This window comes from Excalfactoria chinensis, chromosome 3 (genome assembly GCF_039878825.1).
Source record: "Excalfactoria chinensis isolate bCotChi1 chromosome 3, bCotChi1.hap2, whole genome shotgun sequence".
Taxonomy (NCBI): domain Eukaryota; kingdom Metazoa; phylum Chordata; class Aves; order Galliformes; family Phasianidae; genus Excalfactoria; species Excalfactoria chinensis.
The window spans coordinates 89,187,750-89,292,641 of record NC_092827.1 but is presented as its reverse complement, the minus strand read 5'-3'; the positions used below and the strand labels follow the sequence as shown (position 1 = coordinate 89,292,641).

General features: G+C 44.2%; 5 protein-coding genes and 1 long non-coding RNA gene across 7 annotated transcripts in view; 4 read left to right on the top strand and 2 right to left on the bottom strand.

The window, feature by feature from the left end:
- The first annotated feature begins 2,291 nt into the window (after positions 1 to 2,291).
- On the top strand, positions 2,292 to 39,143 carry LIN9 (lin-9 DREAM MuvB core complex component). The gene is made up of 15 exons (XM_072332379.1): positions 2,292 to 2,370; positions 12,576 to 12,608; positions 13,600 to 13,694; positions 16,362 to 16,466; positions 18,400 to 18,533; positions 21,203 to 21,328; positions 25,661 to 25,818; positions 27,017 to 27,150; positions 28,103 to 28,222; positions 28,398 to 28,499; positions 33,065 to 33,145; positions 35,710 to 35,835; positions 36,190 to 36,372; positions 36,482 to 36,579; positions 37,759 to 39,143. Exons 1-15 carry the CDS (start codon positions 2,292 to 2,294, stop codon positions 37,862 to 37,864), a joined length of 1,680 nt encoding a protein of 559 aa, XP_072188480.1. The 3' UTR covers positions 37,865 to 39,143.
- Positions 39,144 to 40,971: 1,828 nt separating this feature from the next.
- On the bottom strand, positions 40,972 to 41,832 carry MIXL1 (Mix paired-like homeobox). The gene is made up of 2 exons (XM_072333148.1): positions 41,524 to 41,832; positions 40,972 to 41,449 (listed from the first exon to the last, which is right to left on the bottom strand). The coding sequence occupies exons 1-2, from the start codon at positions 41,830 to 41,832 to the stop codon at positions 41,132 to 41,134; spliced, it is 627 nt and encodes a 208-aa protein (XP_072189249.1). The 3' UTR covers positions 40,972 to 41,131.
- Positions 41,833 to 60,177: 18,345 nt separating this feature from the next.
- On the top strand, positions 60,178 to 76,662 carry ACBD3 (acyl-CoA binding domain containing 3). 2 transcript variants are annotated; one of them, XM_072333327.1, is made up of 8 exons: positions 60,178 to 60,523; positions 66,288 to 66,429; positions 67,411 to 67,551; positions 68,271 to 68,426; positions 69,764 to 69,938; positions 72,382 to 72,574; positions 73,309 to 73,593; positions 74,600 to 76,662. In XM_072333327.1, exons 1-8 carry the CDS (start codon positions 60,268 to 60,270, stop codon positions 74,809 to 74,811), a joined length of 1,560 nt encoding a protein of 519 aa, XP_072189428.1. In that variant the 5' UTR covers positions 60,178 to 60,267; the 3' UTR covers positions 74,812 to 76,662. The 2 variants fall into 2 exon arrangements, with proteins under 2 accessions (XP_072189428.1, XP_072189427.1); XM_072333326.1 differs by having other exon boundaries at positions 60,184 to 60,523; positions 68,268 to 68,426.
- A 9,370-nt stretch (positions 76,663 to 86,032) lies between these two features.
- Positions 86,033 to 92,096, bottom strand: H3-3A (H3.3 histone A). Its single transcript, XM_072333250.1, has 4 exons — positions 91,962 to 92,096; positions 90,610 to 90,764; positions 89,676 to 89,829; positions 86,033 to 86,695 (listed from the first exon to the last, which is right to left on the bottom strand). The coding sequence occupies exons 2-4, from the start codon at positions 90,735 to 90,737 to the stop codon at positions 86,567 to 86,569; spliced, it is 411 nt and encodes a 136-aa protein (XP_072189351.1). The 5' UTR covers positions 90,738 to 90,764; positions 91,962 to 92,096; the 3' UTR covers positions 86,033 to 86,566.
- Positions 86,738 to 90,554, top strand: LOC140250506 (uncharacterized). Its single transcript, XR_011903188.1, has 3 exons — positions 86,738 to 87,571; positions 89,052 to 89,120; positions 89,902 to 90,554. It is a non-coding gene; the product is annotated as an uncharacterized lncRNA (long non-coding RNA).
- Positions 92,097 to 102,715: 10,619 nt separating the features above from the next.
- The window catches only part of SDE2 (SDE2 telomere maintenance homolog), an 8,193-nt gene continuing 6,016 nt past the window's right edge, over positions 102,716 to 104,892 (top strand). The window contains exons 1-4 of the mRNA XM_072333252.1: positions 102,716 to 102,961; positions 103,117 to 103,234; positions 104,149 to 104,260; positions 104,865 to 104,892. The exon at positions 104,865 to 104,892 is cut by the window's right edge and continues 142 nt beyond it. Of these exons, the coding sequence (XP_072189353.1) occupies positions 102,767 to 102,961; positions 103,117 to 103,234; positions 104,149 to 104,260; positions 104,865 to 104,892 (453 nt within the window). The 5' untranslated portion in view covers positions 102,716 to 102,766. The remainder of the gene's footprint in view (positions 102,962 to 103,116; positions 103,235 to 104,148; positions 104,261 to 104,864) is intronic.

Below are 104,892 nucleotides of genomic sequence, written 5' to 3'. Positions count from 1 at the left end.
CTTCTGACAGCTGCTTGACAGCAGTGAGCTGTTGAGATGTTGGGTCCTGCAACTTTCTCTGCTTTTCTAGAGACAGATTGAGGAATGACTTCTGATCTAAATGTTCAATTATAAGCAGCTATGTATAAATGTTTAATCATTTATCTTTATTTAGCATGTCTGAAAACACTGTTGTCCAATGGCTTGCAGAGGTTTAAGGTAGTCTGTATCAATATGTCACATCAATGAACTGAAGGAACCCAGCTTAGGTTTGCAAGCTGCTAACTTGTAAATAGTGATTTGTCCATTTTCATGAAGAAGTGGCTAAGAAATACTGCACAGATTGTCCAGCTTTGTATTATTTTTCATTTGTTCCAGTGTGGAGGTAGCACGCAAAGCCAATGGGCGATTGTAGGCTGCTTTCACAGAAAGTGAGATGCAAGTACAGCCTGAAGGCAAGTGGAAGATACAGCTTTGCAGCTACTGAGAGGATAAACCATTGCTTGCCCATTCATTACAAATTCTCATTGCATAAGGTGGGACTGCCTTCACAAGAACGTCCTTCAGTGACTGAGGAGTGTGCTTGTGGCTTCTGCCAGTTATCTCAGCTTTTCTTCCTACTACCAGGGCCTGCCTAGAGTCTGTGCTACACTGGCACCCTGCTGCTTCCTGTCCCTGAGATGTAGTGCTACCTGCACTGTGATAACAAGGCTGTGGACTCACTGATTAGGTGGTGGTGTAACCTGCGTTTTAATGTCATCTCCAGTAATTGAGGAAAAATGGAAGTGGTTTTTGCAGCATTTCAGCATGCACCATTAAGGGTAGTTGCTTAACATGACCCTCTGGGAAAGTTAATGGCATGAGTGAAGCCAATTTAAGGATCTTCCTCCACCCGTGCAAGGCAAGTGAGTCAGCAATACCTAATTACAGGTTGTTAGCAGTATGCACAGATGTTCTTGGTCACGGTGTGTGTCTATCAGTGTAATTGTGTCATTTCCTCATTGCCCAAGCATGGACTGCAAATTTGCCCATGTGATGTGAAGATGCACTGGAACTGTTGGATATTTGTCTACAGACTGTTAGAAGGCACTTGGTGCAGCTTTATCAGAGTCATGTTGACATGGCTTGGAAACAGCATGCACAGTAGATGTGAAAAAGCCAGAATACAGACATAGTGCAGACCAAAATAGTTTGTAACAGGAATCCTTACTGCACAGAATGTTATCTTTTCAACACAGTGAATGGGAATAGCTCTGGCTAAATATTTTCCAAATGCAGAAATATCTGGTGTAATGCTGTTTGGAGTTGAGTTTTCCTTTCTGAACTGGTAATTTATAAGATGACCAGTAGATGTCTGGGAGATTGAAGTCTCTTGGAATTTTCATGTTTTCTAGCTTTATCACAAGGTAAAAAAGAATCTGTTAAAGCTGTTAGCTTTAATGACTGTGCTGTAGAAAGGTTTTATTCCTTCACCCTCCCCTGAAATTACCTTGCCTTGGTGAGTAGTGTAGCACTGAGGAGGTGCTGGCTAACTGCTGCTTTCAGCACAGCCCAGTGACAAGGTTTATAAGTAGAGCAGTAGAAATCTCGCAGTGATCAGTGGCTTTGTCAGCTGTGGAAGTCTCTCTTGCTCTTAGCTGAGCATCAGCATGAAGCTCCTAGAGCACAAAAGGCTCTCCTTGTACAGATCACATCGATCAGTCTTGACGGCATTAAGCATGGTCACATCTACCCTGCTCTTCTCAACCTGCTGGAGTACCTAGTTTCTGAGATGCAACACTCACTTTAAGCTTCACTAAGATGATGATATTGTCAATTGAACTTAAATTTGCCCTTTTTTCCCCCCCCTCTTTTTAGTAAAACAAAAAACAGTCGTGGTTCTGATGAGCTATTATGGGTGTATTTACGGAAAACAACAACAGTTTACTGTACGTGCACCATCGGACCAATGTCTTCCCGGGGAGGGCCGGGGGCTGTGGAAAGGCTGCGCCCGGACGGCGGTGGGCGCGGATCAGGCTGCCCAGGGCAGTGGGTGCCGGAGCTCAGGGAGCCCTGGGACACCGCTCTCAAACATATGGTCTGACTTCTCGGGCGGCGCTGCGCGGAGCCAGAAATCGGACTCGGTCATCTTTACGGGTCCCTTCTAACTCGGCTATTCAGTGGTTCTACGCCGCTCCTCGGGCTACGGAGGGAGCGCTGAGGCGGCTCAGCCCGCGCTGAGGTGAGACGCCGTTACCGCCCCGCGCACGCGCCCCGCCGCGCGCCTCGCCCGCCAGCGCCGCCTCGCGCAAGGCCCCGTCTCCTCCCCCACAATGCACCGCGCCAGGCAGCCTTTGAAAAAGCGGCGCGGCTCGTTCAAGATGGCGGAGCTCGATCAGCTGCCTGACGAGAGTGAGTAGCGACCCGTGCCGCCGCCACCCCTTCGCCCCTCCGCCGGGACACCCGCCCCGCGCCCCGCCGTCGGCCCGTCTCAGTCTCGCCGCGAAGCGGCGGCCCGAGCCTCCTCCCTGACGACCGGGCCGCCCCCCCCCCACACCGCCGCCGTCACCCGTCCCCGGCGAGGCCCCGGCCCGGGCGGCGGCGCGAGGAGGGCGGGGGGCTCCCGACCGGGTGCGCGACCCCGCTGCCCTCGGAGGTGCGCGCTGTGGGTCGCCGACCTGTCCGGGTGCGGCAGCCGAACGTCACCGGGCGGGGTGCGCGCTGCGGGGTGTGGGGGCGCGGAGTGCGGGCGGGGCGGACGCCGCCGGGGGCTGCGGGCACCGCGGGGGTCTGACGGAGGCCTCCGGGACCCCGCGACGTGTGCGAGAGGGGAAGGCTGGTCGTGTGGGAAAGAAGCATGGGTGGACAGGTGTGCCCACGTCCAGACCTGTGTGACGGTGTAGGGTTTGTGTCAGGGTGGCGTTCAGAGAGCACAAGGACCAGCTGGAGCACGGATGAGAAAGACGCACCTTTCTTTGTGTGTGGATTGAAGCACCGTGTGCTTGAGTGACATGAGAGAGGGTTTTCTCAGTGTAAAATGTTCCTGCTGACATGTTGTCCTCCTAAATTATGTGGCAGTCTTCCTAAGATGACGTTTTGTAAGCGAGTAACTGAAGCTGCTAGTATGCCAGAATAAGAAAACACGAAGGGAAGAGGGGGTGAATAAAGGAAGAAAGATCATTACTTACTTGGATTTTGTTTTATTTTTCTCTTTGCTCTTCAGTGACATTAGAAGTAGTCAGTGGGACAGCGTATGCGTGTTATGTTAGTATATGCCATAAGACCCCTAAGCTGCCTGCTGGAAAAAATAACCCAAGAGTTCCTTGATGCGCAGTAGGGGCTGAACAGGGCTCTCAGCCTACAAGGACAGGCTGAGAGAGATGGAGCTGTTCAGCCTGGAGAAGAGAAGGCTCTGGGGAGACCTGAGAGCGGCATTTCAGTATCTAAAGGGGACGCTATATAAAGGAAGGGGTTAGATTCTCTGACAGGGTCTGTGTGACAGGACGGGGGAAATGGTTCCAAATTAAATAATAGGAGATTTAGATTGGATATAAGGAAGAAGTTGTTTACAATCTGGGTGGTGAGGCAGTGACACAGGTTGCCCAGAGAGGTGGTGGATACCTCGTCCATGGTGACATTCAGGGTCAGGCTAGAGGGGCTTCAGACACCTGATTGAGCTATGAATGTCCCTGTTCATTGCAGGATAATTGAACCAGATGACTTTTAGGGGTCCCTTCCAACTCAAATGGTTTTATGATTCTATGAATTGAAGCTTGTTAAATATTTATATATATAATGGTTTTAGCACTCTTTGTATTGCAATCTTCCCCTTACCCTATTATAGGTATTTTGGAACCCTTTTGTTTATAGTGATATGATAAGCAGGAGTCATAGTCATAGAGTCATAGAAAATCCTGTGTTGTAAGGGACAGGGATGACTGAACCCATGCCTCCACACAGCACCACCCAAAATCCAAACCCTTTGAGAGCATTTTCCAAACACTCCTTGAACTCTGGCACTGAGGCCATGCCCACCACCCTCTGGTGATGAACCTTTTCCTAACCCCCGCCTGATCCTCCCCTGATGCAGCTCCATGCTGTTCCCTTAGGTTCCGTTGTTGGTCACTACTGTGCCTGCCCCTCTGCTCTGGCACGCTCCTCACTCTGAAACCACATGACAAGGAATGGTGTGAGATCAATCACTGTGTTTTATCAAGTGCTTTTGTAATCTGTAATTCTGTACTTTAAGTCCTTAAAGCTGAAGATGGCATCTGAGCAAAGAAGGTTCAGAGACTGACAGAGGAAGCAGTAGTGAGCAGTAGTTTGGAAGGCCAAGCCCACATTTCTTACAGGGGTGGTGCACAAGATGGTACTCATAGGTGAGGTAGAAAGGACTGAGCGTGAATTCATTGCTTGCAAAGGGTAGATGCATGCCTGTAGGTGGGCATAAATCATAGTTACCGAAACGTGTGGATGTTACTTTTGTGTAACAGTTTACATAGAAGTACTGGTCTGAAGTGTATATTTGTATTTTTACAAGACCAGTGGTGTTGCTGTTACAGGTTTTTGTGCAGTGCCTTACTTAGCTCCGGAATACATGCATCTTACAGTACTGACTTTCAGGCTTACTCATGAGATATTAGTGTTGTAGGCTTATGCAGTTGTTTATATAGGAGGATTCATATGCTAATTAGTCACTGTGTGGTAGAGCATATTCTACAGTATGCTGTATTTTTGCTATTATGTGTTTAACGACCTTTGTTCTAAGGGGAAAAACAATTTGATTGTTAATGCATGAAGACATTTTTTGCAATGATCTGTGCGTGGAACCCATTGTTCTTTGAGTTATAAAGCAAAAAGGAGTTTACAGGTAAAAGGGGGCCTCTCCTCAATGGCTTGTCCCATAGTCTTGTAGATCACGTCTTGACTATTGTCATTGCATAGTCATGACAACAGATGTTTTGATAATGGATCTCAGTTTAATAGTTTTAGGTCTTTGTAGAAAGTGACTCTGATTATTCGCTAAATAATTCATCAATTTAGGAAGGTATGCAGACTAACAACCATTTTGAAGTTATTCTGACTGTTGCTTTTCCAAAAAGAAGAAATAAAAATCACTTTTGGGATACCCAAGAGGTTTAAAATCTCTTTCAGATCTCACTTAGTGTCTATTGTTGTTCTGAACATCAGCTCTAGCAGAACCACATTTACATAAAGCATTGCAGAACTGCAGATACATGCCAGGCTAAAACTAGGGCAGCGGGTAATTTTGGTGAACGTGTGTACAACAGTGTAGTTCTGTGTTTTTAGTGATGCTGTTTTGTGCATCACCGTGGTTTGTGAACATGCCAACTACTTCTATAGCAGGAGGTGGCTTGGGGTTGAGATCCTGCTTCTGACTGCCTGGCCATGGACCTTACAGCTCTGACAACTGCAGGGAGAAAACAGTTAATAGCTTGATGGTTTTCAATGATCCTTCATATGTCATTGTTTTAACCAAGGAGACTTAGGAAGGATCACTGAAAATTAAAGACAGAGGTGATACTCTTGGTACTGCTCAGTCGTTGATACTGTACCATGTTAGAATATGATAAATGCCAGTCACGGATCAACTAAGAGAGCCATAACTAATAGATAGCAGCATTTCATTGCTTATTAGATCTATTTTACATTCTCACTGGGGCAGTACTTGGTTACTGTGCCTACTTTGATCATACCCACTCTCCAGAGGAAGCACTGTGCATTTCAAGAGGTTAACTCAATATAGTTTTCCCTTTAGCACCTTTATGTTGCCTACAGGGGCACCAGAGGGGTTTGTTAAGTGTGCTGTTTCACCTGGAACAGGTACCCCAATGCACCGTGTTTGTGTCATGCAGGGTTGTGCTGTAGTGCAAGCCCTTGCCCTTAGTGTGGCTGTCACTGTGTCTGCCTGGCACATGGAGCAGACACATGGTATCTGTGTTTGTGAAGGTTGGAGGAAATACAGACCTTAGGAGCAAGGTCAGCACAGCAGAAGCCTCCATTTGGTGCAAGCGGGGGATGTTTAGTTGTTTCATTGGATGGAGAGGGACCTTCATGTTTTATGGAGTACTGGTGAACTGGGTATTTTCCAGTTACACTGTAACTATTGCTATATCTGGTTCTTTTGTTTCCTATTCTATTCTTAGACTAAGCTTGGATCTTCATTCCAGGTTGATTTCACACCATCTTCATGTGGCTTTCTGTACACAACTTAGTTTGTAAGGGATAATAACAATGAACATCACATTTGTTTGGAATCTTCCGTAGTGGTATAAACATAAGTCTCTAAAATGTTAGAATAGCTCATGACTAGCTTATGTGTGATCCTTGTTGCTTTTCTCCAGCATAGATTGTAGTCAATAGTGGACTGTAACTGGGCGTTCACATATAATTCTAATTAAACACAGTGAGAAGATAAGTGAAATTTTGTAACATGGTACATCTATGCAACTTCACTTTCAAATTGGAAATCTGATTCAGTGGAGCTTGTGCCAGTGTTCTGGTAGAGCACCTGCTGCCCTCTGGAAAGCTGTGTAACACAACTGGGCAGTGGGTACACCTTAACCCAGGAGGGAGTTAACACCAACAACCTCAACAACCAGACAAGGTGGCAGTGTATAAATTAACATGCATTTGATGGAGTTGAAGCCTTTTCTCACTAGTGTTGCAAGGAGGAGAGGGATACAGTAACACTGTGTGCAGAAAGTCCTGTGAAGAAAGAGCAATTCCATAGCAAATCCTGTCACTGAAAAATTCCAGAATATTAAAATATGCAAAATTACTTAAATACAAATCATTAGATTTATATTTTGAAGCCAGAATTGTTTCTTCAGATGGTTGGGTTGATGCCCAATGAGTGACTAATTTTAGTCAGTTCCTTTTTCCTCCCTTTGTCTCCTGGTGATTCTGCAGTGGAGGTAAGCAGTGGGCAGTTGTACTGTGCAAGCCAGATGGCGGTTTCTCTTGCTCTCAAAAGGGAAAAGCAGTTGATTGTATTGAAGTGTAAATAATGTTGCCTTGTCTCTTGCTTCTAGTAATACAACCTTATTTGTGAATTGCTCAGTTTTAAAGTACATGTAGTAAAGCTGAGGTGAGCCATTGATCCAGCATGTGATGTGCAGCCGTGATTAGCAGACAGGGTTAGTCCTGGCACACAGCTGTGTATTTGTGCATTCCTGTACACTAGTAAGCCTACCGAATGGGTTCCATGGAAGTGAGATGCCATCTCTGAAGAAGTACAGGCATGCCAAGCTTGTGTGGGGTCATCAGCATGGGGCCACCAGAACTGAGCCACTGAGCTGCTTCTGAGTGCTGTGTTTGTGGTGTATGTAGACAAATACTACCAAGCTGCAGGCCAATCAGAGCCAGAATGCGGTAGCAGTGGATAGCATGGTGTTAACCTTGTGCAATGCAAGTACTGACAGTGGTAGTGTGTTGCCAGATCCGTATTGGTGAATGGTACTAATACAGTTTGTAGAGGCTTGTGTTTTAGGATAGACAGAAGGGAAGGGAACGAGCATCTTTTATCCCACAGATGGAAGCTTCAGCAGAGTAGTATTTAAGGCAGAAATCATCTTTGCTCTCAGCACATTTTCCAGCCATGGTTCCAAGCACTCTTCCCTGCATAGCCAGTTGTTCTGCTCTGACACTTCCCTCAGCAGCTGGAGGAGGGACAGGGCATTCCTCTTACCACTTTGGTTTTCCATCCTCAGGGCAAAGCAGCCTGGCTCCACTCTGGGCTTTTGAGGCAATAAGTCAGCAGAGCCTTGAGATTACAGCACTTGGGAGAGGGCACAAGACATGTTTTGTGGCTGCTAAACAGTACCCACAGCAATCATTTAGCTATTATTTGAACAGCTTGCCTTCGGAACTGTCTATTACCATGGTATCAATGTGTTGCCCAATATGAGTATGCAGTGTTTTTAAAACAAGTGCCTTGGCGTTGCAGTTATTCTCTGTACAAGTCCTGGAAAAGGACTCGCAGGGCTGAGAAAATTGCCTTCCACCTGGAGTTAAACTAGGATTTGGAAATATGTAAATGTCAGTTTTATTAGTGGGCTGATAACATGAGGAGAATGCTGCTTCATCCATCCTAGAAGCTAAAAGTTAGTGATCTGATGTTACCTGAGGTTTTGGGGAGTTTTTAAGCTTTGAAACTCAGGTTTTTGTATGGTCTGTGCTTTTAACTTTCTAAGCTTTCCTAGATGAGCTGCCGTTTTAGTGGTCAATCATTTGAGATATTTCCTTTGATAAAACAAGTTACACCAAGCTTGTGTAGGTGAATGATGTCTAGGAAGGTTACTGACTCAACGTGTCATAGAGGCTTTTGTTTTTCCCTTCTCCACAAGTTTCCTTAGCCACACCATTATTAGAGCCAGCAGTGTAGCTTGGTGATGCAGGTTTTAGAGATTATCCTGCAACTAGCAATAAAATAAATGCTCATCTGCACCAAATGTAGAAAATGTTTTAACAATCTGATGAGGAAAGCTTTCTTATTATATCATCACTTATCTAAACGATATAATTGCCTATATTGGTTTAGATATGCTCTTGGAAGAGCTCTTTGTGCTCATGTACTAGTAATATCAGTAGCTGTGGAACATCACTTTGGTTATTTGTAACTTTTGTTTTCAAAAATATAATCAGCTGTTGCAAATTCATTATTTGAAAGAGTGACTGAAGGATCTTTCACAAATTTAATTCTTTTGTCCATGTTCCTGTTTAAATGGAAAGGATAATTGTTGAGAAGCCATGTTTGAACTGCTTTGCCTTAGTGTTAGTATTGAAAGTCTACAGCAGGGCATTCACAGCTGCCCATACTGAATCACAGTGGTATTCCTAGAATCATGGAATGGTTTGAGTTGGAAAAGACCTTAACGATCATAGAATCATTAAAGTTGGAAAAGAGCTCTGAGATCATCTAGTCCAACTGCCCACCTACCACCAATGTTGCCCACTAAGTAATGTTCCTTAGTACCATATTTACACATTTCTTGAAGCCCTCCAGGGACAGTGACTCCACCACCTCCCTGGCAGTCGTTGTGAATTTTACCATGCCTCATCCCAAGGTTGTCTTAATTCCAGTATTAGTCACCTCCTTGATGCAGTGAACCTGGAGGACCTGGAAATAGATTTTGGTTGCAACATCCTCTGTGATGCGTAAGCCTTCTTTCTTTGCTTCCACCCATTTCTTGTGAAGTGCTTAATGTTCGCACAAATGAAATCTGCCTGATTGTCATAATAGGTATTTACATTCAAGCGTATGTGTGCATTCTGCTTTTATCTCTGTCTGTGTAATTAAAATGCTGGTTAAAAAGACTGCCAATGATTGTGTATTTGTATTTGGAACAGTAGTAGTGTATAAAATTAGCCCCATTTAATGTGAGGCTGCGATAGTATGAATCCAGTAATTATTGCAACTGGAAATTAGAATTGTTTCCAATAACTTAATCTACTCTGGACAATAGTAATCTTTATAGTTTCTGAAATGTTTTTATCTGTATTAAGTGTTGGGTGTGTTTTGTTGAAACCTGTTACTACTCAGAAGGTCATCCTAGTTTCAGTTTTTGTGTCCCTGGTTGTACATGAAATACTGCCAAACTAAATGGAAAATAGAGGGGATTAGACTGTTTTCCTTGAAGTTTGAAAAGATAAGAAAACTTGACAAGAAAATCCATGCATCAGGTAATTGTCTACAAGGTAAAATTAAGCTTAGTTACATGTCTCTGTTGCCATTTTGATGTTCTATGTTTGTTGTAGTGCTTTAAACTAGAGATTTTCTGCAATTTGTTACATTAAAATTTTTGTTTTACTTCAAACTCATCTAGATCAGAAAATATACAATGGCTTTAATTTACCCTGTAATATCTTTGTGATATGAAGCTACTCCTCAGTTACAAGAGGTGAATTTACTTGGAACCAGGTCAGCATAGTAGCAAGTTCCTGTTCCAGCCACTTTTAGGTCTCCAAGGCAGGTTCTGCCTGACCAACCTGATCCTTCTATGATTGAGTGACCTGCTTGGTAGATGAGAGAAAAGCTGTTGATGTACTCTACCTATACTTCAGCAAAGTTTTTGACACTGTCTTCCACAGTATTGTCATTTAGAAGTTGGTAGCCTGTGGCATGGACAGGTACAATCAGCTGGGTAAGGAACTTGCTGGAGGGCTGGGCCCAGAGAGTGGTGGTGAATGGGGTTACATCCAGCTGACTGTCAGTCACAAGTGGTGTTCCGCTGGGGTCAGTACTGAGGCCTGTCCTGTTTAATAGCTTTACTGATGATCTGCACAAGAGCATTGAGTGCACCCTCAGTAATTCTGCAGATTGACACCAAGTTGGGAGGAAGTGTTTGTCTGCCTGGGAGTAGGAAGGCCCTTTGGAGGCAGCTGGACAGGCTGGCTGGATGGGCTGAAGCCAATGGGATGAAGTTCAATACAACCAAGTGCTGGGTCCTGCACTTTGATCATAACAACCTCAGGCAATGCTACAGGCTTAGAGGAGAGTAACTGAAAGACCCATGTGGAAGAATGGATGTGAGGGTGTTGGCTGATGCTTGGCTGAACATGAGCCAGCAGTGTGTCCAACTGACCAAGAAGGTCAATGGAGTCCTGGCTTGTGTCATCAATAGTGCAGCCAGCAGGAGTGGGGAGGTCATTATCCCCCCCTGGTGAGGCTGTGCCTCAACTGCTGTGTTCAGTACTGGGCTCCTCACTACAAGAATGTCACTGAGGCCTTGGAGCGTGTCCAGAAAAGAGCTGTGAAGGATCTGGAGCACAAATCTTATGAGGAACAGCTTGGGGAACTGAGATTGTTTGGTCTAGAGAACAGGAGGATCGGGGTGACCTTTTCGCTCTCTACAACTGCCTGAAAGGAGGTTGTGATGAGGTGGGGTTCGGCTTCTTCTCCTGGGTAGCCAATGATAGGATAAGAGGGAATGGCCTCAAGTCGTGCCATAGGAGGTTCAGGTTGGAGTATTAGGAAAAATTTCTTCCCCGAATGAATGGTCCGGTGCTGGAATGGGCTGCCCAGGAAGGTGGTAGTCACTGTCCCTTGAGGTGTTCAAGAAATGTTCAGATGTCGCCCTAAGGGACTTGGTTTTGTGGGGAAATATTGGTGGTGGGTGGATGGTTGGACTATATGATCTTGAAGATCACCAGCCTTGGTGATTCTATCATTCTGTAATTCAAGCTGTCAGAGTTTATTTCACCTTTGAAAGAAATGTGCAGGAAGGTTAACGGCGTAGCCCAAGTCTGTTGTTACCTTGCAGTCAAACAGCTTGGTAGAAACTGGGAGAGGAGCCTTCTAAACTGCCAATGAGTGGAAACGAGTTCTGTTTCATTGCTCAAACTCAAACAGATTTTTAATAAATATATACTTTTTTAATAGAAAATTTCATTCCTTTTTCTTTCTTTTTATTGAACATTCATATATATATTTAAACAGCATAATAAGTTGTCAGCAAACAAAATATGTTGAAAGAATAAGGAATGCAGGTAGTTGGGTTTTTTTTCCTGTCTTTGCTTCTCCTGTGTTCGCTTCAACCTACCCCAAGCCAAAATATTCTGTTCTCTTGGAAAGGGGCAATATTTAATTTTTGGCTCCATGGTGTTCCCTGTAATGTGTCCCCTTGAAGCAAGGATTTCTGGCATTATGAAGTTAGTGGGTTTAGGGCACCAATACAGAAGAGTCACAAGCAAAGGGATTTCCAGACCTTTGCAGTAAAAAAATCTCTCTGGAACTGCAGTTTGGGAGAAGCTGAAGGAAGGACATGGGGAAAGTGAGGGTGCGGAAGAGGAAGAAGTGCTAGAAGGAAAGATTGCAACAGTGGGACATAAGTGGGAAGGTAAGGTCTATTTGAGAGGAAGCCATGAAGCTCTGGTGGAAACACTTTCAAGCAGAAAAATCTTTCCCCTTGACTTCTCTTAATGTAAGTGCTTCCAACATTTTATTCTTAGAGAGCCATTTGCTGACTGCAGAGCATGAGGTCAGTGGTGAGGCCTACTTTTCTCAACCAGAACCATTGCAGAGGTCTTACAGATGCCATTCAAGGGGAGCAGTGAAGTTATGAAGGATTCACTACACAGATTGAAAACTGAAAACAAGGCAAGGATTGTGTCTACATTTCTAATACATGAAGCTGCAGCAAGGAGGTACTACTGGGGGCAACTGGCTATCTGACTCCCTGCTTTTGTTCCAAGCTTAGCACATGCCAACTACTTCTGTGGACACTTCTGGCATAGAACTTTTAATTAGTTGGATGAATAAAATAAATTTACTTATTGTATCCTAGTAAATCATGCAGTGTAGTTGCACCTTTGTGTTATTTTGACGTTAAGCTTGTTGAGAAGCTGCTATGATGAATGAAAGCGCTCAGCATCTGGAACAGGTTCTGTAAGAGTGAAGCTAGCGGAAGAACAAAAAGAGTTTTATTGGGTTGTAATCATCTAATGCAGTGCAATGGGAGTCAGTGCAATGGGAGGTGTCTTGAGTTCACTCATTCAACTGTGAAAGTTTTAATGTTCTCATTTCTTCCTAAGAATTAAGAATGAATAAGTTGCATACTTCCAAACTGTTTATGTGGATTTTCAATATATTTCAGGTTCTTCAGCAAAAGCACTCGTGAGCTTGAAAGGTAAGAAGATAATGTGTTATTTACATGGACAAATGGGACACCCAGTCTGACTTCCATGTGTGCTTAGTTTCTGTCTCTAGAACATGAAGCATATAACACTGAAAAGTATTTGGTTTAGATGTTTTATTGTATTTTCTTAAAATATCATTAGTTTTGTTGTGCTTATTAGTTATCTCTCTAAGACTGATAATTCTTGGTGGTTGGAACTGCATATGTTGTGGTGTGTTTAGACGCTGTTCTTCTAAATGGCATTCCTGAAAAGTGTTTCTTCTTAAGTATTGCTTAGGAATCAGGTTTGATGAGAAAACTGAGGTAATTTTTCCTTTTTGGGAGTGAAATAGGAGAATGATTCTTAGTGAGATCTATACATGTGACAAATGTTACACTAGGAAGGAAATTCATAATCTCTTAGTGTTTTCTGTCAGTTAGCTGTAGGCTGACTCAAAAATCTATTTCTTTTCTTTGAAATTGTCTGCATGAGTGTTATGTACAACTTTTGACTACTTAAAATCTGCCTAACAATAGAAGTTACATTACATATTACAAGGCTTGTATTACATGAGGAAGATGACATGGTTTGCTGAGTCACTTTTAATTAACGTAGCTTGTTTCAGTTGAATTTGTTTTACTTGTTGGTTTGCACCTGCTTGATCACTTTATTTTCCCCAAGATTCAGTTTCAGCCTGTGTCACCCTGACAGGGGAAGTAATGGAAGTAACTGATTCCACCAAAGGAGGTTTTATGAAATCTAAGCTTTGTTTCAAATATAATAAAGCTTCTCCTTTTAAAATTGATTTAATAAAGACTACTGAAATCTAAAATCCACTTATAGTTGAATCTAAAGATGACATTGCAAGTAAAATAAATATATAGTAGTTGATAGTTGATGATGTTATGCTAGGTTTCGGATGGTAGCTCGTATTGTAAGTATATATACATGTGTACATTTTTATACTGTGTGTGTATTAATGACATGAATTCCTCACAACAGAGGGAAGTTTGTCCAATACATGGAATGAAAAATATAATTCACTGCAGAAAACTCCTACTTGGAAAAGCAAGAATGCTGGCTCTACTGTGGAAATGGTAAGAAGCAATAAGAAGACAATTTTGGGATTGCTAAAATACCACAAAGTTGATCAATTGCAACAATCAACAAAAGTTGGCTGAGAATTCATAGTTTTGTAATCTCAGAATGTTTAACTGTCTGCTTCACAAGCAGTCTATGGGATTCCAATATGAATTGAATTATACTTCCCTGATTTTTGGTTTGGTTTTGCCACCAGCCCCAATACCTAGTTTGTCTACGTGTGTATTAGTGTGCTCTTCTTACTACAGACTGAAGAGTATGTGAAATGCTCACTCAATTGCTATGCAGATCTTTCTCTTGCACTTTTGTGATGCCACCTTCTTCCACAGTAATTGTAGCTAACTTTCCAGCTCTTACCATTTTTATTTATTTATTTATTTTAAATTCAAACCATAATTAATTTATTGTGAAGCGCTTGTTTATTTGAAGTGAAGAATTATGTCTGGAAACTATTACATTTGCCAGCTCTGCATGCAACCAAAGTACCTGAGCAGTATCTAGTAGTGCACTAAAGCAGTGTGACTAACATCTGTCATCTAGTTTCTTTTCTCCCTGTAGAGGGAATCTTCCCCAAAGTATTTGTTTTGGGAGGATTCATGGAGATGTATAAACAACTGTTGATATGTGCTTATGCTAGGGAACTACAAAAGTCTACAAAATGCAGCTTCAGGCAGTGACTGGAACTTTGTGATGGCCCTGACTTCCTGACAGAGTTCATGACAGTTTCCAGCTGTGTCCCAGGAAAGGTTATTTTCTCATGGAAATGAGCTTTACTGGTAATTTAGAAGATGGTATGTTCTGAAGAACAGAAGTCACTAGCCATAACATTAGCATCAAAAAACTATAATGTCAAAACTTTGTCCATCTCTAGGTACTCTAGCTATCAAAAATAAGGAGTCAAACTTTGAATTTAACTCAGTATTTTATATAAAGCTGGGACGTGGGCCAGAGGATAGATTAGTATGTTAGCAATGGTCCATGCTGCATAGATGTTATGTAGTCTTCTACACTACTTTGAGTTCCATGAGCACTAGAATCTTAAGGTTGCGCTGTTGATTGAAAAGTCTTTCCCCAAATGCCTGACCTATTTAGCTAAGGTGGATGTTATTTCTTTTTTGACGGATGTTATTTCATTCTGCTGTTTGACGTCAATAATCCAAACTATGAAACTTTGATGTTTTGGGTGGTTCCTTGGAATAGAATTTGGTAGCTTTTATTGAGAATTGGAAAGCAGTTCTATTGCAGTAATGTTGCCTTAGCAGAAAGTTGAAGGACCTTTTAAGTTTTTTCTAGGTGGAGTATTTTTGTTCCTATTTTGGCACATTATTTTATTCTGGTATAGCATCATCAATATATACAGCACTATTATGCAACTGCATGGGTGGAAACACTTCCGTGGGAAAGCATCAGCTGCCCTCATGGCATGGGACAAGCCAATTTTTTGCTACTAATTGATTCAATTAGGAATGTGTCTTTTCAGGCAGACTTTTTAATCAGTTACAAGCTTATTAAATAAATTTCTCTTATATGAATGCTTATTAGTGAAGTTTTGTTTCTCTTTCTTATTTTAAGATTGGGGACTTACTTATTTTTTGCTGTTAGTATTCTTCACATTGTGGGAGCTATGGATTTCATACCAATACCAATTTGCAGCACTTCCAACACTTCTACTGACAGAAATGATATCAGCATTTGTTTGACCTTTACTCATCTTCTTTGTTAATAATTTCAGTTACAAGGAATGCTACATGATGCAGCCCTGGAATTCTGCAAAGGAGAGACACTTCAATTAAGAGTGGCTCCTGCTGCAGTTTTCATGGAAGGGAAAGCTTCTTGCTTTCAGTACTGGCAGCCAGTCAGAGGTTACTATTTTGTCCTCATTGAAATCTCAACATTTTTGTTATAGAGTAAAATGTTGAGGAATAACTAAACGGAAGTGTTAGAAGGGACAAGCTTCATAACACACATTTACAATATAATTTCTCATTTTTTAGTCAGCCTTCTCATTCTTTTTGGGTTATAACCTCTTAGCACAAGTAAATTTTTGTGAGCATAAATCCTAATTTCTTTTCTTATCTGATAGTATAATAACATATACAACAAGCTTTACGTTCTTCAGATGTGAAGTTCATAGCATTCTGCAGTGTAGCTGCTTCCAGTAAATTAGAAATAACTATAGTAAAGTAATAACAATAATAATGGTAAAATATTAGACTCATATGATCCTTGCAAAAAAAAAAATAAAATATATATATATATATAAATACATATATATATACACATGCACAGCTAATATTTTTGATGAGCATACTGAAACACAGTTTAGAAAATTTGTTTTACCAAACTGTTTAAGAGAGGTGTTTATAACCATCAAAAGAAATGTATTAAGCTTAGATATACAAGTGTTCAGACACCTAACTCATTTGGAAACAAGCAGGAGTTAGGTTCTGAATTCTTGTGTGGGACTGGGCCAGCGGTGTGATAATAGGTTATATTATAGTTAGCACTGGAAAGCCTTGAACCTTAAATCCTTTGTGCCTTAAAACTAGTAGGTGGCGAGAGAAAAGGCATTCCGTGTCTCTCATTGTGAATACTGTGCATGAACAGAGAAATATGTTTGTTTTCTTTTTCTTGTAATTCATTTCCAATTTTGATATGTGCAGCCCTTCAGAAATTCAAAACGGAGTCGACTCTTCTGCGAAGAAGATGACAGACAAATAAACACAAGGTCACCCAAAAGAAATCAGAAGGTTGTGATGGTTCCACAGGTACCTACATGTATGCAGATATTTTTACCAAAAATGGGAATGAGCCCATCTGTTTTAGTTGAAGAATAGAATATATTTGCTTTTCAAGTTGCACTATCTGTTTATGAATATGCCTGTGAGGAAAGATGTTGCTAGAAGTAAGCCTCAATTCAAAACAGATTTGTATTTTCTTCATCACAACTGGTTATAATGATATTTTCTTCATCCTAACTTCATCATAACAATTGTTTATGAGAGTGCTTGTTCTTTTTGATGTTCTTTTTGATTAGAATACAGAGCTAGAAAGCAGTCCAGAGTTACTGCTTATCTTGCTCTTGCACAAGTTTATTCCACTTCAGTTAAAACCAGCTAGGGTTCTTCCCCAGTCTATATCATTTAGAAGACTTCTATATAAAATAATAGATTTCAGTAGTTACGACCTTGCTCTAGGGTTATAGCCTTCTATATATTCATGGCCTTCTCTACCTTGGTCCTGAAATGATGCCATCCTCCTGTTCAGATAGCTTATTTATCTGCTCCACTGCTTGACTGCCTACTTCCTGGTATAGCACAAAAGAGTAGCCATTCTATTTCTTGCCTTTTATTTGTTGTGTTAAACTGGGCAACATCTCTTAGTTTCAGAGAACTGGCTCTGATATTTCTGTCATCTAAATCACTTCTCTGTGTACCATCACCTTGTGAGCCTGGATTTGCCACACTGAACAAGTAGTACTTGAATATGCACCTTGCACACTTACTGAACTGTACTGTGCAGTGTAGAATGGGGAAGACTTAGCAATTGCTGTTTTGCTGGACTCATTTTGTCAAAAACATTTCTCTCTTTTGTTACTATGATTTCTTAACAGTCGAAAGGCCTGGATAATGTCCTGTGCCTAATTCATTTGTACTTAAATGTTGGTTTAGGAGGTCCCACAATAGCTAGAAAAACCTTTATGAGAGCCTACAGCTGCATTAACTCATGAATCTTGACATTGTGCTAGCCCTTGTTTCCTGGAGTTCCAGTGGAAGAAAGAGGGTTGTGTATACAAGGTAGTGGTTAAGCACAACAGGTAGTTTCCTCCCAGTTTTTTTCCTGCAATATGCCTTCTTTGTGCATTATTCTGATATTGCTGCTACTGAAGGTCATTTATGAGCATTTGGAAAAGGATAACAACTAATGATGGCGTAGGGACCCAGTTAAACTAATGTTCTTGAAAAGCTGTTAAGTTTTCAGTAAGCTTTTTATTCTGTTAGTCAGGATAGCCATCCCTGTGAGGAAATTACAGAACCATTTTTCTAGTCTTGTTTAAACAGTTCTTAGATTATGCATGTGATCTAAGACAGCGTCTTTCTGCAATTTATAAAATAGCTGTCAAACTTAGTTTAAACTTGCTTGCTTATGTCCATGCTAGGTACTATTCCAGTTTTTTAAAAAGTAGATGCTCTGCTCAGGGCTTTGACTATGTTACATTATTGTGCTAGCTTCATCTGAAGTTTAAGAATTATCAAGGTGAGAAGCAATAGGGCAGATGAGGTAACTGGTGTTGCTGGCATTTGAGCTGCCACATCACATATGCCAACTTGAGACAATATTCTGTAGTGCCTCAAACATTTAAGGCCTGTGTGTACTTCAGTACCAATAGTGTTAATTAACAATGTAGCTTCAGTGCTGGAAAAAGCTTTCCTTAGAAGAGCTTTGTGCAAAAATAATTTGCTGTACTCATTCTCCTAAAGTTTGCCATCTGTTTTGTTTGATTGTGTTGATGATAAAGTGCAGTAAGGTTTATTACAGATTGGCAGCAGCAACAAAAGATTTTAATGTAACAATATATGGAATTAAAATGTAGCAATCATTAATGAACGTATGAACTTGTATCGAGAAGATCTAGTTTAATCATTATAGTATTGAAGAATAGTAGACTATGTTTAACTGTTTCCTTTATTTTTCTTATAGAAGTTTAATACAACAATGTCAACACCCGACAAGAAAGCTTCGCAGAAGATTGGTTTACGGCTTCGTAATCTACTCAAACTTCCCAAAGCTCACAAGTGGTGCATATATGAATGGTTCTATTCTAATATAGATAAGTACGTGTCCTTTGTATAAGCATATAAATATTTTATTAGTATAGAAACAAGTTATTTTCTGAAATTGAACTGTAAATTTCCATATACTGATTAGACACTCCAAAATTTATTCTTGAAAGTGATTTTCTTTTTTATTATGGGCAATCTTAGCTTTTTAGCTCTTGGAGTGTCTCCTTCATGGAAATAATTTACTTTTTATGGCCTCTGCCTCTAACAGTTGAAAGATTTTATTCATTTGTTTTTAGCTTCTTAAGCATGTAGTTAGCGGAACACTTATGCTTTTTGAACCTTTGGGTCAGTGGGGTACAATGAAGATGGAAACGAGACTGCCTCTTCAAAGATACCCATTCCCTACAAGTTGTAAACCTTTATTACATATATTTCTTCTCTATTGTCCCTGTTATTTTGATTGCGATTGCAAAGAGACTACTGGGTTATGACCGTTCAGCTCTTCCCTAGATGTCAGCATCTTCTTAGATCTCCTAATCTACCTCCCAGGTTGTTTCCAAAGTCTGTTGCTTCAGCCTTTGGTACTTTATTGCTTAACACCACCTAGAAAGGTGGTATAAATTGTTTAAAAGAACCATTTTAACCTAGTCCCTAATCAAGGAATAATATGCAGAACTTGTTACGGATTAACTACTATGTGAAACACTAATGTTTAATAAATTAAAGGATGGCTTCAGAGTTAACAAGCATTCTTTTCCAGAATTTATTCATAATTACTGCTTTTGTTTCCAAATTTAATAAGAATCGCTGCAGCTCTTTTTGTTAACTTTAGCAGGCAATCATAGCATCAGAAAAACATTTTCAAATCTGTTCACCACAACCAGAAAAATTACATGTTCATTTCAGTTTGTTCTAAATTCATCTTTTGTGGGAGATGGTCCTTTTTTTTTTCCCCAGGAGGGAAGGGAGTAGAAGCCCTGCTTATTCTTAGTCGTCATTTTAGTATATGGCATTTACAATTTTTTCTTTTTATTTTTTTATTATACAACAGTTCAAGAACTTTTTATTCCTAAATGTCTATGGAGCTTTAGGTCTATCAGTAAACAAGAATTTGTTTTAGCAGATAAATCCAAAAACCTCCTTCGTAATTATCAGTGTATGCTTGTAATGCTACTAAGTTACAATCCTGTGAAGATATTATCATAGTTTAATTTATTAAGAAACTCCATTTCTATGGAAAAAAACTTTGTTGTTGTGAGTGATAAGATCTAGACAAGGTAAACCATAGAAAAGTTTAAAGCTTTTCTGATGAAATATGATTTCAACTGATGAAATATGGCACTCTCTACACATCTTAAAATATTTTATCCAAATTTTATCCTAAATTGACATCATCAATTTAAATGCCATTTACTTGCTAAAAGTTTGTAAAATACTTTAATCTCGGCAAATATAATCTGTGGGATTATTAGGTTATTTAAACCGTTTCAGTTGGATTCTATCTACAGTGCTGTATGTAGGACCATTTTTCTGTAAAATTCCATTCACTTTGTTGTACTTGGAAACTTACTACTGCAAGGATCAGAGAGCCCCAGATTGCTTACACCATTTCCCAGGGCTTACAGACTTATAAATGCTGTGGGTTTACAGTTTGCCTTCTTAGGATTAAGTGATAGTAAAAATCAAATACAGATTCTTTCTCTTTTCTTTCTCTTTCTTTCAAAAATCTTTCCTTTACATGGATCTTATGTTACTGAAATTAAATATGAATAAAATAGAACTTCTTCTGCACTCCCTGATCTGTTTTTCTGAGCATGATTGATTATCCTTAGCAGTTTTTCTTTCCCCTCTTAAATCCCAATGCCCTGCAGAGAATGGAGGAAAGTGGCTTTATCTAGGATGCAGTTCTTTTCTTCTCACCAGATGAGATCTATTCCAGTTGCACATGATCTTTAATGATTAACCTGCTATTAATTAGACATACCCATTGCAGCTCCCTTGTTTCCTCAGCCCAAGAGGAATGTAATACTAAAAATAAAACGCAGTCATAAAACATAAGGTGTATATTTGTGCTATAACAGATAACAACATCCAAGAGAAGTTCTTAAGTTGGTAGGTTCTCTGAACCTTCACTTCTGTTATAGAGATCCTCTGCTTTATCATGGAGTCATGGTATGATGTATATCTCTCCTGCAGAACTACAGTGACAAGTTGGCTCAATTTCTTGTATTTTGGGAAACTTCTGAGAATCTGGTTTATTATTGAATGAACTTAGGAATAGAAAAATAGTTTCTTTTTCATCAGTGTCACCTTGCACATGACTATTGTCCCTTCCTTTATTCTTAGTATCTTGCTATATCTTAATAGTTTCCTTCAGAGGGTTGCAGTATCTCCATGACACCTTGTTGACTTTGTTGAAGTTTCTTTTGATGCCCTTATACATGTTACAAAGCAGAATGACTGTCAATGTTTCCCCATGGTAACAAGACGGATGAACGTTTTTAAACATAGTTGATAGTAAGGCTCAGGCAAAATGATAGTCCTAGAAACTTCCTGTCTTTTGTTTTCAACTGGCTTGATTTCAGATTAAATTCATCCTTTAAATAGACTTAGGGTTTTTTATTTTTTCAATATGTTTCTTGTGATGAATGCTTTTTTAAGAATCTTCTGACAAAAGTTTACTAAGTGTAGTTAAAAGAGAGCCAATTATGTTTTAACAGGCCACTCTTTGAAGGAGATAATGATTTCTGTGTATGCCTGAAGGAATCTTTTCCAAACTTAAAAACCAGAAAACTGACAAGAGTTGAATGGGGAAAAATCAGACGATTAATGGGAAAACCACGGAGGTAATTTATTTTTTTCCTTTCCTTTAATAACTGCATGTACTTTTCATGTTACTTGAATTGTTTTGTTGTTTTTTTTTTTTTTCCTGGGATCACTTTGCATGTGGATTGTAAATAACAAGCACATGTAGAACAACTGTTTTTTAAGTAGTGTTCTCCGAACATATCACTCCTCACCCCACTGCTCTCATAAGCTTGTACTTGAAATGTTCTCTATCCACTCTAGATATGTGATAAGCTAGGATATGTTGAAATTATTACTGTATTTTCCATGTTGCAGTACGTTTTGGCATAGAAAACAGGACGGTTTTCCACTATGTATTTTCTAGAAATAAGTAGCTCTTTGTAGAGAAAACAAGGGCACATTTTCATCTCATTTATTATATTATTCCTTTAAACATTTTTCTAGATTTTCAACTTCTCCTGGCTGGGCTGCCAAAACAAAGTGGGGAAAACTCAGTCATACAATATCAGACATTGCAGACAAGAATGCAGTATTGAATGAAGAGCATAGTTTTTTTCTATTTAAGTTTCTTAACTTTTAAACCCACTAACAGAACCATTACAGCTTGGACAAGAAAAGGCTCAGGGTGATCTCATCTATGTGTACAAATAAGTGAAGGGAGGATATAAAAAAGACAGAGACAGGCTTTTTTCAGTGGTGTCTAGAGAAAAGGGTAAAATGCAGTGGGCACAAACTCAAACACAGGAGGGTGCCTTCTGAACATAAGGAATTGTTTTATTTTTTTTCCACTGTGAGAGCAACTGAGCAATGGAACAGGTTACCGGGAGAAGTTCCTGCCTTGGAGATGCTCAGAGGCCATCTGGACATGGTCATGGGCAACCTGCTTTCAGTGTCCCTGCTTGAGTGGGGCAGTTGGACCAAATGTCTTCAGAGGTCCCTTCCAACCTCAACCATTTTGTGATTCTGTAAATTCTGTGAGATCAGGAGAAAAGTGTGTAAATGATGTTGAGGTAAGAAAAGACCAGTTTATTAATGGAGAATTACAGAATATAAAAATTAATGATATAAATAAGTGGTCTAGTTTAAGCTTAACTGTGAGATAGCTTTTAGTTCCTCTGTTATGTTTCTTGTGAAAAGGGAATTAGTGTAGTTGAAGGTTGCCATCTTTCATTCATTTGACTTTTGCCAAAGGTATGTATCACTATATAAGATCAACTTACTTCATTCTGCGATGTGTTGGGCCATTTAATTGTTGTATCTTTTTTAAGCTGTCACATAGAGAGGCTTGTTTTGGAGAGAAAGAGGACCCACGGTTCTAAGTGGGACAGAAGTTCTTAAACATAAATTCTGAAGTTACAACCATGAGACTGGATATAAAGTCTGGTTTTGTTTGTTAACCAGAAGATTATGTGATACTACTTTTTGTCAACCTAAAATAGGCATTTCTATTTGTTTGTTATTGTTTTTTTAATACTCTTAAACAAGAAAATATTGTCAACATTTTTCAAGATCTTAACAGAAATCTTTTGTCTCAGTTTTAAAAGATTTTGAATGATTCTAAATCATTCGAGTGCTTTATCAAATAATTTTAATCTACTTCTGGAGTATAGGTTGTTGGTTGTTTTTAGCATCACGTGTCTGTTAGAAATTTCTTATATCTATCCTCAGTCATGCGCAAGTAAGATAAATACCGTAGCAATACCAATATTTGCCCAGGAGGGAGGAGAAAGCATGACATTTCATATTTGTAGTGTTGATAGCAGAAAATAATAGTGTCTCCATGTGATAGCTGTGCACAAGGTTATTGTCTTTTTTATTTCTTCCATTTTGTGTTAAATATATTGTAATATTTTCTTATATCTGCTGCTGTGTTAAAAGTCCCGTCACACAAGCAACACAACAGTAGAACAACAGTAGAACAACAGTATTCTTCCTGGGAACCCACAAAGCTTGTAAGATTCTAGAATACTGTGGAAAAGTATGTGCTCCAAGAAAAGGAAGAGGAAATTGTTCATCTTGTATACTCTATATAAATTTCACCAAGGTTGTGAAATAGGAATGAATGTAAATTAAGTGAAAATAGGCTTGTCCTGACATTACATGGTGGTGATTATCCCTCTATGTTAATTCAAATGTTGGTGTCCAAGGTAGAAACTGAGAGGCTTTTTAAGAGGTTGAACACTTAGATAGAAAAATAAGGAGGTTGCAGTGTGGTCTCTACCATAGTTTTTGCCTTAACATTTCTTCATAGTAATTGTACAAAAATGAAAGAACATTTTGGGGAGAAGGTATTGGAGATTTCCTATAACAGAAGGTAGAAATACATTATAAATACTTTCCCTCTTCATGACCCACAGTATCTGGGACAGTCTTCTGAAGGCATCTGAGCCTTTAGGAGTGAAAAATTCCTAATGATTTTGTTGTAGGGCCTTCAGGATTGGTGGTTAGTATTTTAGGCTTTGAATTTGTATTTCTAAGGGCATGAGTCAAAGAACATCAGACAGTATCTGCTGTTCCTGAAGTAAGGTCTTGTGCATAATTACAAGGACTAATACTAAATTCTATCCGTGCCTTTTTTTTTCCCCTCTCCTTTTTTGTCTTGCTGTGATTAGTTATTTTGTTCTCCTCAATGGAGTTTAAGACCCTGACCTATATTTTGCTAGCTCATATTCATAGCCTATGGCAAGGATTATTTCACACTCTTTCCTCTCCAGAAATAAATATGAAGAAAATAATATCTTTAAGAATATCTAAATAAGCTTTGTATAAATCCTTGCAACCACCATCTATATTTACCATATACCTTTTCAGATATTTTGAATTTCTGAAATACAAAGGCAATACACAACTCCAGGTAAATATATTTTGCTCTTCAGTAGTAAACTGGCGAGTGGACACATGCCCACCATTGCTCAATCTACATATAATACAGTTTCTAGACTACACAAAGAATAAAAACATAGAATTATTAAGGTAGGAAAAGACTTTAGAAACATCTAGTCTAGCTGTCCACTTACCACTTGCCTACTAAGCCATGTCCCTAAGTCTGCCTTTTCCTTAAACCCATCCGGGCACAGTGAGAAAACTTAAGAATGTTTATTCCTGCATATAATAAGAATATTAAGCAGACTTGGAAATAGAGGAGCTGACTGCTCAATACTTTGTGAGATATGAATAACTAAGCTAGATCTTTGACTTTTTTTCCTCTGGAAAATAGTTGGTGGTATAGAATGGGGAGCCAGTAAAGAAGTTATCAGTGTTGTCTCAGCCTTGTAAAATGGCACTTTTTATTGATCGCTGATCAATACTTAGCTAATAAGTTATACAGAGAATGATTAAATTGCATTTGACTACAGTAAAGCAATTAATAAAGTTGTAGTAAATTATATCATAAATAACTGCTTCTGCAATTAGTCAGACCTAATTGCAGAAGACCTAAAGGAGTACAGATCTGTATCCTTTTAAAGGGTTTCTGTTGTCAACACAGGAATGATTCCTTTATTTAATAAAGAATAGAGATAGGAGCAGTATCTATGCCTACAGTATTATTCTCATGTATCGTGCCTGTTCAGGAGATTAAAAGTGAAAATGAATAAAACCAAGTAAGGACCTTGTGAGTAAGTCTGCAATCTCTTAGATTACATTCTAAGACCAAAGCAAAGGGACAGATGAATTTTTGAGATGATCTGATTTTACACAAGAACCCTCATCCAAACAAGTTTATAGTGGTACTGTGATCAGTGTCAGAACAATTAATCTACATAATAGAGATTTGTGTCTAAGAGGTACTCAGCATGAATGCAAGTAGAAGAGACAGGGAAATGCTCTTTTATATTGAGTCTGCTGCCCTTTCATACTAAGTTTAACCTTCAAACAGTTATACTGTGTATAGTAGATGATGGCAGATAGGCACCTCTCAGTAAGTCCTAAGTACAGGTGTGGACATGGTGTTCAGGATAGGCTGAATGTGAGGCTTTCTTCAGCTTTGTTGTGAAACCAGATGGACCACAGAAGGAGAACAAGTCCCAAAATTAGTACTCTTTTGAAATATTAATGCAAACAGCAAGTTTGCATTAAACTCAAGTCTTTCTGGTTGTTATTTGGATGCTTCAATGTTTGCTTAGGTTTGTTTGTTGTTTTCTTTGTTTTAATTTTGTTTTAAGTGAACTGTTACTCTAGGAGCAATAATTCCAGAGACTCAGAGCATCTAAATCTGTTTGTCAAAATCTTTCTCTCTTGTGCACTTCACTTCAAGCTTTTTCATTTACTCTCACTGAGTTGTAAATTGTGCTCATTTGTTTATTATGTCTTTTGTATATGTATGTCTTCAGTGTCAAATTTAAGTATAGTTTTACCTCATTGTATTGTAGGTGCTCCTCTGCATTCTTTGAGGAAGAAAGATCAGCATTAAAACAGAAGCGGCAGAAAATAAGACTTTTGCAGCAACGTAAAGTTGCAGATATTTCACAGTTCAAAGATCTTCCAGATGAAATTCCATTACCCCTTGTAATAGGAACAAAGGTTACAGGTAATTTCTTAAAAACTAATAAATACCCAAGATATTTGCAAATATTTTGGTAAACTGCAGTGTTACTTAGTGTGCATAGGTGACATAAATTTAAAACATTAAAAATTCATTGCTTTTGTTGTTAGCTCATCGAGAAAGCGCTTATCATGATTATCTAGTATTTGTAAAACAGTAACGTGGTTTTGAGATAAGATCTTGAGGTTTATTATTTCTGGTGTTGAAACTGTAGTTGTTTATTTTTATTGTTGTTGTTTGGGTTTGTTTTGTTTGAAGCAAAGTACGTCCCAACAAATCCTAGAGAGGCTTCAAAGCCAAGAGCTTAGTGCTGCCTGGAAGCTTAAAATATGAGCTAAAATAAATCTTAAGCTTTATTTTCCATAAATATAAAAATACCTATCTGAAAACAAATATACAATTGATACTGCAGTGTAGTTGAATAGGACATTGTCTTATAGAAAAAAGTACTAATAACTGAGGAAAGGGTCTTGTTAAAAATGTTCCTTTTTAAAGGGAATGCGTTCAGCTTTGCTTAATTTTGTAAAAAAAAAAATCTTGAATTTCTTCTTCCTCTCTGTGAAGGAGGATGCTTTTCACTTGAGCACACTATCTCCCACTCCAGCCTCTTCTATTCATTGCTTTCTGAGTTCTTCAGCATCCCTGTCTTTAATTCTTGCTGAAAAGCAGGCATACGAAGCACCCTGTATCTTCTCACTCTCCTGGAGCTATATCCTTCTATATCTTCTTTTTCTCAGTATACAGTCATAAACGCAAGTGGTCGTAGAGAAATGGTGTGCAAAATTATTCCAAAATTGATTTTTGCCTGCAAAATCTAATTGGCAGAAGGTATTGGGTGTTAGATGGTATTTTGTCTAGACATAAATATAGTGCTGAAGATTAGATGTGGGATATATTTGACTTGCAAAGATAAATTTGACAAAAAAAAAATTGGGTGGTGTTTACAGTGGATACATTTTTTTTCCTGGGCTTACAAGTTTTGCTTGTTTGTTTTTTTTTATATATATATATGCATTGGAATGCATATATAAAAAAAGATTACATATTTATGCCAAGGTTACATGCGTAATATTTAAGTCTGTTCTTCTCAGTGACATCAGAGCATTATAATATTTGAGTTTTTGTGGAGGTTTTTGTTCTTAATATGTTTTTTCTTTCATTTGTTTGGGTTGTTTCTTTTTAGCACGATTGCGAGGTGTCCATGATGGGCTGTTCACAGGACAGATAGAAGCTGTAGACACTCTTAACGCTACATACAGAGTCACTTTTGACAGGGCAGGTCTTGGGACACAAACAATCCCAGATTATGAAGTTCTTGTAAGTATTAATGGTACATTCTCAAAATAGCTGTAATGCAAATTCTTTTTTTTTTTTTTTTTTTTTAATCTACAGTTTTATCCTTTAATCAAGAAGAATGTATTAATTACATCCAGTTAGTGTTGTCATAAACCAGAAACGAGCATAACACATGCATGGGAATTTCCAGGAGTATGAGTTTCTGCTGCTGCTTGTTGTAAAGAATAAGATCACCTTCTGTAATACAAATTGTAGTAACTTAGGCTGGAATAGCAGGATAGAGTTATGTTTATAGGCTGAGTATGAAAAAGTGTAATGAGTAACGTAAGATTTCACAGAAAGTTCTGCTATGGGATCTAGGCAGGATTTCTAGAATTGTTCGAGGAAACCTGACTCATTGTAATTTGCCAAAGTCAGGAAAGGCTTGAGGTAGTTGGAAGCAAGTAGTAAATTGATTGTGTAATTCTGAAATATTTCTGGTAATGAAACTAATTGTGAGAATGTTGCTTTGGCAAAAGAAAAGAAAAAGAAAACAAATTGAGTTATTTCCTAGCTCTCATGCTTTTGTACTGATTTATGAACTCCAGGGAATGGTTTCTGTTAAATAGTCTGACCTAGACTGCAAGATTCTTACAGGACAGCATCTTCTTTAGTATCTTGTGTATCATTCAGTCTGCTAAAGAAGTTGTCTGAGGTTTATTCTCTCTTGTGGGATTTGGGTTGGTGGGTTTTTTTTGTTTGTTTGTTTTAGTGCAATGCCGTAACACTTTTGCAACTCCAATGGTGGAAGATAGTTTTGAAGCTGCCACTAGTCCAAAAGCAAAATGCTACTCCTTATTGTTGCTTGGGCTTGGGGTGTGGTTGGGCATGGCTAGTCCAGATTCCAGAAATAAAATATGCATTTGTGAAGGTATGTTAGGCTTTTTAATTAGCCTGGCACCTGAAGAATGTCCTTATTTTTCTCATCTTGCAGAGTAACGAACCTCATGAAACCATGCCAATTGCTGCCTTCGGGCAGAAACAACGGCCTTCTAGGTTCTTTATGACCCCTCCCCGGCTGCATTATACGCCTTCACTCCAGTCTCCAATTACAGTAAGTTGCTTACTTCTTATTTTGAATGTTATTCAGTGAAATATTTTCTGATAAATCTTGAAGCTGTTACCTTTATACAGTCTTTGAGATAAGTTTTCTCAGGTTCCTCAATAAGGTAATTGTAGCAAATGCCTCTAAAAATAAGCTAATAAATAAAATGTTCTTTCTTGTATAGGACAGTGATCCTTTATTAGGACAGTCGTCATGGAAAAACAAAATTTCAGGCACAGACAGTGAAACGCTAGGTGGCTTTCCAGTAGAGTTCCTCATTCAAGTGGTAAGTGTTAACTGCAGCTCTTCATTTTGTTGTGTGTTGTCTTTTCTGTGTTTATTTTTTTTTTGCAGTTCAATGAAATTCTGTTGATACATGAAAGACAGTATTATCAAAATGATGAAATTTTCAGAAGTAATTAGTAGTACATTTTGAGGTTGGTTTTTTTTCCTCACCGATTAAGAAGCTTTGAAATATGTTACTCTTTTCTCAGACCTCAGAAAGGCTTTATGCCTCCAGAAGTCTCTTTTATCTCTCCTAGTTCTTGTAGTTGGTTTAAAAAGATATAATATTAATCCCAAAATCCAAATTGTTTTATGATTCCTCATCTTGAAATAATTCTTCAGGGATTTTTGTACAACAGTTCAGAAAATTATAGGCAAGTTATGTTAAGAAGTTGAGATTTCTTGAATAAATCTAATCTAGGCAATTTTCAGGATGATGGAATGATATAACTGCACATGTGAGCTTGGTTTATAATCTGTGGTTGAATTATTTAATGAGAAGAAGTTAGAAATGCACTAAAAGAAATTGGAATATTCAGTATTAAAATTATTTAGAATTGAGATGTGTTCTTGCTAAACTTATATCAGATTTTCAGATGTATATAATTGGCTCAAAGAATCAAGTTATAATTCCAGTGCGATACACCGACATATTGACCTTTCAGCATAATTAATTTTACTTAACAAATTCAGTTTTTTGGAGTAACACAGTGTGAAGCCAATTACGAAAAAGTGATCTGGCTTAGCCAAGAAGACTTGAATTAGATGTGATCATCCTAACATTGGTTATGTTAAGAAATGAAATAAACAAAAGATACAGTCTTTGCTTATGCTACTGTCATCTGCAGCTATCATCCTCCTTGAGTCACTGAGTATGATCAGTGAAGCTTTATGACTTTTGTACAAAACGGATCCATTTCTGGAAGTGTTTCTGTATTTCACATCTGAAAGCTGTTTAATTTCTGTCATGTTAAGCGGTAAACCATTACTCATTCTAAGGAAACCTGAAATTTTGAATCTGAGATTTTAAAGTGTGGGCACTCAAGAGTTACTGTATTAATACATTTTTTTGCTTGGAGATTATCAGGTATTTGAAAATAGTGAAGCTGTAGACTTTTGGCATTGGTTTGTGATCATCTTAATACTTGTTTGAGGTTTCTCATACAGGTGTCAAGAGGCTTAAAACAACTTTTGTTGTGGTAGTTTACATTATTTTTAAGCCTGGAGCATTGGCATTCTTGTTAGAAGTAAAGAACGATTCTGAAACCTGGTGTTGCAAAATACACAGCAATCAATGAATATTGATCACACTACATTCGCTAATCCAGAAGTAGTTTTATGTTAAAGACCGCTGTGAAACATGTTCTGTCCTTTTTTTGTATTCTGCTGCAGTAAAAATGTCAAAGCCCTCATTTTGATTTAATGACGATTCAGCAGTTAAGTGGTCAGAAAAACTTTCTCTGAAGGAAAGCATCAGGACAATTATTATTAGGAAACAGCTTATGATACAATGAAATAAACAATTTCATGGAAAAGCTCTATTTGGGACAAGGGATTTAAAGAAAAAAATAATAAGTGCATATCTTTAAAATGGTTTCAGCCAAGCCTTTTAGTTCTCTTTTATGGGTCCCAAAACTAATTAACAACAAAAGGAAAGGTGGACAGAAACATATGCAGACAGTGATTGAGTGATGAGGACATTCTCCTTAGGAACAACTTGAAGTTGTGTGCAGACACTGGGACTTGTAGCAACCACTTTTGATCAACACTGTTGATTTATTATTATTATTTTAATTTCTGCATATTTATATTTTGGCATCAGTCTTCTTTCTGATCTTTACTGTGGACAAAGATATGCTTCTCTCTTTGTTTCTTTTGCTTTTGGTTTGGGAAAAGATTAAATTTAGATTGGAAGGGAAGCAATCCAAGGCTAAAACAATGTTTGCAGTGTAACTGTATGTCCAGTAGAGGGAGAATGTTAATGCAGTACAGAGAGGTGTATCAGTCCGATGACTGTGGAAGTAGCATCTTCTCATCTTAAAGACAGGAAAAAAGAGCCATGAATACTAGATTTTTTTGTCTGGTTTTGTATGTGTGTGAGTTTTTGAAATATATTCCCCATCGAGTTATTGCATACATTGAAATGCTTGTATTCTTGTTTATTTTTTACTCAAAAAAACCCAAAATCAAATACCCAAGTACTAAGCATGCTATGAGGATTGTGCCTTCATGTCTTTTAATTTTCACATCTGGAGAAGTATTCTACTAAAACATCTTTTCCAGTTTACTGAGAACTATGTAACAATAAGCAGGGTGAGTTATGCTGAAAATGAAGCTGCTAGGCTGGAGTTCAAGGAGATGAAGACTGGCCTGAGCTAAAGCATTCACCACTGATACTGGCAAATGAAAATGGAGTTCTGTTTAATAAAATGTAGCACTGGGAGAAAGTTGGTAAACATCTCTATACAGAGGAAGATCAGAGTTTCTTGTAGGAAGAATTAAATTACCTTGACCACTGGAGTACTTCTGGAAGTACAATGAGTATAATATAACAACAAAGGACATGGACTTGATCACATCCTTGAATGTATATGAACATCCTCATAGAAGCTTATCACCAAATAACTGTTCCAAAAACTTGCAAGATAAAATAGCCTGCACTAAGCTGGGAACACCAGCTTCATCAGAGGGGCTTAAATATGTTAGTTGCTGGGTGATGATGACAGCATAGCTTGGCAAAGAACTTTTTGGCAGCACTGTCAGAGTCTATTCAGTACTTTCCCTCCTCCCAGATGCTGTTTGCCAAAACCTCTGGGTTTAAGTATAGGTGTTTGCGTTGGTTTAATTATATCTATTTACTTCATGTGGGCACCATGAAGCTTAATTAAATGATTATGTATAGGCTTTGAGAGACTTGCTTGGAAAGCAGTGCAGAAAAACTGAATGTTAATCTTCCTGTTGACTCACAGTATCGTGCCCCTGGTATGATAAGATTAATTTTGAGAACTCAAAGCCAGTTCGATTTGATTTAAAGATAATGCTGATGTTTGTTAGATACCTGATCAGCACAAAACTTGGATGTCCAGCTGTATTAGTCTCTGTGGGCTGTAAAATAGTGTCATAGTTTCCCAGTGCTTTCCTTACCTTTTCTGCAGTAGTTCATAAAGAGAATATTTACCAGATATTCATAGAACTGCTTGAATGTAACTACTTTCTCTCTGTTTTGAATAGAAGGCCTATAAAGTGTGCTTCCATGGAAGCCTTACACTGAAAGAATCCTTTTTCCTTATTTACACAGGATTTTGAGGATGGACTTTGCTGTACATATGTCAATAACCATAAAATTACCATTATCCAGGCAATGCCTCCTATCCAGGTAGAGAGGTACATCTGGATCAGCTGTACTACTGCTGGGATGCCTTTAGGGTTTAATTCTGTACCTTTCATTTCCTTGCTCTACACTCAGGTGCTATTAATTTAAAAAACTGCTTTTTTCCTCCCCCCCCCATGAGAAAGTGTTATACCAACATGTGCATTTGCGTGGCAGTGAATTAGATCAGGGAAATGATCCATCTTAAAAGTAACAATTTAAAAAACTTTTTTTTCCTGCCTTTCCTGAATGTATTGTTTATCATTTTCATTTTCCTTATGTGGTTTTCCATGTAGCTGCAAAACTGTATGTGCTGGCTCACCATGAGCATTGGGGGATAGTACGAGGCTAGAAGCAAGCAAAAGGAATTGGAAAAATACCTATGCAGTATTGCATCTTGTGGTATATGTTGAACTAGGAGTTCCTATCTCTCCCAGTCTTATGTTCCCCTTCTAGGATGCAGTTAAACCCTTTGAAATTTTTAAAACCTGACATCTTGGCTCTGTTTATATCAATAACAAAACTGTTGTTTGATTGAAGTGAAGCTAAAATTTCTCTCTGTGGGCTTGAGAGAGTGTGAACAGTTTTAGAAGTGATGTATGCGCTGAGAGCAGTCCCAGTGACTTCCTCTTCAATCTGTTAGGTCCCAAGGGCAGAAGAACAGGATATACCCATCCTGAAAGAAATAGGAAAAATGGAATGCCCAGAGCAGGACTGTAGGAAATAGATCCAATCTGTATACCAGGCTTTATTACAAGGATGTACACAGAGAGCTAGTGATCAGTCCAGGGCACAGCTGAGAGCAGACTAGAATTCTGAGCAAAAGCTATGGAAGGACAAGTGCTGTTAATGTTAGTACATGTTATCACCATGATGATACAGCTTTCCTTTGGGCAAGAAGAAAAATAAGGTTCTTGATTCCCCAGCCTCTAACAATTATGTTAGTCTTCCTAGAGGGAATTCCAGCTGATGGGTTTCAGCTTTCTTCAATCTAAGGTACTTGAAAATGCTTTTAAGAGCCTCTGAAATATCTATCGTTTAGTTTCAATTAATTTTTATTTCTACATTTTGATGTTATAAACTACTGAGAAATGTATTTTAAAATGATAAAAAATATACCCACTTCATGATCTGGAATTTGCATGCAATTTCAGAACTACATAAGGACTCTTCTAAAAATAGCTCCTTTGTTTTAGACCAGGTTATCGAAAATCCTTATGATCAAGAAGGAACACATCAAACAGTTAAGAGAGATGAATACAGATGCAGAAAAGCTGGTAAGATTGTTCTCAGATCTTAAGGATATACTTTAACAGCTAGTACAAATGGATGCAATTAAAACAAAGTCTAGATGAAAAGCTATTTCTTTATTGCTGTCTATAATGTTTGAGTTTTTAATTTAATTTTATTTTTTTTGTTGAGGTAAGTCAGAGAGGTCAGTTGCTTTAAAAGCATTATGCTTTGGGAACAGGTTAATGTTAACATTGGTATAGTATTTCCTTGTTTCATGTGTCAATTGATGATGGTATCTCCTTGTTTTATTTCTCAGTTGATATATGCTACGTACTTTAAGGATTTGGGCAATCAGTAAAGCATTTATCTTATTTTGTAGATGGTAGGTGTGCATTTAGGTTTTGGGATGAAGTGATAACTCAGTTCGGAGTTTTTGTACATAAATCTCTGAGTACCCTGGACCTGCATTTAAAATTACAATACTTGACCAGCTACAGCATAATTATCAGGAGCAGAGCTGTTTTTTTTGCTAGGCTTTCACCACCCATGGCCATCAATCAGTTTGAAAGTGGAAAAGCTATCAATCTCAACCTTCTGCTAGTGGCCATTCAAACAGTTGTCTCTGTAGTGTACAGGCAGAATGTTTAAGTCTGTGGAGAGGAAAAAAAATCCCTATTATTTTTACCAAAAATGCTGTATTTTTAATGTAAAATATTTGAATGTTGAAGAATGGTGTGGTTTTCTTCTTTATCCCTTCAGTGGCCGTGTGCAAGTTGTTATCCTGCTGCCTATTGTCCCAAGGCTGCTCTTCAAAACCTTGTTACCAGTTCAGTAGTTATATTATTTCTCCTGTACATCAAATGCTTTGTCTTTTAATTGTGCTTAATAAAACTAGTAATTAAAGTAGATGCAAAAAGAGGCAAGATTAAGACATGCAATTGCAGACGGTAATTCTGGTAGATGCAAAAAGAGGCAAGATTAAGACATGCTATTGCAAACGGTAATTCTGATGCAGAAAAATTACCAGCTCTCCTTAATATAAACAGTAAAACTATCTGTTCCAACTGAGTTGTCTTTACCTTCATAGGGGTAAAGGGCTGAGTTTTCACTAGCTTTCCTCTTCACAAAAATCCAGATATTAGCACGTCAGTTGTCTGCTGCATCATAAATTTAACTTTGTTGTAGAATAAGAATACCAAGGAAAATAACAACACTGAGAGGGCAAAGAAATGATAGAGAAGATGATGGTCCAGGAATAAATAAATCTTAACTCAGTTGTAGCCTAGATAAGGACTTGGAGATAGCTGTTAAACATTTCTTCTGCTATTTGCTTTTTCAGTCAGCAGTTGTAAAGCAACTCTTGTCACTATTTATGTCCTGATAAAAATAGAAGACATATATTGGGTCATGTTCTTAGCCTGTCTGTAATGCTCTTTTGTCCTCTTGTTAATCCCATCTACATTTGTGCCATTTAGTATGTGTTGCTTCTCCTTTAGATCTTTGAACATGACTCTTCAACATTAGGCCACTTAAATACCAGTATCAAACTTAATCATGAGTAAAATAGAATCCTTTGACTTCATTCATGCAAGTAGAGTTTGTCAGACTTTAATAATCATTGATAAAATTGTTCAAGTAAAGTTACTTGCTTTTTTTTTTTTTTTCCTTCTATTTTTTTAATGATCCGGCATTGATGTAAATGGAACTGACCAAAATCAGAAGTGATATTGAGTGTAGTCCATTTTTATCTGGCAACATTAATAAATTCAAACATACATGAAGCAGGGAAAGGACTGCTTACTAACAATGAAGCGTCTTGCCATGTACACAGAAGAGTATCCACTTTTCTGATGACTAAACATTGTTGCATAGACAAATGCAAATGAGGATAGCTGGCTCTTGTTGTTTGTTTGTTTTTTCTCTTGACCTGCAACAAAGATGAGGTAAAGGTGATGCTGGTTATTCAAGAGGAGAATAGATGCCCTGTGACAGAGGTGTTTTCTGTTTCCATCTACTAAAAGCCAACCAACTTTTGTCTGCAAGCTGAACTGTTTGTCAGTGCCTGGATTGCTACTGGATCATAAATAGTGATGGTGCTGTTGGAATACATCTTTAATATTCACCAATATAGAATGCCATCATCCATGTCTCTCTGATACAGAATTCACGATTCCCTGTGGCTTCCATGGCTAGCCAATATTAGGCCAGCATGCTCTAGAGGGTCAAGGAAGAAGGTCTTATGTTCTTGAGCTGCTGGATATGTTGTCCTGTACTGTTCTGCTGACAGAAGAATCTTCTGTCCATACTGTTGAAAGAAGTCATTCCCCACCATGGCTGAAATAAGCATGTCAGGCTGTAGTTGCTATCTGTATTGTTTAGTGCCACAGATTATCATGGCGCTTTCTGAAGAGAATGAAAGCATAGTAGTTACTGCACCGATTGTCAGCTGGAGTTATAAGCAGTGATACTAGGATTTAAGTTTTTTTCATGTTAACGTCTCTATTAGGCACTGGGATTTCAAATACCCCAGTATTGTTTTAAAGTAAAAATTCCTTTTAATGAGTTCCGCTTGTACCTCATTAACTTCAACATGCTTTCTTTTCCACAGAAATCCTATTCTATGCCAATAAGCATTGAGTTTCAGAGGAGATATGCAACTATTGTTCTAGATCTAGAACAACTAAACAAAGACTTAAATAAAGTTTTGCACAAAGTTCAGCAGTATTGTTATGAGGTAAGATTTCGCTGGAATTTGTATTTGTTTCTGCTTAACCTGAGTTAAAAAAAATAAAAATAAATCAGAATTTTCTGGGAATAGTGTGTAAGCAGCGATCATGTGGAACTGAAATTGGTGGCAGCTGTGTCTGTTTTGTTATCTCTATTTCCTTCTGTTTCTCTTACCTGAATGCAGGCACTTCTGATGATACCAGTGGCCAATTTTGGATTGGGCATGCATGTAAATAAATGAAGAAAAAATAAAGCAGCCTATTTATCTGTGGACTATTTTGCAATCATTTGTCACTTCATATGTGCACTAAATGCAAAGGAATTATTTTATCTTCATTTATCTTTGTTTCTATCTGTGCAGCTTGCTCCAGACCAAGGCCTCCAGCCCGCAGACCAGCCAACAGATCTGAGGCGGAGGTGCGAAGAGGAGGCTCAGGAAATTGTTAGGCAAGCAAATTCCTCCACAACAGGACAGCTTTGTGTTGAAAGTGAAAATTTAACTGACCTTATCTCTAGACTTACAGCAATATTACTGCAGATTAAGGTAAAATAATCGCAAAAAATAGTGTCTCCCAATTAAGTCCATAATATTAAACCTCTGTCAGGTTCTTTGTGCTCAACTGTTAGAACATTTTTGTTTTCTTCTCCTGCAGTGTCTAGCAGAAGGAGGTGACCTGAATTCCTTTGAATTTAAATCACTAACAGATTCATTAAATGACATTAAGAATTCAATAGATTCCTCAAATATCAGGTACTACTACTTTGAATATTTAATTCCTAATTACACGTTTTGTGTCAGCAAGCAATTGTTCTTGTCTTTTAGAGGTGAATGTGAGTATAAGTACAGGTTTTAATCTGGTAACTACTTGCTTATGGATGTGGTCCTATTTAAAGGGATCTTCTTAAAGAGAGTACAAGATTAGCAGTTTTCTGTTCGAACATATCAGTGAAGTAACCTGATTTAAAAAGAAAAAAAGTGATAAATTGATACAGCAACAACTAAAATGGCTGAGGAGCAGGAAATTTGACAGCTGTTATTTTAGAATATTTTCTGAACAATTTCCATATTCTTCTTTTTTAATGTTACTCAGTCTCTTATCTGTGAATATCAGACACTGGAATATGAGACAATTAGAGTTTCTGGCTGGCTTCTATTAACAATATTTTAACTGGAAACAAACAAACAAAGCACAAAAGAACAGCCATATTGTGTCAGATCAAAGGCTCCTCTAGTCCACTGTCCATTTTTCAACAGTTGTCACAAGCAGGTGCCTGAGGAGGCATTATAAAAATAGCAAGAACATGGTGATACGCTTCCTGAGTGTACTGCAACTCCAACCATTTGTGATCATCATTTTTTAAACGTAATTGCATAGTCACTAAATTACATAATTAAACAAACAAAACAACAAAAAAAAACCTGAAATGCTAAGCATTTCCTTATGCCCTCCACACTGGTATTGCTACACGATTGACTGATTTTTGCAAAGATAGTAGAGCAGCTTTTTGATTCTAAAGGAGGATTTTATAGCACTTTTCCATTTTGATTTAAATAAAAAAAAGAAAGAAACTTCCTGTCATCAACACTGCAAGTAAATGTCAGAATGGGTTCAACTAAGGGCTGAGAAACACTGCTAAGAAGGTGACGATCTTTCCATTTCACTGTACTTATTCTGGGTACTTTACCATCTCTTCGCAATGTTTTCCTTTCATTAGCTCCAACCACTTTACAGTCATCTTTAAAGAACCCAAATCAGTAACTTTGATTTCATGCAACTGTTTTTGTAAATGCTATTTACTAATGCAAGCTGATATCTGATAGGAATGCACTACTGATTTATTTGACTGCTTGTACCTCATAAAAGTATTCATATGCAACCTTTACATAAGATGTTTAATCCTCTTCTTTTTTTTCCTCTCTCCATTGTAGTTGTTTTCAGAATAACGTTGAGATCCATGTTGCACATATTCAAAGTGGTCTGAGCCAGATGGGAAATTTACATGCCTTTGCAGCTAATAACACCAACAGAGACTGAAAGCTTTCTTTCAAGTGTATAGCGAGTAGTTCTGGAAAATCCTCTTCATTTATATATGCTTCAACAAATTCCCTAACTGCCAGAAGATAAGGGAAAAGAAGACCTCTCAGACCCTTTTAAATATATTATATTTGCTTCTTAAGAAAACCAGCATTACTGGCAAGCGTTACATTAAATTTCTCCATTTGTTATTCACATACAGTAGTTTTGCTAACTGGTAATCTCTTAGTAATTGCATTTATTATAATAAACCTAAAAACGTACTTTCATATAATTTGAACTTAGTTTTTAAAAGTTCAGATTAATTCTGCCCACCTCTTGTTGTTGGCTCTCCTGGTACGTTAGATGAAGTGATGAAGAGGATATGGCTCACATCAGTAGCCATGTGGCAATCTTTGTTCCTTAGAGCTGCACTTCTCTAGGTACCTGAGATGCCACCAGCTGGCATGGTGATGGCATGGGCTGAGTGCTCCAGGTCTAAAGAAGCAACAGTGGGCTGTGGACAGAGAACTAAAGTTGCAGAAGATGTTGGGCAGGTCTACAGATCAGTCAGTGTCTTGTTGGAACATTTAATTTATCATAACTTATATAAGAAGTCTAATGAAGGAATATAAAGATGGAACTGATACCTTTCCTGAAACAGAGTCGTTGCGGCTTTTTCCCTTTTCGTGGGGCAAAAAGAAGTGTTTTAGTTGGTATTTTATAGAAATGAACGATAAAACGTACTGTTTTTCCAACTTTGGGTTTGTTTTGCACAACTTTTAAATTAGATTCCTGGTTATCTGACATACACAACATATATAAATATGAAGATTTTTATAATAAGATATAACCGGTGAGGTAAACTGCAAAGATTAAAAGTGACAACCTGCCTACGAGTACATTTTTGGAATGTTAATCTTGTAAAAAGTGTGTATTTGGTTTGTTTAAATAGTCTTGTAAAGCTTCTGTGTAATGAATCGTTTCCAGATATGGATTTTCAGAGATAGCCGTAGAGTTGTTTTGGATTCCTTTAGATGCCTCATTAAATGAGGTCTTTTATATGTTAATGTATAAAGAATATGTAAACAGGATTATTTTCAATTTTAAAATTTTGTATAGTTTAAAGATGCTTCCGTATTCTGTGTTGGTATTGTGCCACTGCAAAACTTTAGTGCAGAGTTTCTATTTAGCTAAACTTGTTCTGTTAATTAAGAGAAATGCATAAATCTTTTATTCTCGGTGAAATTTGTAACTGAATAAATTGAACTATAAGAGTTGATATATTTCACAAAAATGCAAACTTCTGGCACGTGGTTTCAGGTCATTTTTTAAGAGGAGTTAATTGCTGAAAGCGAAACACGATGGCCTGGGTGACAAGGTGAGTGGCTGTTCTAAAGTACCTAGAAAATATACAAGGGGTGTTACAGAACACCAGGCACTGCTTCTGCCGGAGTTAGCTGCAGAGCTGTCCCTCTCATCATGTAACAGAACATGGTTGTGGCCCTTCCAGTGCTTTCGTTTTGTGGTGTTTGGTAAAGTAGTTAGGAAGGTTCCCCACACTGGCTGTTTTCATTTAAATAGAGAGAAATGCCAGGGCCTAACTTAATAAGGTACAAAGGTTCAGTCTGATGTGATCTACTGCTGACATGGAGGGGGAAAAAATCCTCTTGCAGTTTACTTCCACCTCTCCCCTCATTCCTGGGTGCTCACTGAACCCCTGGTGCACGGTGCAGAGAACTGCGCTGATGAGAAGCAGCTCTCCTTTGTCTCCTTGTTTGCTGCCCACTTAGCTCAGTGAATTCAGTCCCTGCAGAGTGCAATGGAAAATGAGCAGCAGGGGCTGCTGTCCCCAGCAGCAGCTTGCAGGCTCAGTGTGCAAACCATTGTTGCACACTTGGAAGCTGAGCATGTATGTGAGTGCTATGAGTGCTCCATCCCTGACAGCTCCTTGGGCACCCAAGTCCACTTGGGATGAATGGTGTCAGATTTTCATTTTTATTTTTTTCTCTGCAGTTTGCCCAAGGACAGCTCTGTTGTTTTGTTTGTGGAGAGAGTTCCTCAGTCAGTGTTCCTGCTCCACCATTCAGCCTCACAAGCTTGCAGCTCCATAGGAATCTGGCTGTCTCAGATCTGGCAAGCACAGGTATGTGATGGGTTACACCGAAAGATTTTGGGGTATTGGTTACTTTGTCCTATGCGACGTGATTCCTGACACAGGTTATTTTCCTCAGTTGTACACACACCCCTCGCTTCTATTTTTGTCTCCAGAAGAGCCTTGTGATGTTCAGGTGTTGTCTCCTGACTGGTGTTCCTCAGGTCAGTACTGGGGCCAGCCCTACTTAATCTCTTTACTGATCTGGATTGAGTGCACCCTTGATAAGTTTGCAGATGACATCAAATTGTGAGGAAGTGCCAACCTGAGGGCAGGAAGGCCTTGCAAGGGGATCTGGACAGGTTGGACCAATGAGCTAAGAGTAATCGTATGAGCTGGTAAAAGTGATAGGACAAGAGGTCACAGCCTTAAGTTGCACATGAGTAGGTTCAGGTTGGATATTAGGAAATATTTCTTCTCAGAAAGAGTGGTGATGCATTGGCACAGGCTGTCCAGGTGGAGTCACCATCCCTGGAGGTGTTGAAGAGTTGTGCTGATGTGGTACTAAGGAACATGGTTTAGCAGGCACGGTGAGGATAGGCTGACAGTTGGACTGGATGATTACTAGTCTTCTGATTCTGTTAGCTGGAGTCTGACAGCTTGCTCTACTTCTAGGCAGAAAGAGCTACCTCAAGATACACATACACTAATATAATCATTAATAAATGCCCCCCCCCCAGGAGGGGCTTTCATTTATTTTTCCTTTCTAATGTCCTAAGTTCACATTGTCCCATTTGGGAAAAGGGTGCTGGTTTAGTGCTCTCTTGTTCCCCCTGCACCCGCGGCTCTCAGGGCCCAGAACGACCCCTGCTGCGAGGGCTGTGGCCCCTTCGAGGTCAGCAGCCTATCCCTGTCCGCACCACGAACACAACTCCCGACTCAGAGCAGCGCAGAGCAGAAAAGGGAACTTTTATTTATTTTTCTCTCAAAATTAACAACATCCCTCTCCCCACCCCCATCCTCCCTAGAACAGTGCAGTCGGTCGGCTTGGTGGCTTGAAAAGGTCAAATAGAAGCTGTAAACAATGTAACACGGTGCCGGCAACCGGCGCAGCCGCCCCCATCTCCCGTCCATAAATAGGCGCAGTCCCTCCGGGATAAAGTGCAAGAGGCGCGGGCAGGGCCGGGCGGCCGTCAGAGGGCTCGGAAGGCGCCGAGCGCGTTCTCCTCCCACTCCAGTCCCGGCTCCGAGAAGCCGCCGCCGGCCGGGAGGGGGAAGGCGGGGCGCGGCGGGTAGGGCCCGGCCGAGGCGCCTCCGCTCCCCCCATGCGGGCGCAGCCCGGGGCCGGGCGGGCCGGCGACGCGGGGCGGCCACTCGCAGCGCTCCTCCCGGGCGCGGAGCAGCGGGGCCACGCCGCACGGCGGGCGCTGGGGCGGCGGCGGGGCGGGGGGACCCGGCCGGGGCGGCCCCCGCTGCCGGCGAGACTTGGCGCGGCGGTTCTGGAACCAGACCTGGGGAGAGAGGGGGGTCGTGAGGGCGCGGTGAGGGCGGACGGTGAGGAGGGCGGGCAGCCCCTGCCCCTCACCTGGATGCGGGACTCGGGAATCTGCGTGGCGTCGGCCAGCCGCTCCCGCAGGTAGATGTCGGGGTACATGGTGTCCTGGAACACCAGCTCCAGCGTCTCCAGCTGCGCCGCCGTGAAGCTCGTCCGTTTCCGACGTTGCGCCGACGGAGTCCCCTCCGCCGCCGGGGGCAGCGCCGCGAGGGGCGCCGGGGTCGCGCCGGGCCCTCCTCCGCCGCCCCCGGCCGTCCCGCACAGCCACCGGCCCGGCGGGCAGGAGGGCGGCACCGCGGGCAGCTCCGCCGGGGGCGGCCCGAAGCGCAGCGCCGCCATGGCGGAGGGCCGAGAGGGGTCCGGCCGTCCGCGGGGCTTTATAGCCGGGAGGGGACCGGCGGGGGCGGAGGTGCCGAAGGGAGGCGGCCCCGGCCCGGGGGGTCCGGCGTGGAGAGGGGGCAGCAGCTCTCTCGGTGCCACGGGGTTGGGTGCCTAGGGCAGGACCTGGGCACACCGCTGGGTCGTGTGTGGTACTGCGTCCGGGCTGTACTGTTGGGTTTGCGACCTCCAAGTGAGGTGCGTGCTGTCATCTGCGTGAGCTGCAGGTGAGACGTACCTGGGGAGCTCCAGAGCTGAGGTTGCAGCGGGCAGAGCCAGGCGATGCCACCACCTTTCCCACCCGTGTGCCTGTGAGGAGCCATTCCCAGCTGCAGCACAGCCACCATCCCAGCGTGAGATGTACAAGCTGCCCTTAGTGAACTGTGTGAGATGCTGCTCCCTCTGGAGGGACGGCATTCTGAGCATCAGCTCTGAAAGAGCTTTTATTCATGAGGTGTTTGTACCTTAGTGCTTTTGCACACACACATGTGATGATCAGGTGCTCTCAGTAACGTAGGCTTTTTTCTGCCATCTCTCCTCATAATGTCAGCAACCTCCCACTGGCTCCCACAGAGCTTCACCCCAGCACGGGTGAGCATCACCAGGTCCCTGCATCTGCCCCGAGCTGTGCTGGCTAGGAGTTCAGAGACCTGAGGAAGATATTGAGACTCTTCCCACCCCTCTAGTTCTACACCCTGTTGTTACTCTGTCCTGGCTGTGCACAAAGGAGTATCCTACCTATTGCCTTGAAATGCAGCCTCTGTACTGTCAGTCTAGAAGTGAATCACTGTTCTGAATTAATACATCTAAAATTGAGATAGCTATTTCTAAATATGGAATGCAGCAACAAAAGCAGGTGAAGAGCATGCTGCCATGTTGTTGCTGCCATCAGTAGGCACCTAATGCAATAAGGAAGGCACTGCAGCTTTGAAGAGGCTGGAAGAGGTGGCCCTGTGCTAGCTGGCCTACTCCATTTCCAGGCTGCTCCAAGTCTCTGCAATTGGTGTGGGTCACAGAGTCACCTTTTAACCATGTGCACTGAGATCCTTCCTTACTGACTGTGTGATATGAGGTTTGGGTAGAGCCCTGGAATGCCTGCAGGTGTAAGCAGCAGCATGGCATTTGGTCTTATCTTAAATGGTCTCCTTGGGATACCAAGCACTTGTAGCAATGTTGCTGCTCTGCCTGGAGCAGTTTTTGCCAAGCTGTGGTTTGTCAGTCACTAGGGTACGTGTCCTGTGTGTGAACCCCTCTTGCATTTTACTCCTTCATTTGGTTTGTGCTGGGGTTCTGTAGGCAGGGCACTCCAGTATGGTAGTTTTTTGTTCTACCAAGTGTATGATATGGGTGGGGGATGTCCTTAATGTGAATTTTCTCATTTCTAAAAACGGTGTTGAACCTTTTAATAGCACAAATTTAGGTCTCTCTCATCTACTTGAGTGTTTTCACAAATCTCAATGTCTTGGAGATCCCAATATACATGTCATCTTTAATGGAAGGTGGCCAGCAGCTTCAGAAGATGAGGACAGAAGCCTGATATAAGAAGTAGCGGTGGTCGTACACCCAGTTTCATCTCCTTAGAGAAATGTTAAGAAAAAACAAAACCATATTTTGACCGTAAAAGCTAAAATTTAAGCTATACTGAAGAAGCAGTGCCTGTAGAACTGATATTGGTTCCCCCCCCCCCGCGCCCAAATAAATACATGGAAATTAGCTGTAGACTAGAGACATTTTTATGGGTGTGTGTGTTTGCTCCACTTTCTTCTGGCATGACAGTGCCACATAGTTCCTAGCTTCCCTATCAGGCCCATTAATGCACACCAGGTTCACGTTTTGAGGGTTTTTTCTTTCTGCCTAAGAGGAAATCTTTAGAATGAATGCTCAATTTCTCTCTAATTGCTCCTAGTTACTGTGTAACTCCTCTGACAAAGCTCTTTACAACCTCCAAAAGCTTTTAGAGGTTTTTCAGGTTTTCCCAGTGCACACACACCAATATCTACGTGTTTTTAGATACATCTGTGCCTATAAGTTGATCTCACCATGATTTCACGTTGATCGTTTACAGCTGTCCTTTAGCAGCGTTGGTGTTTCCAGCTCTCAGGCTGCAAAGAGGAAGAGCTCAAGGGAGACTCCTCGTCCTCACTCTGAAACTGTTTGCAGATGTATGTAACTGTATTACTGAGACCTCTGAGCTGTCAGTCATGGCTCTCCAGCTGTGCTCCTGAGCGCTGAGGTCTTCTGGTCACTGTGGGACTCCACACATCATCCTCACACATCATCCTCTGCTCCAAGGGTGTCCTGGAGCAGTCAGACCCTGCTGACACCAGACCTGTGTAGGATTTGTTCATACAGCTGTGCAGTGCCATAAGGATTCCAGTCACCAGGTAAAGGTTCAGTCCTGCCCAATGACTGCATACCGAATTTTTCCATGGGGTTAAAGTAAATAGGATCTGACAAGCTTTCTGTCCTTTCTGAAGGATGACTCTATCATGCTTGGCTATTATTGATCACATCTATATAGACATGTGTTTTTCTTTAAGAATTGAAACACTATCTTTCTGCTATCAACAGCCAGGCACTGGTAGCACCCTGTGACTCACTCCCTGTGTTTGGGAGGGAGGTGTGACCTGGTGGGGTGAACCATTTCCTTTGAGGTGTGAGACGTGGCTTCAGGACCTCATGGTGTGTTCGTGTATTCCAGCCCGGGGAGTCGATAAGAGCTGCAGACATACAGCAGGCCTGGAAGAAAGCAGTGGGAAAGGCACAAAGACCTCACAAATACATATGAAAGGATCAAGGGTCTGCATGTGCTAAATCCCAACAGGAACAGATTTGGGGTGAGATGCCCAAAGTTCAGAGGGAACTCATGCACAGCAAAGGGGCAAATGCAGAGTATGTCTGACTGCTGGCAGCTGGCTCCCTACCTTACAAGTGAGGAAGGTCGAGGATTTGGGAGAGGGAAGGAGATAAAAGAAAACGGCAGAGACGGTGTCAGGAATGGGAAAAGGAGAAGGCAGAAGGGAGCATGTCACCTGGAGGCAGGCAGCCTGGTTGGAAGACATCTGGGTATTTAGGGGTGAATTAAGGCACTGTGAAACCTGAGCCTGTCTTTGAGTTTGGAGATATCCTGAGAACAGCCAGATGCACACACCTGGCAGTCACGGGGCTTCAGAAGTGAGAGGGCAGCCTCAAAGATTCTTTTGGCAGCAAGCCTTAGGCTGAAGCAAGTCCTGCTGATGCTTGTTTTCTCTGTGCCCTCTCTAGTTTTGTAGTGTGATGCTGTGAAAGAACTTGAAGCTTGTATTTAACTGACTTCTTCCTGTTGCCTGCTCATTCACGTGCTCTGAAGGTAGAACAGTCATGCTCTGTTCTTACAGATATTTTCCTTTAAAGAAGGATTTCTTAACATTTGTTGATAGATGTATTTGTACATGTAAAATTATTGGGTTACCTGAACTTCCAGTGATGTTTTGTTAATTCACAGCACAAACAAAAGAGAATCTCTGTCTCGGCAGATAAATAACAAGAGGAAAGGAAGATGAGAAAGGGAGCGTTAAGTTAAAAACAGAGCCCTGTTTTGCTCCTTCTTAGGCTGCAACTCAACTCTTTACCTGGAGCCACTCTGCAGGGTGCAGTCAGAATGTGCAAACCAAGCAAGGCTGGCAGGAAACGGCAGGGTGATATGTAGCACAGGGGCTACATCTTCTTTGACTGCACTGAGTAATTAACAGGCTCTGAAGAGTCCACTATCTACTGTTTTAAGACTTCCTCGTCTTAGCAAGCAGTGTTAAGGCATTGTTTTCTAACACTGTTTGGCAGGCTCCTAAGCCCTCCTCATTCCACACATGATGAAGTCTTTCTTCTATCTATCCCAGCTTAACAAATGGCAATCACAAGATTTTCTGATTTTGCCTTGCAGTGTTTGTTATCTGTCTTAGTGCCTTCAGCTTCCGAAATGAATAGATTGTATAAGAATCTCAATTTTATCTTATTTTTGTTCTTATTGTTTTAAAGCTAATGTCTCGTGGTTATGAAAAGAAGAACCCAAATATGAAGCAAGCTGTCTTCTGATTGTTCACAACCAGAGAGCAATGGGAATCACCAGCGTTCTCCTGGTAAGGTTGGATGCCCATTACAGTGTTATTGCAGGGCCACTATCATTCCCCTGTCTGCTCTGTTTGGTTACACTACACAAGTCTTTCCTCCTGAGTGGTACTGACTGTGAATTTCTTCAGTCCTGTTCTTCCCTTCTGCTACTGAATCGTGTGTACATGTTGCATGCCAAGGCTGATGCTCAGACTTTGTTTTCTTATCAATCAGTCTACATGTTTCCTATCTTCTTTTCTGGTTGGTTTTAGAGACAAGGGACTGTTGGTCTTTTTTCCTTGGCACTTGCAAAAAAGTCATTTTGACATTTTTTTTCTGAGGTGTTTTATTTCAGGCCCCTGTACAGTTGGGAAGATTTGCAGCTTTAAGATGTAGGTGGTATGAAGGAAGTTCCACCTGAGCTGAGGATTTGTGGCTGATGATTAATTAAACCAGCAGTTTCTGTTGATCAGAACTGGGGTGTGCAGCAGTTACTATGCCATTTGATGAAGTGATTCTCTTCCATGCATTAATTGACTCATAGTACTTTGCTATTTAAAACTGCATTGAAGAAAAGCAAAAGAAATGTAATTCTATGTAACAAACCCAGTAGGCATTATTTCTGTGGCTTATCCTGATTTTTATTAGCATGATTATAGGCATGATTTTCTGGTGTCTGACTCACGTTGAAGCTCCATGTGCTTGCATTGGAAAGTATCTCTTTTCTCCAGCTGTTCTCCTGCCCCATGTCAGCAGCCCAGTACCACCTCAAGGGCTGCCTTGCTTCTCACTGCACATGTTGCCTCCTCCTAGGCACTGTTCCTGCCCTCATCCTGCCCAGTGCCCCTGGTTTCCCAAATCTGCACAAGGCCTCATATTCTTTCTCCTGTACTTCACACAACAGCTGTTATTCCCCGTTACTCAAGCTGAGCTCCTGTGTCTTATTTTCTGGTGGCTATATTATTCTATTTGACTTTAGCCCCATTTGTCAAGGGCGCACCGCTGTCACTTCTTTAGTCTGACCCTCTCCTTTGTTGTCAGGAGGTCTTCTTCTTTTCATTGGTAGTTTTATCTCTTTCTCAGTTATCTTCTAGTCCTGTAGACTCTTTCCCCACTCGTTTAACCAAGCTTGTCTTATCAGTACTGGGGGATTTAAGACTTTTCTTCTTGACAGCTTTTCTTCCCCACTCCCTGGAAGTTTCTCCATGCCACTGGGTGCAGGCCAAAGAGCAAATGCATTTGTTATTCAGAATGAGATAAGTGCAGCCATGCCCCGTATCCTTAGAAGACAGCATTTGTCCTCTTCTGCAATTGTATTTTTCACATCTGGAAGGTTGTCCTTAGATCTTTGAGGTAATAGAAGGCATAAGGGAGTAACAAGAACTTGCTGCAAAGCTGACTGATCAACAAGGGTGCAACAGCAGCAGCATAGTCTGTGTTTCATTTTGCAGTTCCTATGACTATCACCAGCCTTTGGTCTGGCCATTCATGCCTGAAGTGTGAACACCAAGTCCATATGACAGTGACCGGAAACTGCAAAACTGGACACACTGTCACATCAGTCACGGCATCACCTGCATGTCTGCATGGAGCAGGCTTCTGCTTGATAGTTGAAGATAAATTCTTGCTTGTGCTCCTGTTGCTGAAGGAAATGTATGTTTTGTGCCAGCAGGAGCGTGAAGGATTGTTCCCAGGAGATCCTTGTTCCAGAACAGGACTGGTGCCTGCTTCCTGCTGCCCAGACCTCCTCCCTCTAGTCCTGTTTGTAAGGTGTGCAGCAGTGCAACTTCATCAGATTCCTCTGATTAATCAAAATGGAAAAGCTGGTTTCAGATTAGAATTTTATTTAGGACCATGTAAATGGCTTACAGAAAGAGCTGCAGAAGATGAGCACGCTGCAGGTCTGTCTGACCCCCTTTCTTAGATGGTGTTTCTGAGGATCAGCTCTCAACTCTTTCCAGCATCTTCAGCAGATACAAAACCATGGACCATATCACACACAGTAGGAAGGATTGAGTTTTCTTCCCAAGAAAAGAACGCCTCCTGTGATGCATGGTGAATGCATGCCTGGAGGGCAGCACTGCTGGCATCCTGGGGTCACTGTAGGGCAGCACTCTCAGCTGCCCTGCACAACATACAGCCAGGCCAGGAGAGCAAGCAGTCCATGCCTTGGCAAGGAGGTGGTGTGACACACTGGGCCAGGTCTCCTGTAGCGCTAGGTGGGAGCACAGCATAAGCAGGGCAGTAAGGACGTTGGTGTGAGGCTGGAGTAAGCTTTTGTGTTGCATGGTGTCGTATGCTTAGGCAGAAATTCATCTGACCTTTTTTGGAAAGAGGAAGGCAGTGCTGATCATTCTTGGCCACTGTGTTGAATACGTGGTAGTTCATTTGGTGATGGTGATTATCCTCCCAGCACAGAGGAGGCTTGTGTGCATGCAGCTTTCTCTTAAGGTCAGATTGTGCCGTAACACCCCTGAGACAGTAAACAGTGACAGACTGTGAAAGATGCTGTACTCATAACTTACCCAGGAGGTTTTTGCATGCCTTATTACTGGTGCCAAGGAAAGGTTTTCAGACTGTGGTGATGCACTGTCTCCTCATATTTTGCAGCCTTTCCTGGTGAAGGTAACTTCTTGTTGTGAAGGCAAATCCCTACAAGATGAAACAGGGCAGTTCAGGGGAAAAGTGAGATGCTGACATGTTCCCATGAGGGAAATCTCAGAAGAAAACAGATGAAAACCAAACATTCTTTGGTCACAGAACCCAAGGAGAGGTGCAGTGTATGTCAAACAATGAAAGCTACTTTAGAAAACCCAAGCCATTCATATGGAGTATGTACAATCAGATAGAAATCTTTTCCAACCTTAATGATTATAAAATCATCAAGTCCGACTGTCAAGGCATCACCACAGCTGTATATTAATCTTTCATACATGCATGTATGAAGTGGATTTAGGAATTCTGGTAGCCAAACCTCATACAATGAGCACTGGTGAATGTGCTGTACTAAAGCTATTTATTTAGCTGAATTTCAGCCACCACTGTGACATTATTCCCATTGCCCTTGAGTTCTGTCTGAGCCTAAACCCAGCTTCATTATTTTCTTACTAGTGAGTGGCCTGCTGGTTGTAAACACTCTCCTGAAAGCTCTGAAAGGTCATGCACTCAGGCTCATAAGGGAGGTCTGATGTGGGATACTCCTCACCAATGAATTGTATTGCACAGTTGCTTTTACCCACTGCCAGCAGCATCACAGTGACAGCGGTGTAAAAGCAGCAACTGTGATTTTAGAGAATGCAGTCTCTTGCTTTTCTCCAGAGATGGTTGGCTTTCCCGGGGAAGCCTTTCATGATGGGTGCAGGGAAAAGGAGCAGCCATATCCCCATACTTTTACTGCCTTTCTGGCATTGTGCCGCTTCCTGTGACCCTCTCTCCTCCCAGCAATGCGTGGCTTTAAGGCTGCATATGCTGGGTGAATTATATTTTAGAGTGAGACTCTATTTAGCTGTGATGTCAACTGCAGCCAACTATAAAAAGATCAGTAATGCTCTTTGAAAGTGTAACAGCTGCTGCTCTACACCCTCTCTGCTGTGTTATCAGTCTGCCCTATTTCATGTGCGCACAACCAAACTAAAATATTGTGGCAATCATCTCATTATATAGCTCAAGGAATGTGGGATGTGAACTCCCTAGAAGCTAGGAGGAACTCGAGGTGAGCCAAACTGGGCAATTTTACACAGTTTATTAACAAAAAGGTAATTTGGTCTGGGTTTGCAATGTGGCCTGCCTTTTCCTTAGCACCTGACTGCATGCCATTAGCAATTCCAACACGGTAACAGCAGACCTGCAAAGCTTTGCTTTGGGCAGCTTTGCTGGATGTTACTCACATACAGTTATAAACTGAGCTCGTCTGGACTGCATGGAGCGAGTCCAGCAGTATGCTACCTGGCATATGAAGCACATCTTTGTCCTTAGCTGGGTGTGACCACGTGTTCAAAACCACATTCAGGGTTTCCCTAGAATCAGAATCGGAAAATAAGTTCTGTTTATCCAGAGCGAGCAGACAGCAAGTAATGAATGTGGAATTGTGTTAGCAAAATACATGCAGCAGTACTGGAAATGGCGTCTTGGCTGGGCCTCTCAATAAGGACACTACCGTGATATATTTTCCTACTCATTTTTCTGCAAGCTTCACTCCCAGAAACAAACAGTTTCTTGTAAATGATGTTCAAGAAGTATGCTATAGGCAATATAGCATATTGCTATAGGTAATGATCGGTCAGCCGTGGCACGCGTGTGCATTAGCACAGACAGCAAAGTGCCGCCTTCAGACCGATGGAAAGCTCCAAGCATCCTCAGCTCCAGGTTCCTTCCTTGGTGGGACAAACCAATGCAAAAAGGCTGCTCTGTTGTATCTGGGTCGGTTGTGTTTGTTTTGTAGTGCAGATAGGGCCTTTGTAGTGGGGATGGAGAATGGCCTGTTTGTAAGTGACACGCAAAGTCCTTTGACACAGGTCTGAAGTGGCAGTGAGCTCACTTGTCTGAGAGGAAATGGTCGGCTTCCAACACGGCTGTTACCAAAGGTGACAGGACAGTTAGGCAATGTGAGGAGTGATTTTGCATCAGACAAAGCCTCTGGGCTGGAATCAAACACACCGTGGCACAGGCTCGCCTGTGTCTGAGCTCTGCCTGAGCTCACTGAGCTTTGGCACCCAGCTCCCACGCAGGGACATTGCAGAGGCACACAGAAATTAAAGCAAATGACCTGAAGACACACAGAAAGCTTGTGAGCAAGCCAAGCAGCAGCCTCAATGCCAGCTTCCTGGCTCTGCTGAAAATCCTTGGGAAGGCTCCCCCGCTTTCACTCACTCCCCACTGTTTGCAGGTGTGAGCAGTGTCTGGCAGCTCCAGTCTCACGTGCAGGCTGGAGAAAAAACAGACTCACCCAAGCTGTTTTCCGGCAGCAGTGCCACATAACGACCCCATGGATTAATGAGCCCAGCAGAGGCTGCTGGGAGCAGGGTCCTGTCATCTGGGCTTTGCTTCTGCTTCATGATCCCAGAGGCACAAGCAGCAGGCAGCAGCGAGGCACTGCCATCACTTGATTGCTTTGCTCTGGAAACTGCTCAACCAAAACGATCCCCGTGGATCTCTGGTTCTTTCTCAGCTCACTGAAACCAGATGTACTTCTCATACAAGTACAGAGATGGTAAAAGATTGTATATTTTTAATCAGCTGTTCATGTTGCAAGCTCATTCAAGAATCAGAACTGAGATAAGGCTCTAAAGACCACTAGGTCCAAACTGAAGGCACAAAGCACAGCAGTGAGCCCAGTGGGGCTCAGCACCCAACCTCACAGTCCAGGAGATGAATTCCCTCAAGGAACAGCTGTGAGTGCAAAATTAGCGGAATAAGGAGCAGAGAGAACTTGTTGCTTGTATGTGAAAATGCCCATGCAAACACACACTGCACGGTTGCTTGAGTAAACTTACACTGAAGAAGGCTGACGTGTCAGCAGAGCTAATTAACATGCTACAGCGTGTAGCAATATGCTGTCAGGTTAAGAAGTGGCACATCCTTGTGTCCAGTCATGGATACATAATGGTTTCACGGGGAGAGCTGAGTTGCTGTGGAATTTGAGGCTGTGGGTTTTTAATGGCATCTAGAAATGAGGATACTGGAAATCCTCAAGCATTCAGTAACTCTCCAACCAGAGCCTTCATTTATCCCGTACCACTCCGCAGATTAGGACTTTTCTCTATCCATTGATAACTGAGAATTAGTTTTGTTAGATAACGAGCAGTCTCCAATCTAAATAGGGATGCCTGAGACTTTCTGTAAAGCTCTCTCTACCTTTTTCTGGGGCTTTGCAGCAGGTAAGTGGCTTCTGCATCTCCAGAGTTGAAACCAGTAAGTCGCTGACAGTGAGCTCATCTGCTCAAAGAGAAAATGGTGTGCAGTCTTACACTGGTGGCAGGATGAAGCTGTCTATCTCATGCAGTAGCCACAGAAACCTTAGTGTCCTGCTATCTAGATACTATGGCTATGGTTTTCCACAGTGACTGGTTTATGTAATCCTTTCACTGCTTCTTTGCAGAGACTTGGAGCTTCACAGTGTCAAAGGGAATTGCTGAACTAACTCCTGCCAATGCGTTAGAAGGTAAGAGCTTGCAGTGGGCCACTGGGAAAAGTAAGTTTTCTCTGAAAGCAGATGTTCTCCTAATAATGCATTTTACAAGTTTCAGTGAAAAGAAAGCACCTTCAATAATAATAATAACTATGATAATAATAGAAAACTTGGATCATTTTGCAATCAGTGCGTTGCTAAAACTGTTTTCTTGTGGCTAGAGAGATTTTCCTTTTGGACCTTTAGGACCTTCCAGTCACCCTGATGAATGTTTTTCTCCTATTTATGACTGTTGAGGAGGTTAAAATGACTGGGTTTTTTGTAGTGCATTAAGTTACTTGCCTTCACATATACAGTATTATTTCAGTTAAACCGGTCATGTTCAACACTTATTTAATTTAGAACTTGGGAGTCCTAATCAGGACCAACATCTCACTTTCATGATCAGAACAGTCTGGGGACTGGGGCTGGACTTGATGGTCCTCGTGGTTCCCTTCCAACTTGGGATATTCTGTGACTCTGTGATCATTCTGTTTAGGTGATCAACAGAGAGATAACTACATTTCACACACAAAATGACATGAGGGGTCATAATGAATTCCCAGTGACCTGAATGGGACATTTCACACCACAGGTTCAGCCAGCAAAGATTGCTACTGCCCTCTTTTTGAATAGAGAAGCTTAGCAAGAACTGGCTGTGTGTCCTTGCTAGCAGGGTGCTGGGAGGTGCTGGACATACAGCTGCTAATGCTTGGCAATCCATCTGGCAAAGGATTTCCTCATCCAGCTTTGATCTGGAAGGACATTTCAGTGTCTAATGCAAATTTCAGAGCCTGTCCTTTAACTGGAGTATGTAACAGTATTTCATTATACATCTTGTATGTATGTGAGTATGTTTTGTTCTCTGTGTTTTGCTGCTATAAAAAGGCTACTCAATGATTGCAATGATAAGCGCTCTATGGAGGCCTGTAACAAAAGCAACACACAGGAGATTCACATTCACATCCTTTCGAGCCTAAGGGCTTGTCTCTACTAGAAAGATTTTGTTGCTGTGGGTGTCTCAGTGAGGTTGAAGATGTGGTCTTCCTGCCTATGTTTGTAGAGCTGCATCTAAATGAGGGCTTTTATCAGTGTGACTGTGCCAGCAAAGGATGCAGCTCTTAACTCACATACTCTCACTAGTAAGGCTCTTTGAGTGTCAGGCAGTTTATGAAGACAGAAGAAAGTAAGGGAATTGCTCCTTTCATTATGATAGCAATAATATCTTGGGGGCCTAGTGCTGGCATTTTGAGCATTAACCTCTGCTATTTTAGGATTGGTGTGCGGGAGAACGTTACCACTGAATGAAGCATTCAGGCTCTTTTCTCCTGGGAAAACTGTTGAGAAACACAGCCAGTGAGATGTAATCAACTTGGTTCAGATTTTCCTTTATAAACTTCTTTTCTACAACTTGCTTTGTTTTTCTCTCCCAAAACTGCCTTTAATGCCAGCCACACCAGACCCTGTTTCATATGAGATACATGAGGTCCCCAGCTGATGACTCTGTGACTACATCCAATTATTTGTTATTATGTCTTTCCCTTCCATACCCAAAGATTTCATTATCTTGCAGAAAAGCATGCAAAAGGAAGGGGATTCATAACTCTGTATTCAAGAGGAGAAACATATGACCTGTTCAGCAGCAATTCCTCTCAAGTATCGGCAGCGTAAGGGTGATAAGGCATGTAAATAAACTTCATGCACTTTAAGCCAAAGGTGCTAGCTCAGGTGACAGATCTGCTAGATGTGCCAGTCCTGAACCCAAGACTTGATGAAAAATGAGGATTTGGCAGGTTAAGGAAATCCTGTCTACCATTTCTCTCGTTCACGCTCATCTCTTTGCAGCCCTTTGCCCTGACAGTTGTACTGATTCAGTTTCATATTTGACTGGACTGTGTGCCAGATCTGGGAATAAAGCCACTGAAAAACAACAACAGCACAGGAGGGTGGGGACAGAAAAATAGGAGTGAGAGAAGCTGTATTTCACTGAGATCCATTACTACCATTATAACCCCGCTGCACCAAAGCAGCCTGCTGCAGTGATGGGGAGAGGAGCTACAGGCTCTCAAAGAGGGACTTCTGCAGGCCAAGAAAAGGCACAGTTACAAGTGCAGCCTGGAAACAAACTTAGGCTTGTTATACTGCTTTGTAACAAATGCTCTTATGTTACTCTTATAAGAAATTATATAACATAAGAAATTATGTTATTGCTTATCTCCTTTGAGAGTATCCTACTCACACAATTGAGAGAAAATAGAAGCCCTGTCTCAGTAATTTGGCAATTGGTGTCCAATAAGAAACAGGAGCGAGCAGGTTGTAGCTCAATGTTTCCATCTCTGTTTAGTTGCTTTGCTCCCCATAATCTCTGATTTATTATTCTGGATGAGAAACAAACAAACAAACAAAAATTAAATAAGAGAAGAAAATGATGCCAATAACTGTCACCATTTTGATGGTGATTCTCGGTGGTTCTGCTGTGCATTAGACTTCAATCTCCATTGCCAGTGTGAACACAAAAACAATAAGGGAGTGGAAGAGAATAGATTCAGGATCTGCCTGTCTACTAGCAGTCCACATATCAGAAGGAATTGAAATTGCCTGCTCTAATGCAATTCTACGAGCACAGATTAAGGGAGATAAAAATACTCTTTCTGCACTGAGAATATGTTTGTTAGAGCAGAAGAACACAGGAAAACAAGCTGCCTAGTGATCTGGTTATTTCACCGACAGCAGGGGAGCTGGATTGGTCTAGCTGCTTGTTAGGTGCAGTCTGGTATTACAGCTGAGTTTGCCTACAAGCTAGTTGCTGTCCTTGTTTCCCATTTACATTGCTTTCCTTAAATTGCTCTAGTGGCTGCATGGCCATAGGGCAAAATCTGCTCATCACAGCAGCAGAAAACTGACCATGCCATAAAAATGAATAGTTTTCAGCCAGATCAGCCAGCTGAATCAACTCACCCAGAAGACACTCAATCACTGAATTCAGCACAAGGGAGAAGGATGGAGAACACAGCTGGAAGCGGTTTTGGAGTGAGATCACCGCTATTTGGCATTAGCTTGCAGCTCTAACTGCAAGGATGACCTGCTTCTATCCTCCCTTCCCTGCTCCCAGCAGCATGTTCCTGCCACTTCCAGTGCCTGCTTGACCTCAGGGAACTAGGCCTGCTCTCTAAGTAGCAGCAAACTGACCCAGCACCTGAGAAACAGACTGTATTCTGCCTGCTTAGTTAGTTGAAGGAGGTAGGTGGGATGAGTGTAAGTCCTGGCACGAGGATGCTGATGAGCTTATGTGGTGCCTGTGACTGGGAGAAGGCCAGGGTGGCTCTGTCTGCCAGCAGCCATTTCACAACAGCTCATTCTCAGTTCAACCCAAAGAAGGAAAATAGGCAGCATTAAAAAAAAAAAGAGAGCCACAGGTGAGTAAATGGGAACCAGCTGTATGCTCTCCATTGAAAAGTGCTCACCTCATCATTTGGTGAAGAAGGACAGGCTTAATGCACACTTTTCAAAGGTATGGTACCTGTCTGGTTGCTGGATGGGAGGAAGTAATGTGAATAGCACCACTTAGTGCATGCATATCTTCCCAAGATACAGCCAGGAGGCTCAGCAAAGAGTTTTGGAAAGAAATCACCTTTCTGCATATTACTCCATGCTATTGGGTGCCTGGAAGGCCCAAAGGCAGATATAGCTCATTTCAAAATCAAGCCAAAAGGAGAGAATATGGGAGGGAAGAAACTGTATAGCAGCAAAGCATGGGGGAGGGGGATGGCTCTGGAACATCAGCAGAACTCAGGGCAGGGTCATGCTGGCCCTGCAGGGCCCCTTGGGAATACATGCTAATGGGGTTTAGACCCCCAACCAGAGTGCAGTGCCCTTCTGGGGGTGTTTCAAAGAGCACTAAAAGGTGCTCTGGCCTTATGTGAATGTAAGTTGTTGTCCTGGTTGTTGATTCTGTTTTTCTCTGGGCAGATAGCCAACAACGCAATCGCTAATTGCACTGATTTCCACATCTTCTCTTCTGTAAAATCAGCTCATTAGAGGAGTTGGTTAAATTCAGGAAGTGTTTAAATTCCCAACCATATCTTGCTTAGCAAGAACTTCTTGATAACAGCGCTATGCTGCTCTCAGCTCATGTGCCTGTAAAGAGCATGATTGGTTACAGAGCTGTACCTTTGCAGATGCAATTGCATCAGTATAAGATATATTAAACTAGTATAATTATTTTATTAGACTGGATTGCTCTTTTATGATCACCTGTATCTGTTATAACTGCATCCATCCAAAGGAACATTTGCTCTCTGTCAAAATGAGATTATAATGGGAAGATAGCCTTTCACATGTGTATTTTCCCTTATGAGTCTCTCTAGCACTCTGTCAATAAAGCTGTTTTTCAGCAGTGTTTGCTGACACTGTGAGAAAGGTATTGCCAGACTCTACATCTGATTAACTGTTATCCTGCAGCTCGTGTCATAATTTAAAGAAGTCAGTGTGAATGTCACCATAAATTACTATATAAATACAAGGCAGCGAGCAGCACAGTGAACTGTGTTACCTTTGAAGTAAAGACAGGTATTGTGCACCCTGCCGTGCAGAGGTCCCAGAAGGGATCCAACGTGTTTTAAAGGCTGCAGCTGTACTGCAGTCATTCAGTTGTCCAACAGGATGTGAAACACACAGCAGTGTTTGTTCTTGCGCGCAAGGCAAGATTACACTGTGCTTTAGAGGAGACCTCTGGGAGGAAAAATAGAACAGTACTGTGGTTATTTTAGGGCATCAACAAAAACGATTCACTGGTTTCTAGTAAAAGAAACTTCTATTTTTTTTCTTTCTCTGAGTTCCTGGTGATTTCATTATTTCTTAGAAAAACTGAGACTGAAATCTGGAGTTGATTGTAGTGGAGGTCTTGGAGAAGCAGATTGAAAGCGCTCTCTCACTTAACTGAAAAGTAGAAGCATAAAATCTTGAGTGGGCTTATTTTTCTCTGCAGACTTTATTCAACGTTTGAATAAACAAGTAATGAGAAAGGTCAGATTGAAGTGACTCACTAGGATTTTCACTCAATTAGTCCCGTGGTGCAATTACACGTTACTGTGCCAGCCCTGCTGATCGCAGTAAGTCCAAAACCAATTTACTGCTCATGCACGAGTGCCTGAAGTGTAATCTTGGAGTTAAATGTGCTCAGAACATCTGAAGAGTTCCTGAGAAGATCCAATGGTTTGTGCACTTGCAGTAGGGCCACACTGGGCTCCTCATCTCCAGGAAAAGCTAGAAGCCCCTCTGGAAAGCAGCTTTGGTGATGGGAGAGGTCGAGTGATCACTGAAGTGTGCAATACTGGCAGATGCACTGTAGCTCCTTGCATTAATCTGAGCACCTTCCCAAAGGCGCACGCAGCTCTCCCTACCAACCAGGCAGTCCACTTTCCTCTTTGCCAGGGAAAAGCCAAAAGGTGCTGTCCTGAGCTACAGGAGCTCTGGGCCAGTATGACAACAGTAGGCCTAGCAACAGTGTTCAGACCTGTTTTATTCAATGTAGCCATTCCTGCAAAGCTGCTAAGAGTATTTTCACAGCAGGTGAGCACGTGGCAGACGTTGCTGCTCAGAGATGCTCATTTGAGACAATCAAATATTTAGCAGCCCTTGCTTTAGCAAACAGCACATGCTTGCTGCCCTACACCAGGGGGAACCTGAAGGCACAGCCCTGGCGGCTGGGAGCACACATTTCACCTACTGTGGGAGGAAGGATACCAGGAAGAGCAGAATGGTTTGTTTAAGTCATTCTGGTGCTCCATAACTTTTTAATGGCTCACTTTGTGCACTTGCAGATGGCTGGTATTTTTCACTGTGAAGCATTCACCAGCTTGAATTAAATAATTGATTTCTTCTACATAAAGTTTCTACGACTGTCTTTCCTAGTGGAGGCCACTGTTGCTGGACTAAACTGCCTCTCTGGAGCTTGAATGTGGTCTCTCTTTGCCGTATGTAACCAGCTGTTACAAGAAATAAGTAACCCAGTGACTCAACTGAGCATCTTCCTCTTGTCCATGGTTTTCTCAAGGATATAAGCTATTGGGAACTCTTTATCACGCTCATTCAGTAAAATTTCCCTTCCTCATTCACAGGACTCACGAGCAATTTGTTGAAGGTGTTATGAGTCTGAGGTGGCAGTCACACCAGCTGCGTGCCAAGGAACAGCCAGACCTGTGGGAGCAGGGAGGGGGTGTTCCATGCCCTGGAGATGCCTGGACAACATGCAGCTCCAGGTAGATTTGCTTTGTTTTGTTTTGAGCCAGATAAGCACGTCTTGTATTCTACTCTGTCTCAAACAGCCATCACTGCAAATTCAAAATTTACTCCTGGAAAAATACTTTTTCATTTTTTATTACATTATTCCAGACACAAATTTCCAGACTCAAAATCCAAACCTGCAATGTTTTTTTCTGGCATTTTGTACTGACACTGTATCTGTCTTTATAAACAGGCCCCCAAAGCAGCACGGAGCAGAGGAGAGTAGATGTAGTGGGTCCATTCCACGCTCACCAGACAGCTGTGCAGAGAGCCGCTGAGGGTAACTCTGTGCTGCCTGGTGGCTCTGAACAGCCGCACACTGGGCTGCAGAGCTGCAGCAGAGGATGCTGGCCATAGCCATGCCTCAGTTGGATGCTACGCTGACAGATGTCTTGCTCTCCAGGTGGGACCTCTCCAGCAGACTACACTGCATGTTGTGGAGAAATCCGCTCTGCTGGCATGTCTGTTGTAGGACATAACAGGGTTGGCACAAGAAGAGATGAATAGTCACACATTTACTAGAAGCATCAAACATTTGCTACAGGAGAAACCCTGTTCTGAGATAAATCAGTTTTCTGCCGTCATTCTCCGAATCAGCTTGTCAAACAGGATGCTCACGGAGCAGCATGGATTTAGCTTGGCCTCCAGACATGCAGGGAAACTAAGGGCTGTTTGACTGCAGGCAGCTTCTGCCATGAAGCAGAAACTCCTCTGGGTTTGCTGGTATATAACATGGAACTATTTCCTTCCATTTGACAGAAACACAGCAAACCCCATAGGGATCAGTAAGAATGTCAGTTTAAGGATGTATTTTAGGGTAAAGAACTCAACATTTCTTGAAGTGGAAAGTGTAACGTTAAGCTTACTATATGTTAAGCCACAGAATTAATACAAATATATATGTATGTATGTATGTATGTACGTATGAAGGATGGCCTCTGCAAACCAAGCATGAAACATGCCAGATGAAAACTTTGAAAGCAGACTGAAAGTCATCTTGCAGATGAACTAACAGGTCTTGTTGCAAAGCCAGATCTGATGCTGAAATGCTGCTTGCAAAGCAGGGTGCAGGCATGCATGCACGAGGAGATAGCATTATCTGTGCTGCTTTAGCTCGGTGCATGAGATGGTGCCGGCCAGCCAGAGCTGCGTGCCCTGGGTAGCAACACTCTCTGAGGGAGATGATGCGCCCTTGTTCTGTAGTCTTGGGAAAAAGAATAGCGTTATGTTTGTGATCCTCAGCCAAAACCAGAACAAACAGAAGCGAGTGATGAAGCTACAAAGGGTTTCTAGGTGTCTTTTGAAGCTTAGGTTAACCAGCACCTGAGCCGGGCACGTCTGTACTGAACAGGGCCGCGGGCGGCATTCAGCCTTTCAAGCAACACCGACTGGAAGTGAAGTGCCTGAAGTACAGTTGTCACATCGCTTCTGCCTTTCATCCCAAGGCTTCAAAGCACGTTGTAAGCGTGTCTTACTGAGCAGCTCTGCCGACAGGTCAGCGAGCAGACGGGGAGGTGCGCAGGAGGGAAGGGCAGCTCCGGGGCGGCGCTGGGGACGAACACTGCCTGGCGGCCGGCAGGGCGGCAGCAGCGGAGGCATACCGGGCTGGCAGTGCCTTGTGCCGGCTGGGAGACACGTTTCCGGAGGGAGGAAAGAGAGAAGGCCGCAGCCGCCCTCCCGCTGCCGCCAGCCGGAGCAAAGCCCGCTCCGCTGCACGCGGCCGCCCGCGAGGGGGCGGAGCTTCGCGCGGCCTTCGACTGGGGGCGCGGCCTGAGGCGGTCCCCGGCGGGACGGGACCGGAAGTTCCGGGTCGGAGGGAACGGGAAGTCGGGACGTGGCCGCCGCAGCGGAGCCGGAGGATGGCGGCGGCGCTGAGCGCGGAGCGGCTGGAGGTGTCGGTGGACGGGCTGACGCTGAGTCCCAACGCCGAGGCGCCGCCCTGCGAAGCGCGGCCCGGACACGGGGATTCGGCCGCGGGGCGGAACCGAGCGGGCCCCGGCTGCCAGAGTCAGGTGGAGGCCGGCGGGGAGGAGGCGGCGGCGGCGCTGAGCCCGGAGCGGCGCTGGGGCTTCGCGCTGGAGGAGCTGTATGGGCTGGCACTGCGCTTCTTCAAGGGTAACTGCACCGGGGCGGTGGGGGCCGCGCTGCACCCGGCCTGAAACGGGGTGAAAAGAAGTAAATCATCCTCGCTTTTGGTGTGTGAGGGAATGACCGTGGGGACGGCACGTCCGCTCTAACTGCCGTCGGGGCTGTGTGGAAGGAGCGCTGGCTCGGTGGCGTAGGCAGAGCCGTGTGTCTGCGCGGGGCTCCCCCGCCAGGTGCGCTGTGCAGGAAGCGGGAGGTGCGCCGCAGCGCTCCGTCCTCCGGGAGGAGACGCGTTTGTGGCAGCGTTACCTCGTGCCGCAGGGTCCGTGTCTGCAGCGGCTGCACGGAGGGCACAGCAGCACCGTGCCCGCGATAGGGCCGTGGGGCTGTGCTGGGTGGCCTCTTCGGGGCTGAGCGCACCAGCGGTGGGGAGCGTGCTCGAGGGACGGGCACTGCCTGCTTGCTTCGTGTGCTTGGCTTACCTGGTAGGAGTGTGTGGAAGTCTAAGCAGTGCTCTTGTGCCCTGGCCCTCTACTGATGTACCTTTGCAAAACATCTTCTTTTATTTCCTTCAAGTTAAATTCTGGTGTCGTTTCCGCATTCGTTTTTGTGTTTGTTTTTTAAGCTGTACCGTAAGGGTCTGGATTTTCTGTGCCAGAAGTTGCCGCAGCCACGTGTTGGGCTGGAGGCAATGCAGCTCCCAACTTGCTGCTCTCTGTGAAACAAGAAGCTCGAGGGGGTTTGTTTCCTACTGAATATTTGTTTGTAAATCACAATGCGGAAAGAAATATCTCTGCAGTAGGAAATCCCTTATCTCAGCCAAGCGTTATCTCATTACGTCTTCAGTTTGATGTTCGACCAAAACGAGTAGTGCTGTAAAAATGAAACAACTCACTCATAGCATGTAGTGTGCTTCTGGTACTTCTCATCCTGTGATAATTACACTTTACATTCATCTCCTTTTGAAGGGTGAGAAGTCATTGAGGTGCAGCTTGTATCTAGGTTACAGATATTGCTGTGTATCTGTTATGTCTCAGGTGTCTCTCTCTTGTTGCTGCCTTCTTACTGAAGGCTCAGTTGCAGTTTGCTGCTGCTCTTTAGCTGTCCATAATTTGTCGTAATGCGGAATTTTGATCATAAGAGGAAAACCTTCCACGTTTCCTGAAGACGTCAGACTTTCCAATGAAAGCCTTTATCCTTATGACTACTATATGTCATGTGAAGGAATTGCTTGTATCTTCGTGTGTAGCTTCTTGATGAGGGCAATATAAGGCAAGGGTTGTTGTTTATAGATACGACAGTGAGGTACAGGAGCTTGCAGTGCTCAGCTCACTGATTCGTCTAGTTTGTTCTACACCCGCATGGCTCTGAAAATGAGTGGTCTTGTTTCCAAGTTGTTTTGGTTTATCTGTTGTGAAAACAACCGTGGCAGTGGGCAGCCGTGTGGATACTGAGAGAGACACACAGATTCCTGCTTTACTTAAAGGAGTAACAGCTTGGGGATGTGAAGGCTGATGCTTGTCGGCATAGATCAGTGCTGAGGCCTCACTTCTGATCGTTATGCTTATAACTGTGCTGGTCCAGAGGTGGGATGCTGTTTGACAGACTTGATCTTCTTAATGCTGGCTGATGCCAGAGCTTCCATGTATGATGTTAACTGCCCGTGCCGCTTCCACAAAGCAAGCAGAAAATGTAAGCTATTAGCTAAGAGTGGCTCTTTTGGTATTTGCATGAAGTGCTGCTGTTGGTATGGAGGGAGCTGGGGCAGGGGGGCTAAAGAAGTCACTGGGTGTTGGAGGGTAAGCAGGTGATCACCAGTTAAGCAGCTGCTTTTCTGTATCGGTGTGTAAACTGAGCTCTCTGCTCATAATGCATTCATAATGCATGCGCTTCCTGGAAAGCTGATTTGGAACAAAATGCCTCAGACATGTTACAGTGACTGCTGATGCTTGTCTGAGGTGGTATCTTGCAAAACTGCTCAGAGACAGGACAAGGTGGGAGCGCATGTAAACACAATGCGAAAAACACAACGGAAGCTGAGCTGCAGTATCAAAGAGCCTTCAAAGCTGCTTTATTCCAGCTCCGAGAAAGACAGAGGCAGCTGACAGAAGCGCTTTTGACAGCTAATTTTGCCTGTGGAACTGGTACAAAGCTCTGTCGGTGGAGATGGCTCAGTGAAGGTGTAGGCTGTGTCCTGCAGATGGGGGGGGGGGCAGCGTGCTTAGTGTCAGCCTAGCTGTACAGTTTTCCATGTCATGTGTTTGAAACACCATCGTACTCCCTGGAGTGTTCATGCACTGCCTGCAGTGGTTTGCGGAACCTTATGTCTGGATGGGCAGCATATTATAAACTGTATTGTTCTGTTATCTGAAAGCTCTCCTGCTATCTTAAGTATTCTAATGTTGTTTGACTGCTCCAAGTTATTTCCTCTTATCCTAACAAGAATGTGACTTCAGCCTCAGCGGTATATCATCCATAGTGAATTGCTTGACCTTGTTTTTTGTGTTCTCATTTGATGGCACAATTGTAGTTCATTAGTTACATAGATGCCTGCTTTAAAGAAGATGGAAAAACCCTACAATGCATCTGCATCAGATCTGACAGGAAGGGCAGGTTGATTATCCTTCTGTTGATGCTGAACGTATTTGGGAGAAAACAACTGAGTACAAGAGAGCACTCACTGGGCTCTGCAGGCAGGGATTCACCTCTCATGTTCCTCAGTCTTGGTGTCACTCATCAAAGCTCTGCAAATGAGCAGCATTAATGTATGTGATAACTGCTTTTAAAAGCTGTGAGGCAACAAGTCGCAGTTGAAGCTGTGAAAGCCATGCTGTGGGAACTGGACATTCAGAGGGACTGCAGTAGGTGAGCTGGAGCAGAAGTTGCAGCAAGTTGTGCAGTATATCTGACTTGAGATGTACTTTTTCTCTGTTACGGAGGTGTAACAGTGGTGATACCAGTAGTGCAGTGCCACACAGTGACATCCATTTGCATTATCTGCTTTTCATTACTTGCTGTTGGGCTGCCTTCATCTTTTTGTGTTTGTATGCTGGGTCCCCGCTGAGGAATCTCTGTTGGGTGGGCATCTGGACAAAGAGTCACTGTCAGGAGGGCTCTGGCCTGAATAGCTGATGGTAGGTGTGCAGGGACCTTCCTGTCAGGCCTGGCAGTATAGGGACAGTGCTGTGTCTTAATGGCACACATCCCTGAGGCTTGCAGTAAGTGGGAGCTGGTCCTTCTTGCAGTGTTTTGGGTAAACTGCTTCATGTCACAGGTGAAGTACGTATGGGCCGTTATTGCAGCAGGCCTAAAGCCTTGATCATGCAAGCGCACCTTAATTACTACTTAGTCTTGTCTGCCGCTAGTGTGATGTTCAGGGGATGAGCACTGCCTTTTCTGTGGGTGATGGATTGAGATACGGTCAGTCAGGACTCTGAATCGTCTGTAAGACAGCTGGGCCTTTCCCTGGCCTTGTAGCAGGAGGAATACCAGTGGCATACAGAGGGTTGTGCAGTTGCTGTACGATACTTTTGCACATTGTCGGGATTTCTCAGTGTGTTACTTGAAACTGATATTTTTCAGCTTCCTGTCAGCTGTGTAAGGTATGAAGGTGATGCCTACTTGACTGGTGCTCCACAGATGCATGAATGGATTCAACACTTCTGCTTATCTGGGCTGACTAAGGCTCTCTGAGCGTATTTAACTCTGCAGATGGCTGCAGCTCCTCTGTTTCGTTTTAACTCTCAACACATCCGAGTCTTTGGGGGTAATTGTACAACGTAGTTTCTGCTGAAGAATTCAACTGAAAAATGAGTAGGATGTGACTTCATTCCCTTGGCTGACCTGAAATGCTTTGCTTAGAGCTTGCTTCTGATCTGCATTATCTCCAAGTCACTGAATATCTGTCTCTTATTTTTGTCCTCTTGTTTAGCTTGCTTTTCTTCTTCCCTTGGGTCACCATTCTCTGTATGTGCAGTTTCCCTTATTAGTTAAGCCTTGAGCTCTGACTTCTGTGAAAATGCAGCCTTGCTGCCCTTAGCTGCAGAGTGAAATGGTCTTTTTCTTTGGCTTTAACCCTGTTCAGAAGTGAGTGCAAACCCTTATGCTAGGTGGCTGAGGCAGCAGCCCTGCAGAGCATGTAACGGTGCTTCCTGGCAGGCAGACATACCTGTGTGCACACAGGTTGCACAAAGTCAGTGATGCTGTGGTGGCCACTCAAGCACACTTTGCACAGAAGCCCAGCAAAACTTCAGTTGAGTTCCTTTATGAAGTAGCTTGGTTTTAAGCGTGCTGCCCCAGGATGTGAAGTGTGCTTTCAGAGGGCTTGCTATTTACTGAGGTTAAAAGAAATGCTTGCTAGCTAATAAGTTCTGAGTTAATTGTGAAGTGAGGGAAAAGCTGAAGGACTCTTGGGGTGGCTGAAGAGCAAGGTAAGAAACCTAGGGAGAGAGTTTTTACCTGTGCTGGCTTTGTTACTGAAAGTGCCATATCCTCAGGTGGAGTTGCAGGATGTGGTGGTTTGCATCTCTGAAGGCTCCCGGGGTGGGAAGGGACCACTGGGACTTGTCAAGGCTGCTGGGCTTTTGAAGCTGAAATAGCTATTTGTTGTAAGCTTGTGTGATGCTGGGCAAAGTGCAAGTACTTGAGGTTCTGAAAGAGTGAAATGGACTTCTAGGAGTGGATAATAAGTGATTAAATACTTACCTTCCTAACACGATCTTAGCTTAAATACTACTGGCATGCATACGGTCATTCCTTGTTAGCTTTTGACTGAGGAAGTCCAGTGGCATACCAGACTTACTGTGTCAAAACCAGCCTTCTCGCTGTACCCTGCAAACACTTTCCCTGTGGAGTTGTCTCCGGTTCTCAGCTTTCAGAAATACTCGCTCAGATTCTCAGCAGGCCACAAGAGAGATTTCCTACCCCCCCTTCTGTTCTGATTTCCCAGTAACAACTCTGCTTACAGTCACAAGCTGAGCAACTCTGCAATTTGTGTCAGCTCCAATGGCTGACTATGAATTGAAGTGTCCGGTTTGAGGCTCAGAACAATTTGCTCCGGAGTGACCTTCACGATAAAGGAGAGCTGGGAGCTGCTGGCAGCTTCGCTCTGCTTCACAACTGAACGGAAAGCAGTTGGTACAGCCATGTCAAGTGTCTGTTGTGTACCTCTGGTAGCAGCTTCCTCATTTCAGTCCTTCCAGAAAGAGGTGATGCGAATTTGCTTGTTGTTCTGTTGGAGGAAATGGTCTTTTTTTTTTAACAGGCAGCATGATTGCATACAGTGATGCCTGTTTCTTAGATCTGTTTTGACAGTTTGATAAATGGGTTGAGCGAAGTCCTAGCTGAGGAATTCAAATGCTTTAAATCAGTGCACATTTTCCTCAATAGGGGGATGTGTGATGGCATCTAACCAGGTTTGCTTTAGAAGGTGGTAGTATGGAACTCCTGGGATTCTGATAGAGTTCTTAAGGCATCTCTGTAGGCTCTGATGCTGATTGAGTCACCTCTAGGATTCCTTATTGCGAGGATTTACTCCAGCAGCCATCGCAATGTGCAGCCATCCAATTGCCTCTGGGAAAATTTCCACTTAATTCTGTTTTGCTCTCTGCAGCTCAGCTGACGTTAGGTGTGTTTCTTTTGGACAAACTGTTTGATTTGAATAGAGCTTGACTTAGTTTGTGACTTAGTTGGTATCTTCTTTTTCAGAGAGGAGCTTGTGATTATACAAAATACTCTTTGCTGTCCTGTGCTTAACCAGTTAATCATAACAGTGAAACGTTCTTTTCCTCTACAGAAAAAGATGGCAAAGCCTTTCATCCAACATATGAAGAAAAACTCAGACTTGTGGCGCTGCACAAGCAGGTTCTGCTGGGACCTTACAACCCTGATACTTGCCCTGAAGTTGGGTTCTTTGATGTGCTGGGGAATGATAGAAGGTAAAGGCCTTTGTTGATCTTAACTCTGTTTTTTCTGTCTGAAGTAAATGCCATCCAATTTCAACAGTAAGAAAAGCACATGGATTGCCTCAGTATGGGTGTGTGTGAAAGCAAGAGCAGCTTCTTCAAAAACATCACTGAAATCTGAGTCACAATTCAGTCAAGGAGCCATGAGGCAATTTTGGGGTGTTTTTTTAACTACGTTAGGAGAAGCTGCTCTGCCAACAGCCCAGGTTTTTTTTATAGCAGTTTAAAGACTTGGTTAACATGCAGACCTAAGTATCTGTCTCCTAACTTTACACCAGGGTTGCAACAGGCTGAGTCCCTTGCCAGTGCTAACAGCACTTGGCAGAGCCTTCCTGGTAGTAGATTAAGGAGAACCTCTGAAATCATGTCTGTTGCTTTCAGACCCTGAGTAGATTTTGATGAGATCAGGACCATCTTTGTTGCTTGCAGTTCTCTTGTTGACTGCTTCTATTTCTAGTTATGAAGGTCAGTGCTGTGTTGCTCTTTGCTTCTCAAAGCTGTACCCAGTGCACTGTTTTTGCTCAGATGGATTCTTTTAGGAAGAACCAAGCTGTTGCATTTGATTTGATTAGGTTAGTTACTGTGTTTGTTCATCTGGGAAAATGTAGGCATTTTTTTCCACAAACTAGAGTGGAAGAATGATTGAACAAGTTAATTAGGCAGCTGATTTGTATCTGGGAAGTTTTTGGACACAGTTTGGAGTTCTAAGTAGGGTTCATGGTACGTATTAAGTTTCATATAGGCACTTGGTTCTCATGTATGAAATGGTTATTTGGTAGAAGAGAACACTGTAATCTGTGGGTTTAAGTTCTGACTTTGAATGGGTCGGGTTTTCTCTGAAGTGCTGCATGTTGACATTTGCTTACTGGTCTCCCGACTCTTATTCCTTTTCTGGGCTTTCTGAGCGCCCTACTGGCTTGCAAAGAGTTGAGTTGTTTTCTCTCTCTCCCTTAGGAAGGAATGGGCTGCCCTTGGAAACATGTCAAAGCAAGAAGCTATGACAGAATTTGTTAAGCTCCTAAATAGGTGCTGCCACTTGTTCTCAACATACGTTACTTCTCACAAGATAGAAAAAGAAGAACAAGAAAAGAAAAGGTAATGTTTGATTTCTCGATGTTGGGGAGTATATCGAATATGTGATTGTTGATTATGGACAGTGTCACGGATAGCTTCAGTTGACAAAGTTACTTTGGAGGAGAGAGGCTCAAAGTTCAGGTAGCTGCGGCACCACCTGCTCTCGTTAAGGCTTTTAACTTTACTAGTAATGGATGGTTGTTTCTAAGGTGTGTATACCTAGAATGCAGGGGCTTTTAAAGATGTGGCAAGATGTGCAATTCACAAAATATCTGCCCACATAGTTTAGTACTAAAGCTGTATAAAACACAGAACCATCAAATGCTTGGAACTCCTCTTTTAGTAAGGGTTAGTGACTTGATAAAGGCTATCCTGCATCCTTTATACATAATGTGGTTATTAAGCAGTAGTGTCTGTGATTATTGAGCATATATTGAAGCTTGGAAGATGTTTTTCCGGATACTTTTTTCCATTCTCTGCTACTAGTATCATAGATTAGAATGAGCGCTGAATTAAAATTCAGAGTTTATATTTGTTGCGCTGCAAGGCTCAGTAACACCAAGTGGTAGGTTTTCTCCTGGTGTATAGTAAGACGTTTCCCCAAGTTGAAGTGGGAGGAGATGGTGCCAAATGAAAAAGATTCCTTAGGTAGGCAAAAGGTGGGTTACAGCTTGTTGAAAATAACTTATCCTAGGGTTGTAGAAATGCCGCAATAGCTTATTGAGTGGATGTTGCAGAAGAGAGGAGGAAGAACGAAGGCGCCGTGAAGAAGAGGAGCTTGAGCGGTTACAGAGAGAAGAAGAAAAACGCAGGCAGGAGGAAGAAGAGAGGCTGAGAAGGGAAGAAGAGGAGAGGAGGAGAATTGAGGAAGAGCGGCTTCGGATGGAACAGCAAAAGTGAGTAGCTGAAAGAGCCAGCAATAGGAAAAAGTAACTGTCTTGCACTAGAGACAATTGTATCTTGTCGTTTAAGTAGTTCTGCTAGAATTGCATATCTGAAATTGAGAGCACTCTAGTCTGACAGGGACGTTTGCAGTCCTTAGTTGACAGAGACATGGTTTGCAAAGAACGAGTAGTATCCCAGCATGCTGTTGTATGCAGCCTTCTCAGCTAGAATTGCTAGGGAGATCTTGTTTGAAGAGAATCTCTGTTTGGGGATTGTGAGTCCCAGCGCTACACCTCATCAAAACCTGTGGCTCTGCTTCTTAAATGGGTTGTGCTGCACTCAACTGAACTATTTAAGCTGTCAATTGGAAGTTTCTGTCTTTTCATAGAGGACGATGCCTTAAAAAAAGGTAACTGCAGTTCATTGTGTTTTGTTTTGTTTTTTTCCAAATGCATGGTTGAGGTTTTCTAACTTGGAAGTCTGATGCTACCTCCTCCAAGGCGTTCTTTTTCTAGAAGTTGTGAAGTGTTTGCAGATCTCAGTTGTGTGCTGGCAAGGCTTGTTAGAGAAGGGGAGAGGAAAAGGGTGAGGAAAAAAAGAACTGCTCCTCCATTTGCATGATTCTTTAATCCTCTGAAATATCAGTAGCTCATTGCTAATGAATGGAATGCATCAGTTAAAAAAATGAATCCTGGATCTGGGTTCGTGTTTTTACTATCTGGCTTCTGCTGGCCTTTTTGGAGAAGGAAGGAGAATGGAGGCTTCGCTTGGCGAACCAGTGCATTCCTCCTGAAGCTTCTGCATTTGTTTGCTGGAGATGCAGTTGCCCTATTTTGCAGTTCTTTATGAATTAGGCCGCAGTCAGTCATGCTTTTCTATGGTTGAATAATATCCTGGGAAATTAAGGTAGTAACACAGTGGGTTTAGACCTAACAAAAAGGTTTGGCATGCAGTGCCACAGCAGGTCTCTTCCTATTAGTAGCTGCAGAAGGGCTGCTGGGCTGGTTTCTGCATGTTTTCTGGAGGATCCAGACGTGGAATTTTTCCCCTTGTCTGAGAAATACAGCCATGTGTTCATACCACTGTGTCTGCACTGGGCTTGTCTTGAGCTCTTGATTTATTTATTTTTTTAACACCTGATGTTTTCAAAACATGAGGCAGACAAAACTCATATTTGCATGTACCTTTAGGCTCTGTTCTGGTATGCAGACTTGTTTGTTTTGTTTTGGTATTTTGGTGTGGTTTGGTGGGTTATTTTGTGGAAATTAACTGTCAATGAAGTACTGGGAAGATTTCCCCAGTAACTCCAGCTGCTTGTAATCTTCATGCTCTCCTCCCACTAATGTAGGCAACAGATCATGGCAGCACTGAACTCCCAGACTGCCATGCAGTTCCAGCAGTATGCTGCTCAGCAGTATCCCGGCAACTATGAACAGCAGCAGATCCTCATTCGACAGCTCCAAGAGCAGCACTATCAGCAATACATGCAGCAGTTGTATCAAGTCCAGCTTGCGCAGCAGCAGGTAAGACAGAGCAGCTGAGAAGCTTGGATTTTTTTTCTTATAAGCTCTTTGGAAGGTGCTAACTTACCTGCTTGTATCTCCTTGAGAAGCTGATTGCTAGAAGGAGGGAAAAAGAGTGTTCAAGTAATTAAAGCTGCTGCTTTTTCAAACACCAAAGATCTTTTATTTTATCTTTCCAAATGGCTTTCTGAAGCAGCCATTAGTTAAGAAACTCTTATTAATCACTTGGCTATAATTCCTGAAAAGAGAGCGTCGAGTGCTGTGCTACAGTATCTATTGCATGCCCAGTTTTATGGGAGTATGTACCAGTGCAGCTGAGCATGAACAAACTGGGTTCAAATGATTGTTCACATACATATCATATGCGAGGATCTGAAGAGCAGCAGGCTTTAGCTGGCCACATGTTTTCAGATCAGTGTGTATGTAGCAGTTGCATTGCTACTGGGTTTGAGGTGGCTGCTCTGTCAGCTTCTGGCAGTACTGACTTCTCTTTCCCTCTTGCATCTCATCTGACATCAGTATCTCCCATGTTGTTTGCCTGTATGCAACAGACTGTGGTCTGGGTGGAAAGACACTTCCTTGTTTCTGGTAGCAACGGGTGGGAGCAGTACCAGGGATTTTGTGTGTGGGCTTGAAAGGATACACCTATTTTCAGGGGAATCTTGCTTCTCTGTTGAATTTGATGTATTCTCTCAAGTTATTTTTACATTCAGAGACGTTCATCTGTAAGCATCCTAAACAGATATAAGCTAGACTGTAGACTCTGGCATGTCTGACCTCTGTGGGTAGGACCCAAATCTTAAGCGGCCGATATCTGCCAGCCTGAAGTCTGTAGTTTCTGAGCTAAAGATTTGAAATTAATTGACTAACACAAAGTTATTTGTGTTTTGAAGAGGCTGATGCCCTCAGCAAAGGACTGACTAAAGAAAGAGCAGAATTGAAGTGGTACAGAGAAATCAGAGGCTTCCTACCCTGCTCTTGAAGCTTAATGCCACCTTGGTACCAATGCTTTGGTGTCATAATAGTAAGTGAAAGCTGCAATCTCATCAGTCTTGTCTTCAGTGCCTTCTGTAATTGATACCACTCCCTGGAGACTGAGGTGTCTGAGGCACTGCTGCCAATTTTCTTCTGTGCTTTTAGCACTCCTCCTCTCAATCATAGCTGTCTGATTTCTGTGTATGGAAGACTAATGTCCTTTGAGACCCTGGACAAAAACAGCAGCTTATGAAATAATACACCTGCCAGGCAATGAGGTTTGTTTCAGATCAATACTTGGACAACTCTTCTACAGGAAAGGATGAAAAAGAAGTGGTAACAGAGCTAATATTATCTAGTTCTACTTGCACGTTCCTGAGCGTTCAGGTAGCTTTCATAATAACACTTTTGAGGAGTGTTTTCCGTTTGGATTTCTGTAACTCAGTCAACTTGGAATCTGTTAATGCAGTTTAAAAACACTGCTGTGTCATGGCTGTTTCTAGATGAGCTTCTGATCGGATTGACTTTGGGAAGGCTATAGACAGAAGTTCTGTAGGAAAGTTCCTTGCTGCTTAGCATTGAAATGGAACTTCAGTAGTAGAAGGTGGATCTGGATAACATCTCTGTAGTCTCACAAGTCTGGACTGTAACTAATATTTGACTGGATTGTCTTCTCAGCCCTTCAAAATACCTATATTCCATTCATTCATCAAGACTGTATGCTTATTAAGTTGTTCTTTAAAGGATGATTTTGCCAATTCTACCATTTCTCTGTCCCAGCAGTAAAGTGTGTGGAATCCGAATGATAACTGCTGGGGGAGGAAGGGGCACGGAAGGTGTGGGGCCAGAATAAGCCTTGAAACTAAAGGGATAACACATCCAGCCTGAATCCAAAAGGATGGTTGTTAACTTGCATTACCTCATTGTAGGTGTATTTAATTCTTTGCACAGGGACAGCATGATAAATTCTAGCTAACGAGGGTTTAATAAACTTTACATAGTTAACGTTTCTCTATAGAAGTTATGTTAGCTCAGGCTGGAGCTCCTTTTTTTTTCCTTTTTTTTAAGTCATTATTTTCGTTTTTTAAACATCTTTTTATTTAAATAATATTTATTAATATTTTTATTAATATTTTATTTATATTTATTTATAATGACGTTATAGAGGTTACTGAAATGCAGTACTTTTGTAGCTAGGCATAAGTTTATTGTACGTGCCCTAATTAATTTAAAAGATGAATCTTCTTGTTCAGATTGTATCCATCAGCTTGGAAAGTCTTCACATGATGTGTAGTACATGCAATTCTCACTGGTTAATGAGTACAGCTTCGGGTCCTTCATGCTGAGCCTCCTTGTGGGGAAGAGGGTAGATTTTGTGACTGCCTTTAGACCTTCTACTGGAAAAGGGAGGCAGCTCAGGGTGTTTTTGTTGCTGTTGTCTTACTTGATTTAATTTCTATCATTTTAGGCAGCCTTGCAGAAACAGCAGGAGGCGGTTGTGGCAGCAGCAGGGACACCTCTGACTACTGCATCCAAGGTGAATGTACCAGCCCAAGGGGAGATGCCATCTATTAATGGGCAAGCCAGTGCACACACAGACAACCCTGAAAAAGAGCTGGATCCGGAGGCTTTGGAAGAAGCATTGGAGAATGGACCAAAAGGTAGGATTAGCTAGATAAAGATGAACCGTGGAAGCCTTCACAGCTGATCATACCTGACTTCATTAATCTAGAAAGAGCTAGCTGTGATTTCTGGGTTTTGGTTTTTGTTTCTTTTTTTTCTAAAGGAGATCATATCGTGTTGGCAAAACAGTTTTTGAGAGGAGGGAAACAGGAAGTAGTGAAAGTACTTCAAGCAGTGTGAATGGCGTACAGAAGTTCTTTTCACTCTTGACTTTGACAGCTTTTTTCCAGCAGTGTTGGAAGGGGATGTAACCGTTCTTGCAGAAAGCTGTTCTGTGCAGAAATATGTTCAAATTGAGCGCTGATTTAGTCTTGGGGATTAAAAGAAGGCGAAATCTTATTCTGTGTCTACTGCCCTCCCTGTGGTATAGCCCTGTCCTGTGTGCAGTCCAGGCTACTACTCCAACCTTCCTGTGCCTTCCTCTGACTGCTTCTAGGAAGCTGCAGAAGTGGAGCAGGAATTGTAGCCTCCAGCAGCTCTCCCATCACCCACCAGTGTTTATGGGTGTTCTTCTCTTGCATTCATCCACAATCGGCAGTCCTCAGAAGACTTGATTGGGGTACCCAGTAAGAAACCTTCGGTACCACAGTGCCTGTCTGAGTGGAAGCAACTATGATGCTTATTGTCCTCAAGCGCACCTCAAACACACTTTAGTATTCAATATAAATAACTGAAACAAAAGCTTAACTGGGTTCTTCCCACCCCGCTCTAGATTCTGTTCCGGTGATAGCTGCTCCATCCATGTGGACGCGACCCCAGATAAAAGACTTCAAAGAAAAAATCCGTCAGGATGCAGACTCTGTGATCACGGTGGGCCGAGGGGAAGTGGTTACAGTTAGAGTACCAACTCATGAAGAGGGGTCTTACCTCTTTTGGGAGTTCGCTACAGACAATTATGACATTGGTTTTGGGGTGTATTTTGAATGGACAGACTCCCCTAATACTGCAGTGAGTGTGCATGTCAGCGAATCCAGTGATGATGAGGATGAAGAGGAAGGTAAGCATGCTTGTTTTTATGAAATTCTAGTCTTAGCAGGAATTGCTGTGCAGGGAAACCACGCTGTCTTGTCATTTAGCTTTCACAGCTCTGCCTGCGGTGCATGGCTTCCATCTAACTGGCATCTTGTCTTCAGCTTTAAAGAAAAAGCCAATTTCTGACTGTAACTTCAGAAGTCTCATTTGAACATTGATTAAATGTGATAGCTGAGAATGGGAAGTCCTTTTTCCAATCTATTGCTTGTAACTTAAGAGTGCCCTCTTGAAACCCACTCTATGATAAAGCATATCAAATCTGCCTATTGAAAACCCTAAGAATAATCTTGCCCGGCTGTTCATAAACTCTTTCTGAGGAGGAAACTTCCTTGAGGCTTCTGCAGAACAGCTTAGAAGAGCAGTTCTTTATAGTGGCCAAGACGCAGGTTACAGCCTGTGCCTACAGGGGAGCCTGGCATGACATCAGAAAAAAGAGTGTTATGAAGCAGTCGTGCAACTTGCTGAGATGGAACTGCTCTGACATAGGAAGAGGTGACCTTCTGCATATTTCTGCTACGTGATCAGTTAGTAGCACGTGTGCTGAAAGATCAGTGGCAGTCAGGGTGGGTAATGCCTTGATCAGAAATAGTTCAGCATCTTTGCAGACAGGACAGTTATGTTGGATATGGCATGTTTTAATATCAAGGTGTAAAACTTGTGTATAAAGCAAGCAATGCCAAGACTGAACCAAAGGCAAACTTGCCTTTCCTCCTGTGCAGTTTTGCAATGATAAACTGATGATTTGCTTTCTTAAAGGGGTACTAACTGATGCTTTTGCAGCGGATAACCCATGCTTGTTCCTCTTCCCTCCTAGTGCTTTTGCTGCAGGCTTGGTATGAACTCCTTCAGCTAACAAAGTAGAATGCCTTGTCTGCTGCAAATGGATACAAGGGAGAGTCAGAGCTTAGTTTTAGCAGTTATTCACCCTTGTTAACTGATGTGTTTTTTGTTTGTTTGTTTTTTGCCTACAGAAAATGCTAGCAGCGAAGAAAAAGCCAAAAAGAATGCCAACAAGCCTCAGCTAGATGAAATAGTGCCTGTGTACAGACGAGACTGTCACGAAGAAGTGTATGCTGGCAGCCACCAGTACCCAGGGAGAGGAGTTTATCTCCTGAAATTTGACAACTCCTACTCTCTATGGCGGTCAAAAACAGTTTACTACAGAGTTTATTATACTAGATAAGTATGGCTGTGTTTGAGGCTGGGCAGTGCAGAAGATGTCATTTTATTTGGAAATTTCTTCAAGCATAATGGATCCTTTTGAGTCTGTCTTATCCTGTCTGTATCTGTATGGTTTGTGTGAACTTTAACAAGTAAACACTGGGATCTTCCTGCTCCATGACACTAATGCATATTGCATTGGGCTTAACACAGGATCTCCCTAGCCCTTTGGGGTATTGGAGTTAACCAATGGCAATCATTGGCTCCGATGCTTGAGGTCACATCAGCTGTATTTGTTAAAGCCTCGTGTAAAAAGGGGGAGGGGATCACTAGTTCACTGGCTGGGTGATCTGAGGTTTCCAAGTCTGGATGCTTTCAATAACTTGTTAACAGTTAATGTACAGGTCCCATCAGTAACCAGTAGATTTGGATGCAGTTTGCTGTGTAGCAGGTTTCTCTTAACTGTAATCAAATGTCAGATTTTTACACCATTAAAACTTAAAATTTCAGTTGATGCAAGTTTAGAAACAAGTTGTCTCGATTCTGTCCTCATCAAAGAAGAAACGTTCAGTTCCTTAAACCAGTCTGAGCTTTAGGCAAGGATGATCAACATCTTGAAAGCACAGCAGGTAACCTCTTCTGAAGACACAAACTGCAGGACAGTTGTAAGTATACGTAACGAGTAGAGCCTTAATCTCTGCCCTGCTGTTAATCCTAGAACATTTGTGGCAACTGGCTTTGAAATAGGGCACAGACTGTTTCTAAGTTTGGGGTTTTCATGGAGTAGACTAAAAAAAAAAAAGTGCACAACTCTTTGGTTTGTTTTCTTCTTTGTTAAACCTGAGTGAGCATGTTGTGCATCTGAAGAGCAGTAAGTCACTTGGAAGTGTCGAAATTAGTGTTGCGCTGATTATGGCAAATCACTGCCTGTCCATTCGAATCTGAGCTGCTGGTGCTTAGGTGTGGGCTTTCTGTTTAAACTGTCTGCTGAAAGCCAGGATGCACGTACAGACACCTAACAACGTAGCTTTCATCTCAGTCTCATATGGTTTGAATGGCTTTGTTAGGGCATTTCTTGTTCTGTGTAGCCAGAAAATGCAGGTGGCTGTTGGAGAACATGATAAATACCCACTCTGCTTGGAGCCTTGCGCCCAAGGGGTGACGTGTTATGATGATGACTTGTGGGAGGGTTCTTTGCATCAGCAGTGCACTTTGTTACTGAAAGGAATTGGTTCCTTAGGGCCTGTTGCATTGGTTTTTGCAGTAAGATTTCCATTGGTTAGCTGCAGCATGTACAGTTCCACAGCTAATGGCGTTGAGTTTGGGGGTTTTGTTATAATAATTGCTTTGTACATACATGATATTTTACTTTACTCATACCAACCATGGAGGTACTTCTCCTAGAGTGCTTAACTTGTCATCTTGCGTTTGGTTCAGCAACACCGTACCAGCTTGTAGCTAGTTAGTGCTGCTTTATCCAAAGCACTGTACAATGTTCTGCTCTTGTGTACATACAGTATATAAACCGTGGATTTAGAAAGTACTTTGCTTTTAAAGAAAGAAATGTATTTAATGTAAAAACAAAAAACCAAACTTTTAAGAAAAGGCAGGCACTAATATATTTCTTCCAGTCTTGGATTGAGATTTTTGTCCATACGAAAATGTTACACCTTTTTTTCCTCTGAAGAGTATCTGTCCTTGGAAGCGGTGTTTGTCGCTTTACATGGCAGCACTTACTGTCATGTCTTGATGTTCAACTTTTACGTTTTCAGACTTTTTTTATTGCCTCTGGCTGTTGGTTAGTACAGTACAAGTGCGATTTCAAGATGCCCTGAGATAGTATTTAATCCTAATTAAAATACATTTATCTGTAATACTGGTGGCTTTTCATTAATTTGGGAACCTCGGCATTGCTATGAGTGGCTATTCAGCTGAGATACGCTTGTCATCTTCCCTTTTGGAACAAGTCAGTGCTGTGCTGATGCTGTGGTTTCAGTAGCCTAACCACTCGGGCTAAAAGCTCTCTTCGACAAATGCTTTCAGCTTGTTGGATGATGCTGTCTGTCAATACTGGAACAGCTTGAACAGTGTAATCACTTTGGAAGTGATTTTCTGTATGAAAAAGGGTCAGGTACAGGCAGCCAAAAACTGTGAGCTGGCTTCTGCCTGGGGGACGTGTGCCTGTCTTTGCCCCCAAGGTTTAACGAGCTGAGCCCAGCCCCAGGAAGCAGCAGACCCTGCTGTGCTCTTCCAAAGAGCCTGAGCCTCCTGCAACAGAGAGCTGGTTCCAGCTCATTCAGTCAAGTGTAGCTGCAGTATTCACACAATTGTGTTCCCGTGTTTTTCTGGGACCTGCTGGTTAGTCCTGGACTGGTACAGGATTTGTGTGGCAGTAACAGATGCCTGAGGTTGTGCTACAGGCTCCTGGGATTACTCTTGGCTCAAAGAGTAAGAGACGGGCAGGACTATGAGTGGGAGGGAAGGCAAGTAAGCCAAGCTACACTGAGACTTCTCTTGGCCTAAATCAACCTTGGCTAAATCCAAGCTGCTAGCAAGCAGGGTACTGAAGCCAGAAGAGGGTTTCTCATAGGTTCAGTCAGTTTTTCAGGTCCTGTTACCATCATTTGTGCCTGCAGCCAGCAGGCTCTTGAGCTCGTGCTTCAGGATCTCACAGGGGAGCAGCAGCGGCCTCTTCAGTGAGAACAAAACAAGTAAGTGCTGTGTTGTCTGAACTTACTTTTCCTCATCTCTCTTCTAATTGCCCTATATTGGTTTGGTTCTATCACAAATTAGTTTCACATGAAACTGACAGGTGCATCAAGAAGCAAATTACAGCAGCAAGCCTACCGTAAATGGATGTGTTTCATGTGTACATAAACTCCCCTTTCTCCAATTAAAGGTGAAGCGCTGTACTCCTTACAGCTCACTTAAGGTAGCTCTCTGCTACAAGAGGGTTATCAAATGTTTCTGAGATGAACTGAGTCATTTGCAATAGATCTAGGTGGTGCAGCCTAGACTTGGCAATCCTGGATTCCAAACACAGTGGGCCTTTGAAAAACATTCAGTAATTAGTCTCAGGGACAAACTGGGCCTATTCGAGGAGTCATTAGAAATGACACTGTTTCCTGAAACACAGTTCATGTAGTTTTTGCTTGTGCTGCCTCTTCTGGTCTGAGGCAGATGCATGGCCTTCCTTGACTTCTTTTAGTCACTATCAGGACAAGAATGGAGATTCACTTTAGACATTAGAAGGAAATTCTTAGAGGGAAGTGAGGCCCTGGCACTGCCCAGAGAAGCTGTGGTGCCCCATCCCTGGAGGTGCTCCAGGCCAGGTTGGATGGGGCCCTGGGCAGCCTGAGCTGGGGGAACAGCCCTGCCTATGGTTGGGCTTTGAGGTCCCTTCCAACCCAAACCATTCTGTGATTGGACTCTTACAGAAGGTTTTGTAGTGCTGATGAAGCAACTTGCTAATCAAGTGGTTTGGCTGCTTGCCTTCATGATCTTCATCACCCTTCCACACCCCTTGTGTTTTGGCTCTTTATGCCTTTCATTTGTAAGATGCAGGGTAAGTGGTGTATGCATCTGGATGCAACCTTTGAGGTAAGGGTAAGCTTTAAGGCACTGGTCAGCTGTCAGAGGAGGCCGAGAGATAGTTGAACCATTAAACCATCTCCTCCTTATTTGGTTGCTCTAGAAATTAGAAAAATAGGCTGTGTGGACCTGCTGAAGTGTAAGAGAAGCAAAGCAGCCACCCTTCATCCATGTTCTAGGTGCTCTTCTCCAAACTAACAGCTCTGTGCAGTTGTAAGCATCTAGACCAGCAATGTAGAGCCTGCTTTCTGACTCGAGTGATGCTGTCACTCTTCTGGCAGCCAATCCTGCTATGCTTTTCATTAGTGCATTTGCAGGGAAAGGAGTTGAAAAAAGTCACCCAGGGGCAGCGAGCCTGTGCTGATATGGCAGTCGTGTGTGAGTTCTGTACTTGCAGATCTGTTGCTTAAAAAGCAGCTACCTGCTGCATCTAGCACTGTGTATTGGAAGATTAAGGCAGAATGTGAAACTTCATCCCAAACCTTCCCTCACCGATCTTCTGGTTGCACACTGACAGCCTTTCAGAGATACCTGGCTCATAGAAACAATGGCTGCTGGGCTTAAAGTACGTGAAAACATTTGGATCAGTGATACTATGTGTGCAAAGCTCTCATTGGGTATCCTAGGAGAAATGGAATCACAAGGAATGAAGAATAAAGGTGACACTTGTTCTTTGTGGTAAGTTCTGTTCCTGGCCTTTACCCATTCTGCAGTATCTGTGCTGCCCCCTTTCCCCCTTTTATTTAGTGGGAAATAGGGACACGAGCTGCAAGATGAACAAACCCATGTGCTAATAGAAGCCGCTCAAAGCCTCTGCTCTTTGCAGTGCAGGTGTAGATTACAGCAGAGGGCTCAAACACTGATAACCTTGGATCTGATTTCTACACTGTGCTTAGCAGTGTGCTTCTGAAGCAGCCTATAAAACACCTGGAAGTTATTTGTGTCCTGCTTGTGGATATTCCCACAAGAATGCAAAGTGAGTGCGGAGCAACTAGCAGAGGTTTGTGTGACTCTTTAAAAGCCCTTTTACAGTTTGGATCTGGTTTGCAGAGAAGAAACGTGTTAAGGTTTGGCTTGCTTTATGTGCAAGTGGTGTGGGTCCAGTTCAAGTGTGATGAAGGGAAGAGCAGGGTGGAAAGTAATTCAGTGCCACAGGCCTTTGAAAAGCATAGCTACCCTGGGACTCAAAGGAAGGCTGGGGAAAGTGTGGGCCCCCTCCTGAAGGGAAAAGGAGACCTCCTTGCACACGGCAGTGGAAAGGCTGAAGTACTGAATGCCTTCTGTGCCTCCCCAAGACTGGCCTTCAGGAATTGCAGGACCAAGCTGAAAGGCCAGAGCCAGGAAGATGGACCCTTAGTGGAGGATGATCATGTCAAAGAATACTGAACTGGACTTCCATATGTCATTGAGAAGCTACTCTGTAATCTGCTCCATTGTGGCATCTAGAAGTGCCCAAAGTCTGTAGGAAAGCAGATGTCCTTCCCATCTTCAGGAAGGCCAAGAAAGATGACACGGGGATGGACAGGCAGGTCAGCCTCATCTTGATCCCTGGGAAGGTGATGACGCCATTTCCAAGCACATGAAGGAGGAGAAAGTCGTAGACACAGCATGAATTCACCAAGGGGAAGTCTTGCTTAACCAACTATCAGCCTTAGCAACAAACTTATGTTGCTGACTCAGTGTCCACCAAGACCCCCAGGCTCTTTCCTGCAGAGCCGCATTCCAGCTGTGTGGCTCCAGGGGTCCTTCCACAGATGCATTGCTTTGCCCTTCTTGAACTTTTTGAGGTTCTTTTCCACTCATCCTGTTGAGGTCCCTCTGGATGGCCGCATTGCCCTCTGAGTTGGACAAGTCTAGTTCTGTCACCAGCACTTCACAGGGAGCAGCTGTCGTTTGTACCATTAGATGGGGCTGTGGTTAAAGAATCGGGATTTGGGAATTACAGCTTCAGCTCCAGCAGCCGGCCTTGAGGGAAGGTGGAGGGGATGAGCCTCTGCCCTTGGTTCTGCCTACCCACCGCAGGGTGGGAATTTCTGAGGCCTGAGGCACCACAAGAGCGGTGGGCCTGTCAGCCATGGAGTTGGTGCTGGGTGCCTGGGGAAACCTGCATGGAGTTCAGGTAAGCCAGCGTGCTGTGCCTACAAAGCACGACTGTGAGGGATGGTTTGGTCACAGGACGTTCTTCCCCCAATGGCTCAAGTGCTCAGGAGTGACTCCTGCCACTGACGACCCCTTCTCCATTTACTGATCTCTTCACCGCTGTGTGGTGTTTTGTAGGCACATCAGGGTTGAGTAGGAATAGGGCGGTCACCACGGGAATACCTCCACCATGGCTTCTGGTTGTGCTGGGCACAGCGGGATTGCTGGAGCACCAGCAGGGCCTGGAAGTTATTTTAAGTATTATTATTTTTTCATTGGCTGTTTAATCCCAAACAAAGGAAATGGCAGGAAAAGCCACTCTGTTGTCAGCAGCAGCCAGGCTCCTGGCAGCACTCCCTGCTACCTCCATTATCCCACAGCCACATCCCCACAGCAGGCAGGAGGAGGAGGAGGTGGCTGTCCTGCCCCAAACCTGCCCTCCTCCTCTGCTGGAGGGGCAGAGGGCAGCGGGGGACTTCCCTTGGAGCAAGGGCCACCAGCAGCCTGGCCATGGCAAGCAGGAAAAACAATAGGAAGTGGAAACAAAGCCTTTCTGCTGTGTCTCCACAGCCGCTTTCCGCATGGGAAGCCAGAGCGGTTTTCCGGGCTCCCACAGGACAGCCGCCTCCTCTGCCCTCCTCATCCTCAGGCCTTGTCACAGCCAGGTCCCAGGCAGGGCAGGATGGGAGGTCTCACTGCACTGTACCAGCATGTGGATAAGCTGTAGGGCAATAATGGTTAATGCTTTAGTTGGGTCAGAAGATTTTTGTAAGCACCCTGGTGTCAGGAATGCAACAGGGTTATATCTTGTTAGAGGTCTCACACAGCCTATAGGCCCCACACCACCTCCGAGGCACCTGGCCACACACAGCGGAGGAAAGCAGAGGGGAATTGTGACCCAAGGCCCCCCCCCTTCCTGCTGCTGGGGTCTTCGGTGGCCAAAAGGCACCTCAGCCTTTCAGGCAACTATTTGTTACCCCACCGATGTCTGTTTTGTGCCCTTAGCCTGCACTGCTGTTCCCGGCAGCTGACAAAGAAGGGTTGGGAGCCCAGCTGTGAAATGTAGTGGTGTTATGGCTGCAATGCCTGGTTATTAAGGATGCAGGGAGAGGGAGCATGAGGGATCCCCTGCCGTCTACCTCCATGTCACACTGCAGCATGGATAGGAACAGGAGAGAGGCGGCTGGAACCAACTGTGCTGTGTTGGGCTCTGAAGCAATGAACCTGGTGCAGAGGAAGGATGACCCCTGAGACCAGGGCTGAGAAATACGGGGAGCCAGTTCTGCTTCACATCAAGAGGAGTGAGCCACCTCCTTGCAGCGTGCAGCCAGGTACAGTGGTATTTATAGCTTCCCCTGTTAATGAGGTCACATTTACACATTAATTAGCTCTTGCTTAGCCTTTAGAAACTCGTGGTGTACCCACGGCACTTGGCTCATCACAGTGTCTTATGTACAGGAGCAGGATGGGCCCAAGTTGGGCCCAGTGGGCTTGTGCCCCTCTGAGCCATGCTGTGTAACCCTGGAGAACAGCAGCAGGGAGGAGGATGGAGACAGGGTCCTACAGGGTCCTGCATGGTCCTGGGTCAGCTGGAGGCACAGGAGGCACAGGGGAGGGAGGAGAGCACAGGGCAGCCTGGTGAGCTGTCCTGAAGCAGAGGGTCACAGAACCATAGAAAGAAAAATAGGTGTTAGCTTCTTCACTGCACACTGATTTCCCATGAGGATTAATTAGCTGTAGTTAAAATATATGTTTTTTCATGGAATTATGCTTCAATTAGGGCCAGTTGCTCGCTGGCACCATGTGGAACCAAAACTCAGCCCACGGGGTCAATTTGCCCCTCACCACGAGCCCCTTGTGGCTGCTGCCCCAGCACTGCACACACTGCAGGGCTGCAGGATGCAGTAAGGATGGGCCCCTCATCCAGAAGAGCGCTGTGCCATTTGGGTTAAAAAAGAAATCCATTTCCTCAGCTGCCTTTTAAGCAAGGTGGGTGCACTTCCTGCTGTTTGAAGCTGTTCAGTGAGGCAGTTATATCTTTGCTGACATCTACACTAACAGCAAAAGCATCAGGGAACTCAGTGCTGCTCCTGGAAATAGAACTCCACCAGCAAGGCTTCCTGTGTCCCAGCACAGCCTGCCCCTAATGCCTGCACTATACAGGGGAGGGAGCGGTCACCTTGCTTTTAGGTGAGAGCAGGGAAGGCCTGAAGGTGATGCAATTATGGGGGCTGCTCTTCATCCTCTACCACCTGTGCCCCCAGTATGTAATGCTGGGTGTCACACCTGCCGCCAGACACCTGGCTTGCAAATAGCTGACTTCACTGCTGAGAACATCAAGGCTTCTCTGTTAGTGTTTATTAATTTACTGGATAAACAGTAGCGAGGTTCAATACTGTCTGTGGCTTTGGCTGCTTCTTCCACAGCCTTCAAAGCAATTACTGCCATGAAAGCAAATGGTCCATTTAGTGAGGGAATCTGTAGGGCAGAAATGAGATCAGATTCCTGAACAGATGTGCCCTCCTCTAGCAGGATGCAGCGCCTGGTAGGCCTCAAGCTGACAGCAGGCAGAACCCCTCCCCTGCTTCCCCAGCTGGCTGTGGTATCAGAGCCAGCCCTGTAACTCCACAATAAGCACAAGGGGCTGTCAGTTTGAAGCATTTCATCTGCCAGGGATGGACAACAGGAAGGATTCCTGTTGTGGGGGCAGGAGGTGGCACCAAAATAACCCCCCCCCTTCCCCCCATTTCTCTAAAAGAAAGCGGGTCCCTCAAACAAGACAAAAGCCTGCTGCTCGTTTCCAGCAGCCCTGGAGCTGGGCCCCCAGTAAAGGCCTGCTGGCAGTCCTGCCCCAGCCCTGCGCTGCTCCCTACCTGCTTTGTGGCTGAGCCAAGGCCTGAGGTCTCCGGGCTGCACGTGCCTGTGCCTGGCAGCTCTCCCAGCCCTATGTTAGCTGGCAGGGACTGCTGGAAACCACCCAGCCTCCAGATGCAGCTCCTCAGCAGGAGCTGGTCCTGGGGAGCAACCAGCTGGGGGCTCCTTCCTTTATCCAGGGCTCTGCTCCTCCCCCAGTGGCACTAACAGCCCAGTGTCAGCCTGGCCGCCTTCCCATCGCACAGATCATAACATCACAAAATACTTTGGGTTGGAAGGGACCTCAAAGCCCACCCAACCCCCAGCCATGGGCAGGGCTGCCCCCACCAGCTTATTACAACGTGTCCTAGAGCAGACCTTAATGAATCTGGTGCCCAGGCAGCGGCATCACCTAACGGCTGCAGTAAGACGGGAGTAAGGGCTGCAGGAACCCAGCTCAGCTCTGCATCACAAGCAGAGGCATATAAGAGCATCATTGATTTATATTCAGCAAGATATTTTTCTAAGCGGTAAGTGGAACCAGAGAAGATCTTCTTCCATCTCCTCCAGCACCTTTTGCATTAACCCCACCTTTGATTTGCTCTTTCTGTATTGCAGAGCCTGTCTTTGAGAGGCTCCCGGGCCTGGCAAGGGAACTGTTACCTCCAGTTGAGTTACGCCAACAGTACCCAGGTAAAGCTTCAAAATGTGCTATAATATAAATGATGGGAAATTATCGTCAAACTTGAAAAGACAAAGGAGGACCAGAAATGCGATAGCCAAAGATTCCACAGGGATAACACCAAGACAACACATCTGCTCTCAACAGGCACATGGCACCTGCAGTACCGACTGAATGCTCCCAAGCAGCAGAGCCTACACCTGAGCTGTAGCTCATGCTTAAGCGCTGTCACCTGTGTAATTCCTGATCCTTTGGTCTTTCCCTTATGGATCCCTCTGGCTTGCTGGCTTTACCTGCATTGTCACTGTATTCCTCATCCCGGTTCTCTTTCAAAAGGAGGAAGTCAGTATTTCGTTTCCATACCGGCATTTCTAGATTTGTTTCTCTAATCTAGACAGGAAAAAAGAAAACTTCGGCTCCTTTATCAATGCCTCCACCTTGTTAAAAAAAGGGGCAACTGGTTATTCTTTGGTGTAGGTGGTTGCAACATTGTCAGCGGATGCAGGAAGCAGTCCTGAAGTAAAGGACAACACAAGTAGGTAACAGCTGCAGCTGTGCTACATTCAAGTGCTTTTGTATCGAGTCTAAGGGGGCCGTTATCAACTTGACAGGAGCGAAGTCTCAAATAAGTTAAAGCTCAGCTCCTCACCTTTTGTATGTGCTGCTCTGGACGCTCCCACATGAGTTCCCCTTAATTTTCACTTCATGGCTACGAACTGCTTGGCATCAGAAGAGTGTGATCACATTTTGTCTAGCATTAGTTCTCTACGTGACAAACTACTCCATTAAAACAGGCTTTACACAGCACAACCCTGGCAGACAGCAGGTTATGAATAATGTGATTTATTCTGCAGTTCTGGGCTCTGTTCAAGATAGCAAAGCAGAGAATGCTTCTCTATGAATCCTCCTTGGAAACCTTCAGACAACCTCACTCGTGTGCTTAGAGCTCACCCAGAACTTCTTGAAGTTAGCAGCTAACCAGCTTGGTAGGGAATCTTCGCATAGAGGTGAGATCCATTCACTGCCTGTGTTGTTTTCTTCTGTGTAACTCACTGTCTCCAAGAGATGCCAAGAAACACAGCGTGAGACCCGTTTGCATTCTGGTCATCAGAATCCACATACCCAAGTTTCAGGTGAAAAATTACAACCACATTTTAACAGAATGTGACCTCAGGTGTAAATTTCTTTGCAGCAACTTTCATCAGTGATTGGAGGGAGGCGTGTCAAAAAAATGATGCTTCAAACGTATGTTTCTGCCTAAGTACTGCTTCTATAAAGTACCATCGCTATAAGGGAGAGCGAACAAAACCCCACACCATTATGGTTTTAATTCTGGGTGGTCCTGAGCAGAGCCAGGGGCTGGACTCAGCAATCCCTGCGGGTCCCTTCCAGCATGGGATATTGTGTGGTTATGGAAGTGCCTTTTTGGTTAGGGTGTCCAACAGGCGCTAATTGCATGTGGGCTCAGCTCTCAAACGTGCTGCAGGATGTCAGTGAAACAGAAAGGAGGTAGTCAACCAAGAAGCCAATACCTACACACCAAGAAACCAGATAATGGAGTGTAAAAAGCTTTAATAGAAGCAAACAAAACACAACTTACACTGACTGCACTGTCTGGTGAACCATGAAGAACAGAGAAGGTTCCAAACTCATCGTTAACGCAAATAAGAGAGGGATGCGAACAGCAGCAAAGCCTGTTTTTCCTTAGCTCTATCACTGAGCTAGGCAGCCCACTGCAGCTCCAGGCTCTACCCAGCAATGGTAGAACACACCTCAGAATGTGTCTGAACACACCAAGTTCAGACTTTAAGCTCTGAAAAAGACCCTTCTGTACACAGTACTTCAGCCAAGTTTGTTTCCTAAACCTACTGGAAGCACTTGGGTCACAGATGGGAGAGAAAAAGGGAGATACAGGAGGATAAACTTTAATCAAATATAACCCAAACGTAACGTTTAAGAATCAAGACTGAAACCAGGCTTCATTTAATGTATTTTAATAGCAAACTTACAGGAACAGCACAGAAGACAGACGACATTAAAAACATGTACTTGCATGTAGGACAACTCAGTTAGAAAAGTATAGTGAATGGATGGAAACTACTGTATGATAAAAATGCTACAAACACCATTTAGTTGCCGTTGGTAAGAAATTTACTTGTTTAAAAAAATCCAAATGCTGGCATAGTCCAGAAAAATTTGACAGGCTTATTTCTACTATTTTTTTTTTTCCTTTGTTTTTTTATAAAGCTGAATTGTCGAAACTTGTTCACGCTGCCATTTTGGTGACCGCATTAATGTTTTGTCCCCTCTTTTATATTAAAAATCCACACACAAATGAAAATGGAAACCAAAAATAACCTTGCCAATACCCAATTCTGTCCCCCTATTTTTCCATTTGCAACCATATACTCAGGTACCTTTGAACCCCATGGAAAAAATATCTAACGTTCATTACTACCAATAACAGGAAGAAGATTTTGCTTCGAGAATGACAAACCCATGGTGGTGAAGTTTAGGCACGCTCCCCACGGATGCGGCGTGCTAGCTGGATATCTTTTGGCATGATTGTGACGCGTTTGGCATGGATAGCACACAGGTTGGTATCTTCAAACAGGCCAACCAAGTAGGCTTCACTTGCCTCCTAGTATGAAAGAAAAGAGTAAAGAACACTTTCACTCTCCGAGAACGAGGAAAAGGAGAATTCCAAGTACAATGTAACATGATATTAAGTTTGAGCTTCTATCTCTATTGACACACATCTAAAGGCTGAGACTGTCAAAGAAAGGAAAGTCACCGTTTTCACATAAGGTATCAAATAGCGCTCTGTGTCAAAGCTGTGTTCTGATGCCACTTGGTGAGGACATCCTCTGGAACACGACTGAATAAACGCCATGACAGCACGCTCATGAGATAAGGGGTCATCGTATCCAAAGGTGAGTTTGTTTAGGAACTTCTCTTTTTAAAGGCTGGGTTGCACCAGTTGAGTTACTAGTCTGCTCTTCCAGAGTAAGAGCTGCTGAGCATCAGGTGCAATTGGCTGTTGCTAGGGAGAAGAGTATGTGTTCTTTTACAAGAGGCAGTTAAGGCACACAGCTCCTTGCTGCAGGATGTGTGGCTACCAAGAAGGTTGCTTAATTCTTAAGTCACAAACTAACAGTAAAAACTGTATGGTGAATTACTAGATGTAAGGGGACAACACCTTTAACTAAGAAACTCCTTCTATCACCAAAAGCAGGACAGCGGCCTGAAAATTACCATTAGACAGCTCTCCCTTACCTACAGTCTCTTCCCCCTTGTATGGGAACTGTTGAATCACAGCCTAAACCACTGATTAACACCTGAAGACAAGACCCCATCAGCCCTGGGAGCACATGTGAAGGCAATTCATGCTGGGGTGGAGCCTGGCTCCATCTCTCTTGAACCTCATTTAAGGGCTGACTGCTGCAGTGGAAGGATCTCTTTCTGGAGGTCCTTTCTCTGTGGAGTTTCCTCAGTAAACCTAGATCCTTGGACATAGGTGAGTAATCTTTTCCCTTCCTTTGTAATATCTTTCTATTGTGTTGGTCCTTCTGCCATTATGCTTTCTAAGCATCATCCACCTGTTTGGGGTGTGGAGGGCACAGCCTTATTAATAGAGAAGGCTCTCACACTTGTGAATCCCAGGGCTAGCACCTTAGGAATGAAAAGGACAAGCCCTATCCTAAGAAAACCACAATCCTATCCCTGTTACTGTGCTGCTGTAGGCAGGATCTGGGGTTAGACAGATGCTTGGTTAGACCTAATTATTCTCCTGGCTCACTTTAAGCTTGCTGCTAATTAGGCCTAGCACACCAATGGTAACTGTTTACACGTTCTCAGCTTGATTCAGAATTCCAGCATCTAACAGCCTCCTAAGAAACATGCCAGCATGACCTGGCACGCAGGGTGAGCAGGCAGAAATGATGGGGCTAATTTCCAGAAAGAAGGCTGAGATCCACCCTCTCTGAATGCATACAAAGCAACAGCTTATGTAAACTGCAAAAAAGCAACTAAGTTACATACAGTGCTTAATTAGAAGGAAGAAAAATATTTACTGTGGATGAGGACTGTAGTATTAAGTTATTTGATATTCCATTTTTGATATCTTGCTAATCCACTACATGAAAAGTTCAGAAACTTCACTAAATAAGCCAGCCAAGTAATATGGTACTGAAAGGGTTAAGGTTGGGGTTGCTTTTCTTCTTCTGAAATAGGCAAGTAGGAAGCACTATGAACGTTCCACCAACATCTGCTTAATGCACAACCAGGAACATTCCAGCCACTATTCTGAAGATGCATCAGCTATGGTCTAAATGTTAGTAAGTAATTCCAGTTTAGAACAAAACAAGACAAACATACATCAATGAACCTCAGGATTGAAGAATTACTGTATTCACAGCCAAGAGTGAAGCCAGAACACCAAGCAAAAGCAGCAACCTTCAAAATGCATGCAGTCACCTTTCAAAGCTAAGAATGCACTCAGGTATATGGGACCTCATGGTGCACATTTTGGCCCTTGTCTTGTAGAATGCCTTTCTTTTCTGAGGAGTAGCTCTCCTTTTCTGATTATCGGATTCTACAACTATAACCAGGTTCTGGAATCAGGAATATATTTCTCTCATTCTCATAAGAACAAAGCCTTGGAGGAGACCTTACAAGGCTTGACTTTTGGTCACTTGATTTGGGCAGCACAACCGCACAGCTGGAGTCTGTCAGCTTTCAGAACAGAGCAAAAGGAACCCCATTAAACTAACTGAACAAGAATATCAAGTTCTAGGGAGCTTATACTAGATTCAGTTAAGACCGCCAGGAATTTGGCTCTGGAGGAGTAATCAATGCTTCACCCTCAATGTATTCTAAGTTCTTTAACACAATAAAAGGAGTTATGCTTAGTATGAACCACTTTACACAAATAGCCATTTCATCAACCACTTTTAGATGTGGCTCAGCAAGCTGTCTTACTTTAACCTGAATTTCAGGACATCAAGACCTTCATTTGGACAGACTGGAACAAGTTCTGCATGACAACACTTTCTGTTCTTCCAAAGGTAAAACTTCAGTATGTTTTGAGCTCGGATATATATTAGATATTTATACTGCAGATAAATCCATTGATGGATTATTTACTGTGATATTCTTTTGCTGGGGGAAAGGATGGGATGACCAGTGAAATGGTATGTTGACAGCTGTTACAAGGAGCTGCTGACCTGTCACTGCATCATTTTAGCTGTGACACCTGCAGACCAACATCAGGGTGACTGCAAACAGAGGATGCCCATTGGGGTGCATCCTCCATGTTGGAGCCCTGCCAGCAGAGGCTGCGCCCACCACAGCACAATGCAGCTGGAGCTAACATTAAAAAAAGCAGCTGCTCAGCAGGAGTGGGGGGCTGAGCCCTGCCTGCCATTTCTGCATTAGGGCGGGTGGGAGCCTCCTTCCTGCAGCATTCACGGAACAGCTGTGCCCTCACAATTACCACTTCTTGGGAAACTCTCCCAGTTTGCAGATCTCTGGTAAAGCAGATGGGTGCGTGCTTTGGTACGGGTTCTTGAGGGAGCTGTTAAGCGCCATCTGGGTGAGGTGCTGCTCCCAGCACCACTTACCTGCAAAGCACCGATAGCAGCGCTCTGGAAGCGCAGATCTGTTTTGAAGTCCTGAGCAATTTCACGCACCAGACGTTGGAAGGGAAGTTTGCGGATCAAAAGTTCAGTTGACTTCTGATAGCGCCTGATTTCACGGAGGGCCACAGTGCCAGGCCTTTAGGAATGCGTGATCGTAACAAAAAAAGACAATTAGTATTCAGAACCTAATTCTGCATTGCCTTGACAGGGTTCGTGACCTAACCTGAACTAAACATCAAAAACACGTGCATATTTAGGGGTTGGAAGGGACCACTGGAAATTATCTTGTCAACCCCCTGCTACAAGCAGTTCCCCACAGCAGGGCATGCAGGTGAGTGTCCAGGCAGGTCTTGAATATCTCTATGGAAGGTGATCCCGCAGCTTTTCTGGGCAGCCAGTCCCAGCGTTCCATCAACGTGTTGCTTTCAGCAGCAGCAGCGGGAACTCTGCTTCCCTTTCCCTGTTACTCACCACTCATCCCTCCCCTCGTGAGCACAGGACAGCATCAGGCCACCAGGGGTGCTGATGCCAGCACTGTGGGTGCTGTGCACACGTCCTGACGGCGCGCAGCGGCAGGCTCAGCGCAGCGCAGTCAGTTGGTGCGGTGACCCCAGAGCGGCTCTCCCTGCCTGCTGCCTTCTCTCCGTGTCAAGGCTGGCCGCAATACCCGAAGGTACGGGCCGTACGGCGCAGCCCGCATTAGCAGCGGTGTTATTTCCCGGCACTCACCTCGGCGCCGCCGCTACCGCTGCAGAGCGGCATCGCGCGCTTCTCCCTCTCACAGTGATTCCGGCGGTCGCTCCGTCCCGCCCGGCCCCGCTTCCCCCCGCGCCGAAGTTTCCCCGCCGCTCGGGCCCGCTCCCGCCCCCCCATCCCGCAGCCGAGCGGCGCGGTGCCGCCGGAGGGCGCAGCGTACCGGTAGCGGTGCGGCTTCTTCACCCCGCCAGTAGAGGGCGCGCTCTTGCGGGCCGCCTTGGTGGCCAGCTGCTTGCGGGGCGCCTTGCCGCCGGTGGACTTGCGGGCGGTCTGCTTGGTGCGGGCCATGCTGCTGCCGACGTCGCTGCCTTACACCTGCCGCGACAAGCCGCCCGCCTCACCCCGCGGCCGGGGCGCGCTTCCCCCCCCCCGCCCGGCCCTGCCCCGCCGCCCCACCCGCTCGCGGGGTGCGGGGGGTTGGAGGGGGGGGGGGGCCGCGCCGCCGACCCGCTCCGCCCAGCGGAGCCGTTAACCCCAGAGCGCCCCCCCGCTCCTCCCCCCGCCCCTCCAGGAAGCGGCGGGGCCCGCAGCCCCCCCCCCCCCAACTGTCGGGGGCGGCGGGGGGCGGCGGTGCGGGGTTCACCCCCGGCCGGTTCCGGCCTCCCGTTCCCCACCCCGAGCCGCCCGGCGCCCCTCTATCCCTCCCGCCCCGCGGCCCCGCCGAGCGAGCGGCCAACGGGCGTCCGCGTCGCCCGAAGGGCCGGGGAAGGGCCGGGCCGGGCGCGGAGGGAGCGGGCAACTTTCGGGGGGCAGCGGCCGGGTCCCCCCTCGCTCCGTGCGGTGTCCCCTCCCGGCAGCGCCCCGCTCCGCGGCGCCTCTCGCGGGCGAACTCCGGCGTCGGCCGCGGCGCAAGATGGAAACGGGCGCCGAGCGCAGCCCCGCGCCCAGCAGGACGGATCCGTCGCCAAAACCGAGGCGCGGAACCCGCCGGCCGCTCCGGGCCGCGCGGCTGCAGCTGGAGGGGGCGGCGGAAAAGTTTGCGCTCCGAACCCCCCAAATGGCGGCGCGTTGGGGCCGCTCCCGGAGCGCGTTTGTGCGACTCCCGGTTGTTTTTGATGCGATAGGGGGGAAAAAAATATGGTCGGTGACCAGAGAAAAGAGACAAGATGGTGAAGCTGAGCAACAACCGCGGGGAGCGGGGAAGGCGAAGGCGGCCGGGAGGTCCCGGGCGGCCCCGGCAACGCTCCGCCGCCGCTCCCCGGCTCCGATGCGGGGGGACGCGGGTCCGGGGAGCCGCCGAGAGCCCGGGGGAAAGCCGCCCAAAGGGGAAAAGGGGGGGAAAGGGGGGGGGGGTCCGGAGCGGGGCCGAGCGGGGAGCGGCGGCCGCGCAGAGCGGGGGATCCGGCGGAGCGAAGCGGCGACGCGGAGCTGGAAGGGGAGGGCGGCGCGGGGCGGCGGCGGGAGGGGAGCGGGCCGCGGGGCGACCAAAGTTTGCGGGGAGAGCCGGGGGGCGGCGGGGAGACGGCGCGGGGGGGGGGGGGGGAGAGGCGCGGGGCGCGGCGCCACACTTACCCCGTCCGCCTGGGCGAGCGCGGCTGCCGTGCGGGAGGGAGGGAGGGAGGAGGGCGGGCCGAGGGCGGGCGCGAGGAGGAGCCGGAGCTGCGGCGGCTGCTGCTGCTGGCGGCGGCGGCTGCGAGCACAATTGAAAGATGGCTGACCGGGGTGGGCCGGGCCGCCGCAGGGCCGCGCCTCCGCCCCGCCCGCCGGCCAATGGGGCACAATGGAGGGAAGGCCCCGCCCCGGCCGAGGCCCCGCCCCCTCCCTCGGCGCCGTGTGTACAAACACAAAAGACACGCCGCGCGCCCGCTGCCATTCCCGCCCCGCCGGGCGCCTAACGGCCGCCAAACGGACCCCGGCGGCGCGCGGGGCCTGCGCTCGGGCCGCGCCGCGGAGGGCGACGGGGAAAGGCGAGGCCGGGGAGGAGCAGAACCCGCCCGACCCGCCGCTCGCGGAGCCGCGCGGACGCGGGCGGGAAGCGGCCGCGCCTCCCCGGGGGGTTCGGCCCGGACGGCGCCGCCCCTCACGAACCGAACGCGCGGGGCGCCGCGCTGCAGCCCCTCGCCCGGCCCGGCGCCCTCCGCCGCCGTCCCTCCGCCCCGCGCCGCCATTGGCCGAGCGCCTGGAATCCCGTGACGTGGCGGCGGGACGCCCGGCCCCCGGCCCGCCCCTGCTGCTCCGCGGCCTCGCCTCGACTCGGCCGCCCTCGGCTTCCCCCGGTTCGGCGGCTGGGGGGGGACGCGCGGAGGGCGGGCGAGGAGCTTCGGTCCTCGGCTGTAGGCAGTGAGATTGGGGTGGGAAGCGGCTGGCACGGGCTGCGGCCGGGGACTGAAGCGATGCCGTGCAGAAGGAGGCGCGTCGCGATGGGAAGTTGTGTGAGGTGCGGCTAACGCCTCCCACAGGAAGCGCGCGGACACCGTCCAGCGTTTGGGCTCTATCCGCGTTTTCCAAAGCACTCCGCTCCCTCGGGCAGCTCGCTCTTGCTCTGCTGAGGAGGCGCTTCCCTCTGTGGCAGCACAGGTTACGAACCCCAGGGCGGATGAAGCGAACCTCTCCCGAGGAGAAGACGCGAGCTCAGAGCACGACCGTTTTCAAACAGCATCGCTGGAATCGTTACGAAACATTAGAAGAAGGTTTTTGCTCTAACCGACGTTCGCGGTTAGTTCTATCACCACACAGAGTCCAAGCAGCCTCTGATCAAAGGAGACACCTTTGTTTCCCATCATGTATTTTTGCCTTTTGCAGGCTCTCTCGAATGGTTCACATATATTGACATTATGTCCCTGCTGCTTAAAGAAAGCTCTTAAACACACTTAAACTATCAAGACCCAACTTAAGCTCTATTGACTTCGGTGGTAGACAGATACTCTTACATTCAGACACGTGCTGAAGTATCTTCCTGAAGATTAAGGCCCGATGACTTTGATTCAGCCTCCAGCTCTGTGGTTCCTCTCCTGGAAAGCCTTACCCAGTGCTCAATCCCCCTGAGCACATGCTTGCCTATGTATATGGGCTCCCGCCTCTTAATTCCCTGCACACCATCAAGGATTCTCATACTATAATCTCATTTGTACTGCCAATTATAACATGCACACGCTGCTGGAACTCATCTATCGTCCTTCTAATGAGGTCCTACGGAACATGAAAGAATAAATAACATCACATAAAACAGCACTAATTCTTTCTTCTCCCTGGTCTGCTGAGTTTCCTTTGGAGGAAAGAGTGTTACACAGGAAGCCTGTAAGCAAAGACTATAATGACATCCCAAAGTTCCATTCCCAGATACGTTCTATTTTATGTTTTCCCTCTGACTCACACGCTTAATACTGGATTATTACACTCTCTTTTGTTACAACACATGGGACGATAAAGGAAAATGATAACAGTACAGACAGGACTGCACTTTTACACAGTCATGGACCTCCCCTTGTCAGCAGAACTTCCCCTCCTTAATGTCTTTGCTAAGCTTAGACCTTTTTCCTTCCTTTTCTAAGTAGCGCTACGCTATTTTTCATGCACTTAAATAAGTGAAACTGAAACAGAGCCGCAACAAGAGCCAGGGAATAGTGTTCAACAGATGGTTGTGCGGTGGTTGTACTCACCAAAGACTGGAGGTGATACAGCAAACTGCCTGTGACTTTCAGATGAAATAGAACCAAATGGCATCACGTGTTATAAAAATACGCCGTGAACTTTTAATATTAATGACAAATAAAAAGAGAGTTCATTTTCCCTAATGAGAATACAGGATTCTGGAATATACTCTGCATTGATTCCAAGCAGGCTGTCGCAAGACTTTCTGCAGTCTGGAGAAGAGCAATTGTCCTGGGGAGCATCTCCTCCTCCACTTACAGCACCGTCAAATTAGTCAACTCATTTTAGGTCTCCTGGCTCTTCACACATGACTACCTTACCATAACAACCTTCTTCATCTTTACAAAGCATTGCATAGTACTGCGGGAGGAACCAGATAGCTGGTGGCCTTCGTCCTAATAGCGACTACTGTAAAATCTTCTATGTCCTGTGTTCTGTGTTGATAGATTCATTAAAGCTGTCAAGGAGAAACGAGCTGCACAAGCTCTAATTGGTTCCAAATAAGATCCCCGCCACTACCATGATTTATTTTGAGCTCCTGTTGTAGTAGACTTTCATCAAGATGATTTGCCCTAAGTCTCACACACGCTGGCAAATAAACCCCTGCAGGCTTGCATTAGGAAGGAGGAAAAAAAACGGCTCACTGTTTTCCACCACCCGTTAGGCTCACATTGGCCTCATTTTGCTGTGCTGTTCTTGTGAAGGATGTCTTTTTTTTCCACACTGGTGCCGTATCTAGCCCATGCTGACACTGCCTTTAAAAGCTCTTTCTGTGAGCTACTATTCTTGACAGAAGTAGAAGAGTAGTATTATTTATTCCATTTCTTTGCTCGGTGGGGTAATCTCACGAGATATGAATCTCCTCTTCATGAGGGCCCTGGGGATAGCAGCCAGAGTGAAACTCAGCCATGCTTTAGTACAACGCAGACAGCACTGAGCATAGTGCTCAGGCTCCAACAGCAAGGCAAAGCATCTGGTATGATGCCTGATATTACACCTTATTTGTGACAGTATTTTTTTGTGGAACAGCTACATTCCGAATAGATCTGTTTCTTCCACGTACAACAAGACTGTCTTGAAATGGTGTTGATGCTTCACCAGCCCACCTTGTGAATCAACAGAAAGGTTCTCAGAAATGAATTCATTATTCTGAGGTCTGATCCTAACACCACTGTGAGGTGTTCCACCATATCCTGTCTTTCTCAACAAGTACTCCCAAGTCTCCAAACCTCCTTTAGGAAGCCTAGTCTCCTGAGTGACAGCAGAAAAGGGAATGAGAAGGTGGAGCGGCATGCAGAACATTTTAAGGTGACAGCAAAGAACATTAATTAAGTTCCTTTCAGAACTTAAAGGAGGCTGCAGAGTTTGGGGGGGGTTTAAAGAAATTAAAGCTTCCTATTTTCCCAGTGTTCTTTGTAAGTCACGTACTTTTAGACTGTACTTTACTGTGTCACATTTTAGAATCATCTTTATTCATTTCTCCTCCTTTTCTCCGATTTGCATCTCATGAGGCATCTCAGTGCGAAACCTACAGTTGCTGTTAGCAGTGCTTGATGTTATTGCTGCTCGGTAGAATTTTCCTAATCCTTAGAAACGTACCCAGCATCATTCACATCCGAGCCCTCCCTCAACCAACTCGTCCTTACTACACATTGCTGAGCATCTGCGATCCCAGCTGAGAATAAAGGGATTTGAAGCTATTGAGCGCTTAATCTGGCTTAGTATGACTTTAACCGCATTCCCAAACACAGGAACTACAGTTAAAAGCTATCTTAAAAAAATGCTTCATATATACCCATATGCCTGGTGCTAGAGAATGAATTAGAAGTTCCAGGCTCCTAAACACACTCTGCCCACATATCTCCTCTGGCTGACACGTGAGCCAGAAGCAAGCGTGCAAAGGAACAACACTGTGGCAATATGGAGTTCCTTTTGATCAAACTATGCCTTCCAAGTCTCCCTCCTTCTGTGGGCACTGCAAAGGCACCTTCATGGAGCCCAGGTGCTTTTAAAGAGTTCTGAGCTCCTTGGTGTATAAGAAGGATTTTTCAGGCGGCCCCAGTTCTTCCTATATGACTTCCATGTCTTAGCTGGTTGCCGATAAGCCCTAAACCCTTGCAGACATGTGATAACATCAGAAGTTCATCTTCTATTTTTGAATGCTGAAGAAAATGTCAGGTAGTTGTGCTTGCGGAGACAGGTTTGATTCCCTAACAGCTCTCAAACCCACCAAAACAAACAAGCAGCAGAAAGCAAACAAGAATGCACAAATTTAGCATGTTTCTGGCAAACCTTATGTTCTCTGGGGACTGACTACAGTTTTGTTATGCTAACTCCTGGTACTAATACTTAAAGCATACAAGCAATGTTATGATACTAGATGAAGTCTAGCCACTAAAGTGGTGAACCTCTGCTGATTTCAGCATGGACTGCTGGGCATGGGGCTCAAGACAAAGGCAGAGAAGAACCATTAAAAACCTCAGCAAGAAAGCTGCAGGAAAGCCTGTTTCCTCTGGGCTATAAGGTTTTCAGGCACGGCTCCCATGCTGGCACCATGTCCTACATCGAACAGAGGGGCTGTGCTTACACAGGCTAAACCCCTGCTGCGGGAGGGAATAATTTATCCAGTGCTACTGAAGTCGATGCCATTACATCTTGAAGTTCCACCCTTTAGCCTGGCTCTGACCCACACAGGACATTCCTGGCAGATGCCATCATTTCCCACCTGCAATAAGCACAAAGCACCCTTCTTGCTTGGCTTGATGAAGAACGAACAGGCTATCTGGCACTACCCAGTTTTGGTATGTGGCGCAGAGGGCCATGAAGATCAGCCACATCTGCAGTATTTAAGATTCTTGGTTATGAGTCCCCCAAGATCACTTTGTAGAGAGCCCGTGCAGACAAAGGGCTGCCTTCTCACACCATGCAGTGAACTCGCTTCAGTCCTTTACTTCTGCAGACCCGAGATGCGGATACACGGCTCTAGTGGCACGAGGCTTCTCCTGACAAACTGTTCCTGTGATTTCCTGCTCCAAAAGAACAACGTTGGGGGAGGGCAAAACAAACAAAACAGAACCAAAATATACAAAAACCCCAACAACAAACACCATCAGCAAGTCTTTGTGGCCACGACTTTTACACTCTGCCACAACTCCTTCATAGTGCTACTTTGAGAATCAAAGTAACCATCTGACACCAACTTCTAGGCCAGAGCCCAAGATGGACAGGAAAACGAAGGCAAAAAATGCACAGCAGTATCACTGTCATATCAGCTGTGTTCAAAAGCAACCATACAGGGGCATGATTTCTCTAAGCCTCACATACATATGTCTTAAGAAAGACTCTCAAGGAGCATACTATTCTGTATTGTAAATTCCTCATAGATGACACATAATTACTTCTGTTTTGGAAAGGATTAGAAGAAATACTGAGAAGAGCCCAGGATACACCGATGATATTCCTTACGCACCATGCTAATTTCAACTGCATGTGTGAGAGAAGTTGTATAAACAACATGGCAAACTATTCCAATATCAGGCAAACAAGAATCTGCTCGTGGCTGTAATGTTATAAAGTCAGTGTTTTCCACAGTTTGATTTATTGTATAAAAACAAAGAAAAGCATTTCCCCCCCCACAGAAAAACGCACTGTTTTATCAGTGGGTGAACAAACAGGTGACGTGATCTGCTTTAGATGAGATTTGTGAATACCCACAGGATGCCATGCCCAGTAAACAGACTGCTAGCACTCGTCATCTCTGCTGAACGTAACTCAAAATGAGGGCATACCTGTTTGAGGCACTACTTTAATTTTGTATCATTTTAGGTAGGCTCTCTGTGCTCTTCCTTTTGCTGCTGTCCTCTTTTTCTACTTCAGTTTCCTTGTAGAATTTCCCCAGGTAAACCGAAAGCAACCAGACGTGGGTGGGGTAATGTAATCTGGGAGCTCCTCCCAACTACTGGAAATACAACTTCAGTTTCAGCAAGGAACATTTCCAAATCAACTTCCGTCTCAGTGGAAAAGAAAATGAGGATACCTGACCTCTTTAACTTTTTTCCACTTCGGCCGGTCATTTCAAGAGCAGTGTGATTCCTTTGGCTCTTGGAGTTTCTAGCTGTTGCAAACACCATCACAACTGGATGAAAAGCTCACATTGAAAAGGCACGTGAACGTTCCATCTCTGCTGTTTCTTAAAGACTTTACAGTATAGAGGTCTGACACATTTATCATGTACGTGGTCCTGCTCTCTCTTAGCTCTGGACTTTATTTACAGCTGCCAAACATTCAGATGCCAAGTAAGAAAGCAGAATCCAGACTTTAAACAGAGATTAATTTATTCGGCAGTGTCTCCACAGGCTATAATTAAAAGCAGTTAGCTTCATTACAGGGAGAGCAGAAGTACGGAGGCAGAGACCTACTTTTGGTATTGTTTTCCAGTAAAATATACTGTAAACAACAAGTAGCCCGTTCATTGCTCTCCCACTGCATTCAGTTAAAATTGATCAGAACGGATCGAATGTAAGCACTAAAACTAGCAAGTAAGAGGATATACAATGTTAGGGAAATCCCAGCATCTCACCAGCAGGGAAGCACCAACTGCAGTATCACCTGGGTGTCTAATTAGCCAATTTATTGCTGCCAGATTTTAACTTGTCACTGACAACACAAGCAAGGCAGGCTGCGGTGCTGATACTCATGGCCAAACAAAAACAATCCCCAGTTTCTGGAGTTCAATATTTACATATGCAGAGCAGTACACGTTTCTCAAACAACAACCCCGCTTTCCATATTCTTGCATAGGATGGAGACAAAAGTATATACGCAACAAGGGGAGTGCTGTGATGAAAAGTGCATACGAAAGTGCATAAAATGTTTAAGGTTTGCAAATGTACTACCTGCAACTTACACTTGGGGACACTGGGAAAATGTTAAAGAAAATACAGGCAGGTGGGCCAGTCTCCACATACGGTACAGAATGGGACAGACTGTCTAGCAGATGGAAAACCAGTTCTTAAAAGATAGGTTTTCACATTCTTTTAGTGGCTCCAGTTTTTTAACATCTCTGTTGTACAATGTTGTAAAAGTAAAATACACGTCTGTTTGATATTAAAAGAAAGAAACATCCAATTCTTATCAGAACAACTTTGGACTCAATGTTTGTTAATCTGGGTACCTTGGTGAACAACCGTTCCTGTGCTCTTCCCTGCCACAGGCTTCTTGTATGCACACATTTGAAGTGAAGGGCCAATGTGTATCTCTTAGCACAGAGTCTTGCATAATGTGATCCTGGTCTCAACTGAGGCCATTATTAGCTGCTGTAAAGTGCTGCTACTACTATTAAGATGCAATATACTGGAAGAAATAACGAGGATGAGTGAATGAATGACCAAATAGCATTTTAATGGTTCCAGATACTGAAAAAGAAAATCCCTCTGCTGCATGTTAGATGAAGTAACAGATTTTAAGCAGAAAACAGTCCAACACATTGTATGTAACGGACCATTGGGCCACACTCAGAAACTCTGACATCACATGCAAGGAATGAAACAAGAAATGAACGGGTGCTCTGAAAATGATACCAAAATAGTACAGAACTTTAAATTCTAGCCTTGGTCCTGCCACTGACTTGAGAAAGTAGTATAACCAGTGTGCCTGAGTTTCACTATTTAAAAAGTGGGAGTGCTTCCTTATTCCATAAGGACAGAGTCAGGTTTAATTAATTATGTCTGTAGAATCTTTCCTAAATGAAAAGTGGTAGGCATGATTTATTAATTAACTCTGAAACACCGCTGCACAATCGGAGACTGATCACTGTTTTATCAAGAGGATAACACGTTAATAAAATATATCTCCAAGTGGAAATTACAGTAGCAGCCTTTTTGCCTTATTTAGGTTTCTTTTGTGGAGAGCAAGGCAATAGATTTTTGATGAGTTCTAGGAGTAGAAGTGTAATCAAAAGCAAGAGAAACAGGAACACTCAACCAGCCCTTCTACAGCCATGAATGTGGCACTAGCTAAATGGCATTGCATAAATCATGAGAATAGGGACTATACACCTAGTGCTGCTGCCAGACCAAGCTAAAAGAAAACTACTCTTCTACCTATTAGATGTCACTTGTAGCCTGACGACTTGCAGGGACCCATGCGAGTCACCTACATATAGCCAGAACTGCAGTGTGGCATTAACAGCTCCAAATTACCTGCAAGTGACAATGTGTGATCTATAAAGGTCTTGATTTCTGCCATAATGACTCCACTGTTGTCAGCTCTCAGTTTCACAGGTGCACGGCAGCAGTAGCATGCATCTGCAGGCTGGATCCGTGTGTCAGAGTTATGAATGACTGTTTGCTGCAATGGAGGCAGCCCTTCTCTCAGCCTCCAGTGGCACCTCTTTTTTGGTGCTCTTTTCCCTGCAAGGAGCTGCCATCACAGGGACACTGTCATTCAGTCAATGCTTACTAGGGCCATGAATTCATCAGCGTGGATGTAAGAGTAGTACAAAATACTCAGACAAGACATAGATCAAATGACCTGTGAATTACACTGATTGAAGCATATCTTCTGGACAGTCCTGTGGCCCAACTCTTTCCTGGACAGCCCCATCTATTTTTTTGGCCCGTATTGGCAAGCTCTTCACTCTCAGTGCCAACAGCCCAAGTTCCACAGGAGGAAATGAGTCATGCCCTCACAATGCAAACTGAAATCCTACAAGCCCCAAAATTAGCTGTTTGTCGTATATCAGTGTAACTCAGGTATTGCCTATTATGTTCTAATCTGATATTATGTATGAATAAAAATGCCCCAACTTGGTCTAGTGGCTGAATACACTGTCTGAGGCAAAGAGGTTGAAACTAGATGATCTTTGAGATCCTTTTCAACCTAGGCCATTCTATTATTCTCTGATTCTATGAAATCTACCAGAATTCATCATCAGATAGCATTCCAAAGATTAGGCACATGATTATAAATGAAACTAGCAGCATCAGGTGACTTGAAACTCAGTGTAGGCTGAATAGGGGCCCAATCCAGGACAAAACAATCACAGCTCTTCATGGCTACACAGACATCGGGTTTGTACTGCTGCAACATGGCACATAATGCAGCAATACCACTTGCTCTAGGAAGTAAGATATAAGGGATTGTCTGGCCTGGGTGAAAATACTTTGTGAAAACACCGCAGCTAAAATGAAAACAGCGTAACAACAGTGGGCCAAGTTTGACTCGTTAGTTGGTCAAAACAAGCAGATTACCTTTATTAATTACTCATTTGTTTATGTGAAGTCCATGCTTGCTGGTCACATCATCTCTCTGCTTCTGAGTTTCTCAGCTCTCTCTTCTTTGCCACACATTTTTCAGATTGCCTGGTGGGCAAACTACATTTCTGCACAGCCAGTGCTTGTTCTGACGCAGCTGAGCAGCACCTTGCTCACCTGAGCAAAAACACAGTGGGACAGCCATGGCACCAAGCTAAACAGCTGAGCAGCTCAGACATGAGTTTCATGTTGTTGAGGTGCAGTTGGTACCAAAGGCTTTTTGCTACTCCAGGCTCCCATACGTGCACCCATCTCACTTCCAAACCATCAGGGTGGCTGAAAACCAGCCAGGGCTGGAGCAGGCAGATTACGCTGCTGCCCAGTGCCAGATAAGCTGCCAGCCCAGCGCCTTCCCAGGTACCTGGGGTGGCCCCAAGGAGCTGGGTCTCCCTGCCCACCCCTCCAGGGAGGGATGGGACAGGCATGCGGAACCTGCAGCTTCCCGCAGTGGTCCACCTGCTGCATGCACAGCCAGCACTCAGCCCCCAGAGCTATCATCTCTCAGCTATAAAGCACAGGTTGCAGACATTTCTGCTTTTCCACATTTGGGTTTGGGCTTTACATTCCTGTGTGAATTCACGGTTGTGAAACTAAGAGGACGTCTCTTACCTTGAAAACAGTTTACCTGTGATCCAGCCCTGGTGGCTTTGATCTCAGGCCAGATCTGTGTCGGTTGCACCTAGAGAAAAGCCTCAGCCACGCTAGAGAAGCAGGAGCACCGCGCTCTGCCAGAACATGTCACAGCCTGCCGGCCAACACAGCTCCCGGCTTCTGCTGGGGGCAGGATGGGACCAGCGCCACGCTAACAGTGACACGGGGTAGGAGGCCACCTAACAACAGTGTTCGCAACAAGAGGCAGCGCTCTGCCTTCTAGCGTGCTCTCACTGGGTAGCTGTGCTGATGATGTGAAGGGGACCGAAGCCACTTGCCTGGGTCTCCGTCATGTCATTGCACAGATCCAGGGCAGGCTGGTGGGGGCAGCCCTGCCCATGGCTGGGGGTGGGGCTGGGTGGGCTACAGCCCCTTCGAACCCAACCCATCTTGTGGCTGCGCCACGCAGGGGCGTCTCATTGCTGCACCATGGCAACACTTACATAATGCTTTAAGCTGCCGTCTGGGACGGCCTCCAAAGGGATCCAAAGGGATAAACTGGGCCTCTGAAGGGACTGAGACATCAGATCGACACTGAAGGTTAAGGCGTAACACACACAGGTCGCCTTAGGCGATGCTTGAGCCTCTAGCAGCTGAAATAGGGAATCCGAGCCCCTAGGAAGCCTTTCATAGTTCCTATAAAACACACGCAGCCGGTTATCGTTAGCAGCCCGTTCCAAAGGCCCTACAAACACACCACAGCACGGCACCGCCCACCCCTTATCGCCCCGGCACCGCCCGCCCCTTATCGCCCCACCACAGATGACGCTCGTCGCCCCCGCGCGTCACCTGACCGCGCGCCGTGACGTCACGGGCGCGCGGGGCGGCGGTTGGCGGCGGCGAGTCAAGATGGCGCTGCTGGTGCGGGATCCGCTCTGCTCGCGGGCGCGGCTGCGGGCGCTGCCCCCCGGCGGCGGCTCGGTGCGCGGCCTGCTGCGGGACTGCGCCCGGGAGCTGGTGAGTGGCGGCGGGACGGGGCTCCGGCCCCGCGGGCGGCCCGCTCCGTCTCGTAGGCCGGCCTCTCTCTCGCTCTCTCTGCGGCTTTCCCTGATGTTGGGCCTGGGCCGGGTGTTGCGTTTCGAGTGACGAATTGTTTGTTGTTTTTGTTTTAGAACGTTCCCGAAGAAAGTCTGTACGTGAAGTGTAACGGGCGGCTGGCGGCCGGAGGAGACGCGCTGCGGGATGGCGCCGTGTACAGCCTGGAGCTGCGGCTGTGCGGGGGGAAAGGAGGTCAGCTCGGTTACCGCGTACACATCGTGCGGGCTTCTAAGAGCTGAGCCGGCTGTTGTCAGGCCTGCCGCATCTTCTGCAGCATTGTGAGCGAGCTCCTTGCTGCTGGTTTACAGTGCTGATGTACAGCAGGCTGTACAGGGCGTCGGTGTACAGATACGTTCCAGCTTCTGCTTGAAAAACAGTGCTTGTTTCTTCCAGGCTGCTTAAAACTATATTAACATTATCCCACGTTGTGCCTCTTTGAGATACCTGAGGGATTTTGTCAAGCTTCAGGCATGAGGTGGGACTGAGTGAGCAAAGTTAGCAGGTTTGCCTGTGAGTAATGCCTGAGAAGTGTATAGAGTCACTAAGGCCACTAAAATCCTCATACTCAGCCATCAGAGTCTGTCTGGAGAACCTCTACGGCACAATCATGGTCAGCTTGGTGACATGGCTGGGGCTATCTCTTACCAAATAGATGGTTTTTTTGTTTTTTTTTAAAGGGGGTTTAAGTCTGATGGGAGCTAAAGGGGCTCAGGGGAGAAGTATGTTCTGCAGAGATTGGGAGAGACTGAGAATGTTAAGTCAGAGGTGGAAAAGACTGCAAACCAGATTTTGCTGGGGGAGTCCAGGAACAGGCTCTCATGGTAGGAGTGCTGCACAGGTCCTGGTGACTTTGGTGCCTGCTATGAGGAGAGCAGAAATGACAGGCGTGATAAATCTTGGACGCTTTGGTTTTTTTTCATTTATTGTTAAAATATTGCTCCTACTGATATTCTGACACTGTAACGTTCAAGTTACCCTGTATCTAGGTAACACTGAAGGAAAGTGAAGCACTAAGTCGTTGTATTATATATTGTACGTGTTTCCATAGGCAGTTCTGTTACGTACAAACTCATGTCAGTTTGTTTCTGTGTGTCTGATTCTTGCAGGATTTGGATCTATGCTCCGAGCGCTCGGTGCTCAGATTGAGAAAACAACCAATCGAGAGGCCTGCCGGGACCTCAGCGGGAGGAGGCTTCGTGATGTCAATCATGAGAAAGCGTGAGCATTTAGGCCTTCTCTTAGAAGCTAGCACTATCAAATATATCAGTGGCAGAGTTTGCTATTAACAAAAGAGGTGATATGACAGACTATCACAGCAGTTTTTATTTGGAATACTAAAAGGACCAAAAGTGAAACTGTAAGCACAGATAGATGAGAGCCACATCATGATTGCAGTTGGAAAGGAGGTCTCTTGGCCCAACCCTGCTGCCCAAGCAGACACAGCTGGGACAGGAAGCGAATGGTATCTTTTGGCATCGTTATATTTTGTTAAATAGAGGTGATTGTACTGCAAACTTCTGAGAGAAGACTGAGCTGCACCTCTTGGGTTTCTCATCTTGAGGGTCTGAGTTCTGTCTGAAGCTGTAAGACCGTGGTACTGGTAGAAGGTGACAGTACTGCTGTCTGTGGCTTTCAGAATGAACCTTGCTTTTAGCAGACTTCCTGATCATCCTTCCATAGTTCCCATGGGTGGTTTTGTTGTTCTTTTCTCATTGTCTCCTATCCTAGCAAGTGCTAAAAGCGTCAGAAGTTGCAAAGTAATAAGCTAGTGATATGTTCAGTGCTGGAGATGCTCTAATTTTCATGGATCTGTAACCTGCAGGATGGCCGAATGGGTGAAGCAGCAAGCA

Bases quoted from the DNA above. Each gene is read 5' to 3' on its own strand.
- LIN9 (XM_072332379.1), top strand. From the start codon at position 2,292: ATGCACCGCGCCAGGCAGCCTTTGAAAAAGCGGCGCGGCTCGTTCAAG. The intron at 12,609-13,599 runs GTAAGAAGATAA...TCCTCACAACAG, and splicing joins AGCACTCGTGAGCTTGAAAG to AGGGAAGTTTGTCCAATACA. The intron at 36,580-37,758 runs GTACTACTACTT...TCTCCATTGTAG, and splicing joins ATAGATTCCTCAAATATCAG to TTGTTTTCAGAATAACGTTG.
- MIXL1 (XM_072333148.1), bottom strand. From the start codon at position 41,832: ATGGCGGCGCTGCGCTTCGGGCCGCCCCCGGCGGAGCTGCCCGCGGTG. The intron at 41,450-41,523 runs GTGAGGGGCAGG...CTCTCTCCCCAG, and splicing joins TTCCCGAGTCCCGCATCCAG to GTCTGGTTCCAGAACCGCCG.
- ACBD3 (XM_072333326.1), top strand. From the start codon at position 60,268: ATGGCGGCGGCGCTGAGCGCGGAGCGGCTGGAGGTGTCGGTGGACGGG. The intron at 68,427-69,763 runs GTGAGTAGCTGA...CCACTAATGTAG, and splicing joins CTTCGGATGGAACAGCAAAA to GCAACAGATCATGGCAGCAC. The intron at 73,594-74,599 runs GTAAGCATGCTT...TTTTGCCTACAG, and splicing joins TGATGAGGATGAAGAGGAAG to AAAATGCTAGCAGCGAAGAA.
- H3-3A (XM_072333250.1), bottom strand. From the start codon at position 90,737: ATGGCCCGCACCAAGCAGACCGCCCGCAAGTCCACCGGCGGCAAGGCG. The intron at 89,830-90,609 runs GTACGCTGCGCC...GCATTCCTAAAG, and splicing joins AAGAAGCCGCACCGCTACCG to GCCTGGCACTGTGGCCCTCC. The intron at 86,696-89,675 runs GTAAGTGGTGCT...CTTTCATACTAG, and splicing joins CTGCTATCGGTGCTTTGCAG to GAGGCAAGTGAAGCCTACTT.